This window comes from Lactuca serriola, chromosome 6 (assembly GCF_051521515.1).
Source record: "Lactuca serriola cultivar US96UC23 chromosome 6, Lser_US96UC23_V15, whole genome shotgun sequence".
Lineage (NCBI taxonomy): Eukaryota > Viridiplantae > Streptophyta > Magnoliopsida > Asterales > Asteraceae > Lactuca > Lactuca serriola.
In genome coordinates, this window is record NC_136413.1 from 48,474,479 (window position 1) to 48,618,657 (window position 144,179).

Sequence of the window (144,179 nt, forward strand, 5' to 3'; positions counted from 1 at the left end):
ATCAGGGTGGTCTTGATAGACCCGAACATCTTTGGAATCTCAGCGCAGATGGCAGCAGCCACCTCATCATGAATCATCTGGCGGAGCTCCTTATCGCTCACACCCCCTCACTAGACCGTGGTCTGTGGCGTGTCCCCACCATGATGTCTCTCTGAAATACAACACAAAATATAAGAGACTCACTCGAGTGTACACACACTCGATATCCCAATCCTACTTCATCCCTGGTACCCTAAGGATTCTTACTTGGGCTATGCACTGATCCGGTGCCTTCGGTAGTACGGACCCAATACTACCGTCCACACTGCATCAATATTCACCCCAAGTCCTCCTCCTAGGATCCTAAATCCCAAGTACTCTACTCTCTCTCTCTCTCTCTCTCTCTATGCATAGTCTACTCTCAAGCAGATCTCTCATAAGCTCCTCGCTGCTATCTATTCACTATCAAGCATCTCCTAGCAGCAAAATCCCTAGGCTAAGGTATCACAAATCAGGCCACTCTATTCCTAATAAGAATTCCTAGCCTACTCTAGCATGCATATCATATCATAACATATCTCATAACTCATAATGTAAGGGTATTTTGGGAAATCACCGTTCGGGCGTTGGCTGATCGTACACACTGCACTGCTCTGCTCTTTCAAAAACTTTTTACTCTTGAGAAAATTTTGTAAATTTTTATTTTGAAAATCTCCCAAATCCTCAATTTGAGTTCAGATACGCCCGAAGGTGTACCCAAATCCCTCAAACCAAGGCTCTGATACCAACTTGTAACACCCAAATTTTCAAAATAATTTTTCACATTTTATAAAACACATTTTTGTTCATGATTGTTATAAAAACACCATTGTATCACATAGTCGAAACATAACATCACATCCCAAGATCAAAATGTAAAAACTCCTCGTGTGTGTACTGATCAAGCCGGCGCCTTCCTGTGATCCTCACTGGTACCTGAAACACATAACACAACATTGTTAGCATAAAGCTTAGTGATTTCCCCAAAATACCACACACAATAGATATTAGCAACTCGAGGCTATAACTCTGTTTAACCCTCTGATCAATGTGTCTCAGTGGGACCCTCTGGCCCTAACTCTGTGGACCTTCCGTTCCTAACTCTGTAAACTCTGTAACATACATAGCATAGAGCACATAGAAATCACATCATGCAAGAACATACAAATACTCTGTCTCATAACTCTAATTACCACTCTAGGTAAAGTATAGTGAGAAGACTCACCTCGGGTGACTCGGTGAAATCTCGAACTCTGAAAAATCTGATCTAGCCTCCGCCTAATCATATGAAATAAACACTCTAAATCAATACATCTCTCAAGGCTAGACTATTCCTCCTCTTAGTACTCTCAGAAAGGTAAAAGACCATTTTACCCCTCTCATGGCTCAAAGACCCTAAAGTTGACCAAACCCTAAAAGTCAACAAAAGTCAACTCATCGGGTTACGCTGCGCGTACCACACATGTACGTTGGGCGTACCCGGTGAAATCTCGAACTGTGAAAAATCTGATCTAGCCTCCGCCTAATCATATGAAATAAACACTCAAAATCATTACATCTCTCAAGGCTAGACTATTCCTCCTTTTAGTACTCTCAGAAGGGTAAAAGACCATTTTACCCCTCTCATGGCTCAAAGACCCTAAAGTTGACCAAACCCTAAAAGTCAACAAAAGTCAACTCCCCGGGTTACGCTGTGCGTACCACACATGTACGTTGGGCGTACCCGGTGTCTTCAAAGAAAGCGGGGTGTGCGACCCCTTACGCCACGCGTACTGGGATTACGCCCAACGTAACTCCCAGTTTCAGACTCTAAGCATTTTGGGGTCTTAATCCGTTAAGACCCACGTCCAACTTCTAGATCTGACCATTTATAACCCTCTTAATCCATAAAGTCGGCGACTTTAAGCCTTTGCATGGCTGGACAAGTCACTAACACCCATAATACTCCACTTCCTCACACTAAAAAGCTCAATACTCATGCATAACCTCATATCCAGGACCAAGATAGAAACTTTATGAATTTATAACACAAATAACACTGAAATGGGATAGATATAGGTCCATGGAGCACATTACACACATAAAAGTCTCCACCTTTGGGACTTTTAACCCTAAAATGGTCCATGCAATCATCTATCCAAAAAGAAGAGGAAAGTTTTGAACTTTATACCTCCAAATGCAGCTCCTTCCTCTGTAAATCTCAGATCCAAACTTGCACTTCAAGCTCTAGCCTCCACAAGCTCCTCTCCTTCTTCTTCACACACACACCAAGGCACTTTTAGCTCCAAAACACTCACTCTCAAGCTAAGGACGATTGGGAGGCTCTCTTAGGGTTTTACTCACTGACATGGAGGCTCAGAAATGAGCCTTAGCATCCATTATATAGTGCACAATTCAAATATTAGGGTTTGCATCTGGACCCATTACGCCCAGCGTACCCATGCGAGTCCGCGTCCAAATTAAGCGCATGAGTACGCATAGCGTACTCATTTGCTACAAGAATTCTCACAAGGACCACTTTTGACAACTTGACAAAATGAAAGGATATAATAGTTTTACCTTGATTTCGTGATGTTACATAATATCAATTTAACTAAATGTTTCCTAAAGATATTTTTATAATCGTTACAAATTAGCAAATAAGTAGCTTAAAATAACTTACAATAACGATAGTTAAAAATAACTCTATATAAATGATTATATTGTTACCTTTAAAATCAAAAAAAATGTTTGATGTTTTAAATAATTACAATGATAGAAATTAAAACGTTAAGCAAATAAATTTTAAAAAAATAATTAACAATAACAAAAACTATAAATAACATTAAACCATATATTATATTTAATTTTATTCATGAGTAACTCGCGCGTAGATGTCATTCAAAAGATTAAGATTATGCAGTTTTAATAGATGTATATATTATCATATAATTCAAAATGATCAGTATATTATATCAACTTAGTATACGAATTATTATATCAAATTTAACAACAACATTATTGTTATATTTTAAAAAAACATATATTTGGAAAGATTTTAGCTATATAAATGCTTCTGCGCAACGCGCGGCATTCGCCTAGTATATCTATGTAAGTCTCTTTTAAAATGCAAATTGTCTATCTTATTACTTTATATTTTAATATATGTTTATCATTTTAATTATAATAATAAGTTTTTTTTTAAGTTTTCTTTCACTTATTAATAATAATAAGTGGTTTTAAAATTAATGAACAATAATTATAAATAATAAAATCAAATTATAAAAATCATGGACATGTCATATTATCCATGCAAGTCTCTTTTGAAATGTAAAGTGTCAATCTTATCATTTTATTATTTAGTTTTTTTTAACGGCAAATATACTAATTAATCCACCTATGTCCACTATGGGACTTAAACCCTCGACCTCAAGGAGGGAAGGCAACACCGGATACCGCTGGGATAGAAGTCATTTGGTTATTATTTAGTATATGTTTATTTTTATTCAAACCATATTCATTTGAAACTTTCTATTTAAATAAATATCATTCAAAAGTCTCTTAATAATAATTAACCATTCAAATGTTTTATAACTTATATAATATGTTTAATAAACAACTAATGGATATTCTACTATAAAAGGTCAATCTCTTTGAGTAGACACACAAATACCAATTATATACGAAATTCACAAAGAAAACAAATTTAAAGGTTTTTGTGTTGGTTTGAGGGTTTTAGACCATTTTTCGAGTCATGTTGTTATGTTAAAGTTTTTAATTTGTAAGTTGTTATATACTAATTTTTTTCTTGGTTTAAGTATTCTTTTAAGACAATCATTGTATGTCGTGGTTGAAATTTTAATATAAATTAGATTAGATTCATGTTATCGATCATATGTTATGGAAGATGATATATATAATATTTAATTGTATATATATATATATATATATATATATATATATATATATATATATATATATATATATATATATATGTATATTTGTGTTGCTTCAAATCAATAATTAATTAAAAATCACAGATATGTCATATTATCTATATTATCCATTTAAGTCTCTTTTAAAATACAAATTGTCTATCTTAATACTTTATATTTTAGTATATGTTTAACGTTTTAATTATAATGATAAGTGCTTATTAAAAGTTTTATTTCACTTAATAATAATAATAATAAAATTAATGAACAATAATTATAAATAATATAATCAAATTATAAAAATCACAGATATGTCATATTATCCACGAAAGTCTTTTTGAAATGAAAATTGTCAATGTTATCATTTTATTATTTAATATATCTTTCATATTTGAATAATAATATTAAGTATTTCTTAAAAGTCCTCCTTAACTTATTAATAATAATAAGTGATATAAAATTAATAAACAATAGATTTAAATGATAATAATGTAAATTTATAAATTATATAACGTTATGTCTAACTATTAGTATTTATCCATTATTATTGATAGTCATTTGTAATAAGTGATATATAATTTACCAATAGTATTTATCCATTTTTTTATTTTAATGTTACATTTATGTAAAAGTGTGAACACGAAAACCTTTGTACCATAAAACTCTATCATTACAAACGTTAAATATGACATATTTGTATAAGAATGGATAAATACTATTGGTAAATTATACTATAATGATAAAATATCTTGTACGGAAATCAAGGGTCGTTTTCATGCTAAATTCTATCAATTTGATAATCACAAATGACAAAACTTTTGAGTAAATTATAATTTTGGTCCCTACGTTTTACCTAATACTGTAAGCTTGGTCTAAATTTTGACATTATTTCAAGATAGCCTTTTAACTTTAAATTTTATTACAAATGAACTTTATTCATTAAACAAAATTATAAGTTAAGTCAAAAACTCAATGTCATTTCTTATGGGTCAAGGACAATATTCGTAATAAAAATACAACCTTAATTGAGCTATTCTTGACTTATTCGGGTCGTTTCAAATCGTTTTAGTTCTAAAATAACATTTGAAAGTTGGTTCAAAACTCAGATCGGTCGGATCTACACTAAAAAAAATCGATCATTACCGCAGACAAGATTTGTCGCTAAAAACAAATCTCATCATTGCTAAAGGCGATAGCAGCGACAAATCGCCGCTATTGTTCTGTCATTATTGCTTAAAAAACGCTGCTAAAAACAGGTTTGAGGTGGCTTCAATATTTCGTGTTGCATAAATTAGGGTTGACTTCATGCTGTCGGTCCAGATCGATTCATGACTCCCCAATTTTCAACCGGTCCGATCTTCAACATTTTCTCTTAATTTCAAATTTTAGATTGAAACTTGCAATTTTTGTAAAAAAAATGAGGACCAAAATTATTGTAAAAAAGAAAAAAAAAATGAGGACCAAAATTATAATTTACTTAGCATTTATATATCCAAGTCAAATAAAGTTGAGTTACATACCCAATGCATGAAAGGAAAAGATAATCCATGAACTTATTTAATCTTGTTTAATGCAGATCCTATCTGCTTAATTACTTTTTAGGTGGTTTAGTAGTGGCTTCCAAGAGAAGGGAAAAAATACGAATTAACAACGTTCAAAAATTGGTGGAGAAATTGGAATGTGCACTAACAATATTGGTGTGCTTCTATATAGAAACTGTATAATTTTTTTAACTAGGCTACAAGAGTCATTATCTATATTTTCAAGAAAGAATTTATAAATGTTATGTCATGTAATAATTATATCATATAAAAAATATGTTCTAGAATATTCATTACTATTCTTTTCCAAGATTCTTTTACAGTGATTGTTCAATGTCCTTATGAATGTTAGACGATTTTATTGTTACAACTAATATATATTACTTCTTGATTATATATTAAATATCTAATTATATATGTGATTCCTTGATAATTATAGCCATGGTAATAAATAAATAAGTAGGTTTTATAAAAACCGTCGTCGTAAATATAATATTTTATAACATAATTATCATAATATGTTATGATACACTTTATTGGTGGAGGACAATTGGATTAGTAGTAAATTATTTTAAGGTTGTTATTTATGAGTGTGATTTGATATTAGCAATAACATTAGCATGGGTGGGGTTACATTTATACAACACAAAGGCGACTAGATACACCATTAATATCGCACGGGTAAATTGGTAATATGATATGAATCCATTTCTTATAACATAAAAGAATCTCCAATAAAAGCAAGTAAAAGCTTTTCTTATGGCTTATTGCTATTAAAATTATTTAATATTATTAAGCAAATAAAAGCTTTTCTTATGGCTTATTGCTATTAATCAACTACTTAAAACTATATAATACGGTTGGGTCATATGATTTATTTTATTACTATTTATCAACCATTTAGTTATTAATTATAATATAAATTTTGTCTTTTTGTTTTATTTTTTTATCATATTTTATAGTTAACGTTTTGTTACTAATCATCAACCACTTAATATTTTTTTTCTATTTTATCAACCATAATATCCTTATACCATTTAACTATATAGTTTGTAAAAATAATATTAATAAAAATATAATGTGTTTAGAAATAACAATTAAAGAAAAATATGTTTATAAAATGTTTCAAAAAGGTAAATATAAATAATTGATTTATTTTAAGTCATAAAATGAGCTTATGTACCAGAGAGGATTTATAAAAGATAATTTTTTCTTAGACTATGAACAGGCAACACGAAGCCCCGTTATTCTGAGGTGGCTAACAAAGGGACAACAATAAGGAAAGGGAAAACGGTCGCGGTGGAGCAATTGGAAGAAGAACCTCCAACATGGTGGACTGCGGAAGAAGAATACGCGTTGGAGGTGTCGTGGTGTAGGATATCAAAAAACCCAACTAAGAGAAACAATATGAGAAAAGTCGCTTTTTGGGAAGTTGTGATTGACAAATTTACTATTTTGAAGAATGATGAAAATTATCGCAATCACGATATGTTGAGTAGCAGGTGGACTCAAATAAGCAAGAAGTGCACCAAGTTCAATTTCATCTAAAACAAAGTTTCCTCGCACAAGCAAAGTGGTGTGACCGATATTGATGTTTCTAGAGCGGCGAAGGACCAATATCATGTCAAGACAAGTCACCTTTATGAGCACGAAAATATTTGGGAGATTCTTAAGGACGACCCAAACTAGAATAAAACGGCACATTTTCATAACAACAATCCAAAAGGTCTCGCGGCTCGGGTCCGGTCGACATTTTGGACGCACACATGAACATCGACCTCAATGCGGACACAGATGAGCTACCAGGCGACCCCAACGACATCAAAGAGATATCCCCGCCTCAACAACCGATAAGGCGCGAGAAAGCGATGCGGGCTCAACGACATGCGGAGGAAAGCGAAAGTAAACTTTGAGAGCATGCGGAAATGAAATGGAAATTTGACGCCCACAACGAAATCACACTTAAAAGATATGAGTTGCAACGTAAACATTTGGAGTTCCTTTGTCGAGAAGCGAGGAAGATCGCATTACGAAGGATTTGGCAATTCTTCAAACTAGCGAGGATAATATGTCATCGAGACAAGCGGCAGTGCTCCGAAAATGAAGGCAAAGATCGAGCAGAAATATTTGAGCGACGAATAGTGTATCGGTTTTAGGTTTTTAAAATTGTTAGGACTATCGTATGCCTTGGGTCAATGTTTTTTTTTCTTCCTTTGTAATGTCAATTTTATTTTTAAAATGGTATGTTTAATTTAGTAGTTAATTGAATTATGTTTTATTAATTTATATGCTTTTATAAATATTATGACAAAAATTAAAAAAAATAAAACAAATTAGAAAAAGAAAAATTAAAAACATCAAAAAAAAATAATAAATGTTATCACATGTTATTTGATACCTAATAACCTTAAACAAGTTTCCTATCATATCTTTTTGTTTTTTCTTTTTATTTCTACCACTCACGTCAAATTTTTATTTTTCATCTCTTCCCTCTATTCATTTAATTTTTAATTTTAAAATAAATACAAATTAATTAAAATTATACAAAATTAATTCACAAAGTATTAACATACAAAACTATTTTAATAAAAGTTTTTATGCATGAAATACAATTATTTTTGTACAGAGTGAGAAAAGAAAAATGGGTTGTTTAACCCGCAATAATCATAGATTGGCGGTACCTCTCATCGTCGGAATCATACCCATGATGGTACCGGCAATACCGTCGGCCGCTATCCTGCCACTGTCACAGTTTCGTCCACCTTTAAGGGTAAACTTGATAATAACTGTTTTATACGGATTTTATGGATTAACGGAGACAAATATATTAGAGACTACGAAAATAATATCAATTGCACATATTTTTGTTTTATCAATAAAAACCGTTTTTGTTAGTAAGTGCCTTCAAATCGATAAAACAAACCCATGTATAAAGTTTGTTTTTACTGTTTAGATAAATTATGTTGTATTCAATAAACAAAGGTCTATTTATTGCTTTACAGAAAATCTTAAAATCTTGTGACAATGATTTGAGGCCTTCATAGGTTGATAAAGGGATGTCTAGATTTGATTTGTGTAAAACCTAATTATAATTTATAATCGTGACATCTATACTAAACTCCAAAGACCAAAAGAGATTGATTTTATAATGTGACCTAATTATGAGTTTGATAACGATAAGCTATTAAGTTGGTTTCATATCTAATAAAAGAGAGTAAATGGAGATCTATGAATCAAAGACAAAACCAGCTACAAATTAAAGAGGGGTTTAGTGAAAGGATTATTTTGTTTTTTCTTTAAGCAAATTTAATATATTTGATTTTTATTTGAGTGTTTACTTTCAAATTAAAGATTTCAAGCTTTATATTTAAAAAGGTTATATATTTTTTAGTAACCAGAATTGACCGGGGTATTAAAATATTTATAGAAAAACTAGAACTAATAATCGTAAAAGGGATTGAAATAGAATTTATTGGCATTTTTAATTTATCAAGATTTATAACATCTTTGTAAAATAAATAAAAGTAGTGGATAAAAAAATGGTTATATTTTATAATAATAGGATTATGTGTGACATATTAGTCACTACCAAATAAATCAGTCGATAAAAAAATAACGTTTAATAAAAACTAATCGATGAAATAGCTAAAAAATACAATGACGAATTAAAAAAATTGTGTTGATGTGTCTTGAATATATGAAATAGAGCATTTCTTACCGATTATGATTCATTCAAGACATTTTCATTAATGGAGCGTTGGCTTTTTCTTGTTTATCGATGATTTGATGGAATGAAATTATTTGTTATGATTGTATCTTATTTTTATTTATATAATATTGGATAATACTAATTTTTTTATAAAATTGGAAAATTTTCCATTAAATCGGTTTTTCGCTTTCCATGTAATAACCAAAAGTGTTTTCATTATAATTATATATTGAGATCTCCGGATTTTTAAAATAATTATTTTGATTGATAAGTACATTTATTTGGAACTATAAATATAATCTATTTTAAAACTACTACGGAATTTACACGGACAACACATTTATTTTTACTATTTAAAATATATATAGCATATATTTCCATGAAAAACATTTATATACAGTCTTTATTTTACGAAAGTTTAATTCAAAAGATAATATTTTTTTATCAATTTAGTTATATTCAGTCTTCTTATTATAGATAAACAACATCTTTGGATGATCCCCATTCATTCCTTCAAATCAATCAAACGTCGTTCCATTATCTCATATATTCAATTACCTTTGCTCATTTCTTTTACCTTTATAACTCCATTTGACAAAACAAACTTTAACTACAAGCATAAATTTTATAAACATCCAATAAAATCCTAACCTTCAACTTCATGATGATTTGCATGATCCCCACTCGTATATAACCAAACTTCCACTTGTTTGCATGGCAAAAATTTCTCCAAACGCTCTCGAAGCTTAGTCTTCTGTTGGAATATCTCATAAATTGATATTATAAAACACCAAAATAAAAATAAAACGAGTTGAATAACAAGTTTTGTGCTAAATTCTCATGATTGTTTTTGCAATTTGTGTCTCTAAATGGCTAACATCTTCATCTATTTATCTTTTAAAATCATTCTTGCTTCTTCATGGAATGATGACATAAAGATCCTAGAATATTCCTTTGATTCTATCTCTATCTTTTGCTTAACTTGAACGAGTTATTTGAAAAAAAAAAAATTAAACTTATCCTTGATTCAGTTCTTATATTTGTTAAATGATTTATAAAAACAATTTAAGCTTATAAAAAGAATTCGACAATACTTTTTTATTAGGTTAGTTTTTGTCTTAAATATTCTTCCAACCTTATAACAACTTGAAACAATAATTTTGACTAATATGCCAACCTTAAAATATTAAATTTTATTAGAAGACTTTTGTGTTGTAACAACATAAATCACATTGACTTTGTTGACATTAATTTAAAAAGTGCAAATTGTTATAAAAACAGGTCAACTTGGTCGAAGAATGTAAAGCGATGGAAAACTATTAGGGTTCATTACTAAAATAACCAAAAGGAAAGTATATATCAAATTTCATAAAAACCAATGTCGCCGGTTTTTTCGATTTAATTTTTGCCATGTATGTTAAAAAAAACCAACATACTTCCATACAAAAAAACACTTCCCCAATCTTTTTTTATTTATTTTGTTCAATTATAATGAGCATTGAAAATGCAAAAGTCAACCAAAACAAAGTCAATTCAAAATACTTAATACCCAATCTTCATCAAGTTGAATTTTTTAATCACCTCAATTAAGGAACTCTTTGTAAACCTCACACACACTAATTAAAATTGCACATAATACATTTTTGGGTTATGTATAAATATAAGTAAATATAAAATAATGTTTTGTGACAAAAACTTCAGCAAAAAAAAAAAATAATAAATGAAGTATCTTATTTGGAATCTTGTCCACCAGAAAGAAGAGCATCTGCTGCAGAATCCAAATCATGGGGAAAGAAAACCCTGCACAAATACAAATACTTTCATTTTATGCATCTAAAAATAAAGAAAACATTTTCTTTTTTAACAAAGTAAAATCATATATATATATATATATATATATATATATATATATATATATATATATATATATATATATATATATATATATATATATATATAATGTGAAAATTACCTGCATGTATTATGGTAAAGGGTTGTGCTCAGTTGGTTAATGTCAGCAACACCTTTACAACCACCAACAACTTCAAGAACTTGCCTAAAGAAAGATTAATAATTTAATACTATACAATAAAAAAATTACACTTTTGGTCCCTGAGTATAGCTGAATTTTTCAACTTTGGTCCTTATCTGGGATATTTGTAACATTTTTTGGCCCTGTTACAAGTATATGACTGTTTTTAACCACTCAGATTAGCTGATTTGTGCAAGTTTGGTCCCAAAAAAATTATATTTTCCAATTATGGTCCTTGTTTGGGTTCTTGTAATGTTTTTGGTCCTTGTTCCAAGTAGAACGACTAATTTCGGTCACTCGGTTTAGCTAATTTATGCAATTTTGGTCCCAAAAAAGTTATCTTTTGCAATTTTGGTCCCTATTCCAAGTAAAATGACTATTTTGGTCCTTGAGTATAGCTGATTATCATAATTTTGGTCCCAAATAGTTATCTTACTTGAAAAAAGGTAACAAAACATTACAAAAACCTCAAATAAAGACCAAAAAAAAATCAGATACATAAGACCAAAGATGTAATTTAATCATATTCCAAAACAGTTAAACTTAAGAAAATAAACATCATAAAAGTATAAAATATATGCCAAAAATGCCCTTACCGGATTAAACAAGGTTCATTTCGACCTTTGACTAGGCAATCTTGATCATATTTCTCTTTTTTCTTAGAAGGCCAGGTGGATTTTATAAAATTCTTTCCAGCATGAGTGTTTTTTATTTCACAATAAGGAGAATCTGTCTCGATCATCATTCTTTCAAGAGGGATACCTTTTAATGCATCAAGATTTTCAGGTGTTTTCAAAGAGCAACCATTTATACCTGTTGTTTGAAGAATTATTAAAATATTATAAATTTGGAATTTGTATATTTTTTGTATATATATATATGGTTGACCTATAAAGAGATTGTTGAATGCCAGAAGCTTGTCACGATCTTCAGGAGTACCCGTAAATGAGTGGGCAACTCCACCATAGAACCTGTCGCATAATGAATAAACCAAATGAAATTAACTTTACGAAATTCAAAAAATTTAAAAAAAAAAAAAAAAAAAAACTCATTTTTCGTAAATAAAACCAAAATCATCATAGCAATCTTTTTCAAATGAGGAGTTGAGCCATCAAAAGTACCCCGCCATTTTGCTACAAATTGTAAACATGAACTTGGAATAAATTGATACTTTTATAATTTTTTAAGAATAAGATCAAAGTTGTCATCACTCACCTCACATGCTTTAACTTTTAGATCCCGACCAGATTCATTTTTTTTTATTCTTGTACTTCAGCAACTCAATTCAACTCAACTCAACTCAACTCGACTCAATGATTAAAATTTGTTTATGCATTTCTAAATCTCCCAAAAATCAAGAACAGTTTCCATTACATCAATGCCATCATCTTAAACCATTGGATCTTTATAATAATAGAAAGAAGTAAAAGATACATTGCCAAATGTAGATTGGAATTTGGCGTATCTTTCACCAACAATAATATGATATCCATGATAGGCCCCTATGCTTTACCATCATTGTTTTAAGCCATAGTTACCTAATTCGTAGGTTGCTCCAGTTTGGGAATGGAGAGCAGGTTCATGATTCGCTAAAGTGGAAGTATCAGGTACGGAGGGGGCTCTATATAGTCTGGTTCAGTGTATCTATATATATATATATATATATATATATATATATATATATATATATATATATATATATATATATATATATTCAAAAACATTTAGGCTTTAGATTTTATAAACCAAATTTCAAAATACAAATAAATTAAGTTTAACTTCTAAAATAAGAACAATATCATTTTTTTCTAAAAATATGAAACAGCAAGAACATTAGAAAGTACCAAAACAGTGTCATTTTTTTCTAATCTACCCGTTGTCTTTTCCCTTTCCCGTTGTCAACACTTTCGTCATCAAGATTCTCCCAAACCATTTCTTCTAATCGAGCGGTTAAACATTCAATATATGTGTTTTTTGAATTCATTTCCCGCTTCTTGTTGAGGTCGGATTTATAACAATAAGAAAAACGGGACTCAAGTCTAATGTTGAGTGAATGAAGAGAAGTTTATCCGCTCTGTTGGCATTTAAACAATTCCGTTTGACACTATGGATATAGAAGTATCTACTCAAATTTCTCTCCGCCAAAAGCTACTAGTCGGTTTGAAAAGTATTTTTTGTTACTTCTGCCAATTTTGGAATCTTCGATCCATATGTAGTCAATCAATCAATTCCGTCTATTGTCATTGCATTGACTTGCGTGGCAATTCTAGAATAGATTCCTTTTTCATATGAAATGTCGCAGAGTGTTCTCATAACCTTCTTTCTTCTTCATTTTCCGCAATCCTATGAAACGCTTCCATAACACCAATTATAATCTTTTTCTATTTGTTAGGAGTTTTTTTTGTCATTTCACCGGGTGCTAACTTCTCTAAACCGTGTTTATTATAAAATTTAAGACTTAAAGCAAACCCCAAAAAATAAAGTGGGATTTTCATTTTCTCCCCCATCTAGCCACAACAATATTTTCATCTTGAAGGTAATAAGTTAAGTATTTATGTTCCCTTGTAGCATCTTTGATTTCACTTAGCATGTTGTCCATTCTTTCATAGATTTTTCCCTTTTTAGACCTTTGTCATCACAAAACTTAATTAGCAAAAATATGGGTTTTGTAATAGTCAAAATATTCTAAACTTTTTCCCAAAACTCGTCATTTTTAATCGTATCGGTGACTTATGCACCAACTTTTCGTGTGTTTTCGTCCCCACTTTTGACCGGTTCCCACCAAGAAATGAAGACGATAGTTTTGGCAAGTGTCTCCCTACAATCCAATAACTTTCTCAAGAATATACAATGTGATACAAAATGTGTCTTCATAACTTTCAATAACTCCAATTTGAGCTTTCTCTAAAAAATGCTAAAGCATGGATGTGGTTAAAAAAGATACCAAACAATTATTTTGTCTTTCTTATATGTTAAGCTTAACCAATAAAATTCAATAGCCAAGTCTTTAAAAATCAGATTTAAATTGTGCACACAACAAAGTGACCAAAAAATATGTTTGTATACTATCTCAATTTCCCGCCCAACCGCTTTGTTATTAGTCACGTTGTCCATTACAACTTGCAACACATTGTTTGGTGCGGTTAATTCGCATTGTGCAATGTTTATGTACTCAGAAGACTATGTGGGATGCGATTTCTAATTTCTTCTTGGAGCCATCGAGAGTATTGGACCAAACAATGTGTTAAAAGTTGTAACACACAATGTGACGAACTGCAAAGTTGTCGAGCGGGAAATCAACAAGGTATACAAACATATTTTTTGGTCCCTTGTTGTGTGCAGTGTGCACACTTTAAATTTAATTTTTACAAACTTGGTCATCGAACTTAATTGGCTAACCTCAACATATAAGAAAGGCAAAACAATTGTCAAGTATTTTCTTAACCACACCCATCCATTAGCATTTTTAAAATTAAAAAAAAAAAAAAAAAAACAAACAAACAAAAAACCTCAAAATTGGAGTTATTGAAGGTTGCAAAAACACGTTTTGCATCACATTATATACTCTTTGAAAATACTATTGGATTGAAGGAATGCACTTGCCACAGCTATCATTCTTAATTCTTGGTGGAATGGGTCAAAAGTAGAGACGAAAACACTCGAAAAGTTAGGGAAAAAGTCACCTATACGATTAAGTATGACGAGTTTTGGGAAGACGTTGAGAATATTTTGGCTATTACAAAACCCGTATTTTTGCTAATTAAGTTTTGTGATGGCGAAGGTCCAAAATGGGAGAAATCTACGAAAAAATTGACAATATGCCGGATGAGATCAAAGATACTATAAGGGAACATAAATATTTAAGTTATTACCCTTAAGTTAAAAATATTGTTGCGGCTAGATGGGGAAGAAAATAACAATCTCACTTTATTTTTGGAGGTTTGCTTTAAGTCCTAAATTATATGAAAGCGTTTCATATATTGTGGGAAATGAAGAAGAAAAAATGATGTTACGAGAACAATTTGCAACATTTCAAATATAAAAAGGAATATATTCTACAACCGCAACGCAAGTCGATGTTGTGACAAAGGACGGAATTGATTGGTGGGCTACATAAGAATCGAAAACTCTGAAATTGGCTGATGTTGCAAAAAATATACTTTTCCAGCCGATTAGTAGCTCTTCAGCGGAATGGAATTGGAGTACATACTCCTATACCCATAGTGTCAAGCGGAATCTTTTAAATGTCAATAGAGCGGGTAAACTTATCTTTATTCACTCAAACATTAGACTTCAATCCCGTTTTTCTAATTCTTATAATCCAACCCTCACAAGAAGTGGGACATAAATCTAGAAAGCGCGTATATACAAGGTTCAAGTGCTCTTAGAGGAAATGGTTTAGGAGAATCTTGATTACAAAGGCATTGACAGTGAGAAAGGGAAAAGGCAACGAATAGATTAGAAAAAAAATAAAACTGTTTTAGTACTTTGTAATGTTTATGTGTTCTTTTACATTTTCAGAAGAAAAAAATGACATGGTTCATGTTTTTGAAGTTAAACTTCATTTATTTGTATTTTGAAATTTGGTTCATAAAATTTAAAAACTACATGTTTTTGAATATTTTTTATTAATTGTGTACACCGAACCAGACTATATGGTACACCGTACCGGTTCGTACCAAAATGAACCTACCCCCATATGTACCCGATACGTCTACTTTAGCGAATCGTGAACCCAGTCCGTGTTCCCGAACCGAAGCGACCTACGAATCAGGTAACTATGGAAGAGACATTTCACAAAGAAAATAGATAATGTCAAACAAGAAGTCATGAGATTTTCCAATGAATTTCTATCTTTACAAAGTTTGGTTGAAAAGAAGGCCCAACTATGTCAAATGCTTTTTAGCGTTGTATGTGAAAAATGCACAGTTTCCAAGACCAATATATGGAAATCTGCATATGCAACTGTGTTAAGTATCACATCTCGGATTGATGTGACATTATGCTCAAGGGTTTTTGGCTCTTTAGTCAAAGTTCTTCGAATGTTTGATGGGGTATAAAAGCAATCCATGGGTTTTATATATAGTAAGATTAACAAGGTAGAGACAAAAAATCATCAAAGTTTTGGAAATAATAATAAAAGTTACAAACATTGGAGCACATTTGAAAAAAGATTGTAATGGTGATTCTTTATTAAACTACAAGTTCTTCAGGAACCGGAAAAATTAGAGCACATTTGAAAGGGTTATCTGAATATATTCCCTATATGTAACATGGTGCTATTTGGTAGAAAAGTAGGTAGGTAGGTAGGCAAACAGGTGTCATAGATATCACACTATCACAAAATGTATCAAAACAAACTAAAGCATCAACAACTATATTAATAAGCATAACTTAGTTTATGGAAGAAGATCCATCCATCATACCTGTGTTTATTTTGGTCAAGAATCTCACAGAAATCCCCAGCAGCTGCTCGCATATGAAGAAACATTGGAAGCTTCATGAGATGTGCTAATTCAAATTGTCTCTCAAAATACCTAGTGATAAGATAACAATATATATGAGAAAAAATGAAAAATAACCAATTGTAGATAACTCATATATCCTTACTTCTTTTGAATCTCTGGTGAACAAAAGTGAGTTCTGTCATAATCCAATCCACATTCACCAATTGCCACTACCTTTTTGAAACATATAAAAGTTCAATTAATGTTTCATCAATTTAAACACAAATGCATAAATCTATTACCTTTCCTTTTTCAACTCCAACTTTAGCCAGTGACAATAGTGCTTGGAAATGCTTTTCTGGATCTCCACTCTCATCAAACTCCTGAGAACCAGATTAAAACAAATCATAACTACAAGTATCTTTATGTTCATGGAAAAAAAGAAAGATAGAAGAATGTATTCACGATTCACAAAGAAGAAATGCCCACATTGCATCTTGTTGGGTGCACTCCAACTGTACAGAATAGTCTTGCTGCAACAAACATTGCATCATCAAATACTAAACCACTTCAACTATCTAATGAAAAAAAAAAAAAATCCAATCCAAATATCAAATACTACAAAATTGGTAAAGATATGTTGCAAAATCAAGCACACACATTGACTAACCATCAGTTTCAGCAATAGCTAAAGCTTCCCTTGACTCCTCAAGTGATCCTCCTGTCACCTGCAACAAAGGCGTCTCCTCAGTGATCAGAACATGAACAAAGAGAATTGTTAGAATGTGTGTGCACTGATAGAAATCATATGAGTTACTGGTTTTTATTTCTATCGATTAGTAAATATATGTCGATTTGTTAAGTGAATGAGTTTTCATCGGAAAGGCACAACTTAGCTTCTTGTTGTATAAACGAAAGAGATGTCAAATCGCTATAAAATCACCAGAGATGAACGATTAAATGCAAAGCTTACTATAATTCGATCAACGCCAGCGCTCCAAGCTCTAGTTAAAACTGCTGCAATATCAGGTAAATGGCATTGTTTGCCATTATATACACCCTTGAACATGCTATCTGCATCAATATATTAAAAAAAATCAACCAGTAAGAAAAGTATTAAGCTTTTGAACCTCGTAATACAATTCGGTGTGAAATAAACTAACCTGTGAAGTTGACGGCAATGTCTGTTCTAAAATTGAAGCGGAAAAACCAAGCAAGGTATAGATAATGTTAGTAAATTAAGCAGTGAGTGTAAGAATTAGGGTTTATACACAAAGAAAGGAAATAATACGAAGTAGAAGAGCCATGCCTATCATTCGAACTGTCGCCATGGATTAACAGATGAATCGTCGAGGTGTTTGGTTTGCACTTTGCAGTTTGCAGTCCCAATCTTGTGAGTTTTGGGGTCCAGCAGGAATTGAATTTCTGAGTTTTGCATTGGTGGAGTGTTGATCAGAGCATCTTCATCTTTTTTAATTACGACTTATTATTATTAATTTTTTTATTGGAACATATAGTTTTTATTTAAATAGTTAATTAGACCTAACAGTGGAACTAGTTTGGAATCGAATTTGATCCAAATTCTTTTAATAAATTTAAAAGTTGAATTCAAATTCGCTCCGTAACTTACAGGGTCTTGAATAATTAAATTTATATCCTTATTCATCGAGTCCAATAGACATCCAAACTCGTCCCATAACCCGGATATTTTTTTAATTACATTTTATTTAATTCTTAAAAGAACATTTTTTAAATAAAAAATGTCTACTGTAGCTTACTACTTAAAAGAAAATTTCTTAAATAAAATAAATGTTGATTTAGAAAATGGATTATGTACGTGAGGACTTTCGATTGAAATTAAAAACCACTATTGTCGCAACTTCTGATTGATTTCTAGCTGTCAATTATAATGATAGAGAATGGCAATTGCAAAATTTTCTTCCGGTTGATAAATGATTTTATTGATTTATAAATGAAATTGGTGAAGCTTGATAAAATATAAATGAAATGAAATCATGATTCTTGGTAAAAAACTGGAAATCTATAAGTCAACTTTTCGATTCCTACGTAAAAAAAGTTTGGTCTTTAGCTTTTGCCCCGTGGACTTGTGATTGAAATTAAAATTAAACGTCATGCAACAAAAAAATATAAACGTATAATTCTAAAATGTATACGGAGCGGGTTATAAACGGAGGGGAGCGGTGATGATCCATACTCGATTCTTTTAATAAAAGGGTTAACGGGTACGGGTCGTTAAAGGGTAAACGGATCAAAAACTATGCTTCAAACCCATATAATTCTTAAGGGTTTTGATCGAATCAAGTTCAAAACCCACTTCATTTACAGGTCTATAGTTAATGAAAATCTAACCCCTTTCTCTTTAGAGAAAATGACTTATAAGACCAATAAAGTTTTCAAACCGTTCAAAAAACTTCAATTATATTTTGATTGTTCAAAAAAACCCAACGAACTTAACCTATTGTCTAAAAAAGTCCAACTAACTTACATTTTTGTTGAGTTCTCATTAGAGCCAACCGACTAATGAAAGTCAACGAATGACATGGCTTATGACGTGGAATTAAATATTAGGAAAATAACTTGTAAGAATAACGAAGTTTCGAAACCATTCAAAAAACTTCAATCATTTTTTGTGTTGGATTAGGTGTCTAAGCCAACAACTAAATTAATATAATCTTGAATTATTAGCAAAATCATTTTGGGTTGTTGTAACGTCCCAAAAATTATGAGGTAAAAATTTCATAATTAATTCAATCAAAACATCAACTATCTTTTATTCAAACATTCAAAGTATTTCATAATAAACAAAGTTATCAAAGTACAATCCCAATATCATTATATTGCGGAAACATGGGTGGATGCATTGCGATTAAGTCGGGCCCTTCCTTTTCGAACCGGAAGTACCTGAAACCATAACCATAAAACTGTAAGCACAAAGATTAGTGTGTTCCTCAAAATACCACATATCCTACATACCATTTGGCCTAGCCCTCGCGTTGGGCCCAACCAGCATATTGGGCCCAACCCACCATAATAGGCCTAGCCCTCACAAACCAATGGGCCTAGCCCGATCATACAAATGCAAAAGTTACAGAGACAGTTAGCACTCTACATAACATACAATGGGCCTAACCCAACATACCATGCAAAAGTCATAAAGACAACTAGCATAACATAACCTAGTGGGCCCACATTGGTACCTTCGACCCACGGGTACGGTGAGGAGACACACCTCAATCCGCTGATAACCAAAAACTACTCAGGTCGCTAAACCTGATAATGTCGCACTAACTAACAATAAATACAACCTCAATTAATAATTAACCCAATAACCCAAAATCCAAGGCCCAAAAATCCGAAATAAGCTCTTAATGGTTAAGACAAAAGCATCCAAACACTTATTTGACCCTAAATGATGTCTTAACACATAAAGTTGGCAACTTTACTCCTTTGCATGACTTAATGGGAACAAATCCTTGTTTTTATCTATATTAAGAACACCAACTCATGCATGCATCAACAAGAACCCTCAAGATAACATTTTTATGACTTAACAAGTCAACAAGGATCAAATATGAGACTCAAAGGTCCTGGAGTAGCTTCTACTCACAAAATCAACAACCATAGGACCAAAACATGATAAAATATCACCCAAGACTAGATCTACACTAGAGAACCATAAAGTTTGAAGTTGTATACCTTCAGAAGGTAGATCAAAATGCACAAAGCCTGGATCTACAAGCTTCGAGTAATCCCACACTTCTTCAAGAAGCTCCTTCTTCTTCAGTGAGCACAAAAATGCATAAAATCACACCAAACACTCAAGAACCACACCAAATGAGGCTATGGTTTCGTTTCTAAGGTTTAATGGGATGGAGGTTGAAGATAAGAGGGTTTGTTGAGTTAAGCCACTAAATAGGGTCCAAGACCCTAAATGAGGGTTTGCATATGGTTAGAGTATGCCCTACATACTCCCGGGACGGCCAGCGTACTCCATAAAGTGTTTGTGATCCTCCTGCCTAGTACGCCCAGCGTACTCTTATGTACGCCTAGTGTATTAGGCTTAACCCTAATACCACTAAACTTCCGAATGCCATAACTTATTCATTCGAATTTTGTTTTCGACGATCCTTATATCCCATAAAGGTAACGAGAAGCTCTACACTTCTATCAACTCATCATCGCCTTAAAACTTTCTGAACTAAAATCTAAAATTCATAAAAAGCCCAAACTACCACTTTACAGTTATACCCTTGGGCTGCAAATTACAAATCAAACCCTAGGACCATCTAACCTACATTATCCACACCCAAAGGGGGTCTAAGTCTCTATTTCCCTAAGGCCCTAAGCCTTATGATAACTGGTCTTCGAGTCATGGCCCCATATTAGGAAACAATTCAAAACAGGGTGTTACAACTCTCCCCCACTTAAATTAGATTTCGTCCTCGAAATTACTCCTTACCTCCCTCCTAGAAACCAATGCTCCGAACAAAAACTCCTAATGCTGAACAAATCACTTATCCTTAAAATGTCGAACCAGCACATTACTGTTGGATTAGTGTCTAAGTCCATAACTATTTTGGTATGTACTTGACCCGATTGTGCATGGTCCATTTGGGTTGCCTTCACACTGGTGACTAGACAGGATGATTGCTGAGGAGAAAGGCTGGTTTATTGTTAAGAATAATAAATTAGGGTATAAATATGATTTATTAATATATTATATGAATAATATATTAATTTGGAATCATATTATTAATTAGTATTTAATCAGAAATTAATTTAGAATTAATTTTGGGATTAAAGGAACTAACTGAAAGTGCAAGGGCTATTTTGTAATTATTCAATAGTTGAGGTTTTGGGCCATTGGATCACCTTTATTAAGGCTTGAACGAAAATCCTAGAAGGATCTAGGAGTTTTCGTCCAAGGGCTTAAGGAAAGGAGTCCATGGACTTGCTTAGGCCCTAAGCTAAGGGATTAGGGTTTACACCTTGAAACCCTAGTTAGCCTTAAGTATAAATAGCACCCTAAGGCTAGATTTCGTCCAAGCTTTGGGAAACCTTAAAAGGGACGAAATCTAGGGCAAGATACCCTTCTCTCCTCTCTCCCATATTCATCCTTTCACCTGGTGTGTTTGTGAGCCATTAGAGGTACTACACTTGTGGTACTTGCTTTCAAGTGCTAAGGAAATTCAAGGAACTAGTTGTTATTGCTATATAACAACAAAAGGTATGTATTCTATTTTTATATATGAATTTCGAAAATTATAGTAGCATGCCAGGTTTCTTTTTGTGTTCATAAAGTTGTATAACTAATAGTGAAAACATAGATCCAACTCTAGGGTTGTATGCACACATAGGATTGTTTGTACAAAAACCCATTAGTTACTACTAAAATTCCAAAATTGTATGACATCTACATGGACAGAACCATTCCGAAACACAATCATGAGGACCACTTACTACAATTTAAACTGAGAAACATCCTTTGGTCCAAAACCATCCAAATGATACCCTTGGCAGGCAGATTCCTCAACCATAACTTGTTGACGAAGGGTCGTTTTATATATATGATGACTCCCAACGCGAGTCTTGATCCAATGCCCATCCGATACATAAATCATATCCCGATATCCATAGATTTACTCTCGTTTTTCATCCGAAGTTTTTTGATTCCGCGGCGACCTTCCACTGTACTGAGGTATAAATCCCCACTCCACTGCTGAGACTGACAACCCCACACCTAGTCCAACCACCAGGCTCCTACTGAGAGTTTAATTGATAAAGGCTACCCTAGCCTATACATTACACGAATTCCAATTACTGACCACATAGTTAACCTGATCCAACCATAATCCAATACATTGATCCAACCGGTCCCTGCCAGGTCTCACACGCACTGTCATAACCATATGGGCGTAACCCACATGTCTCACCCAGACTGCACAAACGAACTGGAAACACCCACGAGTCCCACCCAATCGAGTGCTACATAGGCCTAACCTCGCATTGGACCCCAATGGTCCTCCTCCCATAACAAGGAAAAATCCTCTGACAATATCGTCTGCCTCTCCCCAGGCAGGTGTTGATCCCCTCTCTCAGCCCAACGACCACGACTATCATGGTCTACCTCACTTTGGTGAATACAATGATCCCATCGTAGACCTTCAATATTTTCCACAACTGTTTTATCAACCCAATGAATGTCACTGCTACCCCGTAGTCTTATAACACTTCCATGTTGTCATGGCCCCACCCATGGTCTTACCGTCCATCTACTATACTGACCATAATCATCATGAGTCGAACTCGCGTCCAACTTTTCCAAATCAGGTGCTTGGGTCATGCTTCGAACCCCAAGGCCTTAATCATACAAGAACAGGCAGAGAAGCTCTAACACAACCCTCAACCTGAATTCAATTCCTAGAAGTTCGATTGATTCTCCCCCACTTGGATTCGACTGCATTCTTCCGATCCACAAAATATGATGGATTTCCGACCCATCTCACATCCTTACATTTCAAACTGTCGACAAACTGAGCTTACAAATACCAGCGTTCCATCACTAGCCGATCTTAATGATTGTACAAAAATTCGAAATCCAGATGAACACTCCCCGAAATCTCAGCAAGTCTGATAACCCCAATCACTTCCCATGATACAACACCAAACCCTTAAGTTCTTTATTATTGTGGCAAAGACTATAATCTTTGACTGAAACTGGTGAATCATCACTCCAACCTCCCACTCTCCAAAGGATCTCTGCATTTTAGCCATCTTTAACCCTTTGCGATTATGAAATTCATTTGGCACTTCTAATGTCCAAACAAACTCATGCAATTGCTATCATCATCTTCTTGCTACCGCTCATTCCCTAGAAACGTTAGTGATTGGACCCAAAGGTCCTTCCATGAATGACTGTCATTCCTACTCGAGCAAATGCTAACTAATAAATAAGCTAAAAACCCCAAATACTATTAGCTCAACTAAGTTCTAAAACATGCATATTACAAAAAAAGACACAAGTGGTAATCTTATACTTTAAAATACGATTCACAAATCGTCCAACTCCTCGTATACGGGCTCATCATCCACTTCTTCTTCTTCTACAACCTCTTTATAATCCCCAACATCATTTTCCTCTTCATCTTCGTCTATCAATTATGGTCCTCTAGATCACGAGTTCGACTTGGCACCCTCTTTCCTCCTACTCGTTCTTCTTCTAGCATAAGGCTCCTCATTCACCCCCATAGCCTCTGAAACTACATCCCATGTCAAGTAATCACCCTCAAACACAAGAGCATCTTCTTCCCCTCCAACCAATCATTCAGATCTTGAACGTTCGAGTCGTCCAAAACGATCAGGTCAATCGTATCTCGCATATCATATATCCTTCTTAAAGCCCAATTGTATTTCATGTAAACTAAATCATTTAGTTTTTTCCATTCAAGTCAATTTCTTTTTTTGGAATGGAGCCATAAAAATAAAAAATAAACATTAGTAAATATTATTTGTTATAATATATTTGATATTTCTAATTATTTTAAACATAATGAGCTACTTGTTCAAATACACTCCAATTACGTTCACAACCCGATGAACTACATGTAAGACTTAACACCTTAATAGCAAACTTCTTAAGTGTCGGTGTGGAAGATCCATATTGAATCCACCACTCTGTCAGTGAAAGCATTGATCTCATTCTTTTAGCCATCGAAATCCCAAAAATCCCTTGTGTGCCTCTATATATAGGTAGCTCGGTGTGAATTTCAACTCATCCTCTTTCGACAATGACAACTTATGTATGCATGTCATCAATCTCGTAATCACCTCACTATCATCTTCCACACTTGGGTTGTTGTAATATAATCCCGAATTCAAATAGTGGTCAACCGCATGCAAATCTTGGTGTAGTTGAAAATTCCACCTCTTATCAATTATTTCAAAATTTTGTTTATACTTGTATTTTTTGTTGTTGAAAGACGAGGCAATTCTTTCCTTTGCTCTATCCATGGATTCATATATGTACCCCAGAGGATGCTTTTTTCACTATCTATCAATCGAAGCATTGTTAATAAAGAATCACAAACTTTGACCGCAATATCTATATTGGTGTCCAAAAATTAGGAGAAAATATAGTGTTGGCCATTTGACTTCCTCCTCCTCCCGCCTCGCCGGGAACTTGCTTTTGTTCCACGCTGCAGATGCGAACATCTTCTTCAAATTTTTCTTATGATTTCTAAAGCAATTCAAAGTTATGAAGTCGGTTGCAAGCCAGGTCTTTGCGGGTCTAACCATATCTCTTTTGGCCCGTGAAATCTCTCATCATATTCAAGAGCAAGGTGCGGTTGTAGATGTAACTATTGACCGTAATTGCTCTATCAAGTGTCTTTTTAAGATGAGGCATTTTAAAGATGTCCTCAGGCATCAAATCAATGCAATGCGTCACACACGGAGTCCAATAAATATGTGGATACTTTTCTTCCACAATTCGACCGGCTAAAACGTTGTTGCTAGTACTATCCGTTACAATCTGAACCACATCTTTCGGGCCGATTTTTTTATGAAGTGGCCAAACAATTTGAACAAGTATTCACCTGTTAGAAACAACAAAAATAAAATAGGAAAAACAACATTAAAACAGGAAAAAAACAACATCCGATAAAAAAACTGCATTAAAAACAGCATATAAAGCAGAAAAAAAAAAGAATAAAAAACTGCATAAAAAAGGAAAAAAAAAACTGCATAAAAAAAAAAAAACTGCAATAAATACTTGCATGAGAAAAAAAAAAGCATCTACCGATTCTATAAACATACTTCCTCGTGGAGTATTTACTAGGAAGTTAATAAGTGATCTTCCTTTTCGGTCCCTCCAACTATCGGCCATCAAAGAACATCTGAATGACTTCTTCTTCGTCTCATTTAATGTCAAAAGTGTTTTTGTGTGCTCCATCTCTAGCTTCAACATGGGAACACATACCTCATGATAGCTAGGGGGTTTCATACCGCAACCATGTAGAGCAACCGCTTCAAGTGTGGCCCAAAACTATCATACTTCACAACATTGAATGTATCATACATTCAACGACATATCTTTTGAACCGCATCAAGCCTTAGCTTTTTTGTGGACTTCTTTATGTATGGATGTTCCAACCTAATACCCCTTTTTATTCCCCTTTTTATTACATGGCAACCATATTACATCCATAGGCCCTTTTACGGGCCTTTTAGTGGTTGCGGTTGAGCCACTCGGCGAAATGGGTCTCTTTCCTTCGATTGGAAAAAGACACTATGTAACACCGAAAAATTTTAAATTTATTTTATTCATTTTTATTTCATAAAAATGCACATTATCCTATATAAACACTTTTTATTTAAAAATCATCAACAAGGTTTTCAGAACATTATGAAATTTCAGGATCTGTATTCATCACTCTTTTCTCTTGTGTGTGTACAATCGAGCCGCCGCCTTCCAGCGATTCTGAAGAACCTGAAACACATAACACATAACACGGTAAGCACGAAGCTTAGTGAGTTCCCCAAAATACCGCATACAACACATACGCCGCTCGACACTATAATACGAACCTCCGGTCGATGTGTCTCAGCGGGACCCTCCAGTCCCGTAGCTCGTTGGACCCTCTGGTCCGATCATAGCTCGTTGGACCCTCCGGTCCGGTCTATAACATCATACAACATACATATATCACATAGCACATAATCTCATACGCAACACATAAGACCCTCTAGTCAACACATAATACCACTCTAGGTAACGTATAGTGAGAAGACTCACCTCGGGTAATTCTCGAAAAGTCTCGAACTCGAAATACCGATCTAGCCGCCGCCTAATCACATTAATAAATACTCTAAATCAGCAGTGGCTCTCAAAGGCTAGACAAGTCTCGTACTATGTTTCCCAAAAGGGTAAAAGACCATTCTACCCCTCCCCTGGCCCAATAGTCCATTGGTTGACTAAACCCTAAAAGTCAACGGTCCAACTTTGACCAGACTCGTCGAGTCAGGCAACGACTCGGCAAGTCCACACGCGTAATCAGATTCCTCACAAGGTCTCACTCGACTCACTAAGTCACCCACCCAACTCATCGGGTCTCAACTGATCATGAAACTCGGGTAAACTCGATCCGACTCGTCGAGTCCTCCTATGGACTCGGCGAGTCTCCTCCATGACCAAACTCATCTGACCTTCTAAGGTCAGATCTGCTTCACCAACTTGTAGATCTATCCTTCTAGCACCCACATATCACGTAAAGGTCCAAACTTTACGTCCATGCATCATGATTAGAGCCATAAATGAAGAAATAGCCATCTAAATGGAAACCTAGGCTCAAACTCTCTATGTAACTGCATAAAGCTGAACATAAGGGACTCTCTGGACCTCCCATGGTCCAGATCTAAGGCTTATTCCACATTGGGACCTCAAACATTCCATAACCCTCTAAAGAGAATGGTTAAGAAACCCTAGATTCATGAAATCAACACAAACAGGAGAAATGGTCCGATTTGTTACCTCAAAGTGAAGCTCCAGGCTTCATAACCTCAGTACATCAACCCCCTCTGGTCCCTCTTGCTAGAATCTCATCTTCTCTTTAGAAATGACACACCAAAATGCTCAAGATGGCTCTTCTTTACTCTCTAAGCTCTCAAGGATGATTTAGGGTTTCTCCAGGGTAAGGATAGCCGCAATTGAAGACCCTAAGGCTCTTTAAATAGGTCCCAAACCCGGAAAATTAGGGTTTTCCACCACAGCGCCGACTCGGCGAGTCCAATTCTCGACTCGTCAAGTCCATTCATTTAAACACGTCACCTGATCGCGCCCCTACTCGACGAGTTAATCCACTAACTCGCCGAGTCCCTTCGATTAAATCAAAATATATAAATAATATAATACATACCCAAGAATCTGGATGTTACAATTCTCCCCCACTTGAATTAGATTTCGTCCTCGAAATCGCTCCTTGACCCCACATAATTAGAATCCAAAAAACCCGTAAGATACCACCGTAGGATCTCATACCACACCAATATCACTAAAGAGGACACCTCCCGTACGAAATATCCTCATGCCACCTTCTACCAGAATCATCAATTCTGACAACTCATTGTTCCTCTGATTCTTCCTAACGAAAACCATCGATCGACTATCGATCATCCATACCACTCGCACCACCTGCTCCTTATCCCGCTCAAAGGAGCGAAAGGATCACGCTACACGGGGAACCCATCCCCTGCACTATCATCGAAATCTCGTATGAACAAAGACTCTCAAAACCTTGCCTTCTAACTCAGGGAAATGTTTTTGTTTAATCAGAATCATCTACTAACTTATAGAAATCTCAAGCCTCAACTTCCTTCCAGATCTCCCTTTTCCAACCCTGAGCACCAGGTTACCCACGACTTTCACTATTGAACCTCCCAAGAAGATCCATGCATGACACACCACTTCCTTTTCACAACAAGTGTTTCAATCCATGGTGACACACAAGTCACCAATTCTCGCTATCCCCAGCGAACACTAAAATCCACACTCGAATATCAGCTCACTCCTGACACTTGACATCTAAGGCTCAAGAATTTCGTGCAACTCACTACACTATCCCATCCAAACACTGAACCTCTGGTCTTGATTCCAGATGACAACTAACTTTTCAGAAAAGTGCTCATTCTCTGAATTTGAAACCTCATATCGCCTTCCCGGCGCACTACTAAAATCAAACTCATCTCAAGAGTTTGATCAATCCCCGGGTTGGACCACTCGCCCCAAGAACCACTCATTTCGAGACTGATGACTCGCAACCCACACTTAACTCACTCATCTACAACAACCACGACTCCATCTAATATAACCACTCCAGACAAATGAGATAACCACAATCACGTCCCTGATTTAACCATCAGGCTCCCATACCTCATATATTTGGGCTACCCAATCCAAACAAACTTTTCGCGTTATGCTCGGATCATAGAATAGTTTATCCCAACATTCTCTTACTGACTAGACAGTACTACCACCCTCGTAGTATCTCAACCCTTCCTTGATTAGTGCATGCTACGGCTCCCCGTGGCATCACTACAACCTCTCTCTGATCCGTGAGTACTACGGCTCCCGTAGCATCTCCCCAACCTCTCTGATCTGTGAGTACTACGGCTCCCCGTAGCATCACCCCAACTGAAACAACCCAGAAATACGACCCGAAAATTTCATTTTTAATATAACCAAAAGTCATAAAACCGAGTATCATATAATAAAACCATACGCTACGTATCTCAACCATACTAAAATACTGTGAGAAAGCTATGTCACAACTGTATCAAAACAAATCTAAGAAAACTGTATCAACTCCCAGGACAAAAACTGAAACTGTGGTGTGTGCGATGCCATCATCCCGAGCTCTTCCCTTTACTTGTGGAAGTACCTGAAACCAAAAACAGAAACCGTAAGCACGAGGCTTAGTGAGCTCCCCCAAACTACCAGATACCACACAATGACAAATAAAGCACATACTGGGCCTTGCCCACTGCATCAGACCGAAGTCCGGAACTAACTGCATCGGACCGAAGTCCAGAATTGACTACATCGGACCGAAGTCCGGAACTAACTGCATTGGACCGAAGTCCGGAACTAGCTGTATCGGACCGAAGTCCGGAACTGCCTGAACATAGCATAATATAAACACATATTTGCTAACATAACACATATACTGCATCGGACCGAAGTCCGGAACACATAACACAAAACATGCTTGATTCACAAAGACATCAAGCACTCTAACTACTACATCTGACTGAAATCCGGGACTACTGCTAACTAAACGGGTCAGCATTGTGGCCGTAGACCCGTTCCTACTGGAAGGAAACTCACCTCGTGAACTGGCTGCTGTGTGCATGGCTCTGGAAGCTATCTGATGCTGCTCCGGTATCTCCCCGGCTACAATTCCATAACACACTCAATCAAATACTAATCACTGCATTGGGGTAAAATGACTCTTTTACCCCTGGTCAAAGTCAACTCTCCCGGTCAAAGTCAACCTACAGTTGACCTGACTCGCCGAGTTGGGCCGCCAACTCGCCGTGTCTCTATTCTCATTTCTCAACCCTACTCGTGGCTACTCGTCGAGTATGGCATCAACTCGACGAGTTCCCTTTTGATTCAAAAACTCAGGCAATCTGCATCCGACTCGCCGAGTCGTATGAACAACTCGACGAGTTGTTCTTCGAGCTAAGAAGATTTCCTTGGACTCGCCGAGTTGTATGAACAACTCGTCGAGTTCCTCCATTACCGAGTTTGACCTCCAACTCACTGAGTCCACTCTACTACTCACTGGTCCCCACTCGGCATCACTCAAAAGGGGAAAAATCGGGGACTCACGACTCGACTCGTCAAGTTGTTCTTCCGACTCGCCGAGTCGCTTGCATGCAGCTACTCTAGACTCGATTCTGCTTGAATCCAGCGTATAAAACTTATAGATTTGGGCTCCCTTAGCTCGATTAGCACGTAAAGGTTCTATCTTTACGTGCCCATAAGCATCCATGAAGATAATAAGGCTCAAAAAGCATAATAAAGGCTAGATCTAGGGTTCTCATGCAAAGCATCTTCAAAAAGGCAATAGATCCGGGCTCTACAACTCCTAAATGAACAGATCTAGGGATATCTCGACCTATTAAGGCATCCATACAACTATAAGGTTTGGAAATTACATCAAACTAGCCCTAGAAGTGTTCTAATGGAGGTTTAAAGCATAAAACAGAAGGAATCCGAGAAATACCTCAATGAACTCTGATTTTGACCTTGGATCTTTGCTCTACACCTCTTCCCTTTGGTCCTTTCTTCTTTCTCTTCTTCAAACCTTCAAGGATTCACACAAAACACTATAATCAATCAATGAATGGCTAAGGGTTTTCTCACAGGCTCTCTGAGGGTGAAGGAGGCGAGTTTGGGGCACATAACATTGCTTAAATAGTGAGCAACCCGGGGATTTAGGGTTTCTTCCTGGCAGGCAGACTCGCCGAGTCCCGAATATGGACTCGCCGAGTCGCCGACTTACACGTGCTCGAAATCCCGTCCCTACTCGACGAGTCGGGCTTTAGACTCGCCGAGTCCCTCTTGAAAACTTATAAATAAATATCATGGAAGCAACTTACCAAAGACGGGTCGTTACACCAACCTCCCTGATCCGTGAATACTACGGCTCTCCGTAGCATCACCCTAACCTCTCTGATGCGTGAATACTACGGCTCCCTGTAGCATCACTACAACCTCTGCTCTAAGCCACTGAACTGCAGCTCCCCGTAGTCTTACCGCACCAGCCCTTACCTCTTCATAATCTCACTTTCATGTAGACGCCACACCACGATCATGAACTTATGCCCTGCGGACCGGCCATGCGTAGGTGTGCACACCTACTCAAGCTATGCACTGCTATTTCTGACAGCATCTGAACACACCTTTCCCTGCTGCAAATCACCTTCCCGAATAATCTTACCTGATGTCATTTGGCCATAGGGTTCTCACCGGAACCGTACTCACTTGATACCCACTATCTGCCTCCGACTCACAATTCCAAAATAATCCGAACTTAATGACATCATATTCCGATACTTCAGGACACCATCACAACATCCCACGATGCCTTTTCTCAATCACTGATCTCACACTCACTGCATCATACACGGATACCGCCTCCCTTCATTAGAATCTCGAAATCGATCTTCATCTTGCAACACTTGCAACCTCGAAGTATTCCCTTTCAAAATTGAACACAAGACATCGCCATTAACCCGTAACTCGACTACAAGGACCCAGAAATTCACCCATTGCTGATCGCTACTCATACCATCTTACTCATACCGACTCCAAAATTAACTAACAGACCAATTGTTGCTTTTCTTGGTGAGGAGATCACATTCTGAACATATACCTGTCAACCTCTGCTGCTGCTCTCTGAACTCAAGGACTTAACTGTCTCGTCTTGTTTTACACACTGAAATTCTGACCTGAAAAACCTCTCTAACCAATGGCCTCCTGCCATAGAATCACTCATTCCTTCCTGATCATGCACAACATACATCATCTCACTTGCACCTCACCCTATCCACCAATTTTGCCCTGAACCCATGAATCTGCCACATAATCACTATAACCAGTCCTCTACCTGCCTCTGCACAATTCTCAAATCCCTTCAGCAATTACCTGGTTCTCCCCCACTTAGGGTTCGAACCATCGCCAATTGGCGCACTTTCAATCCATCCACAAACTGCTTCCATTAATAACATCACATCTATTCTCTAATTGAGCTACGCAACGCTTGATGATCTCCCCGATTAGAAACCTAGCAATACCAAATACTCAGAATCACAGACGAAGCCCTCATAACTTCTCCTCATGGCTTCCTTTAATCATTCAGGACCTCATACTGCCCCATAATTAGACATCCCAACTGCCCCGATTCACCCAATACTCTCCGTTTCCACCATTGGCTCTATGGTACAAGAAATACTTCACCACGGACAAACCGCTCAAACACCCTGAAAAGATCCCCACCAGTACTACTCCACGACCTCCAATTTCTGGAGCCAGAAACTCGATAGCTCATTCCCCTTCTCAAGAACGGAAACCACGTAACTCTCGCCATAGAAGGTGATGGCTCATCCATCAGTCGATGGCTTGACTCGAACCCCACTTCTTCAACAACATCATCCCACTTATCCTTAAGCCGTGCAGTTTCCGCTGGCACATCACAAATAAAATCTCTTAAAACGAATCCCATTTCTCTTTCAAGCATACTCCCTCAAACTCATTCAAATTGGCCCTCAAGCTGCATACTCTCTCATACCTGATCTCGGTATAATCAACCTAATGGCATAACTGGTAGGACCAGTAACACTAATCATCGCAACCATGGTACTCGAACCATGTTGCTATCTCTCTGCCTGCTATAAATCATGGTACTCGAACCATGACATCACTTCCCAACCTGCTTCCAAGCATGTTACTCAAACCATACAATCCCCTCTTATCTGCCACTGATCATGGTACTCAAACCACACAATCCCATATCATCTGCCACTGATCATGGTACTCAAACCATACAATCCCCTCTCATCTGCTACTTAGAATCCCAGGAACTTTCCATGTATCGAGTATGGGTCATCTGCTTCCAGTAGTATAGGCCCATACTACCTGCCACATCTACCCATACTTTCTACATGAATCATCCCAGATCTCCTAAGTAGCTGCTCAACCTCCTCACTTACAAATTCAGCCCTGCTGGCCGCTCTTCCTGCGAATACTCTCCATTATCCGCCTACTCATCTAACAAAGATCACTTCCCAGGCTCTTCCTAGGTTCCCACACCTTCCTGCCATCAGCTGCTGAAGAACTCCTAGTGATGCCAGCCGTCTACCTCCTGAATATCGTCATATTCACTTAGTAGCCGACTACCATCACCGAGAATTCCACAAAGCACGAAGCAAGCAACATTCGGGCATCGAATAGTCCCTTATCAACATGTATCACCACTCTAGGTTACAGCTCCGCTTGCTACACTCGTAATCAAAGACGTCACCGAGCTCAAGCAACTCCACCCCTCGCGGGTATCCGACTACCTTCTCAGAAGGCTCCTCAAATGCTCATCTAGGTATCTCTCCTATATTACTCCTCTGCTCAAATCCTTCTCTAAATAGGATTCCTGCTGGATACTCATAATCCGCACATACACAAAAGCAATTCACAAATAACAGTAACTCCTAGGCTAAGGCATCACAAATCAGGCCACACTAGCGCTAAAATATGAAATACCTAGTGTTGAGATTAAAAACCTTTAATCTATGAAGATCGATTAGATCTTGAACAAGTATGTAAATATAAAACTGTAAGAACACGAAAATAAGAACGAAACAAGATTGAATCAAACGATTCGAATGATTAAACAAAATCCTCAGAAGAGCTCGATTAAGAACATCAACTGTAGAGGATTAGTAGGTTACAAGAACGATTAAAGAAACCTGTAATGCTATCGTTAAGCTCTAGAATAATCGCTAAAATCATTGACCTAATATGCATGCAAGCATATACTTATATAATAAACAAAATAGGCTCTCGGTTGGACAGGCCCAAACCGGAATACAAAATAAATAAACTATCGAGCCCATCGACGCAACACTTCAAAATAATCTTCAGCCCAACAATCTCCCCCTTTGCGTCAATTGGAGCGAGACCTTCACTTGTTACTTGGCCCAGCAGCTGAAGCAGGTACCTTCTTCTTCACGGTGTTAAACAGACATTTGGTGAGAGCGAGAATAGTCTGTCTAAACCGGACGTACCATTGAATCATGTCATTGAAGTACTTGACATCATCAGCTGAATTCTCTTTACACCTCTTGATGATCGATAACACGTGCTCCAGACAAGCAGTGGTGTAAAGGTGTTTGTCAGCTAAAGCAAAGAGACATTTCTGTCCTTCTGCTCTAGTGAACATAACCGAGTTGCGTCTCGGGTCGATCTTGCCCATTTGCATTTGGTTGAGATCACTGGCCGATCCCACAGGAGCTATCTTCGGTTTCTTCTTGAATACTGTGGCGACCTCCTGATCCATAAGGGCAACCTCCATGATGTAGCAGGCTAACATCCTTTTGATATGGTCTATAATGGGACCATATTCGACTTTATTAGTCAAAAGGATATTATACAGGACAATCCAATCATGAGGATTTAAGTTCGGTAGATCCGCCAGGGAGATGTGATGAGCAGTTCTTGCAGATCCTCGAATGACCTTGAACCGAACGTTTGTGAACCTCCCTTCGGCGCAAGGCTTCAATACCCGAACACTTACTATCTTCTGGGCGCTCCAAGTTAGATACTGAGGACGAGCAGCCTTCAGATAGAAATCAATGAGCTCCCTGTCAAGCTCAGCGTTCGGATGAGGGACTTCAAAGATGTTAGAGAAGGCGTGGAAGATAAACGCCTTTCGAGTCAGCGGCATGTCGAACTGCGAGTCGACAGTATTATTGCAGTCGAACGAGATAACCGGCTCGAGCCATAATATGTTGGGAGTGTCTATGGCCTCTTTGATCATTCTCTCCCGAGTCCAGGCAGGGAAGAGAGTCTTCCTGCTCTCAAGGAGATCGTGGGCTTCCTTTTGCTTGCGTTCGGCTTCTTCAGCCTCTCGCGCCACACGATTGGCATCATCATCAGCATTGCAACTGTTCTTTCGCTTCAACATGTCAGCAATGGTCTCCTTGTCTTCATCTTCATCTTCTTCCTCAGCTATGCGTTTCCCTTTGTCCTTCACACCCGAACCCGAAGCTTGACCAGTCGGAGGTGGTTCGGTTGTGTGAGTAGCTTTGGAGGAAGGAGGTGGTTTCGATCCGTTCTTCTTCTCATCTCCCCCTTGTTTCGGAATGGACACGAAACTCGGAAGGCCTTCGATTTTGCTGAGAAGGTCCATGGCCGGAGAGAGCTTTTCAGCAAGGGTTCGCCTCACTGAGTGGTTGAGAATCGGATCATGTGCTTCTAGGATGTTGGATAAGGCTGCGTGTACATCCGAAACACATGTCTTGATGACTTCCCTTTCGGATCGAAGAGCTTCCAACTGTTGTTGAGAGTTGGATAGCTGAGTGCTCTTGACCTTTAGGGCGGTTGTTTTGCTCGCCAGAGCGTCCATCAATGAATTCTCGGCTGCGAGATCCTCCTGTAGCTTAGCGAGGCGCGCATCGATGGAGGCACGAAGGGCCGAGTTGTCGTCGCTTATGTTTTGGCGAAGGGCAGCGAACGAAGTCAACTCCGTGGAGACGAACTTGGCCAATTGCTGAACAATCGGTTCCAAAGTTGTCTTCGTGGCGTCGGCGCTTTCCTGTAAAGATTGCAACAGGATGGAAACGTCGGAGAATAGTTTATCGACTTTTTCGGTCGCTGCCTCACAGGCTCTGGTTGAGGCGTCAATAGCAGCAGTTGCTGAGGCCACCGAATCATGTTGAGCCCTGGAGAAGGCGTCAACAATTTTCTGAAGGGCAGCTTCAGAGAGAGAAGACTGCTGGTTGGAAGATGAGGCGAGAAGTAGGTCAACCTTCTCGTTGAGCTCCTTTAGATGCTTCTTTGTCACTGGAGCATCATCCTCTTCATCACTCTGAACCTAAAACGGACTATAGTAGACCGAATCAAAGTTCATGTGTTCACCACCAAGGTAAGGGTTTTCGCCATCAGAGGCATTTTCTGGAGATGGAGGGGGTGGTGAAGCTGGGGGTGTTGTGGTTTTGGTAGGTTCAGGTTGAGTGGGTGTGGGATTAGTTTCAGGTGGTGGTTGAGTTTGGGTAGGTTCGGTTGTATGGGTTTCGGTTTGTGGTGGTTCGGTTACGGGTGGGGTTTCGGTTACTGGTGGTGTTTCGGTTACAGTTGTGAAAATGGGTGGTGGTATAGGGAAAGAGGTTGGTGGAATAGTGGTATTGGGGATTATGGTCGGAATGGAAGTAGGAATGGTTGGAGGAGGTGAAGGAACTGGTGAATTATGAAGTTCCATTTCTGGTGTAGGGGACCGAGGTGGTGTGTTGCCTCGTTGAGGGGTTTCTCCTCCTTGAGAGCCGTCCGAATCCGAACCCTCGCGCTCTGATTCACTCGAGGAAGAGGGAATAACAAGCTTTCGCTTCGGTTGAGTCTTCCTCCTCTTCGGTTGTGGGGACTGTGCGGCTTTAGGCTGTTTCCTCTTCTTGGGAGAAGGACCCTTAGGAGCTTTGGTCGCTTGCTTCCCTTTTTCAGCCTTTTTGCCCCTGTTCGACGGTTTGTCAGCATCGTGGATAGACCTGAGCATATCTGGTGTCAGTTCCCTAGGACCAATTGGCCTGAATTCCTTGATCGTCCGAATCAACCTGCTGTCAGAGGGCACGTCGCCATACATTGTCTCCGGAATGGAGCCAATGAACGAAAATTTAGATGCATCTGAGACGATGATCTTCTTGGTATGAAACGTACCAACGGAAGACATCGATGCACCGACAGTAGTGGGAATGTCGAACTTGTCCATCGCCCACTTTGTAATCAAAATCCAAAATCGGGCCAACGACACCTCAGAGTGTCGTGATGATGAAGAAAGGCTCTGGATGAGCTGTTGCAATAGGACCAACCCATAGTCCAGGTTAATCCCGTTGTAGACCGCGTACATGATCGACAGGAAGAGGCGACTGGCACCGTCGGATCCTGAGCTCCATTCCGACAAGCCCTTGAAGAGGACTGTGAACATGTCGTTCCATTGTGGCGGCAAGCAGGACTTCTTGAACTTTGCGACGGAGGTGAGAACCTCCGTGTACCCCATGTTGTAAAACATGTTATACAGATACCCAACCGGAATCGTCTCCGGATTTATTCTCGATAGGTCAACAGCCAACCCTAGCATTGTGCAGAAACGTTGTCGAGAAACAGATGTCTTGTGTTCAGCAATCTCGAAGAACACCCGTTCGACTGCTTTGTCGTAATAAGCAGTTGCATAAACCTGTGATAGGGCCACCATGGGAACAGATTCGATCCGGGAGAGAGCGGTAGCGATTTGGGAGTACTTCAGGCACTCGATGATCGGCGACATGTAGGAGTCGTACGCCAGAGGATTGAGATCGATCACCAGACATTGTTGCGGACGAATGGGAAGGATTTGTGATGTAGCATGGACGGAAGATGATTCTGCCATTGTTGAAGGTGGTGGAAGAAGAAGATGAACAGTGAAGCTTTTGGTAGTTTTTGCTCTCTAGAAAATCTGAAAGCGGTAAAAAGGTAAATGAGATTGTGGACTGCCTTTTATAGTGAGGGATTGGAGAGAGAAAAATCGTTTCATATCTTCTATGCGATGATCACGTAGGAGAGAGATTGTCAGAATCCTAGGATCACGCTACCCAACAAGCGCCGTTTCAGAAGAAAATCGCTTCAAATCCTCACGCGCCTTTAAATGCCAGAGGGATGTCGCTTGGATTTCGCACACGCGTCCATAATGTCAGTAAAAGCATGGGCGTTTCAAATTCACACGCGCCCCCTTTTTTTTTACCGTCGTTTGAATTTCAATCCGTTTAACTCCCGCCGAGTCAGCAACCTTTCGTCTTATCCTTTTAAACGCCATCTTTTGAATTAAATACCCACGTGGATTGTTTTTGACCACAGCTTCATAATTAACCACCAAAGTAATAAGACAGCCTGTAATAATTAGTAACGGAATTTTGGAAAATCAAAGATTTTCGTGCAAAGAGTGTAAAAGAAAAAGAAATAAAGCAACTCTTTTAAGGATATTCTGTGATGTCAATAAAGACACGAAACTGATGATCCCGGGCACGAATCTCTTCCTTCAAGGTCAAGAGAGACCTTAAAGTGTTAATGTGGATTCCCGTTAAATTACGATCAAACACTTAATAATAAATGTTGAAAGGCTTCGTTTAATTAGGCTTAATAAGGGTGGCTTTCGCTTTGATTCAGCTATTCTAATCTTGAAATAAGAGAGAAAGTGAACAAAGTACTTGTGAGACCGGTGTAGCCTGTTGAACAAGTAGGTAGGAATTTATTTTAAATTGGCTTGGAAAAGTAAAAAATCTCAGATAAAAAAATTTAAAATTGGATCCCATGGGAAGAAATGTTATGGTGTATAACAATTTCATAGGAATCACACAAAAGAGAATTTGAGATTTCATGAGGGTATATTCGTCAATTCTTTGGTGAAAGCTTGAGAAAATTAATTGTTCACCGTCAATTCTTTGGTGTTGAATTTTGGGTTTCACTCAGCTCGTAGTGATACGAAACTAAGATCATAAACACAGATGTTGTGTAACCATAAACCTCCTTGGTAATTTCTGAGAGTCTCAAGGGTTACGTTGATGAAACGAATGTAATGGAGATGGTGTAAGAAAACATAGTACCTCTGCTGCGAAAATAAGGACCAAGCAGGAAACTCTTAACTCATGTGAGAAGAGAGTGAGGTAGCTCACGATTAGAATAAATGTGTTAGCCTTATTGGGAAGACAAGGTTTGTGTATACCAGATCATGAAGGCTATTATTCAAAATCTTATGAGGCTTGGGACACATACAACAGCATGCTTCTAGAGACACTTAAGTAATTCATCAATTATATCCCCATAAACGAACGAACACACAATTAGAAAAAAAATAGAAAAAAAAAATATTTTTGGCTTTTTGAGATTTATTAAAAAAAATAAAAATAAGTTAAAAAAAAAATAAGTAAGAAAAACAAAATTAGATTTAAAAAAAACTTGAGAAAAAAATATGAATAACCGAACCCGAACGTTCGGTTGGTTTCGGTTCCACAAAATTTTGAAAAACCGAACCCGAGCGTTCGGTTGGTTTCGGTTCCACAAAATTTTGAAAAACCGAACCCGAACCTTCGGTTGGTTTTGGTTCAACAAAATTTTGAAAAACCGAACCCGAACCTTCGGTAGGTTTCGGTTTTGGAAAATTTTAAGAAACCAAGGAATTTAGATGTGCAATTGGAAAATACTTTCGATATTAAGAAAAACAATTTTTGTACAAGAAATATACAACTAAGAAAGACTACCTTTGAAGTGATGAGCGAGTCAGATGGTTTAACCGAACCCGAACGTTCGGTTGGTTTCGCTTCTTACGTTTGAGGTTGAGAGGTAGTGTGAGGTACTGACTCTGATTCCATCATACCTAGCCCTTGCAATATTCTATTGAATGATGCTTCAGGAAGAGCTTTGGTGAAGACGTCAGCCAGTTGATCAGTGGTTCTTACGAAGTGAACTTCGACGTTTCCATCTTCCACGTGATCTTTGATGAAGTGATACCTCAGTGCTATGTGTTTGGTTTTAGAGTGTTGCACTGGGTTATGACAGATCCTAATTGCACTTTCAGAGTCACAATATAGTGGGATCTTCTTCATATTGAGTCCATAGTCTCGAAGTTGACACTGGATCCAAATCACTTGTGATGTGCAGGATGCAGCGGCAATGTATTCCGCTTCGGCAGTAGACAACGACACACACGTTTGTTTCTTGGATTGTCAGCTGACCAACTTCCCATCAAGGAATTGATAGCCTCCAGTTGTGCTTTTTCTGTCGAGTCCACATCCTCCAAGGTCAGCATCAGAATAGGCTTGAACGAAGAAGCCTGAGTTGGAAGGATACCATAGACCCAAGGAGGTGGTTCGCTTGAGATAGCGTAAGATGTTCTTCACTGCAAGCATGTGAGGTTCGCGTGGGTTTGCCTGAAATCGAGCGCAATAACACACAGAAAACATGATGTCAGGCCTGCTAGCAGTTAGATACATTAGTGAGCCTATCGTTTGACGATAGAGCGTGATATCAATAGCCGGTTTGTCTAGGGATGGAGTTAGCTTGGTGCCGAATGTCATTGGGACTTTGACTTTGGAGTCTCCCATCATGCCAAACTTTTCTAGGAGAGTCTTCGTGTAAGCTTCCTGATTGATAAAGATGCCTTTGGGTCCCTGTCTTATATTTAAACCAAGGAAAAAGTTAATAGGACCCATTGAGCTCATTTCAAACTTAGTCTCCATCAACTTTCTGAATTCAGCTGTTAAGCTGGGATTCGTGGAGCCAAAGATGATGTCATCGACATAAATTTGAACTATCATAAGGTGGTTACCTTCCTTTTTGCGAAAGAAGGTTGGGTCAACCGAACCTTGTTTGAATTTAGACATCTTTAAAAATTTAGTTAGCGTTTCATACCAGGCTCTCGGAGCTTGTTTGAGGCCGTACACAGCTTTATCCAGAATATAGCAATGGTTTGGATATTTTTCGTTCACGAACCCAGGAGGTTGCTCCACATACACAGTTTCTTCGAGTTCTCCATTGAGAAATGCACACTTGACGTCCATTTGAAAAACTTCAAAGTTTTTGTGAGCAGCATAAGCCAGAAATATTCTAACAGATTCTAGCCTAGCTACTGGAGCGAAAGTCTCTTCATAATCTATCCCTTCCTCCTGACAGTATCCCTTTACCACCAGACGAGCCTTGTTCCTTATTACATTACCTTCCTTGTCCATTTTGTTCCTAAAGACCCATTTGAGACCAACAACCGAAGCATCTAGAGGAGTTGGAATGAGGCGCCAGACTTTGTTCCTTTCAAATTCGTTCAGTTCGTCTTGCATTGCTTGAACCCAATCAGAGTGATCGAGGGCAGTGTTAACTGTCTTCGGTTCAACTTTTGATACGAATGAGTTAAACATACAAAACTCAACCTTTGAAAATAAGGATGTCTGTTTTGCCTTTAGTTGTGATCGGGTCAGAACCTTTTCAGATACATCACCAACTACTTGAGAGATAGGATGATCTCTGGTCCATTTGGTAAGAGGAGGGTAATTTGGATCAAAGGTAGGGTCTAGTTCAGCATTGATCATTTCTTCTGGCTCAGATTGGCTATCGTAGTCAACCGTCATATCATCATGCTCCCCCTCGATTGATGAGCTTTGAGTAACTTGAGGTTCAGGGGTTTCTTGTGGTGCTGGACTTTCAGGCGTTGAAGCGCCTTCGTTTGGAGAAGCACCTTCGGTTGCAGTTGTAGAACTTGGCTCCCCCTCGACATGTGAGCTTGGCTCCCCCTCGACTGAAGCGTTGTTGGATGGAGGGTCATCAGTAGTCGATCCTCCTTCATTCATTCTCCTGGCAGCTTCTTCGACAATTTGCTTCATGTGGTCGACCTTGTTGTCAGCTGCACCTGCTTCTGAGAGAGAAGCTTTCTCTGGTTCGTCAAAGAGCTCCATAAATTTGTCGTATAAATTAGCGATCGAGACTGTGACTTGCTCATTTTGAGGAAAGATTTCCCCAGCGATGTCTTCTTTGGCTTGTAGCTTTTTGACATGGTCATCGTCAAAGGTCACGTAATATGTCTCTTCAGTTTTTCTCGAACGCTTGTTTAGGACCCTGTATGCCTTGGATGTGAGACAGTAACCCAGAAAAATTCCCTCGTCGGATTTGACATCGAACTTGTTGCGGTGTTCTTTAGAATTAAAGATGAAACACCGTGAGCCGAACACGTGGAAAAATTTCACATTAGGCTTTCTGTTATTGAGAATCTCGTATGGTGTGAGCGTGAATCGCTTGTTGAGATTAGACTTGTTCTGTGTAAAACAAGCAGCAGAAATAGCGTCAGCCCAAAAATAAAGAGGTAAGGAAGCGAAACTTAGCATAGTTCGGGCAGCTTCACACAAAGATCGGTTTCGTCTTTCGACAATTCCGTTCTGTTGTGGTGTGTAGGGAGCTGAGAAGTTGTGACTAATTCCCTTTTCTGCAAGAAACTCTTCAAACTCCCTGTTCTTGAATTCAAGACCATTGTCGCTCCTGATGTTGCGAACAACCTTCTTGAGTTGTACTTCAATTTGCTTGATGAACAATTTCAGCTTTTGAGTCGCTTCAGATTTGAGCTTTAGAAAGAACACCCATGTAAATCTTGAAAAGTCATCAACAATAACAAGAATGTACTTGCTACCACCGATGCTTTCGATAGATGAAGGACCACGTAGATCGATATGAAGTAATTCGAGTGGTTCAACAACTTTTGTGTTAATTATAGATGGGTGACTTTGACGACTCTGCTTCCCCATTTCGCATGCAGCACACAAATGATCTCTGTCGTACTTGAGCAATGGAAGACCCCTAACATGACCTCCAGTGACAAGTCGGTTGATATCTTTAAAGTTGAGATGAGAGAGTCTTCGGTGCCACAACCAGCTTTCGTCAGATTGAGCTTTTGATAACAGGCATATTGCTGGGTTTCCTTTGATGGGTTTCAGATTTAGAGGAAACATTTCACCCTTTCGCTCCGACTTGAGAATTACCTTCTTTGTCTTTTTCTCAATAATTTCAGAACCTTCATCATCGAATGAGACTTTGAGACCTGTACCTCCAACAAGCTGAGATACACTGATGAGGTTGTGTTGGAGTCCTTCCACATAAGCCACCTTCCTTATAGTAAAGTCACCATTTGTTATCATCCCGTATCCCTTTATGGTGCCGAAAGAATTATTTCCAAACTTTACATTGCCACCATTTGCAAGAGATCTGTATTCCCTGAGCTCCTCTTTCCTCACTGTCATGTGACGTGAGCAGCCACTATCGATGTACCATTCTTCGTCGAACTGCTCGTCACTTATAACCTGCAAAAATTAAGCAGATTTAGGAACCCAAAGTTTCTTGGGTCCACGTGAGATTTTTCATGGGAACAGGAACAGTAAGAGAGATGTCAACTAGATATGTTCGTTTTATGAGTGTTGTTTCATCTTTCCTTTTAATGGTAAAAACTTTTATCTTATTAGGATTGGGTGCGTTCGGTTTGGACTCTGGTTTGGATTCAGTGACCTTCTGTTTGCCTTTTTGTTCAGCTGACGAATGTGATTTTTGAGAACGAACAGAATTAGCTTTAGAGCAAGATGGAGATGAATTGGTGGAAGTAGAAGAATTAGAAGAAGTAGAAGAAGTGGGTTTAGATGGAGAGGACTTCTTGGCTGCAGACTCTAGGTGATCCTTTTGCTTTTGATCATTGGAAGGACTGACCTTAGATTTTTGATCTCTTTTGACTTCAGAACCGAACCTTTGCATTCGGTTGGAATCGTCTTGTGAACCGAACCTTGGCTTTCAGTTGAAGTCTTTCTCAGAACCGAACCTTTGCTTTCGGTTGGTATTTTCTTGTGAACTGAACCTTGGCTTTCGGTTATTGTGACTCTCAGGCGTTCCAACAGGATTGTTTTCATACTTCAGATTCTTGTCTTGATGCGAGAAATATGCATTCTGGGATTGCCAGAATTGTCTCCTTTCAGAGAGATTCTTCCTGTATCTTTGGTTCCTCTCTCTCTCTTCTTATTCCTCATCTGCTTTGGTTGATGATGAACATTAGCTTTCGTTTTTGGTTTCTCCTTGGCTGGTTCCTTTTGAACTGAAGGAGTTTCACTTTGAGCTGAGGGAGTAGAGGGAACGTCTTCTTTTGCCGAACTTTCATTCTCCTGAGGAATGTCTTGTGTGCCATTGGTGCTTGGCTCATCGAAATTATCTGGCTTATTCAAGGGTTCAGGTATGTATCTTCCTTTACTCATCCAGGAGGTTCTTTCAGATAAGCCCACCATTTCGTTTGCATTATCTATTGGTGCTGACCAGAAGTACTCATCGCAGCCATCAGCATTGTCTTCGTTTACAATAGCTGTGAGTTCAGTTGTCTGATGTTCGGTTACTCCAGTCACCTTGTATACTTGATTTGGAGTGGTCCTGACCTTCTGATACACAGCTGCTTTCTCTGCTAAGATCGGGGACTTTTGTTGGGACAATCGAGCGAACTCCACTGAATTTTCAGAAATTAGATTCTTGTGGTTTTCAGGTTCGCTTTTAACAAATTCTGAGCAGTCAACCGTGTCCTCTACAGAAATTTCACTCATGTTGTCATCCTCGTTAAGCTCAGATGTATTTTCAACATCAATTTTGTTTTCTGAGCTTACATTGGCATTCAAAGAGTCAAATTTTTGTATGGTTTCGATTCTCAGTTTAAGTCTATCATTTTCATCCAAAAGATTTTTGAGCATGTCCTTGTGGTCCTTGGATTTAATGAAGGACTCAATTTTGTCCAGTCCATACATGTAGGTCGGATTGACATCATCAGACAATATCACACTCTCACAATTATAGGCTTCAGCATCAATTTCATCCTCCTTAAACTCCAGGAAGGGCAAAATCATGCGATAGATCTTTTGGCATATTTCACAATCTAAGTGAAGCTGAGTAATATTAGAATAAAGACGTTTTGCAATTAAACAAAAAACATTCCGCTGTTTTAACAACTTTAAATTATCTCTTTGTAAATAAATGTTTTCGTCTTTAATTTTAACTATTTCAGACTCCTTCAACTCGATCCACATACGCCGCTCCTCACTCTTCGACGCCGCCCTGCTTAATTGACCAGTTAGGTTAGAATTTGTGACTCGAGTTTGAGTTAAGCTACTATCTAGATGAGAAATTCTTGTATTAACATTTTTTAGCTCTTTCTCATATGAGGATTGTGGTACTTTAAATGAAACAAAAACCGATTGTACCTTCTTTATTAGTTCATCAAGCTCATTGAACTGCTGGCTGAGTGGTTTGGCCGTAAAGCACATGTCCTCCTGCACCTTCGGTTCATTGCTTCCACTATCGGTGTTGTATCCCCTTATCTGAGATACATCAGTTACCATGAAGCATCTTCCTCCACTGCTCTCCTCCTTTGCCACATAAGCCTTTCCGTGAGTAGGCTTCCTTACTTCATCGTCTTCTGAGTCGGTAGACCAAACTTCTGTGCTACCGAACTCGTCATCAGCAATCGAACCCTGCACAATAAGAGCATTAATAGAAGGGTTAGCGGTATACTTCTTCTTTCTCAACTCATCCAGCCTTTTCTGCAACACAACTTCCTCATCTTTTTCATCATCCTTTTCAGCCATCTTCTTAAGCACACAGTCTTTGGCATAGTGGTTTTTCCCACCACAGTAGTAACAGCTTACTCCGGAATCGCCATCCACCTTCGGTTCTTTCTTGGGCTCTTCAACCTTCGGTTCATTGTTAACTTTTTCTGAACTGTAACTCCCCTGCCAGTTTCGGTTTTTATTGCTGGGGAATCTCTTCTTTATGAACCTCTTGGGGTTAGACACCATCATAGCATAATCCTCAGACGTGAGGTCATACTCCTCCAAGTTAAGGTCTTCATCCTCCATCACAACTTTACTCTTTGACAGGAGGGCCAACGAACCAAGGCATGAAACAACATTCTTCTCCTGCAGTACAATCTTCTCCTGGGACTTGAGAATGCCCACCAGTTTCGCCAAAGAGTACGATTTAAATTGCTCATGGGCTTTGACTGTAGACACCACTGCTCTCCATTCAGACCTCAGACCATTTAAGAAAGTAACCTTCTGCTCGATAAGCTTCCTTTCAATGTCATGTTTGATCATCTTGCTGAGAAGATGATTGAAGCGATCGAACGTCTGGGTCACCGTTTCTTCGGCTCCTTGCCTGAATTCTCCAAACTCAGATAAGAGCAAGGTTTGGATAGAATGTTCAAGATCCTCGTCTGTAGAATACAGTTCGCGAAGTCTATCCCAAACTTCCTTTGCCATCGTGCATGAGCTGACCAACCTAAAGGTGTTGGACTGAAGGGCGAATATGATTAACCTTAACGCCTTGATATTGCACTGGAATTTGTCCTTTTCATCTTGTGCAATATCCTTAACATCCTTCAGCAGATCATTGTACTCCTTTTGTGTCTTAATAATTCTGGACGTTGCAGAATGAGAAAACGGTCCATTAATGATAGCTTCCCATATGAGGTATCCATTATCCTCAGATCCTATCACGTAGTCTTTGAAGTGATGCGCCCAGACTTCATAGTCATGGGTATATAGGATTGGAATCTTTGTCGTCGAACCGATGCTGTTGGAAATATTAATAGGATTTGATTGCGACTCGTCCATTATGATCGAAAAAACCTGTTCAAAGATCAGACTTGTAATAAAGCAGATTAGGGCAAAACAATAAATATCAAGATACGTCAATAATGAGATGACGGCTCAATAAATATCAGTAATTGCGGAAAAACCCTAATTGAAATCTTTTCACAGAAAAGATGTGTATCGATTACACAGCCTCCTGCTCTGATACCAATTGTTGAGATTAAAAACCTTTAATCTATGAAGATCGATTAGATCTTGAACAAGTATGTAAATATAAAACTGTAAGAACACGAAAATAAGAACGAAACAAGATTGAATCAAACGAGTCGAATGATTAAACAAAATCCTCAGAAGAGCTCGATTAAGAACATCAACTGTAGAGGATTAGTAGGTTACAAGAACGATTAAAGAAACCTGTAATGCTATCGTTAAGCTCTAGAATAATCGCTAAAATCATTGACCTAATATGCATGCAACCATATACTTATATAATAAACAAAATAGGCTCTCGGTTGGACAGGCCCAAACCGGAATACAAAATAAATAAACTATCGAGCCCATCGACGCAACACTTCAAAATAATCTTCAGCCCAACACCTAGCCTACTCTCTAGCATATATAACATTTCACATATTACTCATAACACACAATTTAAGGGTATTTTTGGGAAATCACCGTTCGGGCGCTGGCTGATTGTACACACTGCTCGTTATCTCTTTCTTTTATAAATTCTCTTACTCATTTTTTGAAAACCCATTTCTCTTCAAAACCTTTTTCTCAATCCTTAGTTTGAGTCCGGACATACCCGAAGGTGTATCCGAATCCCTCAAACCAAGGCTCTGATACCAACTTGTAACACCGAAAAATTTTAAATTTATTTTATTTATTTTATTCATTTTTATTTCATAAAAATGCACATTATCCTATATAAACACTTTTTATTTAAAAATCATCAACAAGGTTTTCAGAACATTATGAAATTTCAGGATCTGTATTCATCACTCTTTTCTCTTGTGTGTGTACAATCGAGCCGCCGCCTTCCAGCGATTCTGAAGAACCTGAAACACATAACACATAACACGGTAAGCACGAAGCTTAGTGAGTTCCCCAAAATACCGCATACAACACATACGTCGCTCGAGACTATAATACGAACCTCTGGTCGATGTGTCTCAGCGGGACCCTCCAGTCCCGTAGCTCGTTGGACCCTCTGGTCTGATCATAGCTCGTTGGACCCTACGGTCCGGTCTATAACATCATACAACATACATATATCACATAGCACATAATCTCATACGCAACACATAAGACCCTCTAGTCAACACATAATACCACTCTAGGTAACGTATAGTGAGAAGACTCACCTCGGGTAATTCTCGAAAAGTCTCGAACTCGAAATACCGATCTAGCCGCCGCCTAATCACATTAATAAATACTCTAAATCAGCAGTGGCTCTCAAAGGCTAGACAAGTCTCGTACTATGCTTCCCAAAAGGGTAAAAGACCATTCTACCCCTCCCCAGGCCCAATAGTCCATTGGTTGACTAAACCCTAAAAGTCAACGGAAGTCAACGGTCCGACTTTGACCAGACTCGTCGAGTCAGGCAACGACTCGGCGAGTCCACACGCGTAATCAGATTCCTCACAAGGTCTCACTCGACTCACTGAGTCACCCACCCAACTCATCGGCTCTCAACTGATCACGAAACTCGGGTAAGCTCGATCCGACTCGTCGAGTCTCCTCCATGACCAAACTCATCTGACCTTCTAAGGTCAGATCTGCTTCACCAACTTGTAGATCTATCCTTCTAGCACCCACATATCACGTAAAGGTCCACACTTTACGTCCATGCATCATGATTAGAGCCATAAATGAAGAAATAGCCATCTAAATGGAAACCTAGGCTCAAACTCTCTATGTAACTGCATAAAGCTGAACATAAGGGACTCTCTGGACCTCCCATGGTCCAGATCTAAGGCTTATTCCACATTGGGACCTCAAACATTCCATAAACCTCTAAAGAGAATGGTTAAGAAACCCTAGATTCATGAAATCAACACAAAGAGGAGAAATGGTCCGATTTGTTACCTCAAAGTGAAGCTCCAGGCTTCATAACCTCAGTACATCAACCCCCTCTGGTCCCTCTTGCTAGAATCTCATCTTCTCTTTAGAAATGACACACCAAAATTCTCAAGATGGCTCTTCTTTACTCTCTAAGCTCTCAAGGATGATTTAGGGTTTCTCCAGGGTAAGGATAGCCGCAATTGAAGACCCTAAGGCTCTTTAAATAGGTCCCAAACCCGGAAAATTAGGGTTTTCCACCACAGCGCCGACTCGGCGAGTCCAATTCTCGACTCGTCAAGTCCATTCATTTAAACACGTCACCTAATCGCGCCCCTACTCGACGAGTTAATCCACTAACTCGCCGAGTCCCTTCGATTAAATCAAAATATATAAATAATATAATACATACCCAAGAATCTGGATGTTACACACTATTAGTTGTAGCTTCTTCGTCTTCATCTATATCTACAACATCATCATATATCAAAGCAGAGTATTTTGTTCGTTGCTTCTTTATCTGTTTTTTTTTTTATCAAAAACATCTTTAAAAGCTTTTTGTATTTTTATTGGAGCTCTGGGACATTTTAGTACTTGGGCGGAATCACCAGCAAGGTGATGCTTGTGTCTTGTAATCCCACCATTGGTTGTTTTATTACAAAAAATACATATCACCCGCTGATTACCCTTTCCTTCAACTGCTGTCTCATACTGCCATCTCGAATCATTACTAGTCATATCTATTTCAAAAACAAATCAAAGGTAAAGTTACACAATTGAGTGATATTAATGACAAGTATATGAAAATTACATACATATCGGTTAATCAGTTAATAAACACATAACTGATTAAGTTAATCGATTAATCAGTTAATAAATGCATAATTGAGTAAGTTAATCAGTTGATCGGTAAATAAACAAGTGAATAAATGCATAACTAGGTAAGTTGAGACACAATCACAACATTACATTTTGCATATTTCAAAGAAACTTCTTGTAGCTTTCATTAACAATACATGGTATTATATACAACATTAAACTAATACCTATACTAAACTAATACTAAACCCATAACTAAACAATTAACTACACCCATACAGGGTATTAAGTGGAGAATACATATATATATATATATATATATATATATATATATATACTGTTATTGGTGCAGATTGATTAAGCTTGAGTTGAGACACTGGCCGACAATAAGATTTACAGTTGAAGGCTTGAAGCTGATGGAAAAATACACACCTTTGAAGCTGATGGAGAGAAGGACCCGTGCAGGCCAGTCGTCGAAATAGGAGAAATCGCAGAGCAACTGGCGATCTGAAGAAGCGCGAATGAGGGTCGACCGGTCAAGAGAAGCGACTTAGATAGCGAACGTTAGAGACTTGGAGTATTGGATGTTATTTTGACTTAGTCAACTAAAACCTCTAATATAGGTCTATTTATACCATATTAAAAAAATGAAACAGACCGCTATTGACGCTATACAGTCGTTATGGACCCCATAACGACACATGAACGCCTCGCCTCGCCAAACATCATAGCGAGCGCTATGGTCGCTATTGATAATGTTGAATCTTAATAATAGAAACTAGGCAATAACGGAGAACTAACCCAAGATAATGCCTACCCATACAAACACAAGATTCCAAAGCTATATATATATATATATATATATATATATATATATATATATATATATATATATATATGAGATGAATGAAATACAAAAGATAACATACCCACGATAGCATCTGATGGAAATCTGGCCTCCCCTGACTGACATTACAATGCTCGGCTCCTCGCTGCTGGGGCTCCTGCCCTCCCCTCACAATCGACAGTGATCCTCAAAGTAACTGGAGCAGGTGCACTCACTGCTCCACCTCTCAACATCGAACAATTAGCCTTCTTATGACCCACTTGATAGCAATGAAAGCACATCGGAACCGATCAACAAGGGCAATCCCTACTATAACGACCCATCTGACCACAACTGAAACATCCTTGCCCTGTCTCCCGACATCCTCCCTCAAGGGTCCTCCCATAGTTGGCACAACGGCCCCGACCTTGATAGCCTCCCAAACGTGGATCCTGAGTCTTGGGCATTTTCGCCTGGCCCACTGTGATTTGAGTTTGCTCTGACTTCCTCTTCCTAAGGTGCTCCAAATCAATCTCCCACTATCAGGCTTTAGCGATCATATCATACAGGGTCTCGCACCCTGACAAACTCACAAACTCCCTGATGTCATCCCTCAGCATGTCATGATACATTGCCTTCTTCATTTCCTCATCGATTGCATATTACAGAACCAACAAAGCTCTCTCCCGGAACTTGGCAGTGATCTCTGTCACAGTCTCAATCGTCTGGCGAAGGTCTTGGAACTCCCTCGCCAACTGTTGCACCTCAATAGTTGGTGCAAACTCGGCCCTAAACTGGGTCACAAACTCATCACAAGTCATTGTCTTCAGGGCTTCGCCTCCCAAAGCGAAGTCTACCTCCTCCCACCAATCTCGAGCTTTGTCTTTTAGAAGAAAGGAAGCAAATCTGACTTTCGACCCCTCGGGGCAGAAACTCGTCCGGAAAGCGTTCACCATATCCGTTAACCATCTCTTACTGGCAATGGGGTCCTTTGTCACACCCCGAACCAGACAGCGGAAACGTCCGAGGGTTCGCGTGACTTAATTTGAATATCATCACAATGAATATACATGAATCATAACATAAACATCACCATGCATTAATATATTACAACTGGAATTGTTCACATCAAGTACATTGTTTTAACGTTACAAACCCATACATAAACCGTTTAATAGTTTTCAATAACAAAACACACTAACATACTTGGTACTTATTCCTCGGCTTACCTGTTACCTGAGAATACAAGTTATTTTAAAAAACGGTCAACATATGGAATGTTGGTGAGTTCATAAGCAATGTTGTGATAAAATGATTTGTGTAGTTTGTAAAACCCAGAAAATCATTTTCTGAAAAGACCATTGTTTAAAAAAAAGGTGTGAAGATCCGTAAATATATGCATGATGATTTCAACACATGTATAATTGAAAAACTTTGTATTAACCATACAAGTGCACAATGTTGAACTTCCCCGGAAAACCCGATGTTTTCCAAAAACATAAAATTACAGTTATTTCTTAAATAGTGATACTGCCGCAATGAATGATTTTTGATTAGTCTTCCTTGATTACTCGGGTGGTGTTGGATTAATTAAGGTTTGCGAGTTGTTATAGCCATGCATTAATAATGACTAGTTATAACTACAGTTTACGAACAATCCTTAGAGGCGTCGCCCGTTACCGCTCACTTAATCCAAACAACCTTGTTTACCCTTGATGAACAATCTGAATTTGTTTACTTTGATTACTCATAATCCTAACAAACGAGGAGAAGAGGAGTACGAAGTCCTGCTACTTCCGTGAGTAATTTTAGGTTATCGGGGATGCGAAAGACACGTTGGCTCATCTCGCATTTGATTACTTTGACCTTATGACAATACTAATGGATCACTAGGGCCCAATAATACTTAAGAATCCATTTAAGGTCCCTTTACATGGAATTGGGTCATAGAAGGCCCAATAACATATAATCATTATCCCTTGGGCCCAAAGATCATGTTAATGGACTTGCAAGGTCCACCAAGCATGATTTGAAACTTTCAAGCCCAAGTGTCGAATGTTTACTTGTCTTAGGTATCACATATCTACTAGAGAGTTCGATTTAACAATTGTTATTTTGTATCGACTCGAGACCGATCGATTTGTTTATAACGATATTTTGGTGTTATACGTGTATTTGTCTTTCGATTTTTGTAAGCCGTAGATTGGTATTTTTGACTCAATATTCTATAAATAAAATAATTGGTTTAAAATATGTGGTTTGACCTTTTCAGCCCCTTTTCGTTTTATAAAAATAACAATTTTAGTCCTTTATATAAGAGAAAAGTCATTTTAAGCCCTTAAAACATTTTCTTGACACTTTTGCATCATAGATTTGTTGAAATGATATTTTTAACTCAAAACTTATTTTGTTAACAGTTTCAGCCCTTCCAGAATAGTATTTTCCGGTTAAAGCCCAACTTTTTGCAATTTTTACACTTTTAGCCCAAAATCCAAAAACTTTACATTTTCGATCCTTTTTGGAAATGAAAACCATCTTTAACCCTTGAAATAGTTTTGTTACACTCTTTATCCCCTGTTTTGAAGAGTTTACTACTTCATCCCTTTTAAATGTCATATTTTCGCAATTTTTGGGTTTATTAGGCCGAAAAGCCCAAAATTTAGCCCATTAAGCTAATATTTACATTTTAAGTCCTTTGAAGATCATAATGTTCAGAAAAGCATTTATTGTAACTGTTTTGACCCTTTAGGCCTTTAAGAAAACGTGAATTAGCAACTTTTAGCCCAACTTTTGTATATTTAACAATTTAAGCCCAAAATGAGTTTTGTATATATATCACAATCTTATAAGTTATTATTCTTGACTAGTTTAGTGTAAGATAACTTAGATCATGTTTGATTTCCTTCTTATGTCATAGATCTCGAGATTTCTTCCCTTTTTGTTTACATATTCAACACAAAAACACATAAAGTCACACATACATGCATAAAATCATACATAGCATACACATACACATAGATATACACATTTTACTTGTATTCTCCCCCATAAAACTTATGAAAACCGAAAAGAAATGGGTATAAGCTCACCTTGAGTTGTGGGTTCGGTTTTTGAAGAGAGAAATGAAGAAGATTCGATCCTAGCAAGCCTTCTTGGAAGATCTCGAACTTAGAGGCTTCTAAGATGGTGATCATGAGTTTGAATAGATTAGGAAGAGGTTTTTGATGAAATGAAGTTGTTAGATCATAGATTAAACATCAACTTACCTTAGATGATGAATTTTGTGGAAATTCTCCTTGAAAATCTCTTAAATCTTGAAAGTTTTGAAGGAGAAGTGAGAAGATGTTCTTGAAGACTTAGAGAGAGTTTTAACTGTTTTGTGTGTGTGTGTGTTTTCCCTTGCTCTCGACCGAGGATAGATAAGAGAGAGAAGAGAGAGTGTTGAAGTGACCATGCATGGGAACATGAGAAGAGTGCATGGATACCCCGTGTATAATTGTGAGGTGGCACCAAAAGTCAACTCCTCCCCTTTCTTTTGTATTTGGGCCGAGAGAGAGTAGGAAGAATAGAATGTTTGGGCCTTTTGTGTTTAAATCTATATTGTGGAGCCCAAGTTAATGATTTTCGGCCCATTGGCCCTTTTAGGGTAATTCACGGCCCAAAATTCATCAAAGTATGAGCTTTATGGCCCATTAGGGCTATTTAGTTTGTTATGGCCCAATAAGGTCCATTAGTGTATTTTATTTCATTCTAGGCCCAATATGGCCCAAAATGTTAAAATAAATGAAAGTGGGTCCAAATTAGAGCCCATATAAGAGTTCTAAGCCCAAAGTAGTCAAATTGGAAGCTTATTGGTCCATTAGGCCCGATAAGGAAATCCTAGTCCAAAATAGATTTAAACCGGGATTTATAGGGTTTCCAATCCTTTGTTGACTATTTGATGTGCTTGTATAAAGTGTTTGATGGAAGTTTTGTTGTTATTGAATAAGCATCATACATGCTCTCACATTGTTGGTTCACATTTGTTATCATTGTTCAATGTTTACAAGACATCAAGATTCCTAGTTGTGACATCCTTCTCCCCAAAGAACTCGGGAGCTCCACAAGCACGAAACTCATGGAAGGAAAGAGTGTGAGCTCCAACAATAGCCATAATCTCAGTATGGAATATGTCCAGACGCTCATCCAAAACCTCCATAATCCCCTCATTGACTGTACCGAAAATCACCGGAGCCTGCTCCAAAATACCGCGGATAATCTCTAACGAGATGAGATCATTTCATTTCATTCTCTCCAACTCAATAACAAAAAATACTATTTTCTTGCACTTTTCTTTCTCTTATTTTCTTTCCGTTTTTTTTTTCTTTGTTGAAACTCAGGAACTAGACTTTATTGGTGCAACTATCTTTTTCCCTCCATCCTTTTATGTCCTTTGAACTCAAGCAAAGAGGAAGAAAGAGACCAACTTCGATCTATTGATCAGTTTAGCAGTTATTTTCTGTTCTGTGTGAAAGAAGGATATTGAATTGGCTCTCATGAAATGGAAGCATAACACAAAGACTAAACCTTACTTGGAAGACATGGAAAGAAATAAAGGATTGATATCCTCATATGTTCAACGATATAGAAATCTCTAGGAAAAAAAACGTTCTAAGTGGAAAAAAAATTTGTAAAACCTACAAATTAAGGTTAAATATTTTGATATTTTCGAAGATATATATACATTTTTTTTATAAATGCACTAAAAATGTCAATAGGTTAACTATTATGAGTGAAAGTTGTATAAAGTCTTCCACAAAGAGATATGGATACTCAACAAAGAGATATGGATATTAACGGTGGCGTGAATAATAAAATTTTTAAAATGTTATTTAAATGAAATTTTTAGACATTGTTTTGGGTTTAAAAGAATAATCATAAATATAAATATAAGAGACCTCTCATCATGAGCAAAAATTTATCTGAAAATAAATAAATACAATAATCGTAAAATAAATACAAGAATCCAAGAAAACAAGCCATCATCACACCATTACCACTTACAATAATCAACAAATAAAGTGGTTGAGCGGAGTGGCGTCAAGTGGCCGCCGGCGGTGGTGGCGGTGGTGCTGAGCTAGGTGTGGGATTACCTCCGCCTCCACCTCCGCCGCCGCTACCATTGCTCTCCCAAGGCCTGATTGATAGTATGATGATAAGAATCACAATCAACACCAAAACAATCCCAAAACAAGCCCATTTTCTGGTGTTCTTCTGATGCTTACGCGCCACCTGTAGATGGGTGGTGCCACGGTTGACGAAGGAACTAGCACGGTTCACCTGATTCTCAATATCATCCAACTGCTCTCCCTGACTCTCCACCAACACCGCCATGTCCATAAACACCTGATGCAATTCCTTCAAATTCCTCTCGATCTCCTTAACGGCGTCGTGTCGTTCCTTGATCTCCAAGATCGTGTCCATCACTTGCCCTCTCCCTTGCTCCTGAATCGCCTTCTGCAAAAACGTCTCGCTTTGTCCGGTGGAAATCAAGTTGTCTACAGTCGATTCGTCGGGGTTTTCTCCGGTGACGGTGTAATACCGTCGCTGGACGGTTTCGCGATACTCCGACGCCATTTTAGTACGGAGATCGTTGAAGAGATTCATCGAATCGGATAGTTTTTTACGGAGGCCATTGACAACGGAGGTCCGAGTACGATCTGAAGAGCTTCCAGGTCCACATCCAGGGAGACTCCGATTCGCGGCGTTGGATCGATCTAGGGCTTCTAAACGTACTTTGATGAACTTCGCCTTTTTCAGAGAAACAGAGACGTCGTTATCCATCTTAGATCTCAACTCCTTCACTGATTTGGCGTTGTGTAGGGTTTTGCTATGCTCGTGTGACGATTGGAGCTGGTTATGGAGCGTTTCAAGTGCTCGGAGCTCGTCCTTAATCGCTTCAACGTCTTCGAAAAACTTATCGAGGTTGGCGCCTCCGGTCGACGGCGAGTTACCTGTCATCTCGACGTTGTTCTGAAAACGAGACGGCGGCGATCCTTCCTCGCTGCGGAAACGAGAGAAGGATCCGGAAAACAGATCGTTCATGATTCTTGTGTTGCTATTGTCAAAGTTTCTGATTCAGATCTTGATTTGGTAGCAAAACAGATGAAGATTACAAAGTTATGAGAAAGCAGAGTGGGATTGAGGTGGGTATAGATAGAGAAATTGAAGGAATAGCTCTTCAATGGCTGCTTGACAGGTATAACTGTTCAACTGTAGAAAGTCAACGATGAAGAAATCGCCGAGAAATTGCTTATCTAACAAAGAAGACGTCCGCCTTGACCAAGTAAGAGGAGAGAAATGAACTAAAAACGGCAAACGACCACATCATTATTAGCCGATGGTTTTCGTCATTTAACAATATTTAATTAAATTTATTTATTGTATATTTTGTAAAATAATAAATAATAAATATATTATACAGTTAAAAGTTAGTATAGAGATTATCAATTGTCCGTGTTAAAATTCAGAAACTTCAATCTACAATATATATGATTATTTCATTGATAATTTTGAAAATAATAATAATATTATCATTTTAATTATTTCAGTAATTACGTTTTCCATGATCCAGAAAAATAGAAAAATCAAAATCATAGTTTATCTTTTTCAATTATTCCAAAATGTTTTCCATAATTCCACATCATAACCGCGTAAATACATATATCTACACATCTTGAATGTGTTACAGAATGACTTATTATGACTTAAAACTTAAACTAGTTTAGAATTATTGACTACATAAATTTGATTAATCTTTTTACACACTTTTGTGTTGAAAAACATGCGTCGTTTAGTTTAAGAAAAAAAAAACTCTCATTTGCTTACGTTGTCTCCTAGCAATTATTTAACCATTTAATTTTCTATCTTTTGAATTTTAATATTACGTACAATAAAAGAATATACAATAGTAGCTTTCATGTAACAAATCAGAATCGGAATCGGAATCGGCATACACTCCCATTCCAAGATTCAATCTTGGATTCCAATCCAGACTTCAAATAATTCCTAAACTTTCCAAAACATCTTGAACAAATCCCATTAATATTACAATTCTTGTTGTCGGAATCTTAATAATATATACACAAAATGATGCATACCAATCATGTAACAACACATTCATAACACTATCATCATCATCATCAATCATCACCATGAGTGTAATACCAAAAGGGGGAATTCCTCATTGGCATAGAGGAATCACAACACACCTCCAACCTCTCAAGAAACCGCTTCTCACTGGACCTCAACATGGCCGGCAATGGCAGACAGACACCTTTCTCCGAGCACCGCCTGTGTCTCGGTTTAATCCGGTTCTCTAAACTAAACGAAAAATACTGCGGGAATTCCACCAATTCCCTGGAATCCCGCCCCATTTCCACCACAAAGTAATTGAACTTCGGTTCAAGGTTTTCTTTTATGCTGTAGCAAAACAACGAAGGGAATCGCCGGAAAATCAACATGGTGTCGGAATACGGGATTCCGATGTTTTCATTGAAGTATTCGATACGTGGAAGGAGTTTGTCTTCGACTGAGCATGATAGGAGGTGGGTGTGTTTGTTGATTTCTGAAATTCCGATTGTGCCCTGGAGGAAGTAGAGGGTGGGGCGGAGGCGGGTTTTGACGTCGGAGGTCAGGAGGCGTGGGCGACGGTGGATGACTCGCCGGAGGTGGTGGCTCCGGACGTGGGCTTCCCGGAGGAGGAAGGTGATGGTGGAGATGATGGAGGAGAGTGGGAGTGTGAGGATTTCAGGGCAGAGGGAGACGAGGCGGTTGAGGGCGGGTGGAGGGAGGGGGATGGTGGTGGAGAGGAAGGTGATGGTGGATTTGATGTGGGAAAGGGAGGTGGTGATGAGGGGAGGGTGGGTGGTGAGGAGTGGGATTAGGTCAATTCCGACGGAATCGAGGTAGAAGAGTTTTTCTTGAAGGTCCGTGGTTGGGTTTGTGTCGGAGATAGGCGGTGGAGGAGCGGGTTTGGGCGGGAGAGGGAGGGAGATTAGGGAGGTTTTAGAGGACGGTGGAAGTGGGTGGTGGTGCTCCGGTGGAGGACTGTAAGCGTAGGGTTCAAATCCTTTGCTTCTTAACTCTTCCACCTGTAAAAGAATCCATTGTTTTCATTGCAAACATATCTATATGCAATAATGTAGCTCAATGTTTGATTCTACTCAAATTCAAATCCATAAAATCAACTGGAAACCACAATAAACTTCAATAAGTGCTGCAACAAGCAAAATTGGAGTTATATATAATCATCGATTATGTAGATTTGACCTAAATCGCAAAGTGAGGCATTTCGTTTTTCGAATTGAACGTAATGCTTGTTCTTTAGTGATTGAAAACAGGCAGTTCTTACTCAATTATGGAAAACACATAATTAATCTCATTTCGTAAAGTAACAATGAGAAATAGAAGATAGGGCAAAACCAGAAAAACAAACAGCGAGCGAGTTTTTTTTGAAGATAATGACCTTTTTTAGACGGATTGGATGAATAGCGTTTATGTCTGAGGTTGAAGTCGAAGTTGAAAGTGCGGATGATCTTATATCCCTGCCGCCTTGTTTCGGCGCTGCGGCGGCGGAGGTGGAGGAGGAAGAACAGCAGCGGATGAAAGTGACAGGGAGGTATGATTCGGAAGTCGGAGGAGGAGAAGAGGAAGCTAAACCAAAGCAGTGCCTCCGAGGCCGCGATGACCAAACCTTCAAAGCTTCCATTGTTATCCGAGCTGCTAATTTGCTAGCCTCATCATCAAGAGGCTTCGAAGACAGAAGGACACATTTGTAATTTTATATCTTTTTCGTGAATTGCATAAACGGTCCCTAAAGAGTTAAGAGACTTTCTTTTTCTATAAATATTTTTATGCTTATTTGTGAAAACTCTATTTTCATTTTAGCAACTTCAAAGGAGTCTTTTCAAGATTTATGGGAATATCTTCTCTATCTCTTTGTTGTCTTTTTTTTTACAACCTTCCTTTGATCATACAAACCTTAGCCAATTATCATTGTTTAATTTGGCAATTTACTATATATGAAATGCATAGTTTTCAAATTTCACATGGTATTAGAGCTTAAAAAATGGCTACAAATACCGCCGCATTCCAAGTTTCTAGAAAGCAAAACAATCATAAAAAAAGAGAGAACATTGTAAGAATAGTGATAAGCGAAATGGAAAAAGAACATAAATAAGTGGTGTATTCATTGTTGCAAGACAAGTCGGGACATACCATTGATAGAAAAATGTAAGACTCCAAAATATGGGGATGTAAAACCTCAACCTCTTAAACTAAAACACATGTTGAATGTTCCAACATTCCAAGTTTCTAGAAAGCAAAATATATGTGTTATAAATGAATTATGTTTGCGGAGCCTCATTGATTGGGATTGTTGGTGATTTGTTATCATCAATGTTATTTAAATGTAACGGGATTAATTTGTTGACCAAATGATCTTGATAAATATTAATCAAGTAAGCAAGGTGCGGAGTGCACATTTGTTTGAGTTTGATCAAGTTTTCAAAGTATACTGTCATTTAGGTACTTCGCCCCTGAACGAACGGGGGTTCGGAGCAAGTCCCTAAGAGCGGGGTACCACCCAAATACTTTAATCTGAAATTGATATCCCAATTTTCAAAATTTCCAAGTCTTTCTATACCCCAAATTTCTAACAGTAATGGGTTAAAATATGTGATAATCTCTAGTTTTTAAGTGACCAAAGCATATGGAGGTGGCTATGTTGGTCTATGTGGACTCCGCATAGGATTACGAGGCATGGACATGATATCCTTTGTACTTTGTAGAATACAACCACTAGGAAATTTTGGTACTCATTGATTGATTTTGTGATTCTTACACTCTTGTGTAGGGGTGGGACTTATTTGGTTCGGAACCAAAAAACCCGAAAACCAAATCGAACCGAAATCGATTTTAGACCAAACCATATTCAAATTCGGTTTTTGGTTTGGTTTGAGACCAAACAAATTGTAAATTTGGTTTTTGGTCCGAGTTTTAGTCTCATGAAGTTTAAACCAAACCGAACCGAAAAACCGAATTTCATAAGTCAATTGATTAAAAATATATTTTATATTTTATATTAAATAAAAGTATCAATTATAAAGTAAAAATCATTTTAACTCATTTATTCTTTGGATTATTTTGTATGAAACTTTAGATCTTTCTGTTTGCAACTTTAGTTTTCTATGTTAAAAACATTTTAATTTATATTTGAAATTTTTTTAAGTTAATATTTGGTTTCCTCGGTTTCAAACCGAACCAAACCGAATTAGAATTCGGTTTTCGGTTTGGTCTCGACAAATTGAATTCAATTTGGTTTGGTTTTCGAATTGGACTAAAAAAAAAATTCAAACCGAGGAAACCGAAAAACCGGAAAACCGAACCGATTCCCACCCTTAGTCTTATGAAACAACGATGATTACATTTTCCTATCAGTTTTACCAAGAACTTTTATCCTTTTAGTTAATATACATTGACATCTATCATCTATGGTCATAATTGCTATGTTCCTTATAAGGTGATTGATAAGTTATGTTTATTATTGGTAACTACAGATAAAGGGGTTTGGTAATATTTAATGCAAGAAAATAAGGTCGGTCATTTTTTTAAAATTGTTTGGTAACATGGTGGGAAATAAATTCAATAAAAGAATGAACATATATCCCATGGAAAATAGGATGAAATTTCAATTGAGTTACGTGCTTGAATTATACAAGGAGCATATGATTTTATTAAAAACCCTATGTCCCTACACACCTCAACAAAAAAGGGTTATGGAAGAAAAAAACAGTCACTTAATAAAAATTTATCAAGACCTTCGTTTGAAAGTTGCATCATCCATCGAGTTATAGGGAGAGGTGTTCTAGCTGTGGCATACATCATACACAAATTATCATCTTGTGTTCTTAAAAACAAAATGTTTGATGAAGTTTTGCTTGGAAAATTTCCTTCGCGTTTACATTTGTGTTTTTGGATGTCTCACATGTACACATAATATTGTATATAAACAAAGATAAACTCGGAGCACGATGAGAACCTTGTGTGTTCATAGGTTGGTTATGCCATGAGAAAGAAGGGTTATAATTTATAAACAATCTTTATATCTAAACAATTATGAGTGTTACATACAATCAAGGTTAGCCTCAAATTATAAATGTTGCATACAATAACCTCATACCTTCATTATAGAATTCCATTTCCCGACAATTAAGCTCCCATCGTGAAGAGTTATATTTGTATCTTATATTTCTTCAAAACCTAAACCAACAAGTTAAGCCGTACAATCAAGGAAAACATATTCAAACCCTCTAAGTTTTTCCTACACGATATAAAACGGAGAGTATATTCTTATTTTATTAAAAGTAATCAACTTTTTAAAAATTTACATATGATGATAAGTTAAAGTGAATTAATGATGTGTTGTATTTTTTATGTTTTAAGACTAACGTAATTAGATTTAAAGAAGACAGATAGAAAAAAAAAAAAAAAAAAAAAAAAAAAAAAAAAAAAAACAATTGAGGAGATATAAAATTACTTAATTATTTTTATTTTACTCATCTAATTATCTAGTTTAGTCATGGTTTTAATTTTATTTTATTACATAATCATTATTTTGAAAACACATATCTAACCGCGCAATAAAATAGACTCATATGGTTATGTTAATATTTCAACAATTACGCCATACAATGTTTAAATATTGTAAAATTATTATTTTAATGGTTGATAAAAAAAAAAAACCCACAATATATTCATTAATTGGGTGTGGTTGTTTTAATATTAGTGGAATCTCATACTACTAGGTAAGCGTCCAAAAGGAGTTAAAAATGGAATCTAAGTAGACAAAGTAAAACTTCTTTTAGAGGGTTAATTGCAAACCACGAGTTGTTTTGATAAACCTGATTCATTTAGTATTGATTATTGAATGATTTTAATATCTTAATAGTTTATAGAAAGTAGTAGAAATAATAATAAATTGTGTTTAAAAAAAGGGCACGACATCCCTATGGAACTAACCACATGTGCCAACAAACTCGAAGGAATTTTGTATGTTCCAATGCGTAATGACGTGACGTGTTTACCAATAAATAAAAGGTTTTCCCAAAATCAAATAATATAATCTTAAATTTATAAATTACATGCTAGAAAATATTTAGGGGGTGTTTGGATAGGAAAAAAAGAGGTGTTTATTATTTATTCCCACAATAAGCTAATTTGAGTGTTTGGATAAAATCCAGCTTATTAAGTTAAATAAGCTAATTTTAATAAGCATCCCTTCCCATGCTTATTGCTTATTGTTTATTCCCACCACAAATAAGCTATAAGCAATAAGCTAAAAAAACTAATCCAAACACCCCCTAATGGCAAATGTTATAAAAAGCCATAAAATTGTAAGTTTTACCCAAACTCATATTTTAGGTTAATTTATGCCTCAAATTTGCAATTTTTTTCAATTTGACTATTTTTTGCAAATTTATCTAGTAAAACCGATAATTTCTGTCAAAATTAAGGCCTTTAATGAACCAGGAAATCAATTTTAAAAACTTTTATGAACTAGAAAAATGATAAAACCGAACATTTCTACCGGACTTGAGAATTTTAATAAACTTGAAGGTAAATTTGAAAAAAGTTGCAAACATCCCGTTTTAATAAATCTAAAATCTCTAAAAAGGTAAAACCAACAAAAACTTACACACTTAAAAGTTTGGGTAAATTACACGAATCGTCACTGGTGCACATGTCAGAAAGCACGTTTAGTCCCTATTTTCAAAAATTAACTTGGACCGTCCCTCGTTTAGTTAAAAATTGCACGCTTCATCTCTCGTTAGTTTAAGTTTGCATGCTTCATCCCTTACGAGACATAAAATGACTATTATGCTTTTTTATTTTTCTTTTCCACTTAATTTATTGTTATTATTATTATTATTATTATCATTAATCTAAAAATAAAAGGAAAAATAGTGCAACCACAACCAGATCGAGCACACCACTTGGATCTCTCAGACACCATAATTCCATCGCCATCATCCCAGCTCCACCATTATTCCACCTTTCTTCCTTAATCAAACACCTTATACCACCTTAAAACCCACCACCAAATTCCTACCTCCTCCTTTGCAGGGTTACACCACAATCGGAACACTCTTGTCGCACCCATGTTCACCTTCACAAACCACAACCAACACCCACTTTAAACCTTACTGGAACCACCACCTAGAAACCTAACATGGATCTTCCTTCCACAATTCCCTTTTGTTGCAAAATCATAAACTAAAAAGAATCCACCTCTAAAGACTTCACTGACACGAACAATCTATCCCTCAAAAACCCCTTTGTAAATTGAAGAAAATTTCTCCTCCCCAGCAAATTCGCATCTCACATTAGAAACGTATTGGGTGGCAAACTCGATTTCTTCCAAGTTGCAACTAGGTTTTTGAATGGAGATGGAGGCGTAAAATAGCATATTTGTTCTTCCTTTTCTGTCCGGTGAGGGTGATAACACATATGAAGGGTGTTGGCAGGAGTGCAATTGAAGGTTGTTGTACAGACGATGGGCGATGGTGGTGATGGTTGCTTTGATTATTAAGTAGATTTCGTTGGTGGTTGCTTCATGGTTGTCGACGACTTCATGGTTGCTGTTCGTCGATAGTTAGAGAGGAAAATGGGGAAACGGGTATGGGGAAAGGAGGGGGGGGGGGGGGGGGGGGGTGAAGATACTTTTTTTTTTCTTTTTTCCTTTTAATGTAAAACTAATAAATGAATAAAAGAAAATTAAAAAAGAAATTGTTAAGGGTAAAATAGTCTTTTTATGTCTAGAGGGACTAAATGTGTAAGAAAAAACAAACTCAGGGATGGTCCTAGTTAATTTTTAAAATAAGGACTAAACGTGCTTTCTAACATGTGAGCGAGGGACGATTCATATAAGGGAAAATGACACATACGCCTTATGAAGTTTCTAGGGTTGACCCTTTTAGTCACTTAAGTTTTTTCATGGTTTTATGAGGGAACCAACTTGTGGGCAACCTCTTCTACCCATCCTCTCGTCTTCCTTCTATTTTGATGGCAGATTGATCCAATCACCACCAAACCACTGCCATGGTCAGTTGAAGCAAGCCTCCGACCGCAAAGAGGACCATCGACACTGTTCACCGGAGAAGAAAAACCGGCGAGAATCACCATTTTCCCTCCTGTCTTCATCTCTTTTCGACCTTCAAGCAGCTTCCAATCATTTTTCCTTACTCCTCCATCAATCTTAGGTAACCCCTTTTCTTTTATGTTCAAAACTCATTCAAAAATCTCCAAGAACAGTCAGCACCTGCCATGGTGGCCGGTGACATGAACAGTTCCGACCGTATAGTCCCGGTGATGGGTTCAAGTGGCATAAGGGGGTAACCAAGTTACCCCTTCGATTTCTCAAAAAGGACCTACTGGAACCGACAAAACTAAATTTATTTCCTTAAAAAGCCACTTAAAAAAATTAAATGATCAAAAGTGTAAACCATAGAAATTTCATAGGGCATAGTTGGCATTTTCCATTCGTATAATTTATCCTAAAAGTTTTGATGTCATTATCCTGATATTTAATAAGATAACCTCTATGAATTACAAGATACGAAAATCTGATGACGTACGTACTTTTACTTTCTTTTTGTATGCAACACAAATGTCTACAGACAAATGTAGAAAATGCCACTGATATGAACATAATAATTGCTGCGTGATTATCAAATACCTAACACTTACTAAACCAATTAAACCTCAAAAACTTGAAGCTCCAACACTAGAAACATTCCATTGTTCTTATTAACTCGTAATAAAAAAATAATCTCATCTGATTCCTTCCTTCCATTCAAATCGACCTTTTTCTATCTTGTTTCTATAAACACATTTAGAACAACAAATTTTACAACTGATCATTAGTACACAAAAAACATTTTAATGAAAAGAAAAATAGAAACGGTCACTCCTCTCGCAATATGGTCAAATAAAACGGGTGCCCTCCACACACCCCTTCCTTCTCCCTCACGTCATCACACCCCACAAGATTCCAATGCAACGTGTAATTCGATAGATCATAAGTCCCCGGAGCAAACGTTGTGACCAGTAAACCGATCTCAGTCGTCGAATTCGGTTCCAGTTTAACATGAGTTGTACTCAACCCCGTCCAAATGAAAGGCGGCACCGACTCTAGCACCACCACTTTCCCCGATTCCGGCGGCGGAACCCTAATTTCAATCGGCGGACTAGTCATATCATGCCAGCCGACTTTGTTACCAGATGAGCTGCTTCCGGGAGGAGAATCGAAGGTATTGATACGAACGGAAGCCGAAAAAGTTGAAGAATTGTGAAGCGTCATTTTGAGTTTCGTTTCGCACAAGGAATTCGCCAAGTTATAATGAATAATCCGTGGCCCTTCCAATAACCACCATATCGGTCTCTTCGTTGCCACACTGCAATACCACAATATCAAAAATAAAAATCAAGATCATGTTGGAAAATATAGATGACTTTATTTTTGAAATTGCGGACTTGCCTGCAATGACAAGCATGATGTGAAAAGATTTGTGGAGGTTTGTTTTCGGTTTCGGTTTCTTCCATCTCGGAGATCAACATGAAGTCGACTGTGCTTTGGTGTTCCTGTTCCTGATAGGTTCATGAAAAGTCAAGGGGTAATTTCGTAATTTCGTGATTTATGTGAAGAAATTATCGAACCTTGTGTGATGTTTTTTGATGGAGTTGTTCGTAATGGTGGAAATTGACGAGTGGTGCTCGCTGTGTGTCGAATACGGCTTCATTGCCGATGCGGCCTAACCAGACATCTGTAGCGGTTTCTGTTGTTTTCGCATTCTGTAGAAAGAAATAATTAATTAAAAAATAAAAAGTAATAAAAGTAGTGTAAAGGTAATCTAATCAATTAATTACCTTGAGTTTAAGAAAGCAAGAAAGAGATTGACCGGAAGCTAAATTTCCGGAAGGAATGATGTCTTGAATGGATTCGATCAAGGAGATTTGCCATTCAGATCCAACGGATGATAATTGACGAAGCTTTAGACTTTTTAAGCCTTTGTTGATAACATCCATTCGGACAATATATTCTTGTAATCTTGATGGACATGGGCTGATATTGAATGACACGTCCAAAGATGGTAAAACCTATAAAAAAGATTTTATTTATCGTTACAAAATCCAACGCAATTTAATTAAATAAATTTTGTTTTATATTCACCTCCACAATATGATGTGTACGCAAAGTGCGATATCGCATGGCAGTAGATTTGTCTTCAACTTCGTAATATATTGTCAGATATAAAGACACGTTTCCAGGAGTTGCTGCTCGAAACCAAAGAGGTAGAACAAAGGGAGTTTCCTTGTGAATTATTGTATCCTAGAAATAAAATAAAATCAATTATAGATGAGGAAAAAAAATGATGATAAAGTTTGGAAGAAATGACGAAACTGACCTCAGGGAAATGGAATATGGTATCGGATTTCTTAGTGGTGTCGAGATCTGCGTCTTTTTGTGAAGGTGTTTTTTCTTTCTCCAAACAAGAGGGAAAGTTCACATCTGATTTTTCAGGGTTTCCTATGTTTAGAAACCTGGGATGACTGATCTTCATCTTTAGATTCTGCCAGTAGAAGGAGAAAGAAATTAATTAAGAGAAAACAAGAGGGAAAATTTTCATGGCAATCAGGTAAATAATATTGAAAGCATATACCTTCACAGGAATCTCTGAAGAGTTTCTTAGTTCGAGTGAAAGACGTTGCAAATTTCCAGTATAAACTGTACTTGGGAGGTTATTAATAATACCCTCAAGTCTGGGTAGACTCTGGAAAGAGAAAAAATAATTTAAATTAAAAATTAAAAATAGCAACTTGGTTTCAATTTGCATAATTTAAAAAGAGAGAGTATGAACCTTGATAACCAAAAACTCAAGTTTATTTGTATTCTGTTTAGCTTTCCTTCTTCCTTTAGAAATTCTTTTTTTTATTAAATCCGGTTCAAAGGCATAAAATCCAACCATTGAATCAGATAACTTCCAGCTCACACCAGTTACTTTTAACCGGCCTTCTTTTATAGGTGTAACACTTAGTTGAGCCTGAAACAAGTTAAATATAAATAATAAATAAATAAATAAAATGGTCAACTGTAAAGTCAAACTCAAACTCACCAGTGTGGTTTCGCCACCTGTCAATGTCATATCGACCTCGGATAATGTAAAAAGAGATGCGTCTGAGGTTGTTTTTTCGTCTTCAATACTTTGATCTACAGATGAGTTGTTTGCATCTGAGAAGTGAAATAATAATAATAATAATAATAATATTAAATAATTAATCTTTACAGATTAGTATAAATTCAAATTTTAAAAAATAGTGAAGTTACCAGGTATTGTCTCGTTTGGTGAATATTCACACATTAGGGTAACACTGTAAATGGGAATAGAGAGTTGGAGAGGGTTTTTGAAGGCAATTTCCACCTTAAGTGCTTCTGCAAGTAGAAGAAGCATCATATGATATATTATTAGTGGCTTGTTTTGATAGTGTAGGGAGAGTTTATTATGTTATGTTAATTTTTTATTTTTTGTGGAATAAAAATTTTCCAACTAGAATTGATCACCTGAAATTCATACCTCCTGCAACACAGACATTTGATTGTTTGAGTTTATTTGGGAGAAGCTTTGATTGTAAATCCAACCATGTCGTTTTAGCATTAGTTAATGATGGAACCATTTCTTCTTCCAAAGATTGCCAAATACTTTCTTTAACACTCACCTGTGTCATCAACAACAAAAAAGTTACCTTTTATTGTAGAAATGATAATTATATTGTTTTTGAGAACTAATCCTTGAATTTTTATCAATATATTTCTCAACTCAAGTTTCATTTTTTCCGTTTCTGAAATATTATTATTAGTAAAATATTCCAAATTCCATCAACCACAATAAAAGGTTAAAGTTGTATTAGAGTAATCAACTATCCAGAATGTACACTTTACTCCTTCACAACTTTTGCTGTTTCTTAAATATTTCAAAATTAGTTAAATACTTCAAATTACTTCAGTTATTAACCAACTATCAAAAATGTTAGCTTTAGTCCCTCAGAAAAAAAAAATTACTGTTAAAGTCCCTCAACCTTTGTTTTCAGTTCCATCAATTCCATTTACATGAAAAAAAATGGTTGACATGGATTTTTTTTAAGTTTATTAATTATTATTATTATATTTATTTTAATAAGCAAGAGTGTGAGTGTGAGAGACGAATGAACTTACAGCAGCAGGTGATCCATAAGTGCGATGATCTTCAGAAACAATATTCAGTGAATTTATATTCACAATCGGCAACTGAAGTCGTGAAATTTTATATGTTTTGCCAGTTTTCTAGAAAAAACAAAAAGTTTATTTATTAAACTTGTGTGACAAACTGTATAATAATAATAAGATTGAAAAAATAAAAGTCAATATCAACAATACTAACCTGTAGAATCTGGAAAAAGTTTTTCATAAATAACTCTTGCATTGGCTTTGATTGATGACTACAAGCCACAATTTCCAACATATGTTTCATCGCCACATCAAACCTTCCAAGAAAAGCATACCACCTGTGTCCAAAGAGGAGAGGGGTAATAACGTAATTTCAACAAATCCGGCCTATTTTATTGACCTTTTAATAACCAAGTTAGAAACTTACTGTCCTATATGAAAATGGACATGATCCCGAATATGACTCCATGTTGTTCCTTTGAAAACAGAAAGAGCATTTCTGTATGCACGAATTGCATGTTTTATCTGATACACAAAGGCACACAAAATAAAGTAAATTACAATTTTGGTCCTTAGTTGAGGTTCTTGTAACATTTTCAGTCCCTGTTTCCAAGTAAAGTGACTATTTTCAATCAAGGACCAAAAACGTTACAAAACTCAAATAAGGGCCAAAAGTGATAAAATCAGATACTCTCAGGGACCAAAAATGTAATATTACTCTAAAGAAATAGATAGATATGGTATTCGATAATGAAAATTATCTAGTAAGTACTAATAGTAAAACAAAATCATCTATTAAAGAATTAAGATATGACTCAGTAACAAAATTTGAAATACCTGATCACATTTCTTGTAAAGATCACCAGAAAGAATGAGATGAAATCCATACTTTCTTAACATAATTGGTTTGGCTAAAAGGTAGCAGTAAGATGCTTGTTCAAGCATCACAGCTGAATGAAGAGGTTCCTATGCAAAATTAAAGTTTTTTTTTAAATCTTACAAAATATTATTTTTATTCACAAAAGAGAATTAATTAATTAATTAATTAGTTATTACCTCACCAGAGATACGAAAGTAAACGCCAGCAGCCTCTTTATATTGACCACTTGCCTTCAACATTTCAACCCACCAAAGACCACAACGTGTGGCATTTCCCTTCCCTGATGTTCCAATTCTCTGAATAAAATAAATAAATTAATTAATTAATTATACTATAACAAATAATTATTTAAAGAAATATGGGGCTTACTAAATAAGTGGTGAAGGCGTTTTCCATGCAATATTCAGCATCTTTTTTTGATTGATTCAACATGAAGTATGTTAATCCCATCATTTCCTGAAGATATTAAATAAGTATGAGTTTAAGGAGCAGAAGGGTATTTCTGGAAATACACAATCATAGCTATATCTACCTGTACACCTGCATATCGCTTCCATGCTTTGTCAAGCTTGTAATCAGTGGATAGAAGGCGATAATTTGATAAAGCAAGTTCATAATCTCGTAACATGAAGGCATAATCACCCAATACCCTTATTTGAGATTCAATAGAGCTGAAAGTGTACCTTTAAACATTAACAAAAAAATAAGAAAATGAAGAACACTAATAAGTGTTTTTCACTATTAAACGAAAAGACATACATGTTAACACTTTGATTCTCAGGGGCATCTTCTTTTCCTTTTCTCCACCATAAGTTCTTTATTTGGTTTCTGAAACCTTTTCTTGTTGCAGAAACCTATAACAGTGATTTGGAATTAAGAATAGTAATTAATCTCAGAGTAAATGTAATATTTTTGAATAAAAAAATGGAATTTGTCAAAGGAACTAGAATTTGTCATAAATATCTACAGAAAAAACAACCTGCTGATTTAGAACACGTATTCTTTGCTCCATGTTAGGAATAATATCTTTGGATGATAGATCACGAACAAAATCCTTCAACTGTTGCAATTGAAAAAGGTTAAAAGAGTTTATATTTACAGATGGTTATATTATTATATAGCATTAAATAAATTTCTTTTTTTTCCAGAAAGAACCTCATCCACATCCTCTTTGTTGAGTAAACGACCAAGTTGCTGATCAGGAGAAGCATTAGGCATCTGTCAAAAAATTTCAACTCATTCAAGTTTTACTTTATAAAAAGATGGAAACAAATTTTATCACATGAAAAGATGAGTTTAACTTACATAAAATTCCCATGGATTTGGTTCATGATCAAGTGCTTCACCTTGCAAGGAGTTGATACAAAGCAAACGACAATCATTTGCCCCAAATGTGTTTCTCATTTCTGCCAATATCTTTGTTGCTCTGTATCACATGCAATTATGAAATTCAAACTTATATTCAATTCTTTCTACATCAAAATAAAATTTAATATTTAAGGAGTGAAAAAAAAAACCTTTCTGGTGATCCATCTTGGTTATCATGGACCAAAACAAAAACTTTTGGAATCTTTGGATCCATTGCACCATCATTAAGAAGGGGAGGTAATTGGTTCATGTTAAAAAGTTCCACAAATTTGTTGATAGGATCCTTGTCATTTGAAGAAACAACCAAAAGGCCTGAAAATTTCATTATAATTACAGATTTAAACTCATGTAATTTAAATGGGAAAATGAGAAACAATGCACTTTAAAAAACTTACATGCAACAGGATGATCAAAGGCTTCATGATCTGAAAAGGATACACTGCGTACAAGTTCTTTATTGAAAAATTGGAACCATGTTGGTATAAAATCAGGTTGAGAAGCTGAAGGGGCAAGTAAATGAATAATTTAAAAATAATAAATTTAAACTCTTGGAACTGTGTTGACACTTTCACACAGTATAATTAGATGAAAAACTTACAGATGGGTATAGTTTCTATAGGTGATGGATCTAAGTACAAGTCTGAATCCTCGTTGTTTCCTGCATCAGTAATAACCTGTTTTAACCGCTCCTTTGTCACCTACTTGAATGAAAAAAACATTTCTCAGGAAAAACTGCTCAAAGGTTTTAAATCAAACAGCTAACACTACATGGCTAAATTGTGAAGTAAATGAGTTGCTTAATATGAGAGAATTGTAAGATGTGATGAATGTTGTGAGCATGTAAACAGACAAATTTATACCTCAACATTTTGTTGCCTAACATCTGATGCATAGAACATTCGCAATTTGAACTTCTGTAGCCTGTAGGGTTGATCACTAGCTGTACGAACAGGGACTGCAAAACAATGAAAAGTATAGACTAAGGACACCAGCACCTAACCAGTGAAATAAAGGCTAAAGCCGAAATTGAAGTGAAATGTAAGATTATTCAAGCGACATCATCACATCCAACATAATCAGATGGTTTTTGCTCCTCGAATTACATTCTCTATGTTCTTCAATACTCTACTCACAGTTTATTGTTCACGCCGAGTTCATAGTAATTTCAACATAACCCCTTCATTAACTCAGAAACCCCAAGAAAAATACACAAACGGCAGAATAGAATCGATCACCAACGTTTGTGTGCGTGAAATACCAATAGTTCTTATATGAAATACAAGCATATAAATGAGAAAATTATGTAAAGTGTGTATGTTTCACCATCAATATTGTTGAATACGCAAAACGGAGTGAGCATTTGGACAAATGAGAGTCCATTTTTTTGGCATCGTTCTTCTACTAGTGGCGTAGGGAGAACCATGACCGCCGGCGTGATCTCGTCCAGTAGTATTTTTCTGAGGGCAGAGTACGCTGGATCCGCCATGTTACGGTGGTGAAGAAAACTCGAACGAGTCAACTGTATTACCGGATTCCGGCAGATCTTGTTTCAGTCGTTGGAACTCCGAACCACAGAGCTCGATCAATCGTGCCCGCAGAGTTTTTCTCCCAGGCGGAAAGTGCTTGACGAGTAAGCTAGCGACGATCTGCCGATGGCCCAATCGAATGCTTTAGCCTGCGGATCCATGCTATAGAATCAGGCCTTGAGTTCAGTCTGGTAAGAAAATGAATAGAGTCCACTCTTTCGGTTTAGCCCAATGATTATTTATCACGAAAATTTTAATAAAGCCTCGTTACTCGTTATTTTAGTCCACCAGGTGTGAGACCATGAATTATATGGGTTTAATTAAAAAATATATATATATATAATTTTAATAATTTGAAATTTTTGAATTTATAAGAAAAATGAAAAAAGTTTGAATTATTAAAATTAATGATACTTTAATGTATTAAATACATTACATATATAAACTTTTTCTAATAAATACTTTACATATATATTACCTTACACATTAAATGTGGAATTTTAATTTAATACAATAAAATGACAAGTGGAAAATAGAAATTTTAAAAATTCTAGAAAATGTCATGTGTCCAAATGAATAAGAAGAGGACATGTGGCAAAAAAAACATTCATTTATTATAGTAGATGTGTAAGTTACTAAAGACATGACTAGAAACACCGATTTGGAATGGAGCCAGAAAATAATCAAGACCAAACCGGTCTAAAATGAGATCGGATTGAAAAAAGAACGGACAGGTCCGAAACCGTCTGGAATCGGTCCAAATAAAGAAATGATCATCTCAAAGTTTATCCCAAAAAAAATCGGACCGTTTTGAGAATGACACAAAACGGTCTAAAAAGATGGAAGTTAAAGTTTATTTACATATCATTTTTATTTGAATTACATATTTTTTAATCACATTGTCCAACTTCTTCCCTTTATCTCTTTTAGTTTTAGTATATCATTTTTTTAACTGTCAATGTATTATTTTCAGGGTCGGATGTAAGATTTTAGAGGCCCCGTACATTTTAACAAAAAGTATGTCCTAAAACTTAAAGACTTAAAAATTGCTTAAAATTTTAAGCAATTTCTTTTTCATATTCTATTACGAAATACATAAAATAATATTTTTGTAATGACCCAAAAATTATGAGGTAAAAATTTCATTTTTAATACAATCAAAACACCAATTATCTTTTGTTCAAACATTTAAAAGTATTTCATAATAAAACAGTAATCAGAGTACAGTTCCAAAATCATCACAATGTGGAAACATGGGTGGATACACTGCGATCAAGTTGGACCCTTCTCGTTCGAACCGGAAGTACCTAAAACCATAACCATAAAAACCGTAAGCACAAAGCTTGGTGAGTTCCCCAAGATATCACATACCATTGGGTCTAGCCTTGCCAAACCAATGGGCTTAGCCCAATAATACAAATGCAAAAGTCACAAAAACAATTAGCACCTACATAACATACAATGGGCCTAGCCCTTCCTGATCCATGGGTCTAGCCCAACATACAAATGGGCCTAGCCCAGCATACCTATGGGTCTAGCCCAACATACCATGCAAGAGTCATAAAGACATCTAACATATCATAACCTGGTGGGCCGGCATTGGTGCTTTCGACCCACGAGAATAGTGAGGAGACTCACATCTAACTGCTGAAACACTCAAAGAGGCACCTGAAACCAAAACTGAAAACTGTAAGCACGAAGCTTAGTGAGTTCCCCCACTGTACCACATACCATATAATAACATAACATACGTATATTTTCGGGCATATCTGGGTGCCCGACCTACCCCTTCGGTCCTCCCGATCGGATACTGCCTAGCATATATGGGTGCTGGCCTCCCCTTCGGTCCTCACGACCAGATACTGCCTAGCATATCTGGGTGCTGGCCTCCCCTTCGGTCCTTACGACCGGATACTGGGGACTATTTCACCCCTACTGCTACCACATAACACATATCACATAGCAACATATCATACTAACACATAAACATAACACATGTAGTAGCAACCTCAGATGAATATCACACAGACAATCATCTATCATACAACTCCTACTAGTGGGCCGACATTGTGGCCGTAGACCCACCGCTACTGGAAGGTAACTCACCTCGAAAAGCAGCTACCGAAAGTCTGACTGCTAGACATTTGGCAGCTGCACCGGTAATCCTCCAGCTACAAATCCATAAACATAGATTAGCCACTCATAAATACCCTTAGTCAATTGACTGACCCAACCCAGGTCCAAGGTCAACTCCTTGGTCAAAGTCAACTTCCAGTTGACTGGACTCGCCGAGTCCTTCTCCTACTAACCCGGTCCTACTCGCCAGGTCCCTCTCCCCACTCACCGAGTCACCCTTAACTCACCACTCAAGACTATAGAACCGACTCGTGATCCGACTCACCGAGTCCCACAAGCAGACCTCCTTCTTGCTTCCAAATCCTCACCAGAGCATCCCTTAAGAGGATTTGGAGTTCTGGGACTATTGCTACACGTTAAATTGCTAATTTCGCGTGCAGATACGAAGGGTTGGACCTTCAATACTTAAACCCCTATTCTCGGTGAAAGTTCATATCACTCGCCGAGTTTGAAGAACAACTCGTCGAGTTCCAGGCAATCTTCATAGGACTCGCCGAGTTGTTCATCTAACTCGTCGAGTCTAAGACCATCTTCATAGAACTCGCCGAGTTCCACTTTGGGACTCGTTGAGTCCCTTCGACCCACTTCCCATACAAACCAGATCTGAGACATGCAACGCTTCAAAACCATAGATCCATGCTCCTAGGGTATGCTTATCACGTAAAGTTGCAAACTTTACGTGCATGCATGGCCCTATAAGCTCAAGAAGGCAAATCCAAGCTCTTTAAGAGGTCATACACTCAATAGGGACCTCAATAACTCCAACCACAAAGACTTTATACTTCTAAGATGTCCATAAGATCCCAATCCGAAGTCCTTTCAGAACTTAAAGCATAAATACATGGAGTTTGAGGTTTTAGGGCTTGAAAACCACTAATTTGGGACAAAAAGGGGATCTAATGAACTAGTGATCAAGGTAAGAACTTTTCTACCTGAATGGAAGCTTCTCATAGTGTAGATTTCGGATCTACCTCCCCTCCTTGCACACTTCAACCTCCTCTTCCTTCCTCTAAGCTCCAAACCTTCTCCATAAAGTCAAAATCACTCTCAAGAACAATATGGGGGCTAGGGTTTCTTTCTACAGCTCTCTGGAAGTGTTAGGGACGAAGGAGGCCAAGTTAGAGCGTTTAAATAAGGTGCAAACACCCGAATTAGGGTTTTTGTCCAAACAGAGTCTACTCGCCGAGTCCGGGGACCGACTCGCCGAGTCCAAAGTTCAAACCCCGCGCCTTATCCCGCTCCTACTCGGTGAGTTGGTCCTTCAACTCGCCGAGTCCAAGGCAAAAAAATGCACAAAATTAAAATATTATTCACAAGGAGTACGTACCAGGAACCAGGTGCTACATCATCTCATACATATCCCCCTCTTTGATTAGAGCTCTGCATCCCATCGATTACATCCCCTCCTCCCCTTCTTCATCATCATCATTTCCAACAACCATCATGGCCACCACTGTCTCCCGCAACCACCATCATCTCCGACATCTTCCAACAATGGTGTTTGCTTCTGCAACAATTTTCATAGGATGAAACTAATGAATATCAAACCAAAACCCAAACAAACCAAATCAAAATTAAACTTGTTACCTTATAGTCAAAAAAAATTCACTAATTTTTTTTTTCTTCATAAGGGGCAAGACCCTTATTTATACAAATGAAAGACTATTTTGGAGAGTCTATTATTATGTTAACTGCATGATTACAACACGACAAATATTGGTTGACAACTATTATACATGACACTGTTGAATTATGTGTCTAAGCTCATAACTATAATTGATATGTATGTGACCCGGGAGTAGCATGATCCTTTTAGGTTGCATTCACTAGGGCAATTTGATAAAATGAATATTTGAGAAAGACGTTAATTGTGATTTATTAATATATTATATGTATAGTATATTAATTGAGAAATCATATTATGTAATTATAGTATTGATCAAGAATTAGTTTGAAATTAATTTAGTGATCAAAATAGATTAATTAAATTAACGGGGACTGATTATGTAAATCAGTGATACATATGGTTTGGGCTAGGGATGTCAACGGGACCAAACAGGAGCGGAAATAGCTGCCCCCACCCCCGCTCCCGAAATCAGTTGTTGCCCCCGCTCCTGGTCCCGCCCCAGATCCCCCGTTTACATAGCCCCCGTTCCCGCCCTCAGTTACCTCCATCGCCCCGATCCCGCCCCCGTTCCATTGGTTCCTCCAGTTTATAGGCTTAAAATTCAATTTTGTTTTTTTTGCTAAAAACTGCTCTGTTTTAGGCTAAAAAAACTATTTTTAATAACTTTAAAAACTTAAAACCTAATCTTTTAGAAACTAAAAAAATTAAAAATCTAATATTATGAATCCAACATTACAAAACGACAATTCCAACAATTTTACAAATATAAAATATGACAAATCCAACATTACAAATATAAAATACTTACATGTCCAAAAATATATGATCAATTCGCTACATCTTCAACATCTATTAATTGGAAACGGGAAAGTGAAACCTACACTCAAGGTTCTAAATAACGTAAGGCGTGACTTGGCGGCAATGTCAAGCCTCAAGCTTTTCCGAGCCTTGGCGAGTCACGACGTTTGTAAGGCGTGACTTAAGGCGGCAATTTTCTATATAATTAATATTTTTATATGTATTTTCAACTATTATTCATTTTTATACAAATATATGAGTTAAGGCAGCGTTTTGGGAAAGCTTGGCGGCATGTGCAAGCCTTGGAGTTGTGGCGTGCCATGGCGGAGCCATGGCGAGCTTTTTAGAACCTAGCCTACACTAAACCTAAAATTCGAAAATCTATTTTGTATATATATTATATATTAAATATACATTTTTTACCTAAATGTACAACCGGGGCCCTCGCGGGAGTACGAGACTGAAATACTAACTCCCGACCTCAGTCCCAAAAATAAACGGGGTTTAATTCTGCCCCGCCCCCGCTCCCGTTTTTTTTTTTTTTTTTTTTTTTTTTTAATTTAGTCCCGTACGGTAGGTCCCACGGGGGTTTTTGACATCCCTAGTTTGGGCTACTAATAAATGATGCAGTAAGTTTATGTGAGAGTTCATGAAGAGTTAGTCCATATGAGTTATTGGATTGTAAGGCTAAGTGTAAGAATTAGGGTTTACATATGACTCTTGAAATTCTACACTATATATGTATTCCCTAAACCCTAAAATTGTTACTTGTGTATTCCATGAAAAGTATAGCTGATTTTTGGTGTGCTTAACCTCTCTCTCAAAGTCCTCAATTTGTTTATGGTGTGTTGTGATTCCATTAGAGGTGCAATATTTGAGGCACTAGGTTCTTAAAGGCCAAATACAACAAGCTATAACAAGAGGTAATCTTCTAACTAGTTTTTTATGATTTAAATGTCAAATTGTATGCTAGTTATAGGCTTCATGCTTTGGATAATTTTGTTGCATGTATAACTAGAGAAAACTTATATCCAAAGTATTAGGGTTGTATGTGCACCATATGAATGTTAGAGTACATAAAACCCAACAACAACAACTACACTGCTATCTTACAATATGACAATCCACATTATTACAACTTATAAGAATATATTATTAGTGCCTTCGAATGTTATTGCTTCTTAGTGCCTTCAAATGTTAGTGCTTACGTCATTGTTTCTTTGTGTGCTTGATTGCTATTCTTCCATTACTTCCATGAAGGTGTGTCTTTTGCATTATTCGTTGCAAAGGCTTCAATCATGTTGTGTAATTTACCCATAAATCTATAATGCTATGAAATTGGGCCTTGATTCCATTTAGTTATTACATAAATATTGCAAAAATCTCAATTAAGTTTTTACCATTTAGTTATTACATAAATATTGCAAAAATCTAAAGTATTTTCATTAAATGCTTAAAAAAAACCATTATATTATTTTTTAGTCCACTAAAACCCTTATATTTTTGGAAATTATTATTTAAGGTTTTCTGGCCTCAGAAAAACCTAATATATTTTCATGAAAGGATTAAAAAAACCATTATATTATTTTTTTTTGTGCATTTAAACTTTTATATTTTTAATTTTTTTTAATCTAATGAATTGTAACAATCAAAACAATCGATTACCTAGCATTTTCAGCTATTTACAATATACCGAGCTCGATATATTAAATGATATATTTTAAAAAATAGAAAGGTTTTAATGTGTATATAAATAATATAGTGGTTTTTTTAATACTTTGCTATTGAATTTTATAAGGTTTTCATAAATATTTAATTAATATATTAAAATAAAAAGGAAGCACCCTCAACGTTGGTCTAATATCGCCGGTGCCCTAGTCCCCCGCTCGGATTCGAAGATCAGACTTACCAAATTACAGAAAGAAAATGGGGAAAATGTCATAAGCCAAACGGAGTTAGGGCAGTTCTAATCGAGTGTGAGCGCGCCACATTCACTCGACCTCCTTCTCTCTCTCCCGATTAAAACCATCTCCCTTTTTTACTTCACTAATTTTGAATCGCTAACGAACGAACAACAGGTACTGTTTTTTTTCTTTTCTTTTTATTTCTGTATTCAGTTCGATTGTTATGTGTGTGTGTGATTGTTTTCTTGTAGTTTAACGTGTTCAGTTGACATCATTCTACGTGTAATTCTTAGTTACCTTGCCACTTGTTTGTATCCCTATTCAATCCGGGGTTTTAGAATCCTTGTCTTTGAGTTATCTTGAACCGAAAGTAGTTGGTTTCTACTGGAAGAATCAAGTTTGGTGGTGAATTAGCTGCCTTAACTTGAATGATCATGGCTTTAGCAGATCTCCATGCAGTTTTTCTTTGTCATTCTTGTTTTTAGATATTGTTTTTATGTTTGGTGCCAAACCTCGAGAACAACTTTCCGAATTTGATATCAACATTGTTCTGTAGGTGGTGGTTGTAGTCTTTAATGCTACCAGCACTTATTTTTGAAAACTTTAGAATCCTGATTAATTTGGAATTCAAGAAGGAAGTTATTGACATCCAAACTTTGAGTTAGATTTCTTTTTATGAGGAGAGATCTTTATTTTACATGTAATGTAACTAATATAGTGGTAACATGATTATAGTTTGGTGTTAACAATTAACATATTGTACACATACAAATCTTCAAGATCAAAGGACAACCACCCCTGAAACTGTTCAAGATCACCTTATTTCCATAGAAGTTAGTTGCATGTTTGCTTTTGGAGTTACTATTAGATGACTGCATAACTATTTGAACTTACAAGAATAGAGTATGGATGAAATTGTTACTGTTTTTGTCAATGTTATACAGGTCACCTGAGTATTGCAAGTTAGTATAATCAAATCTTTTTCAGTGGGAGAAGGACCTTCATGCAATAATAACCAATGGGTCGTCCAGAACCTTCTGTGTTGTTTGCACAGACATTTGCTCATGCATACCTTGATGAATATGTTGATGAGGTATGAGCCTTGTTCTACTTATTCCTACATATATTTCACATGCAAACAGTTGGCATTTTTCAAATTGCTTTGAGTTTAAGTTCTTTGCTTTATCATGGCTATCTTTATGTAAGTTATTTGACCTCAAAGATTTAATCTAATATGAGTATATGAAATAAAAAGTAGCCTCAAGTTTTCTTTCAGTATGGATTTAAAGTTTCCCTCATAGTAATTTAGAGACCAATATCTTGCTATATTCTTTTTGCAGGTTATATTTTCTGAACCTGTTATTGTCAGTGCTTGTGAGTTTCTTGAGCAGAGCTCATCATCATCATCACCTGCAGTAACACTTATGGGGTACAATATCCAACATATATGACTTATTTTTTTTTTACATTAAATCTCATGAATAGCCTAAGCTTCAGTGTTAGGTTTCAGTAAATCCCTTATGCCATTTTCTCTTGTGTATAGGGCCACTTCACCTCCTTCATTTGCTTTAGAGGTTTTTGTTCATTGTGAAGGGGAGTCAAGGTTTAGGCGACTTTGTCAGCCTTTTTTGTATTCTCCTTCCTCTTCAAATGTCCTTGAAGTTGAGGTACTTATAAAAATTCTTCTGACAATGATATTGATACTCTTTCTATATTCTAATACATTTATCATTTTCAGGCACTTGTAACAAGTCATTTGGTTGTAAGGGGAAGTTATCGCAGCCTTAGTTTGGTTATATATGGAAACACAGGGGAAGATCTTGGTCAATTCAACTTAGAAGTTGACTTAGACACCTCTTTGACCAATACTGTGTCGATTGTAGAGGGTGACCTTGAAGACCTTCCTCCTGCTCTAAATCCTGCCAAGTCAGCCATTGAAGAACCCATATCTTCTCTCAAGTCATTGACTTTTAAACCTATTGCATCAGATATATCAGTCGACACGAAGCAGTTTCTACAACTATCTTTCAAGATTTTAGAGATTCCAAATACCAGAGAAGATGCTTTGAATACAGTTGTTAATTCTCTTGTGTCTGCAGCAGTAATGTATTCAACTCAAACCTTGCAATTAGCATCCACAAGTCAACTTAGAGAGGTTGACCATGAAGAATCTTCATTTGACTTTAGTCAAGCCAGAAAAGATCTCCTTGATATATGTCATACCCTTCTGACAACCTCATCACCTGAAAATTTGACACTTGAATCCGAGGGCGATTTGGTAACTTCCAAACAGTTGGTGGATACTTTAAGGCAACATTTTCTCATTTTCACTGATTCTGAAAGTCTCATACGTTCTCAGCTTCCACAGGTTATTTGCTCTCTTTCTCTCTGTTAGTTAAATTTGATGATGACTATTGACTCAACTTGTACTAATTACTAAACTGACCCTATGAGACTTTGTTTTCTTAGAGCAAGCTGCTCATGGTGTGGTTGAGTGCTGCACTTCTCTTATGTTCTTCTAAAGAGAGTTGCTTCAACTTTGTTAATGGAGGCTGCATGAAGCAACTGTGTGACATTTTTTCAAGAAACGTGCATTCTAGTGGTATCACATTAATGCTTCTTGGAGTTATAGAACAAGCTACTCGGTATTCTATTGGGTGTGAAGGGTTTCTAAATTGGTGGCCTCGTGAAGATGATAAGATGCCAGCTGGCACCAGTGAAGGGTATAATCAGTTACTTAAATTGTTGATGCAAAAACAACGCCATGACATTGCTTCTCTTGCCACCTACATTCTTCATCGTATCAGGGCCTATGAAGTTGCTTCTAGATATGAGGTAGTTATTTTATTTATTGTTTTTTTCTTTTAATCTTTTGTTGGTTATTTACCTTTTTGGACATGCTTACAGTTTGCTGTACTACATGTGCTTGGAGGTAATGTTATGTCAGTTAAAATGGACATGCTTGCAAGTGCTAAACTCCAACTCAAAAAACTTTTGGTGAGTTATAAGTTCTTTTGTCTTCTTCTATTATAGTTCTTGTTTATTTTTTTTATGTTTCTGACTAATTGTTTATGCAGAAATTGATAAATTCCAGCTCACTAGTTGAAGATCCTTCTCCAGTTGCAATCACAAGCAGATCACTTGTTCTTGGTGAAACTGATGGTTTGTTGTCATACAAAGCTACAAGCAAGCTGATTACTTCATCAAATTGTCGCTTTATAAACTGGGATATTGACTCACATCTGCTTTTTCTTCTTAAGGTATGTTTTTTTTAATTGTTTGTTTCAAGATATTCATAATTTAATTAATTTAATTTTTCTATACAGGAAAGGGGTTTTCTTCCTCTCTCTGCTGCACTTTTATCATCTTCTACACTGCGTTCTGAAGTGGGGCATGCTATGGAATTATTTATGGATATCACATCATACATTGAATCCATAATTCTTTCACTTGTTTTTTGTCGCTCAGGTTTCCTACATGATGCTGTTATTACTATTTTGACCTCCGTTTTTCCTCCCCTTAGTGTTTATATTCTCTTTGTTTTGTTACTTGACCAGGGTTAATGTTCCTTCTGCTTGACCCTGAGCTCTCAACTACGGTTATTCTTGCCCTAAAAGGATCTGATTCAAAGATTCAAGAGTCTATTCCTCTTCGTTATGCATCTGTTTTAATATCCAAAGGCTTTTTTTGTCGTCCACGTGAAATTGGAGTAGTTTTGAAGACACATCTGAGAGTGGTTAGTATGACACATTAGTTTGAAAAACAAGTTCTTTTTGTTTTATTTGTTCTAATTCCTTCCCTTTTCCCATTTTCTCCTTTTTCCACTTCTTATTCAGATGAATGTAATAGATCGTCTGATTACATCAGAGCCACATTCTGAAGAACTTTTATGGGGCTTATGGGAGCTTTGCTGTGTTTCCAGGTGTGATATATTAATTATTAAATCTCTTTAAGTGATATTAAACTCCCCAAAAAATTTCTAGTGGTTAATGCTTTTGTAAAATAATTTTCAGGTCTGATTGTGGACGCCAGGCTTTGTTGGCCATAGGACATTTTCCAGAGGTGGGCCCATTATGAAATCTATAGTTCCTTTGTTGAAAACTAAATATTTATTAAGGTTGTTTTTTGTTTCATGTATCCCTATTTTTTTACTTTCCTTACCTTTTTTTTTGTTTTTTGTTTTCAGGTTGTTTCAGTTTTGATTGCTGCGTTACATTCTGTCAAAGAACTAGAACCAGTCTCTGTAAACAGCGGTAATTCCTATTTTGCCCTTGTAGAAGTTCTCCTTCTCCTTTTACTTGTTTTCTAATTCTGAATGTTAAATATTTAGGGACTTCACCTTCACCATTAAATCTTGCCATCTTTCACTCTGCTGTTGAGATCTTTGAAGTCATGGTTGTTGACACCACATCATCATCCCTAACCTCATGGATTTCACATGCCAAAGAGCTTCACAAAGCCTTACATTCATCCTCACCTGGATCCAACAGAAAAGACGCCCCCACAAGACTTTTGGAATTAATCGATGCTGCTGTAGTCTACCATAAAAATGGAGCTATTGGCCTCTTAAGATACTCTGCTGTTTTAGCTTCTGGTGGAGATGCACACATGGCATCCACAAACATTCTAGCATGTGATGAAAATCATGAAATGGATGTTGACAACGTTGTTGGTGTTGGCGATGCTTCCGGAACCTCTGATGGAAATGTAATCGATTCTCTCTTAGGGAAACCAATCACTGAGTCAAGATTTTTAGGCTTTACTCTTCGTGACTCCTCTGTTGCTCAACTTACAACTGCTTTCCGTATTTTAGCCTTCATTTCCGAAAATTCAGTAAGTAATATCTTTATCTTTTTTTTTTCTTTGAAGTTAACTAACAAATGTTTTGATTGGTTTAAGGTTGTTGCTGGTGCTTTGTACGATGAAGGAGCTGTGATGGTTGTTCATGCAGTTCTTATTGATTGTAAACTAATGCTTGAGAAATCCTCAAACAACTATGGTTAGTATTTTACCCTTGTTTATACACATAATTAATTGCAATATATTTACAGTTTTTTTATTCACTCTGAGCAGATTACCTTGTTGATGAGGGAACAGAGTGCAATCCTACTTCAGACATATTGCTTGAAAGAAACCGTGAACAGAATGTAGTTGATCTTTTAGTTCCTTGTTTGTCACTACTGATTAACTTGTTGCACAAGTTAAAGGACACAAAAGAGCAACACAGAAACAAAAAACTCATGAAGGCTCTTTTACATTTGCATCGAGAACTCAGGTCCCTTATCTATAATGTTCAATATTACTTATTAAAAGAATTATATTCTCTTTCTTATATATTTATGGTTTTGCAGCCCGAAATTAGCTGCGTGTGTAGTTGATTTATCTTACCCTTATCCCAATTTTGCCCTTGGATTCGAAGCTGTTTGCCATCTTCTTGTATCTGCACTTGCTTGTTGGCCTGTATATGGTTGGACTCCTACTCTTTTTCATTTTCTTCTTGATAGTCTACACGCCACGTCATTGCTAGCAATGGGCCCCAAAGAAACTTGTAGTTTGCTTTTCCTTTTGGTAAGTTGTCAATTTTTACTTTTTTCTTTTTCGTTATAAAAGTAATAATATCTTTTCTTTTTTATATTTTGCTAGAATGATTTCTTACCTGATGAAGGCGTCTCACTTTGGAAAAACGGAATGCCAATGTTGAGTGCTTTTCGCCAGCTGGCAGTTGCAACACTGTTGGGCCCCGAAAAGGAGAGAGAAATCAACTGGTACTTACAGCCTGGACATAAGGAGAAGCTGATTGGACAGTTGACACCAATTCTTCACAAGATTTCAGAGATTGTTTTACATTGTGCTATTAGTGTAAGTAAAATTACTCCCTATCATATTAATTTCTTCTTTTTTTTTTTTTTTTTTTTTTTTTTTTTCACTTTAGGATTTTCTTAACAAACAGGCATTGGTTGTTATACAAGACATGTTGAGGATTTTTATTGTACGCGTGGCATGTGTACATGCTGACAGTGCAGCCATACTTTTGAGGCCTATGATACTTTATATAGATGAGTGGCTTTCAGATCCATCTGCTTTAACTGATACAGATGCATATAAGCTTCAAAGATTGCTTGATTTTCTTGCTAGGTTACTTGAACATCCACGTGCCAAGGTATTCTTTTATTTTATTTATGAAGTTGCTTAAAAGTTAATATTTGTTTATTTTTAATGATTTATACTTTTTTTTTTGACAGCCAATACTGTTGAGTGAAGGGGCTGTTCAGATGTTATCTAAAGTTCTTAATACTTCACACAAGCTTAGTTGGTGCATCCCTGCGTGTAGGTCGATTTCTCTGCTATCTGATTCTAGGTGAGTTTTTTTTTTTTTTTTTTTTTTTTAAATATTTTTCTTAACTATATCTATTAAGAATAATCTTTGAATTTTTTTTGTTTTAGGAACAATGCAAAGCTATTGACAGCAGAGGATTGTTCATTGCTTTTATTCAATCTTTTCAGGCTTGCCAAGGTAGTTTATTACTGCACAATGCTACTTTTTCTCAGTTTGGGCAAATTGCAGGAAATAACAACGTACTTTACTCTTTTTATATTTTCAATTTCATTTGATCTAATGATCTTTTTTTTCCAGTTTCTTCCTGTTGGAAAAGAGTTAGTTGCGTGTCTATTAGCCTTCAAAGATTTAGGTTCCTCATCAGAAGGGCAAAATGGTCTTTTCTCAATTTTCTCACAAGTTCAATCCTTGTATGAAGAATCCGAACACGAAAACAGCCCATTAATTGATGGAAAGTTTGATCTCATTGAATTAAACAAAACTCCTCCTTTGCTATTTTGCTTGAGAACTTTATTAAACTCCATTGAAACAGAAGATATTCCATCAGCATCCTTGATAGAAGCCATTGAAGCTCTTTCATCAGGAGCTTTAAACTTTTGCATGGATAAAAAAAGGTCGGTTTCCTTTCAACAAATTTATCAAATATTTAATCCTCCATTTTAATTTTTAACACCTCCTTTTACACAGCTTGAACCTCAAAATGGTTAATCCAGTAAAATACCTGTTTGGACTTCCTTGTGGTATAAGTAATGCAAACAACTCTTCAGAGGAAAACATCAAATACATCCTTAAGTTGACATCTTTCGCATCTTCTCCTCAGGTATGTATTCTAGCACTTTCCATTTATAGAAACTGCATAAATATAAGAAGTCAATGTTTTGTTACCCATGAAATGCAGGTTAATGAATATGCAGAATCGTTATCACGTTTACTGCAAACGCCTAACGAATCATTGAAGCCAGATGTTATTTCCAGTGTTGTCGAGGAGTCATTATTCCCAAAACGCCCCTCGAAGATACAAAAAATTTCAAATTTCACCCTCGACAGGTCCGAACATTACAATTTAAACATATACGGGGACAAATTCACATGGGAATGCCCCGAAAATCTACGCGATAAAACGGGTCAATCTCTGAGAAGAAAACTCACTCCTTTAGAAGGAACAAACAGGCGTCCTAGGGTCGAAAATGCCCCTGCTGAAAACACAAACCAAAGTCCGTTTTCTAGAGGTCCAGGAGGACAATTCACTACCCCTGTGGGTCCCACACGTAGGGACACGTTTAGGCTCCGAAAGCCCAACACTAGCAGACCTCCTTCTATGCATGTAGATGACTATGTAGCTAGAGAGAGAAACGATGGGACTACTACTAGCTCTAATGTGATTTCAGTTCCGAGGGTGGGATCCAGTAGTGGCAGACCACCGTCTATCCATGTGGATGAGTTCATGGCACGTGAAAGAGAACGCCAGAATCCCATGATGGGAGTAGTGAAAAACACAACCCCTTCGGAAAGCGAAACAAATTCAGAAAAAATGAATAAATCAAAACAGATTAAACCGGATTTAGACGACGATCTTCAGGGAGTTAATATAGTCTTTGGTGGAGAGGAATCGGAATCGGATTCAGATGACAGGTTGCCGTTTCCACAACCGGATGATAATTTACAGCAACCGGAATCCGTGATTCCGGAGCAGAATTCTCCTCGTTCGATTGTTGAAGAGACGGAAAGTGATGCCAATGAAAGCAGCAGACATTTTGATGAGAAAAGTCAAAGTGATTTTTCATCGAGGATATCGGTTTCGCGTCCTGAAATGTCGTTGACACGCGAACCGAGTATTTCTTCGGAGAAGAAACCGTATTTTGACCTTCCGGAAGATTCTAGAAACGCTCAAATGACATCTAAAACTTCCGGGTTCTCATCCGTGTCTAATTTTAAAAACCCTAATTTGTATTATGACCAAAAATTTCCGTTAGCTCAACCGCCTCTTCCTCCAATGCCGCCACCACCTACCGTCATGCGTGATGCTCAGCCTCCAATGCCGCCAGGGTTTCATGTAAGAAAAATTTGTTACTAGATATTCTGATTTTCTTTAGTTGCTAAGCTAACTCTTTTTGAGTAAATTTGTATATTTGCTCATTTTTGGTCCCAAAATGTTTTCTCTTGCAATTTTGATAATTTATTTTAGGGTTTTGTAATAATGTTTTTGCTTTCCAAGAAAATGACTATTTGTGGGACCAAAATTGCAAAAGTCAGCTCTACGCAGGGACCAAAAATAGTCATTTTACTTGGAAAAGGGACCAAATTAGTTAGAGCCATAAATGTGGACCAAAATTGCAAGAAAAAACATTTTGGGACCAAAATTGCAAAAATCACTATACATATACTCTTTTTTATATTATCGAGTAAATTATACTTTTGGTCCCAAAAAACTTCTCTTGAAATATTCATCATTTATTTGAGGTTTTTGTAACGTTTTATCCCTTGTTCCATGAAAATGACTAATTTTGGGACCAAAATTGCAAAAATCAACCATACTAAGTGGGACCAAAAAATAGTCATTTGCGACTAAATTTTTTACAAGAATCTCAAATGAGGACCAGAATTGCTAGAAAAACATTTGGGGACTAAAATTGCAAAATTCAACTATACTCGAGAACCAAAATTGTAAATTGTAACTTATTTCATATTCTTTTAGCAGGTACACTCTGAATACGCAAGGACGTCCGGCGGGCCCATGAGGTCACAACCACCTCTTCCGCCGACCCCACCGCCTTACACTGCCGCCTCCTCTTTATCCTCTTTATCATCTTACCCTCCACCACCATTGATGCCGCCAATGATTTACAACAGACCTTCGATTCCTTACAATATGTATGGAACTAATCCAACCCAACAAAATCAAGGTGAAAACCAATTCACACAGTTGCAGCCATTACAGCCACCGCAACTCTCCCGCCCTCCTCAGCCACAGCCGCCACCTCAGCATCTTAGGCCACCGGGTCCCGCTTTGACACAGTCGGATCATGTTCAAATGCAGATGGGTCAACCGAGTCATGTCTATTATCAAACCATGCAACAAGGGCATAATAGTAATAATCTTCTTCAACAACACACTCAGTTGGATCCTCAACCACAAGGGCATAATAGTAATCTTCTTCAGCAACAAGATGCTAGTTCCTTGTCTCTCCAGCATATTTTCAGTTCCCCTCAAGCCATTCAGGTATTCCATTTTTTTATAGTAAGTTACATTTTTAGTCCCCGAGTATTATAGCTGATTTTTGCAATTTTGGTCCTTATTCCAATATTTTTGTGACCAAAATTGCAAAAGTTAACCATACTCGGGGACCAAAAGAAGTCATTTATTTGAAACAAGAACCAAAAATGCTAGAAGAACCTCAATGAAGGACCAAAGTTGCAAAAGAAAACTTTTTGGGACCAAAGTTGCAACAGTTAGATATATAGTTAGGGAACAAAGATGTAATTTACTCACTTTTTAAACTATTTCTTATTTCTTAGAGTAAATTACTCTAAGAAATCTATTCTAGTCATTTAAACTTAAAACAGGGACGAAAAGCGTTACAAAAACCTCAAATAAGGAACAAAATTGCAAAATACAACTTTTTGAGACCAAAAATTGAAAAATTCAGCTATATCTAGGGACCAAAAATGTAACTTCCATAAAAAAAAATATTCGGTATTTGTCTAATGGAACACTATGTTTTGTTATTTGTAGGATCTGTTAGGTGATCGTGAAAAACTTGTTCAGCTTCTAGAACAACACCCAAAGTTGATGCAAATGCTTCAGGTTTGATATTTTCCTTACTCTATTATTATTAATTCCAATTTTTTTGAAGAGTCAGAAATGATATTTTGATTTTTTGTTTATATGCAGGATAAATTACATGGTTGACATTTTTCAAAAGAGAAAAAGTTCTTGGAATCAATCACTTGGGTGTTTTTATTTCAATTTTTTGTTCTCTAGAATTATGAGTTTGCGTTCTTATGAGCTTCATGTTCCGGTGGTGTATACAGAGTCATATACTATTGTTGTAAATTAATTTTTACAGCATGAAATTGTAATTAACAGCTAACCCTTTCATTTTTATCCTTTTTACTTTCTTCACATAAGTAAATCATATAATTAGTTTTGGTCCTTGAGCAAAATTCTCTTGATTCAAAAGAATAAAGTATATACTTTTGTGTGACAATGTAATTAAAATTCAGGATTAAGTTGTAAGGATTTGCAACATGTCATTTGCAAAAATGCAACCCTCATCATTATTCATGGTGGGTCAGGCACGAATATCAAGTTGGCCAACATTCTTATTTCTTATCTTCATATCTTCACATGTCAACTAGTGGATATGTTTAAGATACGTATGAGTTGGTTCAACAACTAGTTTGTCACATTATAATGGCCCAACAAGTCAATGTTGTAAGCATTGCCGTTGATCTTTAAACTACAAAAAAGTTGATCAACCTTTGGTGGGAGCTTGATAAAGTTTATCTCTTCCTCAAAGCATTCATGATTAACGTCTTAAAGTGTGTTTGGTTGAGGAAAATTGTTTTTTTTTAAGAAAATGTTTTTAGAAAATAGGTTAACTTTTCATTTTTAGTTCTCAAAGAAAATTTTAGAAAAGACGATTGGTTGGAACCCGTGAAGTTTTATTTTCCATCTTAGAAATTTTTTAAAAAACTGTAAAAATCATTTTTCTAATTTACATACAATTTGAAAAAATGAAAAATTTTATTTTCTTAGAAAACTTTAAAAACTGAACGAATCAAATGCGTTTTTAAAATTTTCGTTTTTCTAGAAAAAATTTCCTAAAAAACAGGAAAATTTTTCCACAACCAAACGCACTCCTTGTCTCTCGGAGAATATCTTTCATCCATCTTGATTCCTTCTCTTGAAATACATACCCAAAGAAAGTAAGTTCACGAACCAGAAAATGATACATCTTACCATTCATATAACTTTCGTTCACGAAAAACTATTTAAACTTGGTGAAGATAAGAAAGATGTTCCTCAATAGTTTTACTATAAATCAAAATTTACAACCATTTACAACCAAACCAGACACAAATCATTAGTTCAGTCATTCATTCATACGATTTGCTTTGATATCAAATGATAACCAAACAATCAGATTGTATGTCCATTTACAACCAAAACAGACACAAAGAAAAATATAAGACAAACCCAATACACTTTTTTATTAATAAAATTCAACCCCCAAATAACATAGAAAAACAAAATACTTTTAGGAGAATAAAATAAACTTCTTTCCATAATCCTAGCAAGTCGAAATTGATTATAATGACTCTACCCAATTATCTAAATAAAATATAAATACGAAATATCATAAATTACGAATGAATGTATTTTAAGCCATAAACAATCCCAAATGGCTAAAACACCACAATGAGTTTTGCTAATTGACGCGTTTCCCATAAATTACGAGAATTTCGTCTAATTCTAAGACTATAAATTAGTTTGGTAACTTTGACAAAGATGTCATCGAGCTTCCATTTATGTTAATGCATTTAATTTAACTTTGGGAAATTTTGTATGGTGGAATGCTTTGAATTGTTCATTTTTATTAATATGTAGGTCTATTTGAAGATATAGCCGAAATCAAAATAACTAGGGGATGTTCCGGTCAAAATTTCATGCAAAACAAAAAAAGATCAGAGAAGATATGAAGAAAACATTCCAAGAGATATATACATTTGTGTAGTCAAAGATAGAAAAATTTGAAGCTATGATGTGTAAAATCAAATATAGAAAAATTTGGAGCTGTAAATGGGTCGATGAGTAGAAATTTGTAACGTACTTTGGCAGTATTCAAGTGAATGCAAAATCATTTGAAGAGCACCATAATTCAAAGTGCAATTTACATGGGTCGTGTTTTAATCAGAGTAATTACAATTAGGTTTCATGATTTCGCTTGGAAACATCGTCTTAGAAAATCATTTGGAAACATTATCTTGTCATTTGTAAACCAAATTTACATTCTAATTTCTGTTTTAGACTTGCAATCGTTTTTAGCTATTTTAGGCTAAAAACCTAATTATGGTTTTGTTGTAATCGTATTTCGAATTAACACGTAAACAAAATAATCGTATTTTGAATTAACACGTAAGTAAAGTAGCCAGCTCATCTAGTTGCCTCGCTCAAAATGGTGTAATTGACATGTAAATTGAAACTTTAAGGACTAATTGCATAAAGAAAACCTTAGTGACCAATTCGGATCAAAGCCAAAATTTTGTTGTGCTACATTGTTATTTTTCTTTATTACATGTTTTACACCTTATTTTCAAAAGGAAAAAGTGCTACTTGGAAATCTTTTTCTCTCCAAAAGTATGAGTTGTGTGTTTTATGTGGTGTATAGATATAAAGGAGTTAAGTATTTCTTTGAAACCCTTTCTGTAAATATGTAATTAAGTCCCATCTACATTTTATCTATGCCATCAATTTCTTGAAAACTTTAGTTAAATAATTTGTTATAGGTTGATTAAACCTATTTCTTTATATGATTGATCCGTCAACGATTATTGATAAGCTTCTAGCAAAAGAAGACACGTTAAACTAAATCAAATTATAAATATAATAAAAAAATTATCAAATTTAACCTTATGATTATGACTTTAATCTGGAAATTTGAAAAGTGTTGTCATAGGGATGGGCGGAATCTTGAGTACACATATTTTGCATTAAATTAATCAAGTTCACATTTGTCAAAACTTCAATAAGAAATTTGTAATTATTGAAATAATCCACTTCTTTTAGATTCTAATTTGAAAGTTTGAATCAGGAAAATACTTTAATGAGAAAAACGTTTTAGAGCAAAATGCAAACATGGAATAAAAAAAACAAAACAAAAAACTAAAGCATAACAATTTGTTGGTCATAATTAATCAATTGTATAATTAATAGTCAAGTAAGTTGATCATCGTGCACATATTTTATTTCTTGAATACTCATTCTAGTAATCACTACATAACTTTAATAGATTAACAATCTATAGATCAACATTTATAGAGAGATAGTATTAAAGGTGTATATTGATTACTTTGAATACGTATATAATAGTGACATATATAGACAGAGTAAACTAACATACATGAGCTAATCTAGGAATGATTATAGGTAAATTACAACCGGTATTGACTAATATTTACACATAAATAATCTAAATATATAAAAGATTTAATGATATATTAGCTCTTAATACGCCCCTGCAAGATGAATGATCCATCAGAGACTCCAATCTTGGAATGTAAACGTTGAAAGGGACCACATGTAAGAGGTTTGATCCAGACATCATCCAACTGATCAAAATAGTTGATGTGGTGAACTAGCAAGGATCCATCCATGACTTTTTCCCAAACAAAATGGTAATCTAGTGCAACATGCTTCATGCGGGAGTGATAAACTAGGTTAGCACATGAGTATGTATCTCTTGTATTGTCACATTATAAGATAGGAGGTTGCGAGGAGTGGATCCCCAAATCGAGCAAAAGGTTTTGAACCCATGCCACTTCAGGTACTGCATTAGCCAAGGCTTTATATTCTGCTTCAGTGGAGAATCTAGAAACCGACTTTTGACGAGCTGACCGCCATGAGATAATGTTGGAGGCAAGATATAACAGGTACGTGGTGGTGAAGCAACCTACACATTTAATTCCTCCCCAGTCAGAGTCAGAGAAGGCTTTGAGACCCATGGATGACCCATGACGACGGAGAAAGAGATCATGATGGATTGTGCCTTCTAAATATATGATAATTCTTTTTAACGAATGTCAATGAATTTTCAAGGGAGAGTGCATGAACTGTGATAGCTTATTGACAGAAAAAGAGATATTTGTTCTTGTGAATGCAAAGTACTGAAGGGAGCCCACTAACTTCCGATAGGGTGTTGGATCAATGCTTGAGGATATGTCTTGGTATTTGAGAGTAACTGAAGAGTTTAACAAGGTTGCTACCTCCTTTTCTCCATCCATGTGAAAAGGTTCCAAAATATCCTGAATATGTCAATGTTGAGAGAGAAAGAGACCATTGGGTGTGGGTATGACTTCAACACCAAGGAAGTGGTGAAGAGAACCAAGATCTTTGATGGAAAAACGTTTGGCTAAGCTGGAAATAAAATCATCTAGGAAGGAGTTATTGATGCCAATGATAACTAAATCATCAATATATACAAGGAGATAACTAAGTGCGCCGTTGTGGTTGTAGATAAAGAGAGATAGATCAACCCTAGATTTACAAAAACTAACATAACGAAGGAATGCAGTGAGCTCAATGTACCATGTTTGTGAGGCTTGTTTAAGGCCATAAAGAGATATTTTTTAGTTTGCAAATATGAGAGGGAAATTAAGGATGAACAAATCCTAAGGGTTAAGTCATAACGACTTCCTCATGAAGTGTGCCATGTAAAAAGTCATTGTTAACATCCATTTGTCGGAGTGGCCAATGGTGAGAAAGGGCTATGGAAAGGAATGGACGAATAGTGTCTGGTTTGTTGACAAGGATGAAGGTGTCACAGTAGTCCTTACCATATTGTTGAAGAAACCCTTTGGCAACCAAGTGGGATTTGTATTTTAAGATGGAACCATCTGGGTTGTGTTTGATTCGAAAGATGCATTTGCACCAAATTGGAGAATGAGAGGCTTCAAGAACTAGTACCCATGTACCATTTTGGATCAAGACATTGAATTCTTGATCAATGGCATGATGCAATTGTGGATCTTTAAGAGCTTGAGTATGAGTAGTAGGTTCATTAGTAGTTGGAATTGGGTGTAGTGTGGCTGAATTGACAAAGGATGGGTTGGAATATTTTGGATTTTGTTTGTGAATGCCGGGTAGAGTAGGTTGTGGAGGATAGGGAGTGGGGCTTTTGTGAGGATTTGAGATAGCAGAGAAGTCTGAGCTGGGTGAAGATGAAGTAGGTAATGAGGGTGAGGTATCGGGTGTAAAGCAGGGGATAGTTTTGTTGAGAGAAATATTTAGAGGAATGATGGATGTGTAGGTTTCTATGACAGGAGGAGGAGGAGTGGGTGATGTAGGAGGGGTGGTTGATGTTTTTTATTCAGTTGTAGGTGTGGTGGGTGGAGTGAGAAAATGATCAGGTGTAGGAAGAGGTTCTTCAGATGGGACTTGAGTGGAAGGAAATTGATCAGTGAGGAACTCGACATGACGAGAGTGATACAAATGAAATGTTTTAAGGTGAAGAGGTGTAGCCAAGAAATATACATGGAGCTGATAAAGGTTTTAATTTGGATGATGTATACGGATGAAGCCATGTGTAGCACAAACATCCAAAGGGTACGTTTGAGTTTGGAGCAGTTTGGGGTTTTCTTAAAGAGGCACTTATATGGAGATTTATTGTTTGAAATAGAAGTTGCAAGTCTATTTATTGCTAGATTAGGTGTCTAAGCCCATAATTATTTTGGTATGTACTTGACCCGATTGTGAGCATGGTCCTTTTGGGTTGCCTTCACCATAGCAACTGATAGGATGAATTAAGGAGAAAAAGGATTAATTATGATTTATTAATATATTATATGAATAATATATTAAAAGAGAAATCATATTATTAAATTAATATTGGTCAAGAATTAATAAGAATTAATTTTGTGGCTAAAAGAGATTAATTAAATAAAGGGGACTGATATTGTAATTATAAGATAGCTGCATATATGAGATAATGGACTCCATAGAAGTTGGAGTGGACGAAATCTATGGGGAAACCATTAGAATTCGTCCAAGGCTTCTAAGGAGGGAGTCTATGGGCTGCTTAAGGCCTAAGCAGTCGGATTAGGGTTTCCTGGTTGAAAACCCTAATAGCCTAAGTATAAAAGAAACCCTTGGCAAGCCAAAAATGCCCCTAACCTTCTAAGAGAAACCCTAGGACGTTTTTGGTGCCTCCTCCCTCTCTCCTTGTTCATCCTGTTGCATATGGTGTTTGTGACTCCATTAGAGGTGCAACATTTGAGGCACTAGGCTTTTAGAAGTCAATTACAAGAAGGATTCAGATTGTTATTGCAACATAACAATTAAGGTAAGATCTAAACTCTATTCTTTTGTCAATTTCGATTATTGTATGCTAGAATTAGGGTTGATAAGCTTTGGATGATTATTGCATGTTCATTAGACAAACTAGATCCAAAGCTTTAGGGTTTGCATGTTGTGACATCCCTAAAATCTCGGCCAGAAAAGACCGGTTTCATTTATGCTTTTTAAACATTTTCAGAGTAAATTCTTTTGATTTAAAAGAGTTGCGGAATTTGTTCCCAAAAACAAAACATGATAAAATAGATTTTTATCAAAACATTTCATAAATAAATATAATTTCATTTCATAATAAAAAATCGGGATGTCATGTTCCGATACAGACCATAAAGCATAAACGATAACATTACAAGTCATTCAACAAATATATACATATACAGACTTGTAAACAAAACAATTTGATGATTCATCCATCTTATGCCCTTGCGCCACTTCCTGTAATACAAATAAACTGAGTGGGTCAGGCTTGGGAGCCTGGTGAGCATATAGGGTTTTCAACCCACAATAAATAATTATATTTACTTTTACCAACCAACAATAACCTGATTACCCATTCCCGTTATCCTCACTTTACGTCCCTAAAACAACATCTATCTCAAGGGACCTAATCTAGGATTTTCATCGGGACAGACATTACTGTAGAGGGGCTTCCTCGACAATAAGTGTCCTAAAGGCAACCATGTGGGGGATAGAGTACACCGGTGAAAACATCATTCACAATACCTACAGGTTATAAGCCTGCTAGCGTTCAACAGGACTGTCTAGAAAGAGTCTGTGGTCGTTATCCATACTCTGCTGAATAACTAGATCAACAACAACAACATCAAGGCCTCTCATCTGTTTATCACACATCAACTATCTACCCATGTTCTACCCAACATATTAGTAGATAAAAAAATATATTTTTATACATAGTTTAAAACCTGTATAACATTCTCATTCAATACATATTTCAAACAACAGATGAGACACATACACATAACACGTATTTCATAGAGAATAAATCGTATCTATGAGATAGAAGAAAGTGAATATATGTAGCACCTGGTTCCTGGTGCGTATGACCTATCTAAGTAATTTACATTTTTAGCCATGGACTCGGCTAGTTGTAGTCCCGACTCGCCGAGTAGAGCCGGGACATTTGAACACGTTTAAGTAGGCGACTCGGCGAGTCCATATTCTGGACTCGGCGAGTCCCTGCTGTCTGGATGAAACCCTAATTTCAAGGGTTTGCACCGTATTTAAACCAACCTTATGCGCCCCAAGCCCGACCCCTTCACCCTCAGAGCTCTCTATATCGTCCCAACCCCGTTTCTTGTGAGATTGAAGTGTTTTGGTGTGATTTCTTGAAGATTTTGAGAGAAAAAGGAGGGTAGATCAAGAGGAGAAGAAGGAGGCCATATATCTTGGTGTTATTCAGAGATTTCTTGAGGTATAACTCAGTTTCCTTCTGTTTTTATGCTAAGAATCCCTTAGAGCACCCTTAAAGTCCTTCTTGAGCCATTTTCCAAGCTTGTTTATGGAATAGGGATGGTAATGAGTTGATTAACCTCTAGATCTAGGCATGTTTGAGCTCTAGAAGCTCAGATCCATGGCCTTTAAGGAAGTAAATGGCCTGAATGTCCTAGATCTACCATTTTAGTCTTTATTAAGCCTCAAATCCCCATCCTATGCATGTATACACGTAAAGTTGGAAACTTTACGTGTAAAACCTACCCTAAGAGCCCAGATCTATGTATGGCATGAGCTGGATTCAAGAAAAATCGAGTATGTAGTAATTGCATGTGAACGACTCGGCGAGTCGTTCATCGGACTCGGCGAGTCAAGTCGTGAGTCCCCGAGTTTTCCCCCCTTTTTGTGTTTGCTGAGTAGAGTCGTGAGTCAGGGGGGGGGACTCAGTGAGTCGGAAGCCAGACTCACCCATGGAGGGACTCGGCGAGTCGATGCCCAAACTCGGCGAGTCCAAGGCCATCTTCTTACCTCAAGAACAGAATCGGCGAGTTGTTCATACAACTCGGCGAGTCTCAGCATGGGGTGTTCATCGGATGAAGATGAACTCGACGAGTTGTTCATGCAACTCAGTGAGTAGGATGAAGGACCTTTGGACCTTAGTTTAGAAGGAGAACTCGTCGAGTCAATGCCTAACTCGAAGAGTAGTGGCGGGATTAAGGACAATCGAATGGGTAGAGACTCGACGAGTTGGAAAGCCAACTCGGCGAGTCGGGTCAACTAGAAGTCGACTTTGACTTGGACTTTGACCTGGTCAAGGGTAAAATGGTCATTTTACCCTAGGTTCAGCTAGCAGTGTTTGACTGAACGTCTTGTGGGAACTACAGCCGGAGGACTTTCGGAACAGCAACAGCAACAGTAGACAGTCAATTCTCGCTCGAATCAGCAGCTACTTTGAGGTGAGTTACCTTCTAGTAGTGGTGGGTCTATGGCCACAATGCCGACCCACCAGTAGGAGTTATATGTTAGATGATTGTCTTTGTGATATCATCTAGGTTTGCTACGACCTGATATGTTATGTGCTGGCATGATATGTTATATGTGATAGTAGTAGAGTTCGGTCGTTAGGACCGAAGGGTAGGTCATACATCCCAACTATGTCTGACAGTATGTGATGATATGTTTGTATGCTGGCCTGATATGATATACACGTGGTAGTGGCAGTAGGGGGTGAAATAGTCCCCGAGGATCGGTTGTTAGGACCGATGGGTAGTCAGCAGCCCAGAATGGCTTGACACGGGTATGACGGCACCCCAGAATGGCCGCACCGGGTAGTCAGGCACCCCAGAATAGCCTGGCAGTATGTTATGTTGCGTGATCGCATGGTATGTGGTACGATGGGGGAACTCACTAAGCTTTGTGCTTACAGTTTACAGTTTTGGTTTCAGGTACCTCTTCATCGAAGGGGAAGGAGCTGGCGCGGTAGTGGCACATCATACACACACTGTTTTCCGCATTCATGGGATTGTCCTGGGATTTATACTCTGACATTTTGATTGATCACATGTTTGGTTTTTAGACTAGTCTATGTTTGTGAAATGGTTTGATCAGAAAATGTTTATTTGCAAATGATTTTACTGAATACTGATTGAAAAATGAAACTTTTTTTGGACGTGAAAAATGGGTTGTTACAATATACATTCACACATATAACAACAAAATATACACATAACACGTATTTCGTATAAAATACTTCGTAATTATGCGTTAGAAGAAAGTGACTACACACTCACCTGATCAGAAGATGATCGGACAACACTACGACTTGTAGAAGTAGTATTCTTCGGTAGATCTGGAAAATCTTTACAAAAACCGGGCTCCTCGCGGGCAGAGCTTCGGCTCGGGAATCTCACTTCTCGGGATCTTCGGGACTTCGGAACTTGCTTCGGGACTCGGGAATGATACCGGGGCTTCGGGATATAATTGGCACACAAACCAAGGCAAAAACTAGAGAGAAAGAAAGAAAAATGGCTGATCTCAGTTTCTATTTATAGGGTGCTGGGTCTGGGATTACGCTGGACGTAACTCCAAGTACGCTGGGCGTAACCTTAGTTACGCTGGGCGTACTTTGACGTCACTACATGCGTCACTCAACAGCACTCGAGTATTGGTCAGGCAAGTTGCACTCATCCGAGTATGTTGGGCGTACTCAAATTACGCTCGGCGTAATTTGACGTGTCAAACTTCTAAATTGCGTAACTTTCGCATACGAGCTCTGTTTTCGACGTTCTTTATATCCACGCGTAGGTCAGACCATACTCTACAACTTTCATTTAGACTCCATCGACTAATTTTGATTTTATTTTTATTATTTATTTTTAGTAGGCCGGGACAGGAAAACTTCGTTATAAAATCATAACTTCTTCATATGACATCCGTTTTCGTCTGTCTTTTCACCAATGCACTAATATCAATGAGATCTTCGATTCTCATTTAGATAGTTTTGGCTAAAACTTGCTCGATCTTAATTCGAACTTTTGGGCTGTCTACTGCTAAGCTGAAACTTCGAAAAATCATAACTTCCTCATACGAAGTCAGATTAAGGTGTTCTTTTTATGCACGATCTCGGTTTAACATTATCTACGTCTTTCGTGTTGATCACTAAGGCTAAATATCACTCCTTCGTAAATTCACTATTTACGTCACGCTGTGCCACACCGGTTTCGTCGTGAAACTTCGACATGTCATAACTTCTTCGTTATAACTTGGATTTCAGCATTCTTTATATTTACGCAAACCTCGTCTCAACCACTACATCTTCGTGCATCGATATCAGGTTTATATAACATTTCATTTTTTACGCTTATTTTTATTCTTGATTAAATCAAATCACATAATTAAGCATATAAGTATAAAACACATAATTCGTAAATAATACATTCTTATTATTTCAAATGGGTTACAAAGGTTAACCTAGATTATTACATTGCTAAAAATGGCAAGCCTAGAAACACGTGCGTTACACATGTACACCATAGGATTGATGTAGTGCTCATAACCCATCAGTGGTATCAGACCCTAGACTGTTTGTTTGATGTATTTGATGATTTACATAATCGTTCAAGCTGAAAATCGCGAAAAACTGCATTCTGGAGCCTGAACTCGCCGAGTTCATAGGTGAACTCGCCGAGTTCATTGGGAACTCGACGAGTCCATCCCTGACTCGATGAGTTTGTAGGTCTGATTGCTGTTTCTGCGGGATTTTGACCTGTTTTGGCTGTCGATAATTACCATAAATGTTTTTTATTGACAAAATCCGATTTCTATTAATTTGGAGTGATTATCCTTACCAAAATAGAAGATAATTGTCAATTAGTTAGATAATCATTGCCTTATATGACAAACTTGATTTATTTGAATTATTTGATTGGATTATCTTGCCATAAAGTTGAATTAGGTCAAATTTAGATAATTATCAATTATTTGATTAATCAAGAGTATTTGTAATTTGATCTATATATTTTTGAAAAGTTTCAAAATTGCCCTCTAGTTTTGAAATTTAAAATTTTGATTAAAAGTTTTAATATTAAAATGTTAAATTTTAAAACCCTAGTTTTTTTGAAAAGTTCAAATTACACCTTTATGGGTTTATTAAATTTATTAAGTGTATAATTAAAAGAGAGTTAATAAATCCATAATGATATGATTTATATTTAATTAGATTAAAATGTATAATTTATTAAATTAAACCACCTAGTATTTTAAAACTGTAAAATACACCCTTATACTATATATAAAATTAAAAGTCTAATATTATATATGTATAAGTAAAATGTCAGTCTTATCGTTAGCAGACCTCATTCACGAAGCTAGTCTATAAGGGGTGTTTAAGGAAGCGGCTTGTAAAATGACCGCCATTGCGTATCCACTCTTACCCACCGCACTCTTGACTTGTGGAGGGTCGTTAGCCGAACGGATAGGATAGAACACAACATTCCATTATAAGTATAACGAAATACGAAGTAACTAAATATTTTATAAATTCCCAAATCTTAGTTACTTTAGGAAAATTGTGGAGTTGGTGCTATTCCTTGAAATTACACTTTGTATCCTTGCTAAGATGTTAGTGGAGCGTGTGTGGTTAACTGACACACTCATTGGGCTCTAAGCAAAGGTGGAAAAGGGTGACTTGATGTTTGTCATAGATCAATGGAGCGTATGTGGTTAACCGACATGTCAATTAGGTGACTGTAACATTGTGGGCACCATGTATATTTGCATGGTTATCCACAACTTGTTTGTGATCCTCGGCATCCCAGTCACAAACGAAGGGCACACTCGAGATTTAAACATGCCATTGAAAAGTTTAATGAATATCAAAAGATCAAGGAGTTTCAATTCATTTAAAACTTAATTTTTAATTTTCATTTTTCATGGTGGAAATTGGTAAATCGTCATTTACCTACCTTCAAATATTCTGCAATTTGGATTACGACATCCCATATTTGTTCGTGCCAACAGACTTTGAGGATGAAGTCTAATTCAAGTGGAGGAGATTTGTAACACTCAGATTCAAGTATATTACCTTTTATTCCTTGGGATGATAGTTTTTTTGCGAAAAGTTCCCTTCGTACGCTGGGCGTACGACTATGTACGCTTAGCGTACATGAGCATGCAGAGTCGGGACAATAAGCCACGTACGCAGGGCGTACGTAGCCAGTTTCTAAAACCCTAATTTTGGGGCATGAGCCCTATATAAGCTCACTTATGACCCTTGGACCCTCACTCTTATCATCCTCTACTGCCTTTGAACGTCCCAAAAACCCTACTTGCCATTGAGAGTGATCTTTGTGTTTGAAAGTGACTTTTGTGACCTTTTTGTTGTGTTTGCAAGAAGAAGAAGTTGGTGATCAAGCCTTGGACGTGGTTGAGCTTCAAGATCATGAATCTACATCATCTTTATTGGAAGAACTTCCCTAACGAGGGTTTCCGGTCCATCTTTCGCGCACCGACTAATCCCCCGCTGCAAACATGAGGTTTTGCCTCATGCCCTAGAGTCACTGCAGGCGAACCTCCATGGCTACAAGGGCTGAGTGGTGCCAAGATTTGAACATGGGTCAATAGGTTATCCACCATATCTTCCACATGCCTTGCTAAGTCACCACAACCCAAGTGGTTGAATCTACATGATCTTAGGAGGCTTTTGGAGGTAAAAAGCTCATATCTTGTTGATGCTTTTGATAGTTAGAGTTAGGGTTTTCTTATAAGCTCATTTTTGGTCCATGGATTTTCTTTTGTGAGTTTGGGCAACTCCAGAAGCTAGAGATGCTAGATCTTAGTACCTTTGGCATGCTAGAAGCATAAAAATGTTTTCTTGGTGATGGATATGAATACGTGCATGAATCTAGGTCCTTTAAGTAAGATTTGATGATCAAAAATGGATGTTGGACTCCCATAAGCCTTGCTATGGCATAAAGTTGCCAACTTTATGCCCTAGGACCCTCTTATTGACCAAGATCTGGTAGTGAGATTAAGTGACTGCATGATTAAAGCACCAAATGGCAGAATGTGTTGAGCAACGCAATACACTGGGCGTACCAAGGTGTACGCAACACGTACTGCATGGTGGGCTTGTACGCTAAGCGTACTAGGATTACACCACGCGTACACTCCTAGTGAGCTTTTGGGATTGTGTTGGACTTTTGGGTCATTTGGGCCTTATCTGGTTTTGGGACTTGATCTGTTTAGAGTAGGCGGGCCTTCGAAATTGCTATTGGGACTTAAGTGGCGTAGTTGGGCCTTTTGGTGCCTTGGAGTCTATTATTGCATTCGGGCCAAGAATAGTTAGGCCCATTAAGGGGATAAAGCATTTAAGCCCTTATTTTAGGAGTTGGAATTTGGGCTTAGGCCCATAATTTGGGATTGCGACCAAATTCTGATTAAGGCTAATTGTTTATGTAGTGTGGGATCTTCCTATTTAGCAGTCGAGCATCTTGTTGCTTCCAGCATACTGAGGTGATTTTTCTCATTGTATCCATGGGTTGAAGGCACTAAGGCCGGCCCATTATTTGTTTATAGGATATGGATTACTTGTGTGTTATGTGTATGAAAGACCAGGGTTTTGCTCCTGGCACCTGTAGGAAAGACCAGGATCTAGCCCCTGACAGTTGCATGAAAGAACAAGATCTGACCCCTGGCAAATGTATGGAAGACCGAGATTTTCCCCTCGGCAAGAATTATACGTAAGACTATGGTTTGTCCCATAGCAGTAAACTGTATGTTAGTATGTGGTACTTTGTGGAAAACTTACTAAGCGTTTGCTTACATATTTGTGTTTATGGTTTCAGGTACTTCCGGTACTAAGGGGAAGGGCCCGCCGTGATGGCACAACATTCTCTCCCGGTATTTCCGCATTTTTGACGTTGTACTCTGATGATGTGATTTTATATATTATGATGGTTTTGGAACAATTTTATACTTGTAGTAATTGTTTTAAAAAGGAATTTTTTATCGTGTTTTAGGGTTGTTACAACTGGTTAGGTCTAGCAAATGAGTTGTTGGTGCGGTTATCGGATCCCTATTGGCGAGCGGTGTAATTGACCGTAGTCGTTATGGATTCAAGTGTAGAAGTGGTTTCTTTAATTACTCGTTCATAATCAATGAGCTTTTCAAAGAGCTCTGAATATGACAGTGGGGTGTTACGTACCTTGATTGGTGCAACAATAGTACTGCAATCTTCACCATGTTGGGACATAATATGGACCATAAGTCCCTCTTCAAAGATCGGACTTTGAGCAAGAGCTACATCATCTGTGATAACTTGCATTTCCTTAAGAAATTCTATGATAGAGCGATTTACTTTAGGGTTATTGGCGACTTTTGAATTTAGAGAGATGATGCGAGAGCGTAAGGATTAGGCAAAGCTTGAGTGGAGACAATTCCATGCATCTCGAGACGTAGAAGCCGATGAGATGAGGGGTTGAAATAGGTCTGAACAACTCCTTAGTATAGCTATAAAAATCATTTGATCTTTGTGAAACCATGGAAGATATTTAGGGCTGTTTATTTGTTTTCCATCTTTGTCATTGATTTCTTTTGGAGGCTGTTTTGAAGTACCGATGATGAATTCTTCTAATTCGGGACTGATAAGTGTTGACCCGACCTGTTTTCTCCAGACATGGTAGTTGTGCGTTGTAAGTTTTGTGGTGAGATGCATAGTAGCAGTGATTTGAATGGTGTTTTTATTGGCCATTGATGAACCCTAAGTTGAGATGGAGAAGAAGATGACGACTGAAGAACAAAGAGAATAAAAAAACTTGTGAGCGCAAAAAGGGCTCTGATACCATATAGAGAGAGAAAATATCAAAAGTATATATTGATTACTTTGAATACGTATATAGTGGTGACATATATAGCCAAAATAAACTAACATACATGAGCTAAGATAGGAATGATTACAGGTAAATTACAGCAGATATATAAAAGATATTGATGATATATTAGCTCTTAATAACATTTGTATAGGTTAATCAGCTGGATATACTTTCATACATGAAAAAACCACCTCATATTTTTTCGACCATATCAATAATTAGGCCAAAAGATTAGTCATCGTTGTGACTATTTGAATTCTTTATTTTTCCCAAATCTTTGGATAATTAAAGGTAGACATTCTATAATAAAACTTTAAAAAAGAAAAAGTAAATCCAAATTTCATCGGTTTAGACTTGCAGTTATGTTCAAGTTATACATTTCGTCCAAAAGTTTTGATTTAAGCAATTGACATCTAAAAATGTTTTAACATTACAATCGCATGGACTTTTTGATATATGCTAATTGAGTCATATCTGATTGGGTAAGACTTAGCCCTGAGTATTATTTTAGCATGTGAAAAACTAATTTATTAGCCACACTAATAATTGCATACAATAAACAACACAAACATGCATATAATTATATATGTGCATAAACATAACCAACTTATGACATTTTTTGTGAGCGAGCACAAAAATGCCAAGTCCATTCATAAAAGGGACATTTTAAGGGACCAAAAAACTTCTTGTAACGTTGTTGTAGAAGATCCCACTTGAGAAAACACCATTTTCTTGCAAAAGATTTGGAAAGGCTTCTTGAAAGTAATATTTCAGCAACTGTCACTAAAAGTCCAACAACCATTTGTAAACAACATTAGTGACACTTTTCAGAAACTGTCACTAACTTTCAACATGTTGCTAAACTCGAAAATTGCTCTTTGGTCTTCAAAAAACCGGCTCCAACTTCATTTCTTGTTATATTTTTGTACAAATAAATTATTTTTAACAACTAATCTATTACTTACAAAAAATAAACCAAGAAAACTACTCTATTTAATTTATTACATACCGTATGAATAAATAAATTATTACAACTATTTTTATAAAACAACCAACACAACAATACAACACACACAATGGTCATTGACTAGTTTATGAACATCATACATATCAACATACACATTAAACAACCTTTGTTTTTCTAAGACAACTTTAAATGACAAAAGATGCATGAAAAAAATTTGTCACATAAAATAACAATTATAACGTTGTCATAGAAAATATGTATAAACTTGTTTTTTTTTTTTTTTTTATTTTATTTTTTTTTTTTTATTTTTACAATACCAAGTTGTCCATATTCTCCGAAAACTAAAATTTCAAAAAATCAAAAAATCTAACCAAACTTGCAAAGTGGCTCTCTGATACAAATTGTTTGGTTTTTATTCAAAAATTAGTTTCAAAAACATGATATATAGCAACGGATGACTTGATCATTTTGAATAACATAAACAATTTAAATCCACCAAGGATCATCTTGCAAAGTTTGGAAAGAAAACAAGCACAAACCAAAGAAGAAGATGGAGACATTACAACCTTTGTAGCTCTTTGGATCCTCTTGGGAGGCTTGGAAGTTGATGAAGAATGATGAATTTTAGAGACACCAACAAGAAGCCGACTTGATGTAGATGCTAGTCTAAAACTCTTAACTCTTAAACTTGAAGTTCATAATCAATATGAACTTCAAGAGAGCATAAGAATAAGCAAGTAATCTTCATGCATGAACCAAAAGTGTGTGTGTGTGTGTGTGAGAGAGAGAGAGAGAGAGGGAGATAGAGAGTATTTACATATACAAATTATCGTTTTGGTACAAGTGAAAGGGAAGAAAGAGTGCAAGCCTCATAAAGTGTAATATTTACACAAAGGGTCTTAAACCTTTAAGACAACCCATGCACCTATGATCTAATGTTCCCCATGCTTGAAGACAAGCCATGCTTTTGACTAATTTAATCAAAAGACCATGCCTTTCTTTTCATCTTATGATTTCAAAAATTAAGAGAGAAAGAAGACAAAAAAAACTTTTATATTTTATAAGCAAGGTTTATAAAAAATAAACTTTAACTTTTTAGTAAAAGTCAAAAAAAAAAATTGTCTAGTCCAAAATGTTATGTATAACTTATTAATTCATACCATATGAATTATGTATCGTTACTTGATAATGAAAATTATTATTTACTTGAGATAAATAATTTCTAATTTAATTATCAGAGTTTATTGAATATTTATTAAAACTAATTTCTAATAAATAATCAATTATATCAAGTTGTTGTTAGTATGACCCATTAGTATCATAGGTTAATTAGCAATAACACTTTAATATGATTCTTGAGCATACTAGATACTTCAAGAAATATCATTAAAAACTACAACAAACATCTTGTAGAAGTCTACTTTCTGATTTGGAACAAAAGCTAAACCCTAGATTCGATTTTAAGGTAGAGAAGGAAGAGTTTATACCTTATTTGCTAGATGTTGAGTTTCTAGGTTCAGACCCTAGCTTCTTCTTCCATAATTTATACTAGATCTCCATGAAGCGTCAACAATCTTATTCTCTCATTTTCTCTTTTCCTTGGATTGAATTGGAGTAAATAAGGGGAAACGAAGAAAGTCTATTTTATACATCTATGTTCTTATGACAATTTAAACTCTACTGGTTTCTTTTTGTTTCCCACTTTGGCCCATCTAATAACGAGTATCTTTAATGACACTTGTAAGATTTAAACCTTTTCATTATCATTCTAACAAATAAACCCATGAAATTTTCAAATACAACACCCAAATTTAACAAACTTGTCGAATTTAGCCATTTCTTATTTGTTCTTTATTTTATGTCCAATTTGACTAATTTCAATATATATATATATATATATATATATATATATATATATATATATATAATCTAAACATTGTATTAACTTGTTTCTTTATTTTCTTGTTATTATTTTATTATTTATTGGATTTTATTTTCACAAAATTTGAAAAAAACTCTAAGGCCAAATTGTAGATGTTACATTTACTATACTACTCAATAATTTTCTTCGTAGTATTTCTTTTCATTACCTGTTTTACATCCTATTTCCAGTGGTGGACGCATAACATTTTCGTAGGAGTGACATTAATTTTTTTTTCCAAATAAATCTATATTAGTAGTGTCACTCGTGTTTTAAGCTGGTGCACCCAATAAAAAAAACATTAAAAAAACATTACAATTTTTTTTTACACTACGTGCCGGCGTTGGAGTAGTGGCCCGGGACCCCTGGGGCACCACTAAGGTCCGCCACTGTCCATTTCATTTTTTCGAGAGATGACACTTCACCGTATCGCTAGACCAAAGGCCTTTTGGTTATAACTAAGAGTTGTGTGTTATAATTTTTTGAGCTCCGGCTGGTTTATACTATTGTTATAAATTAGTTTTCCAGACATGAATTTAGAATTAGCTAACCGTCTCATTCTTTTCTTTTTCCACTTTCTTTCACATAAGTAATCATATGATTAGTTTTACTAAAGGAGTTAATATATTTGCTTTGTATTTAAAGGACTCGAATATTTCGTTGAAACCCTTTCTAGCAAATATGTATTTTAGTCCAACCTAATCTTTGCATCAATTTCTTGAAAATTTTAGTTAAATCATTTGTTGTAAGGTCAGGATTGAAACTATTTCTTTATATGATTGGTCCGTCAACGATTATTGATAAGCTTCTATCAAACAAATATACGTTAAACCACATTAAATTATAAAGTAAATCATAAAAAAATAGTAGCAAATTTGACCTAATGATTTTGACTTAAATCTGGAATTTTGAAAAGTGTTATCGTAAGGATGGAAGACTCGGTACACATATTTTGCATTAATTGTAATCAAGTTCACATTTGTCATGACATTCAATAAGAAATAAGTAATTGGTTAAATAATTTATTTTAGATTCTATTTTGAAAGTTTGAATCATGAAAAGTACTTGAATGAGAAAAACGTTTTAGAGCAAAATGTAAACATGGAATAAAAAGACACAAAAAACTAAAGCATAATAGGAATGAACATTTTACGCCACATTGATTCCTCAGAGATTATGCGGAGCACTCGAAACGTGCTCTACGGAATCCATATCTATATGTAGAAATACAAATTTTTTATGTCTAATTTAAAATTTTACCCCAAAAAATGACTTTATCGGTCCATTTCGCTAGAAACAATCGATCCAAAAGATTGGTCATTGTTGCGATTATTTGAATTCGTTATTTTTCCCTAGTCATCAAAGGCAGACATTCCATAACAAAACTTTGAAAAAAAAAAGTAAATACAAATTTCATCGTTGTAGCTGGACTTGTAGTTATGTTCAAGTTATACATTTCATCCAAAAGTTTAAATTTAAGCAATTGGCGTCCAAAAATGTTTCAGTATTACAATCTCAGTCCAAATTAGTTTTGTTGTGTCTATTTTTTTCTTTTTCTAATTTTGATGATTTATGCCGATTTATCATTAAACACAATGAGTTGAAGTTACAATTAGCCACATGATGTGCATATATGTGAAAAATAAACGACATTTTGGTATTTTTACCTCTTTGTTCTTAAACTCTTCATTTTCATCACATTCTAGGAAGATGTGTAGCATTCATACTTTTATAAAATAATATATAGTTGGGAACTAATATTTTTGTTAGCGAACTTAATGGTAGCCAATATACAAAAATATCCTAGAACCCCCTCGATATGGAAGCTCAAAAATATTTTTGATGCATCTAGGAAATGATAAAAGAATCTATGAATTGGATAACGAGTAGAAATATCAACTAACTAAGAATATAACTAAGAATATGTAGGTATAGGCATAAGCTTGATTGTTTTATCAAAGACATTGTCACAAATAAAGTGGCAATCAAGTTCTATATGTTTGGTTATTTCATGTAACGTTGGATTTGAAGTTTATTGGAAAACTGGAGTATTATCACAAAAGAGAAGGGTTTGCTCTATTGATGAGACACAAAGATATCATAACAAATGTTTCAATCACATGACTTCACTAGTAACTAATGCAAGGGCCTGGTACTTTGCTTATGTAAACTCTCACTAAACAGATTCATGACACACCCACATAAAACCCTCGAAGCACTCACAATATGGTCATCCGCAATCTCAACCTCTAGTGGGGAATCCAAAGTCCTGGGAGCATCGCACAACTTCTTGCTAAGTTCAATAGATACAAAGGATCAGATAGCCCCTGAATCAAACAAAACATGAGCGGTCAAACCATTGACGAAAAAGGTCCCGATACAAGATCAAAATAATCATAAGCATAAACAACAAAAGCAATAAGAGATAGAGATAAGACACATACCAGTAACCACATCAGGCGCTGCACGTGCCCCATCGGTTGTTAGCTGAAACGCCTTGCTCTTCACCACATGAGCCTCCACCTTGCACTGGCGGCCATCAGTAATCCTCAAGGTAGCTGGCGTAGGCGCCGTCATTGCTCCCTCGGATAATCTCGGACAATCGGCCTTTTTATGGCTGGTCTGATTGCAATGGAAGCAAATTAGAGCCATCTTGGGGAAATCCTTGCTCACAACTAAAACAACCTGAACCCGCTGCTCGACAAGATCCACTATGCGACTTGCCATACTTGTCGCAACGACACCGACCCTGCTAGCCTATGGTGTGAGCATTAGAGGTCTTGAGCCTCTTAGCCTGGCCCATCGCTGTCTATACCTGCTCTGACTTCCGCTTTGACAGAGATCCAACTCAATCTCCCACTCGCGGACCTTCTCGATCATATCATTCAGGGTCTTGCACCTCGAAAAGCTCACAAACTCCCTGATATCCTCCCCCAGCATGTCATGATATCTCGGCTTCCTCATCTCCTCATCTACAACGTATTGTGGGAGTAACAAAGCCCTCTCCCTAAATTTGGCGGTAATCTCCGCATGGTCTCAGTAGTTCGGTGAAGGTCCTGAAACTCCCTCTTCAGTTGTTGTACCTCGATAGCTGGTGCAAACTTCCTCTGGAATCTTTGAACAAAATCCTCCTAGGTCATCACTACCACTGCCACTAACCCTACAGCTAGGATAACCTCCTCCCACCGGTCTCATGCTCTACCCCTCAATAGGTAGGATGCAAATCCCACCTTTTTCCCCTTAGAGCAAAAGCTCGTCTGCTGAGCATTCTCCATGCCAGCGATCCAACGACGACTAGTGATGGGGTCTTTAACCCCAAAGAACTCAGGAGCTCCAAAAGCCTTGAACTCCCGAAATGAGAGAGTTCGAGCTCCAACCTGACCCGCAAAAATCTCGGCTCGAAAATGCCTGAGCTTCTCATCAACTTTATAATCCCCTCCTTGATAGTATAGAACAACACATGGGTAGCATCCAAGATACCGCGAGTAACCTCAACCGAAATGAACTTGCTCAGACGCTCATCAATTGGCTCAACACCTGGATCCTGAACCAGAACCCGAACAAGAAACTACTTGAGTAATCATCACCATCCTCCAAATTGAAACACAACATATAAACAATCAACAAAGGACTTGAGAGGATTCGTCTACACAGGCCTGCTTAGAGTTTCCAGGTCTGCGCTCGTCTCAGGTACAGGTCATGTGTTTCTAGTAGTACAACCCCAATACTAACTTTCACACCTACTTGTACCTTCCTTAAGGTCAATCCTAATTCCTCTAAGTCACTACACTAAAACTACAAACTAATCCTATGCTGTACAACATACATATCCTTGACTCTCCTAGGAATTCACAACTCCCACCACTCGCAATACCAAGAACCTCAATCAACACCCTGGGTTTCCTTATGCATGAAAGTTATACATAAAATAGGATCACATAGATTGTCAAATGATGATTCTGACCTAAGTCCACAACCAAACAAGGAACATAAAATAAGGCCAAATCGATCATTCTAGGGCTATACAATCCTAATCGTATACAACTTTGAAAGCACACACTTAGCAATTAACTGAGTCGATGTCAATTCCAAGTAATACATAACATCATGTTCCACTAGGCTATAAGGCATCACTCAAATCCGAAAATTCTATCATATGATTCCTGAAGGTACCTGATGTGTGATATATATATATATATATATATATATATATATATATATATATATATATATAATTGCTCAAGTTTTAAATTTATAAAACTGAACTTATCGCAACCGGAGTAACACACACACACACTAAGCAGTGAACCTAATCGTGTAATAGTATAGCTGTGGTAAGAACATGTGTCGAACACAAGGGGAATGATGGTGAATTAATTTGGAATTTTTGATTATAGGTTACACTAAACACACTAAAGTAATAAGGAAATGTTTTATTAAATACTTTTAATACCAGTCATCATCAAATATCGATAAACTGACTAGATGACAAATTTCTTTAGGTACTTTGGTCTAGATAAATTACATCTCAAATTAATGGTTAACTACTGATACAATGGATATTCATTCATTATTCACTGATTCCTAATATGACTAGTTTCATGGTCACACTACTAATCATTTGATTTCAACACAATTATTAATTCATTGATCAAGTGAACAAACAATCGTGCAAATCAATATTCAGTTCGTATTAAGAAAGATTTGATCTTATTTAACTCTAATGGTAATAGGAGTTAAATCATGCATAGAATGGTCATCTACTCATGCACACACATTAAAGTTCAGTACTTTATTTCCTAACCCAAGGTTTTGGTCAAAACTCTAGTCATAATCACCAATGGTCATTGGACAACTATGATTCAAACTAACACAAATGGATGGTCATCGAAACTTTATTAATTCAGCAATAGGAAACAAAACAACAATCTTTAACACATATGGATCTTCAATCAAACTTGACAAAATAAATTAAATAAGAATTAACAATCCAAATAACAATTAGATCAAAAAAATCAAAGATTCATTCAATCATAAACACAAAGTAAAAGGTTTTAACACCTAAACCATAAAGTAAACACATAATGGCATCACAATGGAATGCTAAACATGGTCACGATAACAAACCACATGATTACCGACATGAGTCCACTCTCCAATCCCTTTGATCTTCGCTCCTGTCAGCTTAATGACCTTCCGACCGCCTTTTAGACCCTCAAAATGACAGAATAGAGGTTACTTGTCGACTAAGGATCAATGGAATTTGAGTTCTCTCCTCTGGTTGGCCGAAAACCACTTTTTATAAGAGTTGGAACCGACTTATGTATGTTGGTCGTAAGTCGGTGTACGCGGGGCGTACTAAAAAACCTATCGCGATCAGGATTCGGACACCAAGCCCAGTACACCCACGGTATCGACGTTGGGTGTAGTCCACAGATCCACATTACGCTAAGTGTAAGACCCACTATGCTAGGCGTAGTGGGCCGCCTTCAGCCAACTTCATTCCTTTTTGCTTCTTAGCCTAATTTCCATCTCCTTTTGCTCCTTTTCCGCTCTAGCAACAATATACCTATAAAATATAAATTTAAACACTATAAGTACCTTTTAGTTCTAAATAACAATAATTAAGGATGAAATATTAAGATATTATATGTATAAGTATATATAAAAATACACATATCAGTACTCTTAGCCCTAATATAACATGCAATTCTCATATCAAGCATACTACTCATAATACATAGGTATGGGTAATTTGGGAACCACTTACTTGAGCTCGGATGATCGCACACATCGCACCCCTTCTTCTTAATATAAATATTTTTAAAAGTTTAACTTCATTTTTTTATTATGAAAATTATCATTTTCTCAGTTTGAGTTCTGACACACCCGAAAGTATGCCTGAATCCCTCAAACCAAGGCTCCGATACCGACTTGTAACGACCCAAAAATAGTACTAAATGTTTTCATTTAAAAACTATTAATTTCATTCATTAATTGTACCAAAAACCATCAATCATTACAATATTCAAAACATCATAGTAAAAATATATCAAGTGTGGAAATCATAAGGGGAGGTATGCTGTGTTATCACGCCGAGCCCTTCCTTTTTGAACTGGAAGTACCTGAATTGTAAACATAAACTATAAGCATAAAGCTTAGCGAGTTCCCCTAAAGTACGACATACCACACATAAAAGAAAATAAATTCTATGGACCAAATCATAGTCATATAATCATTTCCTGCCATGGTCTAAACCATGTCTTTCCGTTTAGTGCCGAGGGCCAAATCCCGGTCTTGCGTACAACTCATACAAGTGCCAAGGGCCAGATCCTGGTCTTTCATATAACTACCAGGGGCCAGATCCAGGTCTTTCATACAAATGCCAGGGGCTAGATCCCGGTATTTCATATAATTATCACAAGGCATCAAGCATTGTACACAACAAGTAATGGGCTAGCATTGGTGCCTTCAACCCATGGATCTAGTGAATAAAACTCACCTCAACCGTTGAAAAACCAGATAAATGATCGGGCCGCTGGACTGGAAAAATCCCCTTTCTGACTAAACAAATAAAGCCCCAATTAAAAATTGGGACATAACCCATAGTTGAGACTCTACTTTAGTTGTCTGATATCTAAGGTAAAAGGGCCAATTTATCATTTTCATTTAAGCCCAAACAAAATCCTAGGCCCAATCCCAAAGACCATCCAAAGTCCAACATGGGCCCAAATTCAGAACTGACCCATTACCATGAAAATCTATGGTCCAAGCCTTACAAGCAAAGCCCAAACATTCATGGCCCAAAATGATCAAAAGCTGGACTGGGCCGTACGCCCCGCATACCAAATGGTATGCCCTGCATACTTGACCGATACGGGAACATATCACAACTAAGGTACAATACACGCAACTTATTGGGAATTACTCCCCGCGTATGCGCTCTATAACAAAACTCATAATAAGGTATCAATGCCTTAAGACCATACGTCCAAATTTCAGATCTAAGTTTAATAAGACCCCTAAGGTCATAAAGTTGCAAAATTTATGCCTTTACATGGCTACACCAAAAGTCTTTCATGGGGACAAACCAAGATCCAAGCTTGCATTTTTATGACTTAAAATGCCCTAAAATGTCTAAAAGGACGACCTAAAGGCTTTGGAGTATATCATACTCACAAAGACCTAGATTTTAGGAAAAAAGAGGAGAAAATATAAGCTTAACAAAGATATAGAACAAAATGAGCCAAGGTTAGAGCTTTGTACCTCCAAATGGTGCATAATGAAGAGAAGATGTTGGATCCAAAGTCTTGAGAGCAAAGCCTACTCCTTGAAGATCCTTCTTCACGAACAAGAAAGCTCACAACTCACTCCAAAAGATAAAAATGCTCAAAATAGGCTAGGGTTTGCAAGAAGGGTTGATCTTGGGATGGAGGCTGATAAAGGGGAAGGTATTTGGGGGCTATAATGGTGCTTAAATAGTGCGCAAACCCTAAATATTAGGGTTTCGGTGTTAACCGCGTATGCCTCGTGTACTAGCATACGCACAATGTACTAGCGTACGCACAACGTACTGGCACTAATCTTGGTATGCCCATCATACCAAAGTGTACGCCCAACATTAAGCTACACCCAAAAACCATGAAATTGTCATCGGGGACCAATTTTGCAAACAATTCATAACTCAAGGGTCAAAAGCAAATACCTAGAAAATTAGATGTTACAACTCTCCCCCACTTGAACTAGACTTCTTCCTCGATGTCTGCTGTTGTGAAAAAATCAGGGTAGTGCTCTCGTATTTACGCCTCGGGCTCCCATGTTGAATTAACTTCGTAGTCTTGAGTACAACCTCATTACTTCCCATGATTCGATGCCTGACCTCCAATAAAATGGGGTCCTGCACCTTCTTCCATACAACATCTCAAGTGGTAGTCGGTCAATACTGGCATGATAACTGTTGTTGTAGGAGAACTCGACCAATGGAAGGTAAGTATCCTACCCCCCTCCAAAATCCAACACACAAGCCTGGAGCATATCCTCGAGCGTCTGAATCATCCGTTCGCTATGGCCATCGGTCTGAGGGTGGTATGTTATACTAAAATGCAACTGAGTACCCAATTCATCATGAAACATCCTCCAAAATATGGAGGTGAAATGAACATCCCGGTCCAAAACCACCAAAACTTGAACCCTGTGCCGAACTACCACCTCCTAGACATAGATGTCAGCTAACTTATCTATATATATGCTCTCGACAATTGGTATGAAATGCGCACTCTTGGTAAATTTATCAACAATGACCCAGATAGAGTCAACACCATGTGCCGTCCCTGGCAATTTTGTGATGAAATCCATGATAATCTATTCCCACTTCCACATGGGAATGGATAAGGGCTGCATCTTGCCGTGGGGTCTCTGATGCTCAACCTTGACTTTCCTGCAAGTCAAGCACCGCTCCACAAACCAAGCTATCTCCCGCTTCATACAGGGCCACAAATAACTGAACCTCAGATCCCTTTACATCTTTGTGGCCCCTGGATGGATATGAAACTTTGACTTATGCGCCTCTTCTAAAACCACATGTCTCACCTCACCTGATACCAGAACCCAACCTCTACCACACTGAGTCAACAACCCCTGACTGTCTCTAAAAAATAAGGGAACCTGTCCCCTGATCTGCTCCGTCTTCCAATTTTCCTTTTTTAATCCATCCACCTAAGCATTCTTGATCAAATCCATTAGAGACAATGTGACAATCATCCTCAAGCAGATATCCATGATAGAAGAACATATGGCCTTGCGGATCAAGGTATCGACCACCACACTGGCCTTCCCAGGGTGGTACAGGATCTCGCAATCATAATCCTTTACCACATCCAACCATCTCCGTTGCCACATATTCAGATTTGGTTGGTCTATCGAATACCTCAAACTCTTATGGTCGGTGTAGATAATACACCTAACCCCACACAACTAGTGTCTCCAAATCTTGAGGGCAAAAACCACAACCCCCAACTCCAAATCATGCGTAGGGTAGTTCGCCTCATGAGGCTTAAGCTACCTTGGATCGTAAGCAATCACGTGACCCCTCTGCATAAGAACCCCTCCCAAACCTGAAATAGAGGCATCATAATAAACCAAAAAAATCATCCAAACCATCATGGAGCACGAGAATCAGGGCCTCACACAATTTCTACCTTAGAGTCTCAAAAGCCAATTGTTGATCAGGCCCCCACCGGAAAGTCACACTCTTCTTTGTCAAACGGGTCAAAGGCACTGCAATCTTGGAGAAATACTAGATAAATATTTGATAATACCCTGCAAGATCTATGAAACTCCGAATCTCAGATGCAGTCTTCGGAATCTCCCATCGCATCATGATCTCGAGGTGTTTGCTGAAAGGATACGTAAGATAGTTGGGTTACGGAACGAAGGTCTTGATATCATGAAAGTTTCTTCATGTTCTTCTCATATGGAATTTTTCTTAAAGTGGAGAGGGTTGTACAATAATAAAGTAATGAAGATGAGCGATATCTGCAAACATATCATATGTTATCCTGTTGCAGATATGATGTTTAGGATTGATTTTTTTGTTTTGGTCGAAAATTCATTGTTCGAGAAATATCCTGGTGGTGTCTGCAAAATATCGATTGTTCAACACATTTTCGGAGAGGAAGTAGATATGTTTGAATTGATTGGTATTGATTCATTTGAATTTGTTTGAAGAACTACAAAGATAGTTGGATAAGGGATGATCCAAATAGTTCATTTACATTTCCGGTTGCTATCTTATTGGTATGGTGCTTTATCCTTGAGTTATATCAATATTAATTACCTTCATATCATTATTAAACAACAATCAGTTCCTAAACACTAAGATGTTTATTTTCTTGCAGTTTCTCTATCTTTAGTATACCCCAATACCCAAAGTTTCCGTTTGTCCATAAATATCCAACAATTTCTTCTTGGAAAATCGATACTATTCGTCTTTGTGAAGAATCCGAAGTACAACATGGAGGATTTGGTGGATGGCCGGGCATTCCAGATTTTGATTCAAACAATGAACCACCAAAGGTTTTATTATTTATTCTTTCTTCTTCAACTTGTAAACAAATTCATTATGAAAATAAACTAATACATTGCCCCTCTATATATTTATTCACCAATGCATTATAAGTTTGATACCTTATTTTAATCTAGGTTCATGTAATGTTACATTATCTATTGATAAATTTGTTAGGAAAAATTTCATATATGTCATTCTTAAACTTCAAAATATCATATTTGCCCAGCTTAATTTCTCAATATCATATTTACCCTTTACAAACCTTCAAAATATCATATTTGCCCAAATCCTTTTTATAGTGTTTTTAATATTTTATAATCATTTTTATTCCTTAGCATTATTATAATAATTAAAAATTTTACCCATATTATCCATACCTCTAAGATAATGGAATATGAACTTCTAAATTGTTGAAATATCGTCCTTTTAACAAACAAAAAGATTCATCTTCAACCCTCTCTATGGAATGTATATTTTGATTGTTTAGTTTTTGTTGTTGTTGATTATTATAATATCGTAGAATGAGGATATTTTAGATATTACCATTGATATTTTGATGTTTAAAAAGTATATATATGATATTTTGATATTTAAGAAGGGCATATATGATATTTTGATGTTTAAAAAGGACATATATGATATTTTGAAATTTTATGAAGGGTAAATATGATATTTAGAAATTTTATGAAGGGTAAATATGATATTTAGAAATTAAGTTGGGTAAATATGATATTTTGATGTTTAAGAATGACATATATGAAATTCTCCAAATTTATTAAATTCATTTTGTTTAGGAATTGTTGTTTCACATTTTAGAAATATTTAATAAACCGAAGGAGGCAAAGTTTGATTTAAGGAAATGTATCGTGAAAGAGGTTGAAATGGACCCTTGTAATGAAGATTTGCTATATATTTTAAAAGATTTTGATCAAGAATTTGGAGTTCAAACTAAAACGAATCGGAAAGATCCATAAACTTCTTTTCATAACAAAAGAATCTTGATGAATAATTTTACCCAAGCACCAGATTGGATTGATTTTGGCCTATCACCAATATCTAACGAGAAGCTTGAACGAGATTGTAAAAAAATAGAGACACAAGCGGAGTATGAATAGAAGTATGTACCTAGTTTTAAACTTCTAGAAGATGATGGAGAAGATGAAGATGAAGATGATAAGGAAAGGAAAATTACAAGACCAATAAAGATGTTGAAGTGTTTCTATCACCTTTTGTTATGAGGGGTACATCTTTTTCATCAAAACTGACAGCCGAGGTAAAGAAATCTTCAAATAGATTGTTTGCATTGATTGGCGATGTCAAATAAGTTAAAAATTTAGCATTACAAAACTATTTCCTTTCTTATTAATTTACTGTGATTTGTTTGCAGGGACCTATCTTAAAAACTTCAAGTGGATGCAAGGTATTTAGGCAAGTTTTTGAGAGTTTTTGCCCACCCTCATGATTGTACAATAGTGTAATTGATACGTGGATCTTTTATGTGAATTTGTATAATAAAAAAGCTAAATCGTCTCCACTCCACTATTTGTTTAAGATAGGTACAATCGTAAGTAATATACATCAATATAATATAAGTTAGTGTTTTAAGTGATTTTAATATTAAATTTGTTTTGTTATATACAACTTTCGTCTCATTCTGACACATCTTTACCAAACTTATTTGAGAATTTTGATAAAATTAAGAGCGGTCTAAAAGAATATATAAAAGACTACATCGAGTAACAAGATTTTAAGAAGGTTGATTTGGTATGATTTTTTCACACCTATTTACAGTTTCTCATTTGTTTTTACATATTTTTATTTGGCCAATTAGTTAACAAATTAGTAATCCTAAATTCATACCTATGTACAATTTCTCACTTGTCACTCTAAATTCACTTTTTCATGACTTTTGAAACCATTTGGTCTATAATTTTATGCTTTTCACCACTCTTTTTAAATGGATACGACCACTAACTCGCTAATGTGACCGTATGTACTTTATGTCACTTGACCTTCAGTTACACATGTAGTGAAAACAAATGTGTGTATGTATGCATATAGTCACTCATTTGTTGTGTGATGGAAGCCCATTTTTGTACTAGTGTATATGAACATTGATATATGATCATACATTCATAAAAGAGCATACATTCATAGAAGAATACATTCATAGTGAACATGATTTTCAGTTATGCACTTAAAAGCTGCATATTCAGTAGATAACATATGGTTGCAAACAATCATATAATATCCTGATAATAACCAATACATTCATAGAAGAACATACGTTCATAGATGAACATAGATATAGGATCATACATTCATAAAATAACATACATTCATAGTAAACATGATTTTCAGTTATGAACTTAAAAACTAAAGCATATACATGTTTGTTCATGAGTGGGAATTGTGTTCATTATTGCACTTACATAAAAAAAAGGTTTTATTTTTTACCTTTAATTTGTTCACTTAGTTATGAACATAATAAACCAATCATGCATATGTGTGTTCATGAATGAACCTTCGTGCACACCAATACACACAACTGAAGGTCTGTGTTAAATAATGCATGCTCATTCCTGAACCTCAAGAAACATCGATGTAAGTTCATGCCTGAACATTCAGATGAATAAACAAAGATTTCATTGAAATTATAAAACAAATAATATGTTGCGTAATCATTCATTAGTGAACATATATGTTCAAAACTGTACAATATTGGAATATGTACGGACATGAACATGGATAAAGCAAATTACCTGATATATCGTAAAATCCTGATGATGAAGAAGTCGATCATGTCTCCATCGTTGATCCAATATTCTTATCAATGCAAGGCTCTTGTGTTTCCATTGATGATCGATATATTGATAACATGATGCTTCTTGATGTTTAGAATATAATTGGTGAACATATAGAAGTTTAGTCGTTTTTTTCTTGATGTTAGTAGTTGCAAAGAGAACAAAGATGTATATCAATGTTAACGTTCTTGTTTGGGGTGAATAAATTAAGTTGTTTCCTAATAGATAGAAACTATTTTTTTTTCATACATTTAATAATGTATGATTTTTATCATACTATCTTTATAACTTATCATATTGTAAAAGGGTTCAATAGTTCTATGTTTTTTGTTTGTTCCTCTCTCTCTCTCTCTCTCTCTATATATATATATATATATATATATATATATATATATATATATATATATATATATATATATATATCTTACTATTAAGTGTAAGTCATGATTCAGTTTGTCCAGTTTCGTTGACACCAAGCAAAATCCTTAAAAAATAATCCATATTTCTTGATCTCACATCATTTACCGATCACCGTTAATCAAAACTTCATCAATTAAGCATTCAAAAATATCAAACAACAGAGAGCAATTGGAAGTTCATCAATGTAACCATATATTTATAGATTTTTTTAAAACTCGTTTTTCAGGTTAGCAAAACTTTGTTTTTCATACAGTTTTCTACAATTTTTTTTTATCTCAACCTACTAATTTTGATAGGATTTGATTTGAGTTGTAGTTATTGGCTTCAAGTGCTCATTTTTTCCATAATTAAATAAGTTAATTTATTTGCTCGCAAACTGTTTGATGAAATGCATAAATTAAATATATCACATAATCTTACAAATGAATATGCCTTTACACGAGAATCAGTGTATGTCTTTTAAAAACATAGAGCAAGTATGTTATTCATATGTGAATAACATATAAAAACTATATTTACATGTGAAAATATGTAATATTCACAAATGAATACACATAATATTCATAAATGATAACATATTTTTTCGAATAATCAAAGAAAATAAAAATACTTTGTTTTGAGGTCCTAAGCAAGTATTTAATTCATATGTCAATATATGTAATATTTACAAATTAATATATGTAATAATCACATGTGAATATATATGTATTATTCACAAATGAAAAAATTTGTCAATAAAATCGAGAATTACAAAATATTAAATTAAAGATAAAAAAGTATTTTATATGAATGTATATTTATTCACATACAAATAAAATTTTATGGTTAATAAAATAATCATATAAATATATATTTTCTTACTAATGTTATATTCATTTGTGATGTAACATCTCAAAAATCAAGGTAAAATTTTCATTTTCGGAACCAAACCAAAGACCATAAATGTTTACAAAACGTAGTTCCCAAAAGTCATAATCATAAATCAGAGTATCCATGAATTAAATCTAATAAAAATCATAAGGATGTGCACGATCAAGCCTTCGCCTTGCCCCTGTCCTACGAAGTACCTAAAACCATGACAATCAAACTATAATCCAAACCTTAGTGAGTTGCCCTAAAGTACCACACATAACCATATGGATAACAACATGCATATATGAGCCTTCTGTTGGATTAGTGTCTAAGCCTGTAATTATATTTGGTATGTACTTGACCCGATTGTGCATGATCCTTTTGGGTTGCTTTCACCAAAGCAACTTGACAAAATGATTTAAGGAGAGAGAGAGAGAGGTTATTATGGTTTATTAATATATTATATGAATAATATATATTAAAGGAGAAATCATATAGTTTAATTAATATTAGATAAGAATTAATTTTGTGGCTAAAAGAGATTAATTAAATAAAAGGGACTGGAACTGTCAATTGTGTGATAATTGATTTGGGTTGTGAATCCTTCTGGATTAGGGGATGGACGAAATTAAGATGGAGCCCATCTTGAAGTCGTCCAAGGAGGCATTATTCCAGAAGGTTCTCAAGCTGCTTAGGGCCTAAGTCATCAAATTAGGGTTTTGACTGAAACCCTAGTAGCTCAGCTATATAAGGGACCCTAGGGCTTCAAGTTTCAGCTACACCAATAACCCTAGAGTTACTATAGCCGAAGTTAGCCTCTCTCCATATTTCTTCTAGATCATCCTCTTGCTTGTGGTGGTTGTGAGCCATTAGAGGTGTTACGCTTGTGACACTAAGCTTCTTGAAGATCAAAGGATTCTTGCAACCATTGAAAAGTATAATCTAAACTAGTTTATTATAGATTTCGATTTCAATGCATGCTAGAATAGGGTATTCAAGTCTTGGATGAATTGCATGTACAATAGAGAAACCTAGATCCAAGCTTTAGGGTTTTGTTTGGGCACATAAGATTGTTCTTTTGTATAAAACCCATCAGTGGTATCAAAGCCTTGATTGGCTTTTGTTGTATTTGATGCTTTGTGTTTCATTCATGCTTGAAAAATTGTGTTTTTGGTGTTCTACCTGACAGACTCGGCGAGTCCCAAAGTGGGCTCGACGAGTAGGATGAACTCGACGAGTCCATAAGGGGACTCGACGAGTCGGGCTGTCAGATAGAGGGATTTTCAGGATTTTATGCTTATTTTTCTGTGGGATGATTACCAAATCGTTTTTAATTAATAAAATACGAATTTTATTAATATTGGGTGATTATCATTGCCAAAATAAAAGATAATTTCAAATTAATTGAATAATTATTTCATCGTATGATGAATGTTAATTATTTGAATTTATTTGATCATTATCTTGCATAAAATTGGATTAGGTCAAAATTAGATAATCACCATAATTAATTGTTTAATTATTTATTTGGATTTTGATCTAGTTAGTTTTGAAATGTTTCAAAACTTTCCCTCAAGTTTTGGATTTTAATTTTTGAATTAAAAGTTTAATTTTGAAATTATTAAAGTCCAAACCCTAGAATTTTACAAGTTTAAAATTCACCCTATACTATTATAATATTATAAGAATAATTATTATATATGTATAACTTAAATGCTAGTCTTACCGTTAGTAGGCCTCATTCACGAAGCCGATTTATAAGGGGGGTATAAGGTTATGGCCTACAAAATTCACCCTATACTTTTATGAACACTACCACTCCTGAAGAGATCGCTGCCTTCGAGGCCCCTGAGCGTGATGCCACGAAAGTCCATTGCATCATGCTAGCGACAATGACTGCTGAACTCCAAAAGTCCTACGAGGACTTCTATCCCTACGAAATGCATTAGGACTTGGTTGAAAGGTATCACCAAAGTGCGAGGCAGGAAAGGTACGAGATCATAACTTCGATGATCACGACCAAGATGAGAGACGGAGAGTATGTCATTGCTCATTTTCAGAAGATGCACAAGTATGTTGACTGCCTGCTGAAGTTAAATGTTAAATTCGATGAAGAGCTGGCGATTTAAATCATTCTTCATTCGCTGCCACCCTACTTCAACCAGTTTCGCATGACCTACCACATGAACAAAGAGGAGGTCGCGTTGAGCAAGCTGCAAAGTCTGTTGAGGACTGCTGAGAGTAACCTCAAGGACAATTCCGTTGCACAAACTCCTACTCCTACTGCTGCCCCAGTCTTGGCTATTGGGCAAGGAAAGGGAAAGAAGAGGAAGGCTCCCTCAAAGAGCAACCATAAGGGAAAGTCCCGTTATGGCACCTCTTCTAGTGGACCCAAGGCGAGTTCTGCTGGACCTACCTCCAACCCAAAGGATGCAGAGTGTTATCACTACCACGACATAGGACATTGGAAAAGAAGCTGCCCGAAATATCTGCAAAACATCAAGGATGGGAAGATCAAGCCGTTCTTTGTAGGTATTTATACTATTCAATCTAATGATTCATCACATGCTATTTCTTGGATACTTGATACAGGATGTGGTTTTCACATTTGTTCTGATTTGCAGGTCCTAAGAAGAAATAGGGATGTGGAGCATGGGAAGATAAACTTGATCGCGGGGAACATAAGATTGTCTCCTGTAACCAAGATTGGAGTTTACTCTTTAGTGCTTAGTAATGGATTAGGACTAGATTTGAATAATTGTTGCTATTCGCCAAAAATGGTAAGAAACATCATTTCTTTTCATGGTTTGTATAGACAAGGATTTAGATATTCATTTGATAATGAAAAAGGTTCTATTAATGCTTATCTTAATGGTGTTTTCTATTTTGAAGCATTGCCTTGTAATGGAATATATGTGTCACACCTCCAGACTAGACGGCCGAAACATCCGGAGGCGAGTGACTTCATTGTGCAGTATCATAACAATTGAATATAAATGAAACAGAACAATCAAAACCTCATACATTGAGATAACAAACTTACATGGTTTACATATTGTATTTGTTCTTCGAGTTACACAAAAGATACATAAGTAGAAACTTCAAACTACAGCTAAATAGTCTTGCATCCACATCCCTTATTTCCTGCTTACTAGATCCCTGAGAATACAAGTCGTTTTGAAAGGCGTCAACTAAAAAGTTGGTGAGTTCATAAGCATTTTGTATAAAATCGTTTACACTTGTTTAGAATCGTTCTTATCATACTTTCAAAAAATCCAATATTTTCTATGAAATCGTTTGAAGCCTTGCTTTGAAAATCATGGATATATGTGTGCATGTCGTTACTTTTGTTCATCCTTAAATGGAGTGATTTTGAAAGTAGTGAAATTTGTAAAGGCGGGCTGTGTTCGAGAATAGTTCTTTTGAATAGTATTAGCCAACTGTTTCCGGAAAATCTCCTGTTTTCAAATAGGGAATCAAGTTGTAAATCTTGTTTTTCTTATCGGGTATAATTGAGTGTGTGCGTTCTAGTTCATCGTTACCGAAATCGTATAAAATTGTTTTCTTTAGAAAATCCTATATTTTCTGTTATAAAATATTCGTAAGTTCTATTTCCAACTGTGTAAACTTGCATATGTGAGTGTGTTAGTTTATCGTTTTCAAAATTGTATACAAATTTTCTTCATAAAGTCCTACGTTTTATGATTTGTAAAAATAGCAGTAGTAAGACTCTAATACTTGTTAGGTGAAAGAAATTAATCATGGCAATTGTGGACATTCTACGCATTGAACAAGGACAGTCAACACAACAAATACGGACCATCAGTACCATGCGTAGGACAGTCAACACAATGAGCCAAAGTTTATTTATGAGGTTTTCCTTACATAAATTTCTAGTTAAAATAACATATTCTAGTGAGTCGTTATAACCATACTAATTATGACGGAGGCCTGTTTTGGCGTTTCTTAGGCGCCCTTGATTTGGTAAAGACATTGTCACCCTAGACTGGCTGGTCTAGCTGTAGCGAACAACGAAGGTGCGGGGTGTCAACCCCGTATAGATCTATACACAAATTCCCGCTCTCCCTCCATGAGACTCTGGCTATAACTCCTTACAGAACTTTAGACATACACTAATATTTTTATATTTAGGTACTTTTGAGATTTGTGTGACTAGAATATTGACAACCTTTCGAGCAATCATTCGGGATTCATTATTTGTTAGATAAATAATGATATTAGTGCTCATTGAATAGAAATATCGTTCTCGTTCCATATCGTTATTTGTACTTGTTAATTGGGTACTCCATGTCAGTTCCATTTCGTTTATTAAAAAATAAGCCATTTTGAACTCTTGTCAAAATGACCCTACATTATCGAGATTGGCAAATATGGTCTTTCCTCTCTATGAATTGTCGGCTCAGGCCCATATTAATCAAAAGAAAAGTGTCAAGTCATAATTTGTAAAAATTTATGACTGCAGGTTATGACACGCATTTTCTGTTTTACGACGTATAGAACATTACTTATGTTCCTAAAGGTTTTATGACAGCAATTTATGACATGCAAATACTTTTGTCATGAAATTCTATTTTTGTACATTGTTCTTGATAAAATTATTTATATTAAAATATTTATAAATAATCACAAATAGTTTGTTAATCTGATAAAATGTCATGAGCATGACATAATATTCCAAGATAACCTTTATATTTATGTTTGACCAACCGTGATTCCAACATATTATCATATCTATATTTTAATCACTTCCCAAAATATTTTATCTAACAACTTGTTTAAGTAAAGCTTGAAGCAATTCCTTATAGTTGTTATAAAAATTTGTGACTTATACTTGGTATATACTAGTTCTTGTTTCTAAACATGTTTTGTGAAATATAATCCAAACTCTTGAGACTTAACCAAAATCTCGAGTTTTTGGACTAAGAGTAAGGAATTTCATACTTAAGCACATGTAAGATGGCATGCATACACAATAAGCAATTAGATCATGATTTACAAAAGGCTCTGACTTGTATTCTCCCCCCAAAAACAATAAAAGCTTAGAAAAAGTGGGGGTATGAAGCTCACCTTAGTTAACTTGCTGGGTGATTAGAAGAGCAGAGGAGGAGTTTCCAAGTTTCAACACTTGGGAGTTTCTTTGAACTTAGAAATATCCTAAGAATAATTTTTGTGTAAATATAATGAAATCTTAGAATAATGTGAAGAATTATTATTCAAAGAGGATAAAAATACTCACCAAAGAAATCTGAGAATTTCCTTTGAAGAGATGAACTTGAAGCTTGAAGGAGTTGCGAATATTCTTAGGAGTTTACTGAATGTGAAAAATGAGAAGTGGAATAAAGGAGGAAAGGTTCACATATCTAAATGGGAGGATAAGGGAGTGAATTGAAACTTGCATGGAGGGTTGGTGGGTAAAGCTTAGTTTCTTTGAATAATACATGTTTTACTGAGATTTGCATGGGAAATGTGGAATTTGAATCACATCATAAAGTCAAACCCCCTTTATCTTCTTAAAATCTCTTTAAAAGTCTTGTGTATTATTTTATAAAAAAATATGTTTAAAATAATTAATTTTGGCATAAAATGGGGGTTTAAGGGGTGTAAGATATGAAAATAAGAGTTTAGAGGTATTCTCGACGTCAAAATGCCTTAAAATGATGGAAAAGTCCAAAATAGTCCAAAATCCGGAGCAAAAAGGTGAAATCCGGAGCCACAACATGAATTCCGAAGCTCCTCTTAGAATTCTGGAGCTATATCTCAACTTCCGGAGGGGAGGGTTAGGGCTACGAGGGTCCGAAGTGGGGAGCAAGGGAGTTCCGGAGTCAACAGGCGAGGTCCGGAGTCATTCTCGGATCCGAGGTCAGGAGCGAAGCTGTCAGCTTGGAGGTCCGAACCCCCCCCCCCCCCCCCCCCCAATCTTCCGGAGCAGAACCGAAGGGACCGAACAAGGAGGATAGTCCGGACTAAGGGATATCCGAAGTGAGAAGCTTCTTGGTTTGTTAGAAGGTATCCGGACTAAGAGGGTTCCGGACCAAGAGGAGTCATTGGGTTTTCTCTTTCGGTTTTGAACTGTTTTCGACTGAGGAAGGTACTTAGAGAGATTTGCGATATGTGGAGAGATTTCACATACTTGGAGAGATTTGTGAGAGATTTCACGTACTTGGAGAGATTTGGGAGAGATTTAACATACTTGGAGAGATTCGATATACTTGGAGAGATTTGGGAGAGATTCGATATACTTAGAGAGATTTCATATAATTGAAGATATTTGGGAGAGATTTCACATACTTGGAGATATTTGGGAGAGATTTCACATACTTCGAGAGATTTGGGAGAGATTTCACATACTTAGAGAGGTTTGGGAGAGATTTCACATACTTGGAGAGATTTGGGAGAGATTCGATATAATTGGAGAGATTTCACATACTTAGAGGGATTTGGGAGAGATTTCACATACTTGGAGAGATTTGGGAGAGATTTCACATACTTGGAGAGATTTTGGAGAGTTTTCACATACTTGGAGAGATTTCACATACTTGGAGGGATTTGGGAGAGATTTCACATACTTGGAGAGATTTGGGTTCTAACACTAAATGGTTTATTAGGAACTCATATTGTACACTTAGATGTGTTAGCACAAGTCTCACAATAGTCGTTGCTTACCTGAGGACGAAATTTCTTAGCAAAAAATGCTAGTTGTGACAATATGAAACTGTGATGGTTGTAGACAACTTAGGAAATGATATGTTGCATATCGAATCTTCTAATAGTTTAGACAAAGTATGCTTGTGGCATTGTCGTCTTGGACATGTTAACAAGAAACGCATAGCCCAACTCCAAAAAGGATGGAGTGTTGGAGTCATTCGACCTTAGGGACAATGATGTGTGCGAGTCTTGTTTGCTTGGAAAGATGACCAAGTCACCCTTCACTGGTACTTATGAAAGGGGTGAGGGTTTATTGGATCTCATACACACCGATGTATGTGAGCCCTTTAGATCCACCACAAGGGATGCAAGCCATTTCTATGTGACTTTCACCGATGATTATAGCAGACATGGGTATGTCTACTTAATCAAGCACAAGTCAGAAACCTTTGAAAAGTTCAAAGAGTTTAAACAAGAAGTGGAGAATCAGTTAGGAAGGAAAATCAAGATGCTTCGATCCGATCGAGGTGGAGAGTACCCAAGTCTTGAATACCACGACTACCTCAAGGAATGCAGAATCGTTTTGTAATTGACGCCACCTAGGACACCGCAGTTGAATGGTGTGGTTGAGAGGCGTAATCGAACCTTGCTAGACATGGTTTGTTCCATGATGAGTCGTGCTTCGCTACCTATCTTATTCTGGGGGTATGCCTTAGAGACTACCACCCATATCCTTTACTTAGTCTCTACAAAGAAGGTTGCCAAAACATCTCACGAGATGCGGACAGGGAAAGCTCCCTCGTTAGCACATATCAAGGTTTGGGATTGCGAGGCTTTCGTAAGATGAGAAACTCACGACAAGCTCGAGCCTCATTGTGAGCGGTGTATTTTCATCAGCTATCCGTAGAGGTCCTTTGGATATCTCTTCTATAGACCGAGTGACAATTTTGTCTTCGTTGCGAGGAAAGGGGTTTTACGAGAGCGAGAACTCATAAGCCAAGGGGACAGTGGGATGCAAATCGATCTTGAAGAGCTTCAAGAGTCGAGCGATGAAGGAACCTCTAACGCTGGCGCTCAGCCCGAGGAGGAAACTCTGGTTGAACCGATTGGTGAATCCTTACCTCTTAGACGTTCCAGTAGAGTTAATGTTCCACCTGTGTTGTATGGTTTTCATATAACAAGTGAAGGTGATACATTTATTAGTGACAGTACACTAATAAATTTGGATGAACCTAATAGCTACGAGGAAACCATGGAAGGCTCGGGGTCTGTGAAATGGAAAAAGGCTATGGACAACGAGATTCAGTCCATGTATGACAACCAAGTTTGGAATTTTGTTGACAATGTGCCAGGTCGTAAGACGGTCGGTTGCAAGTGGATCTTCATGAAGAAGACTGACATGAATGGGAAGGTACATACCTATAAGGCGCGATTGGTTGTGAAGGGTTTCACTCAAACTCCCGGAGTTGACTATGATGAGACCTTCTCACCAGTTGCGAAGATAAAATCTATTAGGGTGATGCTAGCCATTCCTGCATTTCATGACTATGAGATATGGCAAATGAACGTCAAAACCGATCTCCTTAATGGGAAGTTGGTTGAGGATGTTTACATGAATCAGCCAGAGGGTTTTGTCGATGCAAAGCACCCCAATAGAGTGTGTAAGCCTGAGAAGTCCATTTATGGATTGAAATAAGCATCTCGCCGATGAAATCTTTGTTTTGATGAGAAAGTTAAAGAGTTCGGTTTTCTGCGAAGCGAGGATGAATCATGTGTATATGTCAAAGCCAGTGGGAGTATAGTTAGCTTCCTTGTATTGTATGTCGATGACATACTACTCATAGGAAACGACATCCCGACGTTGCAGGAAGTCAAGTACTGGCTTGAGAAGTGTTTCGCTATGAAGGACCTCAGAGAGGCTGCCTATATTCTAGGAATAAGGATAGTGAGAAACAGGAGTAAATGGATGGTAGGACTTAGTCAGAATACTTACTTGGACAAGGTACTAAAACATTTTAGTATGGAGAATTCCAAGAAAGCGGAGTTACCAATCCAAAGTAATACCAAGTTGAGTAAGACTCAAAGTCCGAGTACCGAAGCTGAGATAGCAGAAATGAGTCGAGTACCTTATGCTTCTGTTGTTGGCTCGATCATGTATGATATGACGTGTACTCGCCCTGATGTGGCCTTCGATTTGAGCATGGTCAGCAGATATCAAAGGAACCCTAGCAAAACACATTGGACCGCAATAAAGAATATTCTTAAGTACCTTCAGAGGACCAAGGAATGGTTTCTAGTCCTCGGTGGGAGTGATGACTTAAGGTTGCGAGGGTATAGTGACGCCAGTTTTCAGACCGATCGGGACAACTACCGTTCTCAGTCGGGCTGGGTCCTTACTCTTAATGGAGGAGCAGTGACTTGGAAGAGTTCCAAGCAGGAGACCGTAGCTGATTCAACATGCGAATTAGAGTATATAGCGGCGAGTGAAGATCAAAGGAAGTGATATGGTTGAAGAACTTCATTGGAGACCTTGGAGTTGTACCAACTATAAAGGAGCCCATGGAAAATTTTGTGATAATGAAGGAGCAATTTCCTTGACCAAGGAACTGAGGGATCATGGCAGATCTCGACATATTGACAGGAAATATCATTTTATTTGACATCGGGTGGAAGAGGGACTCCTCTTAGTGAAGAGGGTATCATCGGAGGATAACCCAACCGATCCCCTTACGAAGGGACTGAGTAGGGTTAAGCACTTGCAGCACGCTAAGAGCATCGGGCTGAAGGACGATATTAGTTTAGATTAGATAGTTTCGAAACGTGTAATAGATAAATGTTATTGACATTTGATGATTAAATAAAGGAGTATTATTTATAAGTAAAGTTACTGTCTTATGTTGATTGTTTACCTATTGTTTCACTTTGCATGTTTTGACTTCCTCAAATAAGATCATTCGAACGTACCACAGTTGCTCATACTTTGGGAGTAGGTTTGAAAGAAGATTTTCATGAATTGGTTTGTAGATTGTCTAAAGTGTATTAGACATAGCAAAGGTTTGCTGCAACGTTCATGAGTGCTTATGAATATGATTTGAGCATTGGATTAAACCCGCGCTTGCTGGTATCACTTCATGGAATTTATCTCGAATGATCGCAAGACGATAATATCATATGGTCTTAAAACCTAGATATATGGTTTATTATTTGCGAGTTGGTTGTGCATTGATAATGCGCAAATGCATCAGTAACTTGATGTTATAAAACACATTGTTGTGCATGATTTGATGATTGAATGGTAAATGCATATAAGTCGAAGTTTCTCTGTTCCTTTTATCCTAAGAGGGTAAAAGCGATATCTGAACCCCTCGATGATTTGGTTTGACTTATGTGTTAGGCCCGGTCAGGACTGAATTGATGTGTTCAATTAAGTTCTATGTCAGATAAACCAGAGATCGAGAAACAAACTGCTGGACAATAAGTATGACTATGTTCCATGTAATTCTCTGCACGATATCTAGAATGGAGGACTATACGATCCCTTATCTAAAGGATAGGTTACTGATATCATCAGAGTTCGACATCGTCTTTGAGAGCTACAATTGCTAATCGGATTGTACTTGCATTATAGTTACTAGACTTATCCAAGTGGGAGACTGTTGGATTAGTGTCTAACCCGTAACTATATTTGGTTTGTACTTGACCTAGTTGTGCATGGTCCTTTTGGGTTTCCTTCACCAAAGCAACTTGACAGGATGATTTAAGGAGAGAGAGAGAGAGGTTATTATGGTTTATTAATATATTATACGAATAATATATTAAAGGAGAAATCATATAGTTTAATTAATATTAGACAAGAATTAATTATGTGGCTAAAAGAGATTAATTAAATAAAGGGGTCTGGAGTTGTCAATTGTGTGATAGTTGATTTGGGCTGTGAATCCTTGTGGATTAGGGAATAGACGAAATTAAGATGGAGCCCATATTGAAATCCTAGCAACTCAGCTATATAAGGGACCCCAAGGCTTCAAGTTTCGGCTACACCAATAACCCTAGCTTTACTATAGCCAAAATTAGCCTCTCTCCTTCTATCTTCTAGATCATCCTCTTGCTTGTGGTGTTTGTGAGCCATTAGAGGTTTTATGCTTGTGACAGTAAGGTTCTTGAAGATCAAAGGATTCTTGCAACCATTGAAAGGTATCATCTAAACTAGTTTATTATAGATTTTGATTTCAATGCATGCTAGAATAGGGTATTCAAGTCTTGGATGAATTTCATGTACAATAGAGAAACCTAGATCCAAGCTTTAGGGTTTTGTATGAGCACATAAGAATGTTCTTTTGTAGAAAGCCCATCACCTTCGGCCTGACTGGACTGCCTCATGGGGCCTATAGACTATCTGGACCGCTCTCTAGGCCTTCAGCCCGACCGGACCGACTTGCAAACCTTGAGTCTATCTGGACCGCCGTGGGTATCTTGGACTTCAACGCAAAGCATGACCGCCTCAAGCCAACAAACCATAACATGTCAACATATACAATAACAAGCAATCACTAGCAAGTAAGGGTAATCATACAAATCTAACAGTCTAACACATAATCAGTGAACACATGTGATCATACAGATCTACCAGTCTATCATATAACCATCATAACACCAATCCAATATACTATGTTACATAATCCAGTCGGCCGACATTAGTGCCTTTGACCCACAAGTGAAGTGAGGAAAAATCACCTTAATGAAAAAAAGATAGAAGAAATAAATGCTGCTTCAACTACCAGCTCTACGGCTCACCTACACAACACCCAAGGACCAAGCCTCAATCTACAACTCAGAATATCCCAAATAACCTAATGTCGAACTTGGTCAAATTCAACGGTAACCGGTCAAAGTCAAAAGTCACTTTAGTTGGTCGCCACACTGTAACCCTCCTTGGCCACGTCATGGCCATTATATGAAAAAAAAAATAGACGAATCTTAGCCCAAGCGCCACACCGTGGGCACTGGTTCCTAACATCTTAATGGGTTAAGCCATATTTCTTCGATTCTAAGGGATCCAAAGCTCAGATCTGGTTCATACTATGGTCTAAGTATGTAACGTCCCAAAAATTACTATATAAAAATTTCGTTTTAAAAGGTAACTGAAACATCATTTATTCATTACAAAACCCATCAAAATGTGATAATGTATAAAATAATTATCAAAGTACAAATCATGTCATAAAATGCAGAATGCTGGTGGATGCGGTGAGATCATGTCAGACTCTTCCCTTTCGAACTGAAGTACCTGAAACCATAAACATAAAGCTTAGTGAGTTCCCCCAAGATACCCCATACCATACATACACAACAATTCAAAACTAAACTGGGTCTATTTCATCCCCTTTGGTATCTTTCAACCGGTACTAGGTCTATTTCACCCCCTTTGGTTTCTTTCAACTGGTACTGGGTCTATTTCACCCCTTTGGTATGTTTCAACTAGTATCGAGTCTGTTTCACCCATACAGCTAAGCATACAATCATATCAGCAAGAGTCACAAAGACAACAAACACATACATGCATAATCAACAAGAGTCACAAAGACAACTATCATCCTATAAACATAATCTAGTGGGTTGGCATTGGTGCCTTCGACCCATGAGTATAGTGGAGAGACTCACCTACCACACGATGATCAACTGCAACTACTCCAACTATTGAAAATATAGATGCTACAAACCACCTATACAACCATATAAACTACACTCTTAGCTTCCCTTCCAAAACTAGGGGTTTTACCAAAAGTCAATGCAAGTCAATAGTAAAAGTTGACTCGTCACATTGTGGCATTCCTTGGCCATGTCGTGGCCCCAAAACGACAAAACATATGCATTTTCCCCAGTCGCCATGTTGTGGCAGCCTAGGCCATGTCGTGGGAACTGGATCCAAAATGTCTGAATGAGTTAAGCCGAAACCTCTAATCCCAGAGGTTCCAAAACCCAAATCTGATCATTATTTTTGTGTAAAGGGATAAAGTTTCCAACTTTATCCCTTGAGATCCACCAAAAGGTCTAGATTTCAAGTCTTAGATCCATAAATCATAACCATGACATGGGCTTGATCAAGAATAATTTAATCCCTTAAGTCCCGAGCCTATTTTCTCCAGAAGAGCTTATAACACTATAACAATCCTAAAGATTGATGCTTTTTAGACTTTCATGTCCAATGAATGTCTTGGACACAATTTAGGTCAAAATGACATTTTTATGACCAAAATATTATGCATGGCACAAACAAACCACCAAACTTTAGATCCAAAGCATAAACTACTTGAAATGATCTAAAGATTCATAAAGTTGAAACCTTTATGATGTCTCACAATCCCATCTAACAAGATCAAGAAGAGAATGGGAAAAATGCAAGATCTAACACTCTATGATAAAAAAAGGTGGAGCCTTGAACACTTACAATGGTATAGAATTTAGCTAGGAAGGGAGATATGGACTCTCTTGCTGATCCTTGGCTTACTCCTTCTTGCTTATTTCTTCAAGACCTCTCAAAAGCACTCAAGAAAGCTCCAACAATGGAGGAAAATGGGTTAGGGTTTCTTCTGAGCTTAAGAGGGTGCACAAACCCTAGCCTCCTCATTCCTTTAAATAGGTGCAAGACCCAAAAAGTTAGGGTTTAAGACATCTGGGGCAGCCACACAATGACCTTCCTTGCCACGTCGTGGGGAGTTAAAAAGACACACGGCTAGAAAATGCCTCACCACGTCGTTGCCATCCTTCCTACGCCATGAAGACCCACCAAACTTCAAATCTTAAATAAAAATAAAACATACCTCAAAATCGGATGTTACAATCCCCCCACCTCCACTTGTATCAGACTTCTTCCTTGAAGTCCATTGCTGAAAACAACTTTAGGTAGTGCTCCTTTATTTCCTCCTTAGTTTCCCAAGTCCACTCTGAGCCCCTCCGGCGCTGCCATTGCACCTTCACCAGGTTCTCCTCCTTGTTTCTTTGGGATTTTCTCTTCATGTCGAGGATTACAACCGGTCTCTCTTTATAGTTCAGGTGCTCATCCACCTGAATGTCCTCCAAAGGCACCACTGTAGAATCATCAACCAAGCACTTTTGTAGTTGATAAATGTGAAAAGTGTTGTGGATCAGACTAATCTCTTCGGTCAGCTCTAAATGATATCCAACCCTACCCACCCTTGAAATAACTCTGCAAGGACCAATATACCCGGGCCCAACATGCCCTGTTTCCTGATCCGGATGACACCTTTCCAAGGTGAAACCTTTAGGAGTATCATATCTCCAACCTAAAACTCCAAATCAGATCGACGCCTATTTGCATAGCTATTCTGTCAACTCTGCACAGTCTGAAATCTCTTGCGCACTTGCTGGATCAAATCGGTAGTCCGGAGCACCACTTCCATGCTACCCATGAATTTCTGACCAACCTCGCCCCAATAAATCGGGATCCTATACTTTCTCCCGTAGAGCATCTCAAAAGAAGGTCGACCAATACTGGTGTGATAGCTTTTTTTTGTAAGAAACTCAACCAATGGGATATACGTATCCCAGCTACCACCAAAATCCCACACACAAGCCCGAAACATATCCTCCAAATTCTGAAGTGTAGACGAGTACCCAACTCCTCATGAAATCTATTCTAAAATATGGAAGTGAAGTGTACATCCCGATCCAATACTACAGATATCGGAACCCCATGCCATGCCACAACCTCTCGGATATAAATTTTAGCTAACTTCTCTGCAGAGATGCTCTCCTGAATGGGAATAAAATGAGAACCCTTGGACAATCGATCCACGATGAACTAAATCGAAGCCACCCCCCGTGCTATCCGTGGCAACTTCATGATGAAATCCATCATGTTCTCTTCCTAATTCTAAACGGGAATACCCAACGACTCCATTTTTCTGTGAGTTCGTTGATGCTCGGCCTTGACTTTCCTTCAAGTCAAGCATCTTTCCACGTACCAAGCAAAATCCCGCTTTATGCATGTGAAAGGTCTAGTATAATCAAGTGTCATATTAAAGTGATATTGCTAATTAACATATGATACTAATGGGTCACACTAACAACAACTTGATATAATTGATTATTTATTAGAAATTGATTTTAATAAATATTCAATAAACTCTTATAATTTAATTGAAACTAATTTATTTTTAGGAAATAAGAATTTCCATTAGCAAGTAACATTATATATAATTCATATGGTATGAATTTATAAGTCATGCACAACATTTTGGACTAGATAAATTCTTTTGTCTTTTACCAAAAAGTTAAAATTTATATTTTATGAACTTGGTTTATAAAATATAAAGCTTTCGTCTTCTTCCTTTTATTATTTTTTTAAAATAAGAGTCAAAAGACAAGAGTATGGATTTCATGTTTGTTTAATCAAAAGTAATAAGAAGCATGGGAGACATGTAAGCTTTAGGGACATGCTTGTCTAAAGTGGAAGGACCTAATGGTTAAAGACTTCACTTTAAGACAATATAAATATGAGGCTTCCACTCTTGAAATGGGTGCTTCATTCTTGCTTTCCAAAACCATAACCTCCTAAGAGGAGGTTACTATCTCTCTTTTCTTCATCTCTTCTTGAATATTACTTGCATTTTCATGCACTCTTTAAGTTCATATTGGTTATTAACTTAAATCTTAAGGGATTAAGAGTTTATGGACTACCATCTACATCAAGTTGAGTCATTGTTGGTGTCTCAAAGGTTCCACATTCTTCATCAACTTACAAGCCTTCCAAGAGGACCCAAAGAACTACAAAGGTTTTCATTTCTTCACCTCTTCTTTGGTCGGTGTTTAAATCTTTCTACAACTTGCAAGAAGATCATTGGTGGGTATAAAATGGTATGTTGTGTTTAAAATTTTAAGTCTTCCATTGCCATATTTTTCTAGTTTATGAAACTATTTTTTAACTAAAACCCAACAATTGGTATCAGAGCCACCTTGCAAGTTTGGTTAGATTTTTTATTTTTTTTATTTTTGAAAATCTTAGTTTTTGGAGAATATGGATAACTTGTTTTTATATAAAAATAAGTTCATACATATTTTCCATGACAACTCTATAATTGTTATTTTCTTTTATGTGACAAAAGTATCATGCAACTTTTGTCATTTAAAGTTGTGTTAGAAAAACAAAGGTTGTTTTATGTGTATGATGTGCATAAACTAGCCAATGACCATTATGATTGTTGTGTTGTTGTGTTTGTTGTTCTTGTTATAAAAATACTTGTAATAATTTATTTATTCATATGACATGTAATTATTAAATAGATTAGTTTTTCTTATTTATTTTTGTAAAGTAGTAGATTAGTTTTTAGAAATAATTTATTTGTACAAAGATGTAACAAGAAATGAAGTTGGAGCCATTTTTTGAAGACAATAAGGCAATTTTCGAGTTCTACATGTGCTGGGCAGAAAGATGACACTTTCTGAAGAGTGTCATGAACGCTACCCATGCGCTGAACTTGCGCTGAACAGAAAGATGACACTTTTGGAAAAGTGTCATGAATTCACCAGATTTTTCTTTAAAGAAATTCTTCATATCTTTTGCAAGCAATGAGTGTTTATTCAAGTGGGAGCTTCTACAACAACATTACAAGAATATTTTTTGTCCCCTTAAATATCCGTTTAGGAATGGACTTGACATTTTTTTTTGTGTTGGCTCACAAAAAAATGTCATTAGTTGGTTATGTTTATGCATATATCTTTTTATACATGTTTGTGTTGTTTATTTTATGCAGTTATTATGTGTGGTTGATAAATTAGTTTTTCACATGTTAAAATAATTTTGGACAAAATAAACATCACATGGATTTTTGTTTTCAAAATTGGACATAAGTTGTAACAAGTTGTTATTTTAAAATAAAACCCGGTTTTATAAAATCGTTAATAACGGTAATTTTGAAATACTCCATTATAAGTTTTAAAATGGTGCTTTTTTTAACTTACAAAAAACTCCTAATATATAATTAATAAAATGAACTTTTATTAAAGAAAGGTTCAGATGCACTCAAACTTAATATTGGTTATTAAAAATGAATTGCGTCAAATTATATAAAAAGCTAGCTTTTTATATAGAACCATTAAAATTGATTTTTCTTTTGAAAAATGATACCATGGTTTATTATATGCATGTAATAAACATGATATCATATTTTTTAAACTACAATTATAAAACATATAAATACCCATTTTTTTTTTACAAACCTCAAATCTATTAAATCCTTTTGAAAAACACTCGCACATCTCTTGTATGCACTAGTGGGATAAATGATACCTAACCGCTTAGTGTTGTTTTTGACGACCGGAGTGTCTTCGCGATTTTTATAACCAAGTTATAGGCCGATTACACAACTTTTTCAAATTGGATGATTTGATCGGAAATCTTTTGTGATAAAGGATACCTAAGCAAGAGAGTTCCGAGGCATAGACGAGATCAAACATGGCTAATTAAATTTGTTATTAGCGATCCCATAAATCTAGGAATCATATAGCAAGATATAACTGATAATCGATATCTACCGGGTTGAATTCAAAAGAATGGGATAAAGGATACCTAACCATTTATTTATTTTGCAAGTTAGATCCTAGACTTTGATAATTAATGTTTTTGGATTACAGAAGATTAAATATTGAAAATACTAAATGAATTTTGTTAAAATTTTATAGTTAAATAATCCATTCTCATTAACATGAATTGTCATTTTCTTTAATGACTTAATGAAGCAATAACATTGAATAGATACAACTTCAATGAATGAGTTCATGTCTTAAGAGACAATCTCCTGAGAGATATGAAATTGTATACACTTAATGGTCCTAGTCCTAAGCTATTTGCTTTGAACAATAAACCCGGACATGATACCTAGTAAAGGCATCATTGTGATGTTAAAGATGCTTCTAACATCAAGGTAAGAATAGTTATTCATGACTTCTAGGAAGTCTTGGATAATTTAAACATATATATGATGATATAACATGTCAAACAATATTCCAATAAATACAATGATATTTTATTTAAAGCTAGTTTAAAAATGGGAATAATGCAAGGCTAAAAGAATCACCTTATGTGATCCAGGAGACCCATGTTTTATGGAATGAACACCTTTAAGCCAAAGAAATCTATTAAAATCCACATAGATGGATGTTGTTTCTTTTGTGAACAAACTGAACACTGGAAGAGGATTTACTCCTCTTGTTTGGAAAGAAATTCTGGAAGAGAATAGTACTTATAATATCTACTAGATAGAACTCATACTTTTCATATAATACTTAGGTACTTGGTACTTAAATGTTAATCTAATATTTGTAAATGGCTTGCAGATATTTATTTAAGAGTAACAAGTTGAGCACAACCAAGTTGGAACTACACTCTCGGAGTTTAGTTTATTATTTATGCTTTGAACATAAATTACTTGTAATGTAATACAATATTTGTTTTGGTACAATGTATGTTTTAATTTAGCATGTCTAAATTTATGTCTTATTTATTTTATTCAAATGTTTGATAATTTATTTAATCGTTTTACATAATGATAATAATCATATTCTGAAATGATTAACTTCTATTTATGAGACTAGATCTCTTAATAGAATTGTAAAGTAAATATCAACATCTTTATAAATAAAATTAAGTTCTATATGTGAACACCTTTTGAATTAATTTTTTTAAAATCAAACTCATCTTTGACACTGTTATCTTTATTATATAAATGACATTCACATATTCCAACATCAAGAATGGGACCTTTGAAGGCAAATAATGTAGTTTATTTGACATGTGTGAAACTTATTTATATGTAAAGGATTCCTAATGATATTTTCACTAAGTTGCGAAGATAATTAAGGAACTATATACTTTGGTGTATGACTTCTTTTCTAATGAATGTCTGAGATTAAGCACAAGATACCAAATCAACTTTATTAACAACTATAGTAGTTTTTAATTATATTTTATGTGATAAAGAATAATTCTGAAATCTTTGTTGAAGGTTTCAAAAGTTAAGGTACAAACCGGTAAGAACCATCTAAGGTCTTAATGATAATAAAGGATGAATTAAATATTACTTGGTATGATTTACTCTCTAATCGGTAGAAATATCCTCCTTTAATCTTTTTGGGATAATACTTCAAGCACTATTAATTGTATCTTGATTAAAAATACCAACTATTAAGTAGATTAAACACTTTATAAAATTTAGTATGGAAAGGCTCCATCCTCATCTTACTTAATGTTTTGTGGATTTGAAGCCGATGTTGGACTGAAGCTTCTAAACCCAAAAATCTACTAAATACATATTTGTGTGGTACTCTAAATGTGATTAGATTGTCATATGCAAACCCACCAAGAATAGGTTCTTTTATTCTTGTGAAAGCTAAGTTAGTAGAGATAAAGCTTCTAATGACAAAGCAAGTGGGAGGTACATGGAACTTGAAGCAGCTCAAGAGTCATAATAATTGGCTCTAGTCTTAACAAGGATATGTTAAAATTGAATAATAGCTATTCACAAACACAAATTGTTCGTATTAGTGGTAGAAATCATCTATGACTTGAGAAATGTGGAATCTCTCATTGATGAGGTTTTATTGATGGTTTCTAGAGAATCCATCAACTACCAAGATGTTATGTCAGATCTCGAATATGATAAATGACTTAGAGTGATGAACATGAGATGTAATTCATGTACGAGAATCAAGTATGAGCTTAATTGAATTTTTCCCATATATTAAGGCTAGAAGGAGTAAATAATTCTTCTAAAAAGAATAAATTACATGGATAACTATACACATTTAAAGCAAGACTTGTAGTAAAAGGAATTTATCATAGTCATGTCATTGACTATGGTCCTCATCATACTCATGACATTGACTGTGATCAAACCTTTTTCACAAGTTTTTATGATTAGATCAACAAGTTTATTATTTGCCATAAATTCATATTCTTAATATGAGATATAGTAAGTAGATTTCAAGAAAGACCTCTTTCTCTAATAGACATCTACTGTAAGATATCTGTATAGATTAGCCTGAAGGTTTTCTTAATCCATGTCATCCTAACAAAATGTGTACAACTTGAGATCCACTTGTGGATATAAAGAAAAACATCTAAATCTTATAATCATCATTTTATGTAAAACCACAAGGTGTGTTTTTATCAAAATGAATAGAACATATGTGTTTACTAAGGACTAGTGGGAGCATAGTGAAATTCCTAATCTTGTATGAGTGAGATATACTTATGATGGGATTTGAGCATTCTAACACTCCTATGGTGTACATGCAACCCTATAAACCTTGGATATAGGTTTTCTCTATTATACCAACAATATTCAATATTCCAAGGTTTTATCCTAACTAGCATAATATGAAGCAACTATACTACAAAAGCCTAGTTAGATAACATACCTTTTGATGTGGATTGAAGTCTTGAACTTTAAGAGCTTAGCCCTAATAGTGTGGAAGCCTCAAGTGGAATCACAAATCACCAAAAACACCTTGGAAACCTTGAGAGAAGAGTAAGCACACTAGAAATTGGCCCACTCTTGTTTACTCACACACTAGTGCCATTTCATGTGCCAAAGACCTCTTTATATAGTATGGAGGATTAGGGTTTCATCCATGTAAACCCTAATACCCATGACCTTTCATTTCCATAGGATCCATGGGTTAAAACTCCATGGACTATCCATGCAAGCTTAGCCCAACCTAAATGAACTTGGCCCATGCTATATATATAAGATACCATATTTAATTAGTTCCTTTTGATCACTAAATTTAGTCTAACTTAATTCTTTATCAATCTTAATTAAATAATATGATTTCATATTAATATATTAGAACTTGTAATATATTAATATATATCATAAACATACTATTCTCAAAAGACTATCCATATAAATTGTTCTGGTGAAGTGCAACCCAAATGGACCATGCCAAGTCGGGTCAAGTACATACCAATTATGGTTATGGACTTAGACACTAATCCAACAGTCTCTCACTTGGATAAGTCTAAAACTATTATTGCGTATGACTCCAAAACCCAACTAGCAATCGTAGCTCTTAAAGCCGCTGTCGAACTCTGACCTAGTCAATGACTTGTCCATTAGATAAGGGATCATATATTCCTCCATTCTAGATATCATATGGACTGAGACATGGATTATAATCATTCTCTCTATCCATTTGTTGTTTCCCGATTTCCGATTTATGACGAACGACTAATTGAACAAATCATATCAGTCCAGACTTGGCCAAGCACTTCGGGGTGTCATCACTAAATCATTGAGGGGTCCACATATATTGCGTTTATCCCTCCAAGGGTAAAAGGAATGGATAAACTTCGGCTCATATGCTTGTTCTACTACTTTTTGTATCATACACAAAGGCACGTTTTATAACATCGAGTTACCAATGCATTTTTGTGCAATCAATGTATAACCAACTCATAGTCAACAACTCATATCTCTAGGTTTGAAGAATATAAGATATTATCGTCCCATAATCACTCGTGATAAAATCCATGAAGTGAGTCAAATGAGTGTGGGTTTAGTCCAATACTCAGAACTTATGAGCACTCATGAGTGTTGTAGCAACTCTTGCTATGTCCAACATCTTAGATATCTACAAGCCAACTTCATGACAGTATTGATTCATATCTACTTCCAACATATGATCGACTGTGGATGGTTTGAATAACTTAGTCATTCGGGAAGAATGACCTAGTTGTTCTGGCAGTGAAAACATGCAAAGTGACTCACGAGAATAATCGAATCCAATATGGTCTCAGAACTTATGAATATAAATAGAATACCTTTTATTTATCACCATATTGATTACATATTATTCATTGTATACTGTTTCAAATAATCAACTCTATACTTGAATCAAAACACTAGTCATGCCATGCTCTAAGCATGCACACTATGTTTATCCAAACACTAGTCATGCCATACTCCAAGTATGCACAATATGTTTGTCCAAACATTAGTTATGCCATACACCAAGTATGCACACTAAGTTTGTCTATGATCTTTACTTTGTGAAATAAATCAATTGGACATAATTCCAATGATTCTCATTTCACAATCCCAAATCCTTACTGCAAATGCAAGAATTCCAAATTCCTTCCATTTACTGAAATCTGTTAGATTTTAAACTTATATGCACCGATCCTCTGTAATGATTATGCAAAAAGTCACAAACACTTGTGAACAGACATTACTGAGTATTCCAATGGATATCAACTCCATGGAACCGAAGTCATAATTTCAAAGTTCATTGCTTTGAACATCCTTCTTGCATTAAGTTTTCTAATCTTACACGGATTGAATAACTTCCACCTATGGAGACATTTCCATATTCCCATTTTGACTATCACTTCTAAACAAGAGTTGCCTCTTTTCAAAATATGTCAATATGGTCCTTCCAAAATTAACACTATACTTCCAACTATCCTTGAGCAACCAATATTTGGTAAACCTTAGATTGTCCTCGATAATTGCTTAATCATTTTAGTCATATCCAATTCTAGACCTTTTTCCCTCTTAATGCCACCAGACATTTGGAAAAATTTAGAAAGGATAAATATTATAACACATGCAATTGATCCTACACCCGAAGCATATGGGACACGATTCATGATGTATCGCATAAAGACATGATTCTAGACCAGTCTTTTGCTACAATATTTTTTAATTTGCCATGTTTTCATAATTCGACTATGAAGAGGGATGCCCTAATCATAATCGAATTTTGAGAACGCAATATATATAGAATTTCTTAAGTTGAGCCATTCCAACATAAAATGCATATATATATATATATATATATATATATATATATATATATATATATATATATATCCTTGACTAATGATGATTAAAATCTCAATCTAAGCTTTCAGAATTGAAATGAAGTACAATTTCCTCTCCCTTAATTATAACAAAACGACTTTTCCCAATTGAAACTTTTGTTTTCTATAATTAACATTGCTAACTTGTAACACTTATCATAATTATCATGCTCCCACTAACATGAGAATTATTAGCATAACACTTATGCTCGCACTAGCTTTGACATGTACTCAGAAATCAGTTGGACTTCTAGAAATCAATATTTTATTGACTTTCATACCAAAGTTCAGACTTCTGATACGAGATGCTTTGATAAAAAACTTTATCAAAATCATACACCTTTCCTTAGATATCACACATGTGTGTCTAAACAATTTTAGAACTATGAAAAGGGATGTCGTAAGCATAGTATCAATTGTTTAGACTTTTGCCATTCCTCACAAGCCCATGTTAGTGTGCCGGTTAACTACACACGCTCCACTAACAACTTTGAGAATGCAAATATCACAATTGTTATCTACTTAAAATCACTTAGTGAAAGCATTTCCTCACCATCATTTTCATGAATCGGAGAGAAACCTTATGACACTTAGATTTTATGGTGTATATGTTCCTATCCATGTGAATTTGTCAAAACCATAATCACAAAACAATGTTAGTGACAAATCCAAACTCATATGGATTGAACTTGTGCAGTCTTAACTTCTTGCCGCCTGGCAGCACAAGGGCCTGCCATTGCTTCCAAGTTGTTATGCAACCAATTTAGAACTCTCAGAACTCATATGCAAAGCCAACTTTAACTGAAATGGGAACAAAAATAAGAATATGTCAACACGATAGGTTATAAACCTCAAGTCGTGTGCTAGTGATAAACTACAGGTTTTATTCTTGATTAGATTTTGAAATCCTTTCAGGATCTTTTAGACTCCCACTGTCCTCTTGACATATAAAACTCTCTTGCCAAGACCCATTCTTTGACAAAAATAATATATAAGAGATAG

The 144,179-nt window shown here is 36.4% G+C and overlaps 4 protein-coding genes and 1 pseudogene across 9 annotated transcripts; 1 reads left to right on the plus strand and 4 right to left on the minus strand.

The window, feature by feature from the left end:
- Positions 1-10,721: 10,721 nt before the first annotated feature.
- LOC145058247 (TatD related DNase) lies at positions 10,722-18,125 on the minus strand. Its single transcript, XM_079006178.1, has 12 exons — positions 17,971-18,125; positions 17,825-17,845; positions 17,635-17,735; positions 17,332-17,389; positions 17,151-17,194; positions 16,964-17,044; positions 16,825-16,895; positions 16,641-16,751; positions 12,103-12,185; positions 11,811-12,027; positions 11,155-11,238; positions 10,722-10,982 (listed from the first exon to the last, which is right to left on the minus strand). Exons 1-12 carry the CDS (start codon positions 17,990-17,992, stop codon positions 10,913-10,915), a joined length of 963 nt encoding a protein of 320 aa, XP_078862304.1. The 5' UTR covers positions 17,993-18,125; the 3' UTR covers positions 10,722-10,912.
- Positions 18,126-54,773: 36,648 nt separating this feature from the next.
- Positions 54,774-56,345, minus strand: LOC145058251 (syntaxin-121 pseudogene; annotated as a pseudogene).
- A 422-nt stretch (positions 56,346-56,767) lies between these two features.
- EMB3114 (Mitochondrial transcription termination factor family protein) lies at positions 56,768-58,631 on the minus strand. Its single transcript, XM_079006307.1, has 2 exons — positions 58,334-58,631; positions 56,768-57,959 (listed from the first exon to the last, which is right to left on the minus strand). The coding sequence occupies exons 1-2, from the start codon at positions 58,574-58,576 to the stop codon at positions 57,009-57,011; spliced, it is 1,194 nt and encodes a 397-aa protein (XP_078862433.1). The 5' UTR covers positions 58,577-58,631; the 3' UTR covers positions 56,768-57,008.
- A 6,006-nt stretch (positions 58,632-64,637) lies between these two features.
- LOC145058252 (Tetratricopeptide repeat (TPR)-like superfamily protein) lies at positions 64,638-72,018 on the minus strand. 4 transcript variants are annotated; one of them, XM_079006181.1, is made up of 27 exons: positions 71,700-72,018; positions 71,237-71,331; positions 70,975-71,074; positions 70,772-70,876; positions 70,526-70,688; positions 70,314-70,434; positions 70,164-70,226; positions 69,988-70,068; positions 69,768-69,862; positions 69,541-69,691; positions 69,378-69,464; positions 69,185-69,304; positions 68,966-69,094; positions 68,556-68,653; positions 68,343-68,466; positions 68,138-68,245; positions 67,500-67,641; positions 67,253-67,357; positions 67,041-67,156; positions 66,786-66,968; positions 66,588-66,698; positions 66,333-66,497; positions 66,098-66,256; positions 65,794-66,024; positions 65,584-65,718; positions 65,405-65,508; positions 64,638-65,321 (listed from the first exon to the last, which is right to left on the minus strand). In XM_079006181.1, exons 1-27 carry the CDS (start codon positions 71,860-71,862, stop codon positions 64,832-64,834), a joined length of 3,744 nt encoding a protein of 1,247 aa, XP_078862307.1. In that variant the 5' UTR covers positions 71,863-72,018; the 3' UTR covers positions 64,638-64,831. The 4 variants fall into 4 exon arrangements, with proteins under 4 accessions (XP_078862307.1, XP_078862308.1, XP_078862309.1 ...); XM_079006182.1 differs by having other exon boundaries at positions 65,405-65,514; positions 69,541-69,679; positions 71,700-72,017; XM_079006183.1 differs by having other exon boundaries at positions 65,405-65,514; positions 67,041-67,135; positions 71,700-72,017.
- Positions 72,019-78,313: 6,295 nt separating this feature from the next.
- EMB2016 (mRNA methyltransferase EMB2016) lies at positions 78,314-88,818 on the plus strand. 3 transcript variants are annotated; one of them, XM_079006184.1, is made up of 27 exons: positions 78,314-78,541; positions 79,312-79,460; positions 79,708-79,796; positions 79,911-80,034; positions 80,106-80,735; positions 80,837-81,202; positions 81,275-81,364; positions 81,445-81,627; positions 81,694-81,835; positions 81,925-82,103; positions 82,204-82,289; positions 82,381-82,429; positions 82,554-82,620; positions 82,698-83,200; positions 83,267-83,366; positions 83,441-83,642; positions 83,719-83,935; positions 84,011-84,226; positions 84,318-84,527; positions 84,610-84,725; positions 84,812-84,881; positions 85,002-85,318; positions 85,392-85,524; positions 85,603-86,757; positions 87,400-87,924; positions 88,438-88,509; positions 88,597-88,818. In XM_079006184.1, the coding sequence occupies exons 2-27, from the start codon at positions 79,386-79,388 to the stop codon at positions 88,612-88,614; spliced, it is 5,934 nt and encodes a 1,977-aa protein (XP_078862310.1). In that variant the 5' UTR covers positions 78,314-78,541; positions 79,312-79,385; the 3' UTR covers positions 88,615-88,818. The 3 variants fall into 3 exon arrangements, with proteins under 3 accessions (XP_078862310.1, XP_078862312.1, XP_078862311.1); XM_079006186.1 differs by having other exon boundaries at positions 87,403-87,924; XM_079006185.1 differs by having other exon boundaries at positions 79,355-79,460.
- The last annotated feature ends 55,361 nt before the right edge of the window (positions 88,819-144,179 follow it).

What these genes read in the sequence shown, in the direction of transcription:
- LOC145058247 (XM_079006178.1), bottom strand. Translation starts at nt 17,992, where the DNA reads ATGGCGACAGTTCGAATGATAG. An exon ending in TCACCAGAGATTCAAAAGAA is followed by an intron (nt 16,752 to 16,824) that starts GTAAGGATATAT and finishes TCTTATCACTAG; the next exon opens with GTATTTTGAGAGACAATTTG. An exon ending in CTTTACCATAATACATGCAG is followed by an intron (nt 10,983 to 11,154) that starts GTAATTTTCACA and finishes GTATTTGTGCAG; the next exon opens with GGTTTTCTTTCCCCATGATT.
- EMB3114 (XM_079006307.1), bottom strand. Translation starts at nt 58,576, where the DNA reads ATGGAAGCTTTGAAGGTTTGGTCATCGCGGCCTCGGAGGCACTGCTTT. An exon ending in ATCCAATCCGTCTAAAAAAG is followed by an intron (nt 57,960 to 58,333) that starts GTCATTATCTTC and finishes ATTCTTTTACAG; the next exon opens with GTGGAAGAGTTAAGAAGCAA.
- LOC145058252 (XM_079006180.1), bottom strand. Translation starts at nt 71,862, where the DNA reads ATGGCGGATCCAGCGTACTCTGCCCTCAGAAAAATACTACTGGACGAG. An exon ending in AGCGATATGCAGGTGTACAG is followed by an intron (nt 69,465 to 69,540) that starts GTAGATATAGCT and finishes TAATATCTTCAG; the next exon opens with GAAATGATGGGATTAACATA. An exon ending in CATCATGCTTGTCATTGCAG is followed by an intron (nt 65,322 to 65,404) that starts GCAAGTCCGCAA and finishes GTGGTATTGCAG; the next exon opens with TGTGGCAACGAAGAGACCGA.
- EMB2016 (XM_079006184.1), top strand. Translation starts at nt 79,386, where the DNA reads ATGGGTCGTCCAGAACCTTCTGTGTTGTTTGCACAGACATTTGCTCAT. An exon ending in TCTCTGCTATCTGATTCTAG is followed by an intron (nt 84,726 to 84,811) that starts GTGAGTTTTTTT and finishes TTTTTGTTTTAG; the next exon opens with GAACAATGCAAAGCTATTGA. An exon ending in GTTCCCCTCAAGCCATTCAG is followed by an intron (nt 87,925 to 88,437) that starts GTATTCCATTTT and finishes TGTTATTTGTAG; the next exon opens with GATCTGTTAGGTGATCGTGA.